This window comes from Notamacropus eugenii, chromosome 1 (assembly GCF_028372415.1).
Source record: "Notamacropus eugenii isolate mMacEug1 chromosome 1, mMacEug1.pri_v2, whole genome shotgun sequence".
NCBI classification, from domain to species: Eukaryota; Metazoa; Chordata; class Mammalia; order Diprotodontia; family Macropodidae; genus Notamacropus; species Notamacropus eugenii.
The window spans coordinates 695,670,634-695,777,217 of NC_092872.1; the positions used below are offsets into that span (position 1 = coordinate 695,670,634).

The 106,584-nt window shown below is 43.5% G+C and overlaps 2 protein-coding genes and 1 long non-coding RNA gene across 14 annotated transcripts; 2 read left to right on the plus strand and 1 right to left on the minus strand.

Annotated features, from left to right (window-relative positions):
• Positions 1-10,237: 10,237 nt before the first annotated feature.
• RIPOR1 (RHO family interacting cell polarization regulator 1) lies at positions 10,238-33,625 on the plus strand. Of its 2 annotated transcripts, none has more exons than XM_072636060.1 (22): positions 10,238-10,361; positions 22,435-22,561; positions 22,697-22,849; positions 23,393-23,471; positions 25,880-25,903; positions 26,068-26,121; positions 26,372-26,524; positions 26,650-26,713; positions 26,838-26,881; positions 27,059-27,184; positions 27,304-27,452; positions 27,566-27,695; positions 27,996-29,087; positions 29,173-29,291; positions 30,360-30,516; positions 30,792-30,927; positions 31,119-31,280; positions 31,882-32,040; positions 32,231-32,427; positions 32,505-32,588; positions 32,857-32,947; positions 33,122-33,625. In XM_072636060.1, the coding sequence occupies exons 2-22, from the start codon at positions 22,458-22,460 to the stop codon at positions 33,217-33,219; spliced, it is 3,375 nt and encodes a 1,124-aa protein (XP_072492161.1). In that variant the 5' UTR covers positions 10,238-10,361; positions 22,435-22,457; the 3' UTR covers positions 33,220-33,625. The 2 variants fall into 2 exon arrangements, with proteins under 2 accessions (XP_072492161.1, XP_072492160.1); XM_072636059.1 differs by lacking the exon at positions 10,238-10,361 and adding an exon at positions 20,214-20,361.
• Positions 31,495-54,908, minus strand: LOC140521249 (uncharacterized). 9 transcript variants are annotated; one of them, XR_011972848.1, is made up of 8 exons: positions 52,319-54,472; positions 50,499-50,605; positions 40,470-40,520; positions 38,368-38,537; positions 35,529-35,679; positions 35,253-35,400; positions 32,788-32,886; positions 31,495-32,447 (listed from the first exon to the last, which is right to left on the minus strand). It is a non-coding gene; the product is annotated as an uncharacterized lncRNA (long non-coding RNA). The 9 variants fall into 9 exon arrangements; XR_011972849.1 differs by adding an exon at positions 49,846-49,891 and having other exon boundaries at positions 50,499-54,472; XR_011972852.1 differs by lacking the exons at positions 50,499-50,605; positions 52,319-54,472 and adding an exon at positions 54,479-54,908.
• An 88-nt stretch (positions 54,909-54,996) lies between these two features.
• On the plus strand, positions 54,997-97,824 carry CTCF (CCCTC-binding factor). 3 transcript variants are annotated; one of them, XM_072636064.1, is made up of 13 exons: positions 54,997-55,272; positions 64,880-65,000; positions 79,761-79,885; positions 82,437-83,226; positions 83,547-83,717; positions 85,510-85,643; positions 86,427-86,547; positions 88,957-89,106; positions 91,354-91,514; positions 92,029-92,211; positions 92,674-92,809; positions 93,579-93,740; positions 96,294-97,824. In XM_072636064.1, the coding sequence occupies exons 4-13, from the start codon at positions 82,446-82,448 to the stop codon at positions 96,476-96,478; spliced, it is 2,184 nt and encodes a 727-aa protein (XP_072492165.1). In that variant the 5' UTR covers positions 54,997-55,272; positions 64,880-65,000; positions 79,761-79,885; positions 82,437-82,445; the 3' UTR covers positions 96,479-97,824. The 3 variants fall into 3 exon arrangements, with proteins under 3 accessions (XP_072492165.1, XP_072492163.1, XP_072492164.1); XM_072636062.1 differs by having other exon boundaries at positions 55,007-55,272; positions 93,576-93,740; XM_072636063.1 differs by lacking the exon at positions 79,761-79,885 and having other exon boundaries at positions 55,008-55,272; positions 93,576-93,740.
• Positions 97,825-106,584: the final 8,760 nt, after the last annotated feature.

The following is a 106,584-nucleotide window of genomic DNA, read 5'->3' on the forward strand; positions in this document are numbered from 1 at the left end:
ATCACTCACATTTTAATAACAATCTAAAGTTTACAAACACTTTTCAGTAGGAGGTACAAGGATTTTTACTGATCTGCTTTACAGATTCACAGTCTGACTCCAGTTCACCTTTCCAGGCTGATTACACATACTTACCTTCCCATGAAGGGCCCTTTTGCCCTTCACATACAAACATTCCATCTTGCATCTCTGCCTCCTTTAACAGGCTGTTCTCCTCCCTTTCCCCCCATGCTTGGAATGTAGGCTCTCTTCATCTCTACTTTAATATCCCTGGATACTCAGCTTAAACATGACCTCCTATATAAGGCTTTTATGATCCCTCCAGTTGCTCCTGACTCCCCCTAAAAATTACCTCTTATTTATTTTGTGTATATTGTATATCTGTAAAGTGCTTAGCACAGTGCCTGGTATATCATACACACTGTGTAAATGCTTATCTCCTTCCCTTCCCATCCATTTTATGAGTGTGCCTGTTCTTTTCCCCAATACCATGAGGGCAGAGATGCTGGCCTCTCTCTTTTTATTTCTAGAGCCTATCCCAGCACCGAGAACATGGTAGAAGTTTGAATAAGTGTTTATCAATTGATGACAAAGAAACTGAGGATCAGAAATCAATCAATGAACAAGTATTTTGTAAGTGTCTACTATGTGCCAGGCACTGGCTAGGTGTTAGATGTACAAATGTCAAGAATAAAACAATCCCTACCTTCAATGAGCTTATGTTCCAATGAAGACAGACCACAATGACATATCAAAATGTAGCTGGCATAAATAAAGTTAAAAAATACAAACATACACAAAGTACTGTAATTAAATAAAAGGTAGTACCAGTAGGTGGAAGGCTCAGAAAAAGATTCCTGCAAAATATAGCATTTTCACTAGGTCTTAAAGGAAGAAAGAGACATTAGGAGGGAAAGAGGCCCTGAATTCCAGGCATGAACAGTCAAGGCAAAGGCATGAAGATCCAAGGTGAAAGAAATATCATGGGTGAAGAACAGAGAGAAGAATGATTTGGCTTTATCCAGAAAAATATGGAAGGGAGAATATAGCCAATGAGACAAGAAAGAAGGACTGAGGCTGGGTGGAGAAGGGCTTTGAAAGCTAAGCAGAGTCTATATTTTTATCCCAGGGGCTATAGAAAGCTATTGGAGTTGGTTGAGTATCAGAGTCACATGGTCAGATTTAGATTTAAGGAAAATTACTTTGGGAGCAGAATGTAGCATAGACTAGAATGAGGAAAGTAGGGACACCAATGAGAAGACCTTACAATAATCCTATTGAGAAACTGACAAGGACCTGAACCATGGTGGTAGTTGTGTGTGTGTAAGGACAGATGGGGTTAGATACAAGACGTTGAGATAAAAACAGAAAAGTGTGTCAACTGATTGGGTATATGAGCTGAGGGAGAAGGTGGAATACAGGTTAATGCCAAGACCAAAGGATGGTGATGCCTTCAGCCTAAATAAGGAGATTTGGAAGAGGAAGAGTTTAGGGTGAAAGAAAATGAGTTCAGTTTTTGACATATTGAATTAAAGATGTCTTCAGGACACCCAGCTTGAAACATTCAATTGTCAATTGGTAATGGGGACTGAAGACCGGAAGAGAGACTTGGAGCGGATATATATAGCAATATTTTGGTAAATGTTTAATAACCAGCTCTCTGGTGGAAAAAAAATGTATACATGACGCCCTTTTAAATTTAACTACACTATTAACACTTTCTCTATCACTTTCTTAAGTCTAGACCATCAACAAAACAACAAATCAAGCTCTAAATTGTAATTTCTGAGGTGTAAATGCTCACTCTGAAAATTTAACATTTGACTTTCAAAAGCCAGTATGAGCTGGCTTCAGCACACCTTTGGTTGTATATAAATCTAGAAATTATCTGCCTAGAGATGGTACCTAAACCTATAGTATCTGATGAGGTGAATATCAGGGAGACACTATAGAAGAGGAAGAGAAGTGGACCCAGGACAGAACCTTTGGAATCACCCACAATTAGGGGTGAGTGTGGTGTAAATGATGAGCCCCCAAAAAGAGACAAGGAGGAACTGTCAGAATGGTAGGTAAGAGGGTAATTTCACAGAAACCCAAGGAGAGGGTGACCAATGGGGTCAAATGTAGCAGAAAGGATGAAAAGGATTAGGACTGAGAAAAAACCCATAATTAGACATTAAGAAATCATCGGCACCTTTGAAGGAACCAGATTCAGTTGAGTGATAGGTAAGAAGCCAGACTACAAAAGGTTGAGGAGAGAAGAGAATAAGGAAACACAATAAGTATAGAAAACTTTTTTTAAAGGAGTTTGGCTGAGAAAGGAAATGATGGTAACTTGAGGAGCTGGTAGGGTCTGGTGAGAGCTTTTAAGTTTTGGGGACACAGACAAAAAGCAAGAAGGAAGAACCACTTGATAGGGAGAGGTTGGAAGAGAGAGAGGGGAATGATTAGAGATGAAACCTAAAGGAGAAGGTGGAAAGGGGTGGGATCAGGTGCACATGTAGAGGGACCGGCCTTAGTGAGAAGAAGGACTAAGGCTTTATCGTTAAGGAGGGCAGGAGGAGAGAATGGGGGAGAATGTCAAGGGGTTTTTAGATGAGAATGGGAGAAGATGAGGTTCACATTGAATGGCCTAATTTTTTCCAGTAAAGTAAAAGGTGAGGTCTATAGGTGAGAGAAAGAGGAGAAGATTTGGAATCACTTTGAGGGGGAGGACATAGAGAGAGAGTGAGAAAGAAAGAGGAAGAGAAAGGATGAGAGAGAGAGGAAGGCAGACAGATGGAGGGAGGGGGGAAAAGAGACAGAGGGAAGAAGAGAGAGAGAGAAAGAGAGGAAGAGAGAGGAAGAAGGAGAGAGAGATGAAATGAGAGAGAGAAAGAAAGAGAGAAGAGAGAGACTGAGGATCAATTAGGAAAGAATAAACAGGCTGTCTTGCTGCAGTAAGGGCCCAATTGAGGTTGGATAATATGAATTTATAATGCACCCAGTCATAAAGTTGTGACATCTCTTCCAGCCATGTTTCTTGGCTCAAGAGTAGGAGGATCAAAGCAGTTGAACTGACTTACCCAAGTTGTTACAGCTAACTTCCAAGACATGATTAGAACCCATTTCCAATCCAAACCTCTTTCCACCACACCACATTGTTCATTCATTCACTAGAAGTCATAGGATGGGGGATAGAGATCTAGCATACACTCAGGATGCTTTCTTCTCCCACCTCCCAACTTGGGATGGGGGAGTCCCAACACATACAGACACAGACACAGATACAGACACACACACACACACACACACACACACACACATACACCTCCTCACTCAATCACCTCCTCCAATGAACCCATCAGGGATTCATCTCTGGGCACTGTGCTGTGACACACACATTGATACACATATGGAAACATTCCTGTTTCCTGAAGAAACTTCAGTCTTCAAAAGTACCAACCATCTCTTAATGGCTAAATATGATATATAGAAAGACTGCATGGAGCACACAAATGTACATATGTAAACACAAAGTTAGAGAAATATACAAATTCACATAGGATCATACCATTTGGAGCTGGAAGGTCTTAGCTATCTTCAAGTTCAGTTCAACGCCTTCATTTTAAAGATGGGGAAACTAAGACCTGGAAAGTGGAAATAACTTGCTCAAGGTCACACAATTAGTAAGTTGTAATACAGCAAACTCTAGTTCTCTGACTCCAAGTGCCATACTCCTACCCTTATATGATAACTCTTTCACACAAAGAACAAGTACTGGTCATTGGTGTGCAGCCCTTCCTCTTCCTCCCTCCCTCCCCTCATCCCCCATCTTTGGATGTCCTGTCACATGTTCCTTCTCCTGTGGCTTGGTTACTCTCACAGTGACCCCAGGCTCCTCTGAGCTCCTTACTCATACTTCCTGTGTGTCCTATCCCTCCCTCCAGGTCAGGATTTATGGGCCTCACTGGCCAGCATGGTATTTTGTACATGGTATTACGTATTAATACTTGTTTTTAGCGGGATTATTTAGTTCTGACTTGATAGCCTGATAATCAGAGAAGTGAATCTGGGCTAATAAAAGAGGACCAGAGGAGCTCCATGTTTATTTGACTAGATCCAGAAGTTGGTGTGTCTTCTGGAGACAATGCCCCCACTATTGTCAAGCCTGTGGACAATTCTAATGGTGTGCTTTCCATGCTTTGTTTTGGGAGATATATGCTTTGGGGACCCTGTGGGGCCAAATCACACCCGGGTCATCTGACTAATTTACATGGAGGGCGAACCCCCACTGCAAAAGCAGCCGGAGTAGCAAGAGAAGGAAGCTCTACCCCTAGGGAAGAGAGGGACTTTTGAGAGGTGCCTGCAAAGGATTCTGGGTGGGGAGTGGGACTCCAGGATTAAATATTCAAGGAGAGGGTGGGCAATAACATCCTCTATTCCAGAAGGAAGGGAGGAGGCAGAGAAGGGAAAAAATTCCCCCAGAGCCCAATTGTGGAAAGAAAGGGAACCAATTTGTTCTTCATATATGTAAGTGATTGGATGAAGCTGACTAAGCCCCTCAGCTGTTCCAGTTCTAATGAAAAAAAACATCTTTAAACTCAGGGGAACTAGTTTCAAATCTTGAGTCTGCTGCTTCTGAGCGATACTCCCTTGAACAATTAATTTAACCTCTCTGAGCTTATCTTTTCATCTGTTAAATGAAGAGATTGGGCAAGGTGATCTATAAGACCTCTTCTAAATTTCAATCTATGATATCTAGGCTGGCAATGGGGGTGGGGCCCAACCAGCTCATCAGTGGGTTTCATAGAACACGGAATATTAGAACTGGAAGAAATCTTGGGGCTTATCTAATCCACCTTTAAAGAGGAAGAAATTGATGTTGAGAAGGAAAAAGAAATCCCCAAAGTCACCCAGCGGCCCTGGAACTAGAACCCAGAGCTCCTGACTTCCTGCCCTGACTGATTTTCACCATATTCTGTACAGTGGGTAGGACTCCTCAGCTTAGGATGTTCGTGAGATCAGGGGGTACTAGGTCTCTATGACTCCAATGGGATAAAGGTTAGTGTCATTAACAAGGTTTGGGAAGCTATGCCAACAGTCTCTGGGTGATAAGCAATGATGCTTTCACATCAATTCCAACCTGCCTTTACTGTGTGCCAGCTACTGTGTTAGGTACTGGCAATAGGGATAGGGAATAGGAAATAGTGGTTTTACTGGCATACTCCAAGTGGAGGTTTGTTCCTTCTTTAAGATTTAAAATTTTACAGTTACCTAGAGCACAGAGAGGTTACGGGTCTTGCAGTCTGTATGTGCCATGAATAGATTTGGAGCCCAGAGCAATGTCAGATTTTATATTCTTGGGCAGATGGTGACTACAGTTATGAAATTTAAAAGATCCTTGCTCCTTGGAAAGAAACTTATGGCAAATCTAGACAACATACTAAAGGTATCTTGCTTACAAAGGTTTGTATAGTCAAAGCTATGGTTTTTCCAGTAGCAATGAATGGCTGTGAGAGTTGGACTATAAGAAAAGCTGAGCACTGCAGACTCCATGTTTTCAAATTGTGGTCCTGGAGAAGACTTTTGGGAGTCCCTTGGACAGAAAGGAGATCAAATCAGTCAATACTTAAAGAAAATAATTTAGACTATTCATTGGAAGGATAACGGCTGAAGCTGATGCTTAAATACTTTGGTCATATAATGAGAAGACAGGACTCACTGGAAAAGACCCTGATACTGAGAAAGATTGAAAGCAAATGGAGAAAGAGACAGCAGAGGATGAGATGGATAGATAGTGTCATGGAAACAACAAACATGACACTACATGGAAACAACAAACGGACAGACTTTAGGAGATAGTGCGGGATAGTCCATGGGGCCGTGAAGAGTCAGACACCACTGAACAGCAACCAACAGCTTCCTGGCTTCGAGGATGGCTCTCTATTCACATCAGCGCTGAGGATACAAAGACAAAAGTTGAAATAATCCCTACCCTTAAGGAGTTTCCATTCTATTGGGAGAAACAACATGTATTCCGTTAAGTAAAACATAATATTATAAATGTTATAATAAAATGAAGTAATTCCAGGGGAAAGGCACAGCTCAAGGGAGATCAAGTAAGGCCTAAGGTGGGAGATGGTCCTTGAGCTGAATTTTTTAAAAAGCTAGGGATTTGAAGAGATGGAGACAAGGAGAGAGGACATCAAGATGTTGGCCAGCCTCTCCCATCCCCCATCTCCCAGGGGGGAGATCTCTCCCCTGAGCCCTCAGTGGGGAGCTACACCTATGTCTGAACTTAACACTGGCTGTTCGGGAATGTGTTTGGATGTTTCCATTGTTTGGAGCTATGAAGAAGAAGACTTAGAAGTCAGACGACATGGATTCTCTCAGCCACCTGGGATCACAACCTCGGTATCATCTTTACCTCCTTATTCTCATCCCCTCCCCATCAGTTGCTAAATCCAGTTTCTCCTATATCCATAACATCTGTCCTTCACACTTCTTTACTCTGACACCACCACCGTTTCCATGTTCGTCATCACCTCCTGGCTTGATAATTGCAGTAGCCTGGTGATGGGTCTGCCGGCCTCAAGTCTCTCCCCACTCCAATCTGTCCTTCCCCTAGCTATCAAATTGATCTTCTTAAAAGTAAAGGTCTGACTGTGTCACACATAATGTTCCCCCCCCCCCATTCAAATCAGTTCCAGTGATTCCCTATCACTTCTAGGATCAAATATAAAATCCTCTGTTTGGCTTTCAAAGTATCTCATAACCTGGATCATTTCTACTTTTCCAACTTTCTTTTACTTTACTTCTTTCAACTTACTCTGTGATCCAGGGCTACTGGTCTCCTCACACAAAGCTCCATCTCCCAACTCTATTTTCCTTGGCTGCCTCCATCCCTGGAATTCTTTCCATTATCATCTCAGTCTCCTGGCACTTCCCTGACTTCCTTCAAGATGCACCTGAAATCACACCTTCAAGAAAGCTTTCTCAGTCCACTTTCATTCCAGTGCCTTCGCTATTTGATTATCTCCAGCATATCTTGTACATATCTGGTTTGGACATCATTGTTTGCACGTTGTCTCCTCCATTAGACTCGGAGTGCTTTGAGAACAGCATCTGTTTTGTCTTTCTTCAAATCTCCAGCCCTTAACATGGTACCTGGTACAGTGTAAGGGCTTGTTGACTATTTTAGTTCTGACTGATGTTAACCAGGCTTGTCTTTAAGCAAGTCCCTTCCCCTTCCTGGGCCTTACTTTCCCCATCTATAAAATGAAGAGTTGTATGCAGAAGAGAGAAGGAAGGCCAGAAAGAATTACACGTAAGCAGGACAGCCTTGAAAGTTACATTATGTATTTTCAAGTTATATACTTGAAAAAGCAAGCTATATGTCATAGCGATTCATGTTCTCAAATTCTCAAAAATTCATTTGGTCCTGTTCTATTTGAGTGAATGTGGAAGTCCTAAATTTTAATTCGTCATGGGTCATAGAGTCAGGGCTTGAGGTATCGTCAGAGGTCATCAGATCCAACTCCCTTATTTTACAGATGTTTAAGTTCAGAATTTTAAAAATTAAAATTAAAAAACTTTAAAACATTGGATTAAGTTAGGCATTCTTAATCTTCTTTATGTCAAGGACCCTTTAGGCTTCCAGCCAAGCCCAGCCCTCACAAACATCATCCAGGGAAGCAACTCCTCTGGAGAAGGGGCCAGCCATTCCCAACTGCCAGTCAAATGCCAGCCAACTGCCACTCTCAGGGAAGGCAAGTCAGTGGAACTGAAGCAATGAGTCACCCGAGGGAGAAACAGGAGGAAGCATGTGCCAGGTCAGGCAAGTCAAATCATCCTCACTACCTAGCCCACCATGTTCCCTCAGATCCTGATGGAGACAGACAGCTCAGGAGCCTGGACCCAAGAGCCTTTGGAAGAGCAATGCATCCAGCCCAGTGGCCACAACGATAATCCTGGAAGCAACCCCTGTAGAGATGCAGCCTACTAGCTGCTCCTTTGCGGGCTGCAGCCCCAAATCCTAAAGATCCAGAAAGAAGGGTTCTTGCCTTGGTTCTGTCAAACGGTTCAACATCAGAAACTGATATCTTCTCTATCAGTGGTAATGACATTACGGAAGAGGCATTAACATCTGCTTTGTCGGGGCACCCTAAGGACACTGGAACTTTTCTATGTGCCTTGCAGAATACCGTTTTTAAATTCTAAAACAAAATACATAGGCATGGTTCAGTGGCAAAAACACTGGAACCTGAGCACTAGCTGTCAGCAGACTTTGTATTCACACCCCAGAATCACCCAACATCCACCTTCTTACCAGTGTGACTGCGTGCAAATGACAACCTAACTGGGACTCCGTTTCTCTGTCTCTAAAATGAAGGGCTTCTACTAAATGGATGTTAGCCCCTTCTAGCCCTAATGATCGCCTGTTCCATGACAGTATTACACACTTGGCTTTTTGACGGGCTCAGCACATGAACTGCCCGCCTGCCTGCCTGCCTGCCTGCCTGCCTATGCGCCTGCGCAGAGCGGGGTTGGGGCGGGAGTGAGAGCAGGCTCCGCTAAGGCTCTCTGGGGGAAAGCTCTCTATAAATAGGACGAGAGGGAGGGATATCTTTATAACTCACGTGCCCCCACCCCCTTCCAGCCATCACGAGTTAAGTTTGGTCTGAGGCCACATTTGGGGAGGGGGGAGTGGAATAACAGAGGTGCTAGGGCCACACTTCAGTTACTGAAGCCCCCGTCTCCGCCCCTAGGCAGGAATCTGCTTGTACAACCCAAACTATCTCTTCTCATTCTCTGCTTCTACAGATGAGGAAACTGAGGTTAAGCAAAGGACATTCTGGAGATCAGGGCACATCTGGATCTTAAGGGAGTTCCAACCATTTGGGCCCCTAGCTGAGTCCAGAGCAAAACTGCCCTGGGGGCCAGGAAGGAAGCTCACCCAACTCCAGAATTCTGCACCTGACCCCATCCTGGACCAGTCAAGGCTCTGATCCTAGGGCTCTGTCTTTCCTCTTCCTGAGGCCTGAAGTGGAGTTTATTGTGATAAAGTAGTTGGATAGGAGTAAAGAGGGAGAGGTACTGGAGGACAGAGAATACAAACCAGAATGGGGCAGAGAGAAGAAAGAAGGAAAGACAGAAAGAGAAAGAAAGAGAGAGAGAAAGAAAGGAAAGAAGGAAGGAGAAAGAGAGAGGGAGGAAGGGAAGGAGGGAGGAAGAGGGGGAGGGAGAGAGAGAGAGAAAGAAAGAGAGAAAAAAAGAAAAAGAAAGAGGTAAAGAGAAAGAAAGGAAAGAAGGAAGGAAGGAAAACTGGAAGAGAGATGGAGAAGTCTTAAGATAACAGATGACTGAGTCAAATTGGGAGGAAGTCACCTCCCCATCCCCACCTCCCCCCCCAAGTGTATGTGGCAGAATTCAATTTAGAATTTGGATTTAGAATTTGAAAGGACCTGATGGGTTACCTAGTCCAAACCCTTAATTTTACAGACGAGGCAACTGAGGCCCTGAGAGTTAGGTTATTTCCTCAAGATCTCCCTGCTTAGTAAGTGGCAATAGTCCAGCACTAGACTGTGCCTCCGATGAGGTGGCCAAATCCTTGAGTTGTGTGTCAACCCCACCCTACTGTCAGGCTGGGTCCTAAGGAGAATCCCTCCCTTGTTCCCTCATTCCTGGGAATCCAGGGTAGGGAGAGTTCCCTCAAGTCCACAAATCCAGCTGGGATCAGAAAAAAAAGCACATGCCCCTAGAAGATCTCAGAGGGGTCGGCTGTTTGGGTAGACCTGGAGGCAGCGGGATGTCTCTGGTGCACAGCTGGTGGGTCTTGCAGACACCACCCCCAGTTGGGAGGTCTCATAAATACCAAGGTCTTGGGGAAGAGACTAGTCTTGCCCCCATTCCAGGGTCTGGAAAGAGCTGATTCTCTTTCTCTGATTTCAGGGTGTGGGAGGGGGCTGACTTTCCGCTAATCTGGGGTCTAGAAGGGCCTGACCCTGAATGAGAAGGGTGGATTAGGCCTCTGTCCCTGACCAAGGAATGGGTGGATGGGGGGCGGGGGGGAACTCCGAGGGCTGCCGCTCTTCTCATTATGGATGGGAGGGGGTGTTGGGTGGGGGGAAGCAGCGTGATCTGAGGAACTGGCCCGGGGGGCGGTGCCGCCGCGAGGGGCTGGGCCGAGCAGGGCTAGGGGAGGAGCGGGGGATAGGGGGAGGGAGAAACGGGGAGGGGGAAGCTGAAGGGGGAAGAGGGAGGGGCCGGCGCCGGCTTCAGCAGCAGCGACGGCGGCGGAGCAGGAGGCCTGGGCCGGGCGGGCAGATCTGAGCGGCAGGGCCGGCCGGGCCCAGCGCAGCCCAGTGCGGCGGAACCATGTGAGTGAAGACGCCCGGGCCCTGCCCGGATCGGGGGTCTGGGGCCGAGGGTTGCGAGGCGTTGCGGAGGGTTACTGGCTGGGCCTGGGAAGAAGGTGGGGTCCAGTCCTGCAGGTCCGGCAGGTCCCTCCGCCGCCTCCACCCCCCCCCCTCCGGCGCCACAGGGGTTAACGTGAATCTGGGTAGTGTTATCTAAACCCCAAACCCTCCTGTCTGTCGGTCCTTCTCCCCACGTCACTCTGTTCCCACCCGGGCCCTGCCACCGGGGTCTCCAGCGCCAGGGCCTGCGATCCGCGCCATCATCAGCCATCAGTCCCAGTACCCGAGAAATCTGTGCAGGGAAGCCTGGGACCTGGGTCTGCAGCCTGGTTCTGGCCTCCCCCACCCCACCCTGGGCCTGCTGCCTGGGCCCCAGACACCCCAGAATCCCTTCCCTTGGCGTTCCTGGGCATCCGAGGCAGGCAGCTAACGGGACTCCTCTGGCACCCTACGAAACCTAGAACCTTTGGGCCCGGTCCATCTCCTCCACCCCAACCATAAGCACAACTCCCTGCCCCGCCACGCCGGCCGGGCAGCCGGAGTGGGGGTGGGGGACCCATTTTTGAGTGCCCCAGATCTCAGGCCAGCCGGTTGTTTCTGGGCCCGGCCTTCTCCCCCTGCCCTGGCGCGGGGGGAGCAGGAATGGGGGGGGGGGGCTGAGCCCTACAAAGGCTCTGCCTTGATGAGAGGAAATCTAGAGAGGAGTCTAGTGCTGGTGGCCCCTACTCTGTCTCCGCAGCCGCCCCCACCCGCTGCCGCTTGTCGAAGCAGCTGCTTCTGGGCATGTGGGAGGCAGAGACCTGGAGATTGGGGGGAGGGAGGGAGATACAAGGGAGTGAGGGAGGCAGAGACAGGGGGTGGGGAAGGCTGAGCCACAGGAAGCAATTTGGAAAGGGAAGAGGAACTAAAGAAAGCAAAGACCAGAAAGGGACCTGATGAAGAAAGAGAGAGTAGAGGCAGAGAAAATTGCTTCTGGGGGGAGATAGGTGGGTTCTGGTAGAAGCAAGATGGGGGGTCTAGGAGAGACAATGATGGGGAAACTGAGGAAGGCACTCACTTTTATATCTCCCCACTCTTATTGCAGCTAGTGTTTCTCTGGGGGAGGACACTTGGAATGGGGGTAAAAAGTTTGGGGTCTTAGAGACTTTTCCTGATTACTTGACTCTGACATCACTCCCACTCAGGTTTTAAGCAAATTGAGGGGCCCTCGACCAGGAAGCCAAAGTAGAACTAGTAATCCAAACCAGAGCTCTTTAGCAGGGGATAAGGCTTTGGAGAAGAGTTGGACGTTGTTCTAGAACCTGCCCCCCCATTCAGTTTTTGCCCCCACCCCTAGCCATAGTGTCTGCATTAGCAAAGGATGTTACATGGCCGCTCTGCGCGCTTTTGGAAGATTCCCTTCCCCCTTACTCCTCATGTGTCTGTGTGAATTTACATTTTGGTGACTTGGTCGGTCTGCAGGTCGTAGTGCTTTCAGTTACTTGCGTGTATATAGTTATTTCAGTCTATCCTGAGGACAAAACAAATGTGGTTTAAGTTTATGGGAGAGGGGGGCTGATCAAGGACAACCAATATCATCAGTCAGCCCTCCTCTCTTAGAGTCTCTCTTCCTAAGACAATAGCTCCCACTGGGCCCCCTAAGTTTTTTGTTTATAAGATTGTTTTGTTCTTAACTTCAGAAAGTAGCAGGGCTCCTTCCCTTGATCCTTGGGGATGAAGGAAGGGCCAGTACTACCAGTCTGACGCCCTCTGCTAGTTCAGACCCAAGCCGGAGCTGGAGATGAAAGTGAGGAGATATTCCCCCTCTATTTGCTGTGCCCCAGCCCCCACCCTGCTCCTATGGGAGTCTATCCATCTGCTCAGTATCTCTGCTCCGGGTATAAGGGACTAGGTTAAGAGGTCTGGAGCTAGAGGGCTCAAAGGAACTAAAGCAGCTGCTGAGGGGGGATGCAGCCCCCAAAATTCTTTGGGCTCAGTGAGGTAGTTATACATAGCTTTTGCGCCTAATCCTGGAGGCTCCAGCACCCAAGCCCAGCCCTGGGAGAGGTGGCTCTCTGGCCAGATGGAAAAGCTGACGGAAAACAGGAGGGGTCCCAGGCTGAGTCACTCCTTTGCAGGCACCCCTCCTCTTGTTGGCTGGGGGGGGCTCATATAGTTCCTCTAGGCCGGCCCCTAAGGAGGGGAGACAAAGTCCCTCCCACACTCCCTCCCTGCTTCGTAATGGGGTGAGCCACAGGGTCCCTCCGCCTCCGCCCCCAAGTACTCTGTGAGCCTACAGCCTTGGGAATGTGACCAGCTGACCCTTGGGAGGGAGGGGCCTGACCAGGATGTGCAACTGACCCGGTGCCTGGGGTGATGGCTGGAGAGGGTGACAGTTCAAAAAAAAAGAGGCCCATATGGCGAGAGCAAAGCCACTTTCAGCCTGCCTGCCTCCTCCCGCGTACCCCATTCTACCCATGCCAAGGCACCAAAGCAACCGAAGACGACTCTGGTTCTGTTTGTTAAGGTTGAAGGTGCTGCTGGTCTGGTGGAAATTAATACTTGTGAGCCTGACTGGGCCGACTCTCTCCCGGACCTCCGGCCTCTCCCGGGTCAGCACTGTTCGCCTACATGGCACCTCCTTGGACAGGGAGGAGAAGGAAGTGAGGAGGCTCTCCGCCCGTAGGCTAGCAGACCCTCAGCCTGAGCGCCCTGCTTGAGGGGAAGCGGGGGGTGCTGGGGAGGAGTCGGAGTCGCCAATTCGGGCTGTGCGTCAGCTGAAGGGTTTGGGGCGGTTGTCATGGGGAAGGAGGGGGAGGGGGCTGGGGGCGTGGCTCTGGGACAAAGGGGTTGGCAAGGCCCTGGGAAGAGGGGAGGAGGTTTAACCCGTGCGGATCCAGGGGGCCCCACCCTGGGGGATTGCAGCTCTGATCTAGGAGGCACTCGGACATCCAAAATCTGGTCCTGCTGCGCCGTCTGGCATCCCCCTCCACCTACACGCCCCGTCCTCCTGGCCACTGTTTACATCCTGTTCCCCCGCCCCTCCCAGGGAGGGGCTCACTCCAGGCCCGCCCTGAGGCTGGGGGCTCTCTGGAGAGGGGATCAGGGTTGCCGGTGTGGGCGGGTGGCTTTGCTAGCTGGCTGCTCGGTCCCAGCGAAGGGGACGGGCGGCAGGTGGCAGACTTCTGGCTCAGCGCGTGCGGTGGCCGCAGCGTGGGCCCTTTGCCAGCCTGGGAAGGCAAGGGAGGGAGGCCCTCGGACTTGAGTTCCTGACACTGTCACCTCCTCAGCGCCGAGGCAGAAAGGTAGTGAGGGAGTGGGTCCGAGAGAGGCTTCTGGAGAAAGAGGCTAGGAATGAGCTGTGAACAGGACCCAGGAGTTTGGGCTCTCTCTTTCAGCTTGTGCCCACGGAGTGACATTGTTGTCCAGGCTACTTTTAATAAGAATAGCAAACATTAAAAAAAAAAAAAAGTTAAGGTTTCCTCACAAGGACAGGCAGTGGGCTAAAGGTCTGGCCTCTGTGTGGAACGTCGAGGTTCAAGTCTGCCTTTGACACACACTGGCTGAGAGACCCTGGGCAAGTCATTTAATTTCTCAGAGTCCTTCCACCCCCATCCCAGGCAACTCTATAAAACTTTAGGTTGTATAATAATTGCCCGCAGATCTGCTTTAGAACCGGGAGTTTCCCCATTGGGAGCTCCCTGCTACTCCAGTGAAATCATCAGTCAAAGTTAAAAAAAAAAATCAAACCTTGTAAAGTATGTCGCGCCTACCTCTATAGGTAGGTAGAATCAACTGGAATTTATAGATGAGAAAAACTGAGAAAACCCTCAGGTTGGGAAGAGGCTGAGAGGTCAGGGATACAGGATTGTGGCTGGACTGCAGGTGGTCTGGATGAAAGATAAGTGCTTTTTCCAACATGCTAGTTGGCAACCTAGCCTGGGCTCCTGCCCCCTCCTGCCAGGTGTAAAACTATTTGCACATGTCTATAGGCTTTTATAACAACAACAACCATAGTTAGCATTTATTTATATTATATCAACAAACATGTGCCAGGACTTTCTTTGTGTCTCTAGTGCTTAGCACAGTGTCTGGCATACAATAATGACTTAAATGTTTGTTGACTGACTAACTGATGTATACATGTAAGTATATAGAAGATATATACAAAATAAATACATGGTTATTACTTGGGTGAAGGCATTTGCATCTGGGGGAATCAGCAGAAGATTCATAGCATCTGTCACTTAAGGTGACCTTTAAAGGAGACTAGGGAATTTAAGATGCAGAGGTGAGGAAGAAGTGGGTGCCAGGAGTGGGAGACAGCCTGGGCAAATGCAAAAAGAGAGAGGATGGAATGTCTTATGTGAGGAACAGAAAGTTCAGTCTGATTGGACCTCAGAGTATATGAAAGACAGTGATGTGTAATGAAGCCTGAAAAAAGAGGTTGTGGCCAGGGTGTGAAGGATTCTTAGGTGATAGAGGGAGCCAGTGGAGTTTATTGAGTAGAGAAGTGGCGTGATTAGACCTGTGCATTAAGAATATAGCTTTGACAGCTGGCTGGAGGATGGGTCCGAAGAGAAAAAGGTTTGAGGCAGGGAGGCCAACTAAGAGGCTATCACAATATAGTTCAAGTAGGGAATGTTGTTACTGCCTCTTTACAGATTAGGAAACGGAGACTCAGAATTTAAGTGACTTTGGTCACACAGCTAGAGCTTGTGAGAAGTGGTGCTGGAGGAATCACGCTGTGGGCTCCCCAGATGAATTGGAGTAAAAAAAAATTTTTTTTTTTTTTGGTGATACTATTAACCTAGACTGTATGAAAGGCAGAATTGGGACAAGAGCTTCGGAGAAGAGACATTTTTTATTCCTTCTTTGAGAGGGACACACATGGTTCCCCTTTTGGGGACCAGGAGTAAAATGTTTTTTTTTAAAGAAAAAGAATACCATGAGATTAGAAAGGAAAGAGTGCTGCTACTTTGCCTGGACTGTAATTTAGAGTCAGTCAATAAACATTTATTAAGTACCAACTAGGTACTCATCTTTCTGAGTTCAAATCTGGCCTCAGACACTTATTAGCTGTGTGAACCTGGTCAATTCACTTAATCCTGTTTGTCTCAGTTTCCTCCCCTGTAAAACGAGCTGGAGAAGGAAATGACAAACCACTTTGTCAAGAAAAACCAAAATGGGGTCATGAAGAGTCCCACAGGAATGAACCAGCTGAACCACAACAAAATGAGCTAAGCTCTTGGGACAAAAGGAGGCAAAAGATCTCTTGACCTCCAGGAACTTAAAATTTAATAGGGGAGACTATATGCAAACCAATTTATTCAAAGCAAGCTTTATACAGGTTAAATAGGAAATGATTTATCCAAAGCAAACTACAAACAGGTTAAATAGGAAATAATTAACCGAGGGAAGGCACTGGAATTAGGAGGGATTAGAAAAGACTTCCTCTACAAGATGGAATTTTGTTTGGGACTGACTTAAAGGCAGCCAGGGAAGCCTGATAGTTAATAGATTTGTGGACCTCAGGGCTTTCTACAAACTCTGGGGTTCATCCACCGGTTCTTTTTTTTTTTTTTTTAGCCCAGGTCCCCTTAGAGGTGGTATGGTAGAAAGGGCAAATGAAAGAATGATGGACTCAGAAGTCAGGAAATCTGGATCAGAAATCCTGGGCCTGCCCCCTGACTCGCTGTGTCATTTCTCTGGGCCTCAGTTTTCTCTTCTGTAAAATGAGGACAATACTGCCCTAACTGCCCATCCCAAAGAAGAAGGGATTGTCTTGATCAAATGAAATATTTGAAATACAGAAATATGAGCTGTCACTGCTATTTTACTACTACTGCCTTTCCTTTGAGAGGTCACCTGGTGTCAGGCAGGGATGTCAATCTCAGACAGAATCAGATTCCTGCCACCTCACACTGCCTTAGTTTTAAAAATGTGATGCTATTTGTGTTTTATTGTTTTTTTAGTGATTTTATTAACTATTTCCCAGTTACATTTTAATCTGGTTCCTATGGCATTAAGAAGTGGTGATGGATTGGGAGCCTGTCTCTGAGCCAGCCAGCCAGCCTGTCATGGGTTCAAATCCAACCTCTGACACCTACATAATGGCTGGGTGATTGACCAAATCACTATGTCCCCAAGCAACTTTCTGTGACTCTAGGTTGAAGACTCTGTGGGCTGCAAAGAAGGGGTATCTTATCTAGACTGGTGAAAGGGAAAGGAACAAGTATTTACTAAGTACTTCCCAGAAGCCGCTGAGAGTTTCACAGTTAATCTCTCCTTTGATCCTCACAACCCTGGAAGGTAGGCGAGATTATTGGCCCCATTTTACAGTTGAGGAATACTGAAATTCGAGGAAATCTGAAGACAGAGGTTAAATGACTTGCCCAGGGTCCCTCAGCTAGGAAGTATCCGAGGCCAGATTTGAACTCCAGCCTTCCTGACTCCAGGGAACAGCACTTTGTGTCACCAGTTTTCTCATCTGAGAATAACCAATAGAGGTCTAGTCCCTATCTCTAGCCCGCCTCACTTTTACCCAGTCTCCCATTCCTCCAACTTGGCCCCTCACCATCCCCTTCCAGCCTCAGACTCAGGCACTTAATTTGGCTTTGGCTCTGAAGGACAGATAGAAATAGGGCCTGAGGCTGAAGACCTTGGCCATGGAACAGGAGTCAGGGTCAATTAATGGCAATAAGAGGCCTGGGTTCTAGGTGTTACCTCTGACAAATCACTTCATATCTCTGATCCTCTGCAAATATGAACCAGGGTATTTAAATTAGAATGGTACATCAGAGGTCACTTAGTCCAGTCCCCCCATTTTACAGATAGATAAGTTGAGGTCCAGAGAGGCTAAGAGACTTGCTTTTGTCTGGTTTTTATTGTGGTTGTTGTTCATCTGTTTTATAGTGACAGTAATAGATTAGCAGGGGTGGGGAATCTGGGGCCTCTAGGCTACTTGGATTCAGTCAGAGGACAGCACCTGAAGACCTAGAGGGCCACAAGTGGCTTCGAGGCTATGGGTTCCCACCCCTGGATTACAGTATTCCATCAGAAGATTCCTTCCACCAACCTAGATTATCTTTAAAGTCGCTGCCAAATCTAACAGTCTATAGCCACTCATCTATGGCATTGGTGTACAGTCCAATCAGAAAGGTGAGTTCAAATCTGGCCTCAGACATTTCCTAGCTGTGTGACCCTGGGCAAGTCACTTAACTTCAGTTACCTCAGTTTCCTCAACTGTAAAATGGGGATAATATTATCTACTTCGAAGGGATGTTGTATGTGGCAGGTAGTGGGGACTATATATAAATGCTTATTCCCTTCCCCTTCTCTATGAGACTAGAGGTCATATCCCAGTTCCAGACTTTCTAGCTGTGTGATCAGTGTCAAGGGCAAAGAATTTTGCCAGAATTGGAAGGAACCTTGTGAGCTACTTGAGATCAAAGACTGCCCTTTGCCTTCCTTTATATCTCTTACTTAGTACTGAGCTCAGTGCCTGGCACAGGGCAGGTACTTTGGCCAATCAATAAACATTTATTAAGCGCTGACTATATGCCTCCAGGCACTGTGCTGAGCCCCAACTGACCAATAGTCCACCTCCTCCCTGAGTAAGAATATTTTCTGTATCCTATCTGACACATGACTATCCAACTTCTTTTAGTAGCTCACCAGTGAGGAAGAACCCACTCCAGAAGCAGCTAATCCCACTGTTTAAATTAATTTAAATTTTTACCCACTTCTCCTAATTCTGCCCACTGGGACCGAGCAGCACAGGACTAATCCCTCTTTCTATTTGCTTGTTCTTGAAGTATATGAAGACAGCTATCATCCCATGTCCCCTAAAAGCTTTCCCAATCACTTGGCCCTTCTGACTGTCAAGTACTTCTTCTTTATGAGGGGAATACCACCAATTATACCCATTTCACTTATGGAGAAAGAACTCCATAAACTGGACAATCTCTCTCTCTCTCTCTCTCTCTCTCTCTCTCTCTCTCTCTCTCTCTCTCTCTCTCTCTCTCACACACACACACACACACACACACACACACACACACACACACACTGCTGATACCACTGCCAGTGTCTCCAGGGTTCAACCTCCCCCAGTCTCATAGTTCTAGCAGCCCACCCCATCCCAAGGAGACCATGTAATCAAGGTTTTTGACCTTAGCTGCCCTTTCGTAAGCTTAGGATTTACTTGAGCCTTTCTACACGCTCCCACCCCAGTCACATCCCTCCACCCCATCTACTTCTATGGGTCTGGCCTTAGTTTTCAATCTTCAGTGCCTCAGTTTCTTCTTCTGTACCGGGGGTATGCCCTTTAAGAAATGCTGGCTTCCTGAAATTACTTCAAAAAGTGCTCCTCCAGTGACTAAGAGGAAGCTAGCCCAGGGAGGGGCTCAAAAAATGTACCAGGAGTATTAAAGCCCACATCCTCCCTAATGTCCAAGGCAAGGTCCCTCCCCCATCAAGACTTCTCTTTATCATAGAAAGTGAGGGCTGAAAGGAACCTTAGAGATCATCTTATCTAGGGAAGGGAAGTGACAGACTCAAAGTCACTCAGCTGGTTAATGTTAGAGCTGGGAACAGAGCCCAGGAATCCTGACTTTCTGTGCACCCTTCTTTCCATACCACTGTGGCTGTTCATTTTAACCTGATTTCCCCTGGATAACAGAAAAGGGAAAGGGGCAAAGAGTGAGCCCCTACTGGAGATGTGCCTGGTGGGAGGGAAGCAGACAGAAAAGAGTGTTTTCAGCCTCATTCTCCCAGAAGGAGAAACAGACTGGGGAGGGTCAGAATCCCATGGGAAAGACTCAGTTTCACATCCCACCTCTGAAGCTTGCTACTGATAAATGCTGACCTGTTCATTTAATCTCCCCTGGCCTCCCATTTCTCACCTATTTGGAACCCTAAGTGGTCCCATCCCAGGCTGAGGGTGGGAGTGGGGGATTCCCAGCCAGACCTGAACAAGGCATCTTCAGTCTGGGAAAGGTGTAACTGTCCACCTGGAGGCTTTGAGCCTTCGCTGACTACCTGTAACAACTTAGTATAAATGAGGAACAAAATGTAGATTGTATTAAAGCTGAAAGGAACTGTAGAGCTCATCTAGTGATCAATCCCTTCAATTTAAAGATGAGGAAACTGAGGTTTAGTCAGTCAGATTAACAGTTTAGGAAAGATTTTCTAGTATTAGATATATATACAAGCAATCCGGGCCCCCCTGCCCCAATTTCTTAATTCATTGGTGTAAAGAGTGCCCTGTGAGAAAACTTCCTCTACAGTCAAATCATCCAGTTCTCAGCAAGTTTGTCTTAAGAGAATTGCCTGGAGCCTGAGAGGTTAGCCTAAGACAGATAGCCTGTATCTATGGTCAGAGGTGGGACCGGAACCCAAGGTGTTCCTGCCTGTGTGGCCAGATCACGATCCCCTATGGCAGGATGCCCCTTTGTGCAGCATAGAATAGTAAATGTATCCCCCTTAGAGCCTCCGATTTGTTACATAGTAGGTGGCCGCCAATCTTGCATACCCCTAAACTGGGCCTGGTTCCCTGGGAAAGATTTTAGGGGCAGGGATAAGTGTGTGTCCACTCCCTTTTGTTACATTAGCAGGTTCGCCCAGACCAAGGGGGTAGGGGGAAGTTTAGGAGGCCCACCCTCACCCCAGGTCAGTATTGAAGACTGGGGTCCTCGGAGCCCACCCCAGTCACGCCCAGTGCCCCTCCGCCTGCCTGCCGGAGGGACTCTGAGTCAGGCGCTAAACAGCAGGAACTGGGCGGGGGAACCGGGCCAGGGCCAAGGGGAGGAGCTGGAGAGTGAGCCTGAGCCCCAGCTGCTGCGGGAGCCCGAGCAGAGCCCAACCAGGCGGGACCGGGGCACCGCGGCTGATCGGGCCGAGCAGGTCGGCTCCACTGGGCTGGGTCAAGGGCCGGTGCAGTGGAGTCGCTCCCCACCCGCCATGAACTCGAGAAAGAGAGGTAACCTCCCCCCTTCAACCTCCCCTCGCCTCTAGGAGAGGACTGGCAGGGATGAGAAGTGGTCAGCTCAGGGTTTCTACAGCTGGAAGACCTTGGGTGGACAGAATAGGGATATGAAGAGGGCAGTAGTCTAGCCGTGACTCGGTTTCCCTTCCTGGAACTCGGGAAGACCGGTAGGGGCGGGGCTTTTCCCGTCATAACCCCCAGAGCCCGAGACCCCTCCTTCCAACGTTTCCCCCTCCCCCCGCCCCATCCGGGAATCCCCTGCTGAGCTCTGGGCTTTAAACCCCGGGACTCCTCTGGACTGACCTGGGGGATCGGGCAGAGCCCAGGAGGGGGACAGAGGTAGCCGAGGAACGTCCTTGCCCCACTTGGGTGGCCACATTTATTTATCGATCCTGCCGGCAGCTCCCAGGCTGCTCCAGAGTCTCCCAGAACCCAAGCTTACAGGCTCTGTTTTGGGGGCAGGCGCAGAATGACAGATTGTGTAGACCCGTCCTGCTGCCCGTGGCCCGGGATCAGGCAGAGGTCAGGCTGGTTTCGGGGAAGCAGGTTCAGCTCCTCTTGGGTCTGGCTACCTCCTACCTCCTGCCCTGTCCTTGTGTTTTGTCCTGTGCCCCATCCTGGTCCCAACTCGTGGCTGGCATCACTATTATTACTGATAATAATTAATAGCTCACATTTCTGTGGCGCTTTAAGGTTTTAGGGACTGACCTCCAGGGCCTCTCCTCCCTTCCCCCATCTCTAGTGGGGAGGGACAGAGAAGCTCCTCCTGTCCGCCTGTCCAGCCCCCAGGGGCCTTGAGTGCAAAGATGTCCTCCGAGGCACAGCACCCACATTCCCGGACCCTTCACTTTTCCCTCCCCTTCCATGCCTTGGGATGTTAGGGAAGGGGAAATAGTTTAAGTGAGAAGAGGGGGGGCTGGAAATGGAGGACTGGGAGGCCAGAAGGGGCAGCCCCGCCCACTCGTGTCTCTGGGGTAAACACTCGCTTCCTTCCATTCTTTAGAATCTGTTCTTTCCCTTTCCTGCCCCCTCCCAGGGCCAGGCTTGGGGTGTGTGTGTGTGTGTGTCTGTGTGTCTGTGTGTGTCTACGTGTGTCTGTGTGTCTCTGTTGGGGTTGGGGACAGGGGTGGTTTAGGGAGGGAATCTCCCAGAGATAATGGAGGGAGGGCCAACTCTGGAGCTGAGTCAGTCCCAGTTCCCACCAGCTGTGATTCTGCCATGCATTTTTGCCAAGGATTTTCTCCATCTCCTCCCCTCCACTACATTGACCCCCCAGGGTCTTCACCTATCCCAGCCATCCTTCCTAATCCCTTCCCCCTTCTGGGTTTCACTGGAGTTGGGTGAGGACAGAAAATGCAAAAGGTAGAAGTTATGAGGGGTGGGATTATTGTTTGGGAAGTTGTCAGGGCCACAGGAAGGGGAGCCCGGTAGCTGCCAAGCAGAGTCCCCACTCCACCTGTCTTGCAGGCCCTGTGATTACCTCTGGCCTGAGCTTCCCTCATTACCTCTTGTTTTTACTGGGAATATCCCTGCTGAGAGATGGTGTCTCAGAGAGGCTGTCTTCTCTCCCTTTTCCTACCCCAGGGATTGCCCTGTTGGAAATAGTTGGCCCCAGGGCAGCGAGCAAGAAAGGCGCACTAGGATTGGGATTTAGGGGTCCAGCAGAGGACCGCTCCCTCCTCCTCTCCTCATCTTCCCTGATCGGATTACATCTGTAATCCTACAGTGAAGAGGGAGAGAATGGAAAGCTGTTGTCACAGAGACAGAAGGATTGGATGGAAGGGGGGCAGGACCCCCTTCTCACTCGATCCTTCAAAGCTTAGCCAACTGGAACAAGATGTGATGGTCAAGGGTTGGGAGTCTGGACCCCTGGGTTCAGTTCTAGACCCCTCTGCTCCATTTCTTTTGTGTCTCTGCCCTGACCCCAGGAAAGAGTTGGAGGCAACTCTGGGATTCCCACTCCTGGGAGGGTGTCCTTGCTGATCTCCACATTTGGCCCTTTGCTCCCTAAGGGTTGGGGAATTTGCCCATCTATTCCTCCCTTTACTTCCTTCCTCTTCCCATCAGGGAGCCCCTCTCGGACTCATTCGATGATGTCGCTGTCTGTTCGGCCCCAACGTCGAATTCTCAGTGCCAGAATCAATAGGAGCCAGTCCTTTGCAGGTGTCCTCAGTGGCCAGGACCGGGGGGGCAGGTATGGAGGGGAAGGCAGAGGGTGGGGAAGGTCGAGATTGGGCAGCTGATAAGGATGGGATATGTGGAGAGGGGATGTAATAGGTACCAGTGAATTTGTGGGTCATCATTCTGAACTGCTGCCTCCTCTTTTCAGGAGCCTAGTAGCCTTCAGCCCCCCTGTGGCCCCCCGAAAAACACCTGCCATTGTCCGAGTCTCCAGAATGTTCTCCATGGCACACCCACCTCCAAAGGTGCCTCAGCCAGAGCGGCTGGACCAGGTGTATGAAGCCCTGAAGAGGGGCCTAACGTAAGGATGCTCTTCCTTTCTAGGCCAGTCCCCAAATGACCTATGGGACCCTCTCACTCCCTTATAATCCTGGGGAACCTCCTCATAGGAACCCCTCATCCTCAGAAATCTTAGATCCAACCCCCTACTAGTCCCCAACCTCTTTTCCCACACATATACTTTTTTCATCATATTTTTTTCCAATTACATGTAAAGACAATTTTTAACATTCATTTTTTTATAAGACTGAATTTCAGATTTTTCTCCCTCTTTCTTCCCCCTCAGACAGTAAGTAATTTGATATAGGCTATACCACACATATACTCTTATACCAAGAATTCTACCTAACCCCCTCTCTTCCCCACCCATGACCTGGAATCCTGCCCCCACCTCCACCACATACCCCCAGCCCAGTTGCCCCCTCCCCAAGACTGAAGGCCAAATATAGACAATACAATACAAGACCAAGCTGTGTCTTGGTTTCCTCCTTGAGGGTTATATGTGAATCTGCCTGGGAAGAATTGGTGGGACCACCATCCTAAACATTTTCACACTCCTCCCCAGGGCATACCTGGAGGTGCATCAGTTAGAACAGGAGAAACTCCAAGTTCAAATCAGAGAATCCAAGAGAAACTCTAGGCTGGTGAGTGATTTGGGACCCTTCCTTTCCTTTAAACCACTTGCATGAGTTGGGAGGAGACCTAGGCCCTTAAGGGGAGATGGGGGAGACAAAACAATCTCTCTGTATTGGAATGTGGTTGGGCTGATTCCTAGTTACTGTCTCTTGGGAGGGGTCTCTCCCTGCAATTGCTTAAGATGGCTCAAGCTTAAGAGAGGCCACTCATGGGATTCATAATGCACCTAGGACATTTTTGGATTCTTTTCTGATTCCAGAAGTTTGAACTATCAGTAATAGCCTTCTAAACAGTCTCTCTGCATCCAGATACTTTCCTCTTCCACCTTCCACATTTCTGCCAAAACAGTCTTCCCAAAACCCAGGAGTGACCCTGGACTTCCTCCAGTGGCTTCCTACTGTCATATCAAATACAGACTCTCAAACTAGCTTCAAGGCCCTCCCCAATCAAATTCCAATCAGGTCGAGTTTTATTTCATATTAATCCAGTTCACACCCTTTGCATCCAGCCAAGCAGGACCACTAACTCTCCCCTAAATTCAACATTCCATGTCTATGCATTCATACATCCAGACCTTCTCCCATACCTGGAAGGTACAGTCCCCTCCTCCACATCCCTTGTCATAACCTTTGTATCCCTTCAGAACCTTACTCAGGTACAGCTACCAACTTCTCTGTGAACCAAGCTTTCTTCTCCCCCAGTTATTAGTATCTTTCTTTCCCTAAACAACCATTGACATGTTTATTTCTATACATATTGTAACCCCCTAATTTTGTGTATGCTCCTGGAGGGTTGGGGTTGTGTAATTTTTGGTTTCATATCCCCAACATCCTAGCACTAAACACCATCATTCAGTCATATTCTACTCATGTAACCCCACTGAGGGTTTTCTTGGCAAAGACACTGGAGTGGTTTACCATTTCCTTCTCCAGATCATTTGACAGATGAGAAAACTGAGGCAAACAGGGTTAGTGACTTGCCCAGGACCACACAGCCAGTAAGTGTCTGAAGCCAGATTTGAGCTCAGGAAGATGAGTCTTCCTGACTCCAGGTCCAGCACTCTATCCATTGCTTAATCAAAACTGATGAAATTTAATTGAATTCCTCTAGGACTTATTCCCTCATCTAATCTATTTGGTTTTTTCCCCCCTTTTCTTCACTGAGGTACCCAAAAGTTCTCCTACTATTGCTATAGATTAAAGGAAGTGATTTTAATCAAGGAAAACTAAAAGGTACAAAGGACTCAAAGTTGTAACAAAGAGTTTGCAATAGTGGATAGGGTCTTGGACTAAGAATCAGGAGACCTAGATTCTGAGCTTGGCTTTGCCACTGACTGTGGCAATTCTTGGAAGATACTTCTTTGTGGTTCTGTTTGCTCCTCTGTAAGATAAGGGACTCACGGGTTCTCAGGTCCCCTTTGCTGATGTGGTTTGAATCCAGTGATTGGCTTTGCAAGCCCATCCCAAGTGACCAGTGTTACTCTTGTCCCATAGAGCAGATCAAACTTGTGCTCTTAGCAGAGTTCCACCTTCCAGCCTCAGGAGTGGCTCTTCCTTTTCAGTGTCTTTTTTAAATTTTTATTTTGGCCCACCCCTGGCTCTCTTCTTGGCCTTCTCTCAGTTTCATACCTGGGGCACTTCTTGACTCAGGAAGTAGCCAGGTGTTCCTAAGCTGTGCCATTCCCCATCTCCCCAACCCCACCCCTGTGCCCATTGATCCCAGGTCTTACAGAGCTGTCAAAGGGTCCTCTCTGGCATTAATGACACAGAACAGAATCTAATTTAAGTTAAAAACTCAGTGCACAAAGGGTCATTTCACAACATCCTCCAACTCTCAGAACCCTTCACAATCTTGAATATGGGTTAGGGAATAAAGAATGATAGGATAAGGACGGGCTTAGCCAGCAGTGTTCAGGTAAATGTTTAGCAGCTGGCTGGGGGACTAGGGGCAGGGTGCGATAATATAAGCAGACACACTTTTAAATTGAATCTACATTATTAAGATTTTTTCCATCCATGACTTCCTCAAGTCTATACAATCAACAAAGCAATATATCATACCCTGATGTGTCACATGCTCATATTTTTGAGGAATAAATGCTCACACTGAACACTTAACAACCAGTTCTAGCCAGGGGATTGGAGCTGGCTCCAGCACATCCCCACCTTTTCCCTTTGCCCTTCCTGTTCTCACAACCATTTTCAGGGACAGGAACTGGTGAGAGTCCTTCACACAACCAGCTAAGTCCAATAGGCTTCTATCTCCCTCCTCCATTCCCTTTCAAAATTTCTCTCACCTTATCCACACAACAATAGGGCAATAGATCCTTCATTCTCAGTGTTACATCCCCATGCTATCCAGCACCCCCATCTTTTAGGCTTCTCATCTTGTTTTAATTTTTTTTTTCCTCATACAGGGCTTTCTCTACGAGTTGGACAAGGTAAGTGAATCTGAGACAGAAGCTGGAGGCTGACCAAGAGGATAAGTAAGTCAGGGTGTGAGAGGTCAGAGGGTTGGGGAAAGGGTGCAGGAGGAGGTAGCCCCTTTCTCCCTTCCCCCACACTCCAACCAGTCCTTTTCTCATCAAAACCTTCATTTCCTCAGCAAGTGAAATCTATTGAGCGTTTCCTCCGGCGCCTGGAGTTCCATGTCAGTAAGGTAAAAGTGGTGGGAGAGAGACATAGAACCTTGATGGAGATTGGTAGAGGGAAGCAAGGGAAAGATTGAGATACTGAGTTAAGATGCCAGGGCTGGTGCTTTTCTCTTTGGGTGGAAGGGGCGACTTTTGGGGGTTCCCAGATTACAGAACCAATGGTGATGAGGTTGCTTGGTCCTCTGGGGCTGCCTGTTTGGATGCTTCTCACTCATCTCCACCCTCCTTTGATCCCTTCTTGGTCCTCTTCTCCAGATTGATGAGCTATATGATGGATATTGCATCCAACGGCGCTTACGAGATGGAGCACACAACATGGTTAAGGCTTATACTTCAGGGACTCCTGGGAGTCGTGAGGCCAGGGACAGCCTGGCTGAGGCTACTCGTGGGCACCGAGAATACACTGAGGTGAGAAGGTTGATTGGCATCTCAAGAACAAAGGAGGAGAGTGGGGCGAGGCTCCTTTGTAAAACTTTTGGGGTAGCCTGAGAGGGGATAGTGCTTCCTGATTCTCTCTCCTTTCCTGCCCCCAGAGCATGTGTTTGCTGGAAAGTGAACTTGAAGGACAATTAGGTGAATTCCATCTCAAAATGAAAGGTGTGTATAACTGGTGGGAAAGGTTATATCCTAGCTTAGGGAAAAGATATAGGGGGACATAGGGAACCCAAAAAGAGGGAAGGAGACTTGAAAGCTCTCAGATTCTCTCTCATTCTATTTTCAGGGCTAGCAGGTTTTGCCCGGCTGTGTGTTGGAGACCAGTATGAGGTACTGTGGAAATAGTGATTGGGGAGGAAGGTATTGGGGAAGAAGTTGTTTCTAACCTGTGGATCATCTCTGTCTCTCAGGGGGAGTGATTCACAGTTGCCATCCTTATGTCTGGTAGTTGCTATCACTTCTCTGTCAGGCAGTGGGTTGAGGTTGCTCACTTTCCCTCCTCCTCAGATCTACATGAAATATGGGCGTCAGCGCTGGAAGCTACGCGGACGAATTGAAAGCAGTGGGAAACAGGTTTGGGACAGCGAGGACATGGTCTTCCTGCCGCTGCTCACAGAATTCCTCTCCATCAAGGTAACTACATTTCCCTTCTCCCCATGGCCTCAGCCCTCTCCATCCCCAACCACAGTCCTGGGTAGACACAAGCTCTCCCCACTGCTGCTGGCTCACTGTCCCCCTGGCCTGCCCCACAGGTCACAGAGCTAAAGAGCTTGGCTAACCACGTGGTCGTGGGAAGTGTCTCTTGTGAGACCAAAGACCTGTTTGCTGCTCTCCCTCAAGTTGTGGCTGTGGATATTAATGACCTGGGCACCATCAAGCTCAGCCTTGAGGTCACTTGGAGGTTAGTGCCTGAGAGGGGGCTGCCATATAACAAAGGAAGAGAAGTGGCCTCTCATCAGATCGGGGAGAGGGCAGTTGTTCCTGTCTCAAGCAATACCCTGACTTTCCTTTTAGCCCTTTTGACAAGGATGACCAACCTTCAGCAGCTTCCACAGTCACCAAGACCTCCACTGTCAGCAAACGCTTTTCCACCTATAGTCAGAGTCCTCCAGACACCCCTTCACTGCGGGAACAGGCTTTCTATGTGAGTATTCCCTAACCTCCCCTCCTTGAGGGATTCAGAGGGTCACTTCACCAACTCTGCCCCAAGGAATGGCCCATTGTGCAAGATCACTCAGCCCCTCAAGGCAAGCTGTCCATGTAACTGTCTTCAGTGGGGGTATCACCTCAAGACCCGAAGAGTCTTTCCCTCTTTTCTCCTCTGACCCAGCCTTAGGCAATAGAGTCTGATTGGAAGGGGATGAATGGATGAATTGAGGGGCTCTGATTGGGCCATGTCTCATCTCTTCCTTACATGCCTCTCTCCCTTGCTTCTCCCTGCCAGAATATGCTCCGTCGTCAGGAGGAACTAGAGAATGGAACGGCTTGGTCCCTGTCCTCAGAGTCTTCAGATGACTCTTCCAGCCCCCAGCTCTCAGGGGCAGCCCGCCTCACCCCACCCTCTCGGCCCCTCGTGCAACAACCCGAGGCTCCTCCCATCCACATTGCCTTCTCTCAGTCAGAGATTCCCCATACCTCAGGGGAGGCCCTGGAGGAGGAGGGGGCCAAACCCCCAGTCTTGGCCAACGGGCATATCCCCTACAGCCGAACTCTGAGCCATATTAGCGAGGCAAGTGTGGATGCCGCGTTGGCAGAGGCTACCAATGAATCTGTGGCCTTGGAAAGCCATGCCCCAGGCCTCCCCTCCTCTGTATACCCAGACTCTACTGACACTACCCCACTTCCTGGCCCAGAGGCACATCCAGACCCCTTAATGCCAAGCCCCACCCTTTCTTGTTCAGACCCAACCACTCTGCATGAAAGCCTTACCCCCTCACCCTCAGAATCAGTCACTTTAAATCTGAACTCCTTTCCCTCACATCCAAGACCATCTGAGTCTGATTTTCCTCATCTAGACTCCATCCCGTCCCACCTAGATCCCGTCTCTCCTTGCCCAGACTCAATCCCCTCTGATCCAGAGCGTGACCCCTTGCACTCTGACCATGGCTGTACCCAAGACCTTGCCCCTATGTGCCCAGTCACCAGCCCCGAACTCATAAACCATGTTTCTTCTTCCCCAGTCCCAACCCTGTTGCACTCAGACCCTGTACCCCCACATTCAGACTCACCTTACCCCCATTCATACCCTGCTTTTTCACACACAGATCCCACACCCACACAGTCACCCCTCATAGACCATGCCCCTAGTCCCCCTGTGGTGCCCCAGGTTCCAGTCCAGGAGGCAGCTGGTATTCCCCTAATGGAGGCCAAAGTTCCTCCCCAGAAGGGGCTGCCGGAGCAGGGAGCAGGGCCAAGGGACACAGGACTGGAAGAAGCCCTGGGGGCCTTGAGCTCTGCCCTGGATGACTATCGGGGCCAGTTTCCAGAGCTGCAAGGACTGGAGCAGGAGGTGACTCGACTTGAGAGTCTACTTATGGTGAGGGGGAATGGACATGGGGAGATGAGGGAGGGGGGAAGGAGGAAGGAAAGATTTGCCACCCCCTTCTCTACCATTTCTGCAGCAGAGACAAGGCATGTCCCGAAGTAGGGCATCCAGCCTCAGCCTCACTGTGGAGCATGCACTGGAGAGTTTTAGCTTCCTCAATGATGATGAAGATGAGGATGATGGGCCTATGGATAGGTGAGGAAAGGGCTGGGGTACAGGTGAGGGAGGGACCATTGAGAGAGAGCTAGAAAACAGAAGAGTAAAAGTGGAGGGAAAGCTGACAGGAGGATAGTTAGGATTTACTAGGAAGGGGCCCTGTATCTAACCTTCATCTCCGGCACTCTCCTCTCTTTATCTGCCCCATGGCCCCCTTCTTGGGGCTCTTAGGGTCACTCTCCATGTGTCCACCCAGCTCCTATCCCTCCTTCAATGTCTTTCTTCCTTAAGAGTCTTTAGAACACCCCCTCCCAGCACCCCCAATCTGTCTCCCTCTAGCTCTGCCTCTCTCCCTCAGTCTCATTGCGGACCTGCTCTCTGGACATGCCCCACCATCACCTCCTCACTCACCCATGGCTGGACACTGGCCTCATCATCTTCGTCTCTCCCCTTTGGCCCTCACACCCTCTGCCCAGCAGAGGCGGAGACTTTGGTCCCTTGATGAACTCCCTCGAAGCAGCTTTCGTACTGTCCGCCTCACTGCCCAAGCTTTGTCCCTCCTCCCCTCACCACTGCTCCAGTTCAAGGCCTCAGCACCTCTGTCCTCCAGCCAGAGTCCCTATCCCTTCCTTTGGTGCTCTGTCCAGTCACTTCATCGATGGCCTTCCCATCTCCAACCTGGTGACCTGTCTTCCCATTACTCAAAATGCCAGCACAAGTCTTCTGCCCCTCTGACTACATTTCCTCTCTGCCCTCCCTGAGACCCATCTCACCCCGCTCAAATATGTTCCCATCACTACTTGGCCCTTGCTCAAAAGCTCCCCACATCCAGGAAATCCACTTATCAGAGCCATGCATGTGTATATGAAGTCATCCTCCATCTGTCCATCCATTTGTTGCTCTCTCCCATCCATCCATCCATCCATCCGTCCATCCATCCATCCATCCATCCATCCATCTATCCATCCTGTCTGTATCTAGAGGTGGGAGGAGGGGGCTGAGAATGGGTATATGTCTCAATAAAGGTACACTGGCCATAATGATGGTAATACTCTTGCCTCTGATGGTGTGGACAGCAGGTGCTCACTACTCAGGTCTCTTCTGCAGGAGGCTGAGCAGCCCAGGGCCTGGGGCTGAGGCTGGGGTTAGCAGTGTGTCTGAGGATGCCCTGGACTCCTCTACGCCTGGCCCCCTCAGCACAGGTTGGCCTGCCCTGGACACAGCCCTGGTGTTGCACCTACAGCACTGTGGCCACCTCTTGCTGGTGAGGCCAGCAGCCCTCCCCCCAATAAATTAACCCATTAGTGACCCCAAGAGTCTAGCATACTAGAACCTTTAGTCTCCATTGCCCCACTGCATGCTTATAATCTCACATGAACACACCTGCCCTCTGCATGCTGGGAATTGAAATCCCTGGGCTCGACACCATATTTCTAGTCCCCCTGTGCTACCCACCATCCCCAACTCTGAACAGGGGCTGAGTAGAAACCCTCCTACTCCCTGTGTCTGAGATGGCCCTGGCTGGTCTCTGCTCTTCAGAAACTAGGCACCTTTGGGCCCCTACGATGCCAGGAAGCATCAGCATTGGAGCGGCTGCTTCGGGAGGCCCTGGTGTTGGAGGTGGTGTGCCAACTTTGTGGGGAGCAAGTGGGCAAGGCCACCTCTGCTCAGGAAGGTAAAGGCACCCACACCCTTATACCCTGGAGCAAAACTGGGAAATCTGCCTCCATCCTCTTTCTCCAGAATTCTGCCCTTCCCTCCTCTCCCCCTCCCCCAAGACCTGCAAGCACTCTCCCTCCAGTCCAACAAGCCCTCCACTGACCCTCCTCATCCCACTGCTTCCCTCCAAACCCCCTGCCCTCCCAGTGCTGCAGTTCTCTGTTCCCCGGCCGGGCTTCCTGCCTTTCTGGAACCTGTGCACTGAGGGGGGCGATCTCTTGGTCTGTCCCGTGGAGCGCATCCTCTTCACCTTCTGCAGCCAGTATGGAGCCCGCCTCTCACTGCGCCAGCCAGGCCTGGCTGAGGCTGGTGAGTGAGAATCCCTGTCTCCCCCAAGGTCCGGTCAAGCCCTGTCACACCCAGCTCATAAATATTTACTTAGTGCATACTGTGTTCAAGGTGAAGAATGAGCTGAGACCCACAAAATGTGTGGCATACTGCCCAACCTCAAAGGGGGCAGGTGGAGACGGCATAGCATGTCAGGTGAAAAGACTTGGAGCTGGAAGGAACAAAAGAGGCCACCTTTCCCAGCTTTCCTGTTTTATTAGAGGATCAAACTCAGCCTTGTGGCTTGCCAAGTTCACCCAGATCGTGGGTGACAAATCTGGGACTCGAGCCCAAGTCTCCTGACTACAAATCTCCGTATTCTTGCTCTGTTACTGGGCAGCTTACATATTCAGATGAGAGGTAGAGAGAGTAAGCACTTTCAGAGTTCAGAGAAGGAAGGGATCAAGCACTCTAGAGTAGGTCTGATCAGGAAAGATTTGCTGAAGGAGGTGGAATCTGCAATGTGGAGTGGGCACGTGAGGCACACTTTCACCCGGGCACTCAGGGGGTTTGGAGAGTCCCATCCAGGGTCTTCCATGACGTTTCTCATGAGTACACCCACCACTCTTATTTCCTTTCCCAGTGTGTGTTAAGCTCCTAGAGGATGCCATGGGACAGAGGCTGCCCAGGAGGCCTCGATCAGGGCCTGGGGAACAGCTCACAATCTTCCAGTTCTGGAGCCACATCGAGGCCTTGAATAGTCCCTCTATGGAGGCTTATGTCACAGAGACAGCTGAAGAGGGTGAGTAGTTGCTCTTCCTTGGACCCACAGATTAAAAGAGTGTCCCTGTTGTATCACTAGAATGATTGGTAGGTTCCTCTCTGCCTTTCATAGCTGTGATGGGATAGGAACAGGGAACAGACCCTCTTTTGTCGATATCATTCTAGCCTACCTCTCCCTTCCTTCCCTGTCCTTCTCACCTTTCTCTCAGTGTTGCTTGTGAAGAACTTGAATTCAGACGACCAGGCCGTGGTGCTCCGGGCACTGAGACTGGCCCCCGAGGGGCGACTCCACCGGGATGGGCTCCGGGCCCTTAGCTCCCTTCTCATCCATGGTAACAGCAAAGTGATGGCTGCTGTCACCACCCAGCTTCGAAGTTTAGCCCTGAGCTCGGACTTCCGGAAGAAGGTCAGGGACAGACCAAGGGCCTGGGTTTAACACAGTGTGCATAGTGACTCATTCTGCCCTCTCTCCCTCTACCCCAGGCCCTGCTTTGTTTTTTGGAACAACTCGAGGATGAGGATATACAGACACGGGTGGCAGGGTGTGTGGCTCTGGGCTGTCTCAAGGTAATGTCCCTCCAGACTTCCTGCTATGCCCCTCCAAAGTCCCTGTACTGTACTGACCACCCCAGTCCTCTGTGACCATTCCACTGCCCCCTTTCTGGGTTTCCACTCCCCCACTCCTTGTCCTTTCCCCATTGCTTTGATCCCATCTGTTCTGGAATGCTTACCACTGACCGTCTCTGTCTTCAGTGCTTCCACCTACCTAGTGGTCCCATTCCCATGAATGTTTCAGCTCTTTTCATTTTTCATGCCTTGTCCTTTCTCCATCCAGGCTCCAGAGGGCATTGAACCACTGGTGTATCTGTGCCAAACAGACAAGGAGGCTGTGAGGGAAGCTGCCCGACAGAGCCTCCTGCAGTGCGGTGAGTGAGTGTGCTATGGTTCTCAGCTGTTCTTCTTGACCAAGTCCAGGAGGCAGAGATGGGGAGAAGGGAGATGGTTACATGAGACAAGTGGGAAGGAAAGGCAAGTGGAAGGAGTAGAACTTCTGGGCAAGAGGCCACTGTTTGACCCTGCCCCACTGTGCCTCTCTCCAGGGGAGGATGGGCAGTCAGCTCACCGACGGCTGGAAGAGTCTCTGGAGGCTCTGCCCCGGATCTTCGGGCCAGGAAGCATGGCCAGCACTGCATTCTGAGCTCCAGGAACACAGGGGACTCGGGAGTCACTGCCTATTCCCTCAAGCCCCTCCCCTCCCACCACCTTTCAGGGCTGGCCCTGCCCTGGGAGCCCCCAACCCGTTGGGCCCAACTGACATTGGCAGGAGTAGGCTGGGTGTCAGGACCCAGGTTCCAGGGTTCCCTCCCATCCTACAGATTCCTATAAATATAAATCTCTTTAATATATTCTTCTGCTCCCCCCAGCAGAGACCGCCACCTGCAGCCAAGTGCCTCCCCAGCCTCCACAGGCTTCCCTCACCGCACTGGTGTCTGGGATCCCCTTTTAATCCCTGGTCACCCTGCCTCTCCCCTTCATGTGTGATTTTGTATTTTATTTACAGAGTTTTGCAGAAAATAAAAGGCAAAATCTCTTTCCTATGCTGATCAGCCTTGTCACCATCATTGTGCAGCTCCCACACTCCAACTCTAAATTCATCAAGGGAGAGAGGAGACTTGGAGAATCTGTTCCTTTTACTTCAGCCATACTATTGTCACTGTTTCACTGGGGATCCTGGCATGCATTTCTGCCCATGCACCAAAAGTGTGTTGATACAGGCAGAAGGGTGTATACCTGATAAAAGCTCACAGTAACATTTACAAAGCATTTCACAGAAAGCAAAACACACATACACACACCTTTTTAAGGTAGGTATTGTATCCACATTTTGCAAATGGGAGAACTGAGACTCAGAGACTAATTTGCCCAAGATCACACAGCTAATAAGTGTCAGAGAAGGCACCTGAACCCAGATCATGTAAGCCAGCAAAGATTATCATGTCTAACCTTGTCCAGCCATCTTGTCTGACCAGGAATCCTTTGACTCCACACCCAGGGCTGCTTCCTCTAGAACCTGATGCCTCCAGAAGTATAACATATTTACTACAAAGCACTCATGAAATAATTGTACAAATAGTCATGGAGATCTGAGTTCTTCTCCTTCCCCCAACCCAGCAAGCTAGTGGAAAGAGGGGTCATAGACTATGGGTCTTCAATTTTGTTTGTAATTTGTTTTGAACTTGTTTGGAGACCAGGTCTGAGCTTCCCGATCCCTTAGTGTGTACAGCACTAGGAGCTCAGGACCCTGGACAGGGCTGGATCTCAGAAAGCTGGAGGACTCCTGAGAGGATGGGGAAAATACTGGAAGTGGTTGGGGTGGGAGAAAAGAGGCAAGGTAGAGAATAAAGGAAAAATGAGAGCCTCAAGAAACCAAATTCTTGGGGGGAAAAAAGGTGAAGTGGGTCTGGGTACTGAAGCAAGTGAGGACAGACTGTACTGGTTTGGTTCGAACAGCTGGACCTCCTCCAGAGGGCGCCAAAGTCTGTATCTGAGCCAGGCAGAGATGAGAAGGGAGAACCTAAGTACAAGTGAAGGGCCTGGCAGCGACAAGACAATCACATGAGAAGGGCCTGAGCATAAGAGTCTCATTAGGATTGCCCTTCTCACTAAGAGGAGCTGTGCAAATGAGGGGCTAATAGGGAAAGTGGGGGATGCCAAAGGTCAGAACTATGGGGAGATGGAGATAAGAGAAGGCTGTATAGTGGAAACTGCTTTATTTCAGGTCATAGGACCTGGGTTTCAATTCTGCCTTTGCTAGTTACTCTGTGACCTTAGGTAACTGCTTTTATTCTTCTGGGTCTTAGTTTCTGCTGCAAAATATTGAGGCTGGACAAGCTGATGTGTTCCAGCTCCAGTTTCCATCACATGAGAGTACCAAAGACCTGAGAGTGTCAGAGATGTGTGAGAGAAGGGGGATAGTAGGGAACCAAAGGCCAGATATGGCGGCCCACCAATAAAATTCCCTACTCCAAGGGCAGAAGGCCACCAGGCTGCTAGGGAAAAGCAGACTGTCCAGCTTCTGTATCAATTAGTACTGGAGTCTAGTCGGGCTCATGAGTGATCACAGCACTTCAGGCTGGGGCAAGGTAGGGAGAGCCAACCTCAAAAAGATTCTTAATGGCAAGGGGCTTCAAACTAGATTCTCACAGGGGCAGGGAGGGATGGAACTGTTACCTTTCAGTACTTATGAAGAACCTCCGGCTACAGTGTCTCTGCAAGTCAACTCTCTTTATGTTACCAAAGCTCCATCTAAGTACTCGGTGAAGCAGCAGCCCCAGTGTTCCTTTATCTTGAGCTGCCAGCTCCAGGTCCAGTGGAGGCCCTGACAGGATTACAAAGGGAAGTCTGGGGGAAAGATGGCCTCATAATGGGAGTGGGGAGGTGAGAGCTCCATAGAGACCTGGAATTACAGGAACTGGGCTACAGAAACCAAGTAGAAGGGGAACGTACCAGTTCATATCAAAGATCCAGCAGCATTTGTGAAGGCCTGAGAAATAGCACCCCGATGAGCCTTCAGACCACACAATTCTTCCTCCTCATAGCTTTTCCCAAACCATTTCATATTTTATTCATTCCTGTGTCTGTCTTAGGTCTACCCCATCTGTAATGTGGAAAGAAGGAAGACATTTGGGGAGTAGGGGTTCCCTTACATACTCTACCCAGTGCATTCCATTCTCTCTAATTTTACAAGGCATCACCTCCCCTGCCTTTACAATGAAGGAGAGCAACTGAAAAATATGTATGTACTAACAGCAAATATACACATACATACTCTGTTTCTAGGTCTGTGTGTACACTGCAAATGACTTGTTTCCAGAGTTAACGCCCTTTCTACTCCAGACTCATCATGTGTGGTGATAATGTTCCTCATGGGGACCCCTCCAATACATCCTGATCCTCTCCACCCCCAAAAAGAATTGTGGTGGATAAACTGGAGGGAGTGAAGGGGAGGGTGGCTTTGGCCCTAACCACCTGCTGGGGAAGTTGAATAGAGTGATATGGCAACAGGAACCTTCACAGGAAGCACCTGTTGTCAGGATGCAAGAGTGGTCCCTGGGCTCAACGAGTCTAGCTGAGGCAGGGAAATGAGGGCATATGGGGGAACCAACATGAAGTCTGTGATGGGTGGGACATTCAGGTTTTTAGCTCATGTGAGTCTTCTCTCATTAGGACCCTCAGTGCCCATGGCATGGAAGGGATGTGTGTGTGTGTGTGTGTGTGTGTGTGTGTGTGTGTGTGTGTGTGTAACTGAGCAGGTTAGTCATGATGGACTGGGGAAGGGGCAGGGGGAGGTACGGAAAGTGCATTGGGCAATGGCAATTCAAAAGAATAAAGAGCATTTAAAACCATGATGGTGTGAAGTAGAGCCTCCCCAGAGATTCCTCAGCACAGAGACCAAATACTGAGGGACCACCAGATTGGATGTCTTTGCCCCAGATTGGGGGTTGTATCTCAGTCCAGAAGCTCCTAGCAAGGGGACCAGTGAGTCTGGGATCAGTGGAAGTATCAGGGGGAAAAAACCTGCCATCTTGGGGTATTGGATAGAGTTGAAATCAAGTAATGAGGAACATTAAGGGGGAGGGGCTAGGAAACAGGAGGGAGAAGGGACCATTTCTGGCTGTTCGAGCATATCAAGTCAAACCTAAGGCATCAGGCCTGGTATAAGCCAGAACTCTTTTCCTGGGAATTCCAGCTCCCAACATCTCCAAAGAGAAATACCTGGGGTAGGGCAAAACTACTCAATCCTCCCCCTCACCAGGGGGTCTTGGCAAAGCACAGCACACATGGGAAAGGCAGTCACTGAAGTGGCATGAGGGATGGGGTTAGGGAAGAGGCTAAAAGTTAAGAACACTGGATTTGAAGTCAGGGGACCTGGACTCAAATCTTGCCCCTGCTGATTGCCACCTTGTGACTTTGGGCAAGTCACTTTCCTAATGTATAAAATGGTGGAGGTGAAGTAGGTGCTGGACTAGACAATTTCTGAGGTTTCTTCCAGTTCAAAATTCATGGTAATAATAACCAGCATTTATAGAGATTTAAGGTCTGCAAAATATAAACATTATAGTATTTGATTCTCACAACTCTGGGAGGAAAGTGCTATTATCATCCCCATTTTACAGATGAGGAAACTGAGACAGGCAGAAGTTAAGTGACTTTCCCAGGGTCACACAGCTTATAAGTGTCTTAAGCTGGATTTGAACTCAGATCTCCCTGATTCCAAGTCCACCTACCTACCTGTTGCACCTCCTTAGCTGCCCATAAATGCTGTGGAGGAATTGTGTGTGTTTGTCCTTCATTGCTAAAGAAGACCATGCCATCAGAGAAATGGTGACATGACTTGCACTTGACTGTTTTGAGTGAGGGAGGGCTGTGCAAGTCACCAGCCTCACTTCTCCTCCAGAGCCATCTGAATCCAGTGACCAGATATTCATCAGGATGACTGGAGATGACCCAGGATGAGGCAATTGGGGTTAAGTGACTTGCCCAAGGTCACCCAGCTACTGAGTGTCAAGTGTCTGAAGTAAGATTTTGAACTCAGGTCCTCCTGACTCCTACACTGGTGCTCTATCCACTGCACCACCTAGCTGCCCCATGGAGGAACTAGGATGGAGTTGGGGCAAAGAGGGTTAGAAGTAGGTCTGAGCAGTTAGAAGCAAGGGTAGCTGGGAACAAGAGAAAGACTTTATTTATGTATATGTGGGAGGAAGAAGCACAGCAGGGGTATATGTAAATGAGCACTGGTAATGAGGCATGAGAGAAAAATAAACTCAGTAGTGCAGTGAATTCAATAATTTGTGCTAAAACGCGAACTGACAGAATAATCCCAAAGCATATAAAATGTCTCATTCCCCACAGGAGTTGGGCTGCTCTGAGGACAGTGAGCCTTAGGGTAAGGGGCAATTTGACAAAAACATGGTCACTAAAAGCTCTGGACTACAGACTCACCTTCCTGTACTCCTAGGCTTGTGGGAATTTGTTCTGCCTCAGCCCAGGAAACCCTAGAAATAGAGTCTATATCCCTATAACAGCAGCTCAATAAAGTTTGGTATCAATAAGGTTTTTATGAGGGTCAAATGAGATACTCAGAGTGAAGGGCTAAGCAGGGCCTGGTACACAAGTGCTATATAAACGTTAGCTATGATTGGTGGTGGTGGTTGTTAAGTGAACATTTTTTCTTTTTTAAAAGTTTTCTGTATTTTTTATTACTACAATTTTCCAAAGATCCCAACAGATCCTCCCTTGTAACAAATAAGTACAGTCAAGTAAAATAAATCAAGACGTTGCCCACCTCTAAAAATGTCAGCTTCATTCAGCACATGTGGTTCATCACTTCTATGCTGGGAGGCCACAGGCACGCCTCCCCATCAGGACTGTGAGGTCACAATTGGCCACCGGCCAGAGTTCTGAAGGCTAATCAAATGTTCTTTCCAGTCTCCCGCCTGCCTTTCCTGTGCTGCCCTGTGGGAGGCCCACCAAAGAATTCCTGCTCATCCGTTCATCCTCTCACCCTCACCTCCACCCCAGCACCTGAAATCAGGTATCAAACCAAGTTCCAGTCATCAGCTAATAAGACTGGTGACATTTAAGCCAAAAGAACCTGGATGAAAAGTGTAACCTGTTTTAATGTGTCCCTACCATAGTAGACAAATCAAAGGGATAGTCCTCCAATTCTACCCAGAATCTCTTGAGAGGAATGCTAATTTGGGCCCAGAAAGGGAAGATACAAAATGTCCTTCCTTTTCTCCCAACAAAACTCGAAAAGAGGAATCTCGTGGGCAGTTCTTATGGTGCCTGATGTCAGCAGAGTGAATGAAAGACTTGGCCACTGGTCCAATGAGTCTGCAATTTTCACACCCTGCTATATCAATCAATCAATAGGCATTTATTAAGTGCTTATTATATGCCAAACACACTGTGCTATGCACTGAGGATACAAAGAATGCAAAAAAATAGTCTCTGCTCTCTAAAGGAGCTCACAGTCTAATGGTAACAATATCTACATACACGTAAGATGCAGAGTACAAGGAGGGTGATCTCAGAGGAAAGGGACTGAGCAGCTGAGAGAACCAGAACCAGAAAGGCTTCCTTTGAGAGAAGCCAGGAGGTGCAGGTGAGGAGGGAGAGACAAGGTCCTGGAACAGCAGCTCTAGACCCTGGAAGTACAGTGAAGAGTGCTGGACCTGAAGTCAGGAAGGCAGAACTGAATTCAAGATTGGCCTCAAAACACTTACTAGGCTGTGACTCTGAGCAAGATACTTTACCCTGTTGCCTCAGTTTCCTCATCTGTAACAAGCTGGAGAAGGAGATAGGCAAACCACTCCAGGATCGTGGCCAGGACGACCCTAAATGGGGTCACTCAAAAAATACAACAAACAGCAGTTGACCCTCCTAGGACAGAGGGTGGGATCAGGAAGGGCTCTAACTACCTGTGACATTTGAATAAACAGGTAAATCATTTCAAGACCCAAAATGGACAGTGTATGCCTTTTAGGAATCAGATAATGACAACAATAGCACCTAACATACGTGCCAGGCACTGTGCTAAGTGCTTTACAATTACTCTCTCACTTCATCCTCACAATCGGAGGAGCTGTTCTTCCAGGATGTAGTCTTACCTCCGGAGGAGGAGGAACTAAAGGGAGAATACATAGATATGGATCACCTACTTTTTTTCTTTTCCAGTTTCTGCTTTCAGATCAGTCACCAGGTATGTTTCTTAAAGCCTAGAATGCACAGCACCATACTAGGCACTCTGGGGTGTGACAGAGAGGTCTTTTCATGCTTTGCCATATTATTATCCCCATTTTACAGATGAACTCAGGTCTTTCTGACCCCCAGCCCAGCTCTATACACTGGGTATGCAAAGTGTCTTGTAAATGACAAAACTCTATAAATGTCAGCCATTAGGAATGCAAGCTGACCTCTCAATGGCCTAGGAATGAAGGTTGCACTTTGCAAGATCCATGGCCAAAAAAGATAAATGATTTGTGACATTAACCCAGAAACAAGCCTGGGTCCATCTGAGAGAGGAAAAGAAATGAGTAAAGCAAAGACCCAGGCCTGTGAAAGGTGAAAGAATCTTGTAGCTCAGGGGACCTTCTGCCAGGAGGTCATGGATCCTCTCAAGAAAACAGGGTTATTTCCAGGAAAAAGCCATTGCCAGAGAAGGATATGGAGATTGGGTCATTTCAGGAGGAGAATGTCTGCCTAAGGAGTGATAATGCCTAAAGGAGGATGAGTGAAAACCTCAGTGAGTCAGTCAGTGCATGGGATACAGGAATGAGGAAAATGAAAATGTGGGGGCCACCCCTGGGAGAAGCACTGTTACAGGCAGAGAAGAGGGAATGGGCACCACAAGTCTGGCATTCAATTTCTAGCTCTGTCACTTACCATGCGGCCAGACAAGTCACCAAATCTCTTGAGGTCTCAAGATTTCCTCTCCTGTAAAAGAAAGGCATGGGGCTAGATGATTTCCAACATCCTTTCTTACATTTTATTTAATCTTAACTTCTATGATTTATTATTAATATGGGACTGGCCAACAGGGAGCAACCAGAGTCAGTCATAAGATCACCATGACCTCCTCCCTAGTCAGACTAGAAGATTGACAGCTAGAATTGACCTTGAAGATCTAGTGCGATCCCCTCATTCTGCAGATAAAGCAAATCCAAAAGCTTTATTTCAGTCCTTGCCCCATTTATCCTTTTTGCAACATCCTAGAGGTGACCTACTTCTTGAAACTGTCCTCCCTTGGTTTCTATGACACTGCACCATCCTGGCCCTCATCCTACCTCCCAACTCCCTGGAAGAATGCTGGTCTAACATCAGAAGACCAGTTCAAGTCCTCCATTTCCTCATCTATAGAACAAAGTCAATTACATGTAACTACCCTGAAAGGTTGTAAGGAAAGAGCTTTGTAAACTTGATAGCTCAATCTAATATTATCATTATTACCTTTGTAGCTTTATGCTCATTCACTGGATACTCTTAAATCCTCAATATTAGTAATAATAGCAGTAAGTTCTCTCCATTCATTTCCAAAAAATTTTATCAACTCTCTTTACTTCTTATGCCATTTTTCAATGGGTTTACAATCCTATATTTCCAGCCCTTCCATTCTGCTTTTCAAACTACTCTAATATCCTCTTATTTTTGATGTTTTCAAAACTTCCCTAATTATCTTTTCCCCAAAATGGGCTATCAAGTTACCATTCTATATCTCTTCCTTTCCCCCATTAAACAACTAGTTACCAAAATTTCTTGCCTCTATTTTAAAAAAATTTAATTCAATTATTTTATTTTCATATCTGACTTCCCTCCTTCCCCCATGGAAAAGGCAAGAAAAACCAAATCCACATGTATAGTCAAGCAAAACAAATATCTGCATTAGCCATTTTTTTTTAATGCAATTTGAATTGAGTTCACCACCTATCTGGAAGTGAATAGCATGTTCCAACAAGAATTCTCTAGGATTGTGGGTGCTCATCATGTTGAACAGAGTTCTGAAGTCTTTCAAAGTTGCTTATCTTTCTAATGTTGTTAATGTATACATCCTTCCCCTGATTCTACTTACTTCACTTTGAATCAGTTTATATGAATCTTCTCAGGTTTTTCTGAAACCATCTCCTTCATCATTTTTTTAATATATTTTAATTCCTTTAAATATTCCCCAATTACATGTAAATTTTTTAACATTCATTTTCAAAAATTAAGTTGCAATTTCTTCCTTCCTTCCTACCTCTCCCCCTCCTTGAGATGGCAAGCAATTTGACAAGTTATACCTGTGAAGATATGCAAAACATCTCCATGTTGTAAAAGAGATGAAAAATAAAGTAAAAAGGAGTATGTTCAATCTGCACTCAGTCTCTCAGTTCTTTCTCTGGAGGTGGATAACATTTTTCATCATGAGTCCTCTGGAATCATCTTGCATCATCACCTTAAATAAAGTGGCTAAGTCTGTCACAGCTAATCATCCTTACAATACTGCTGTCAATGTGTACAATGCTCTCCTGGTTCTGCTCACTTCACTTTGCATGAGTTCATATAAGTCTTTCCAGGTCTTTCTGAAATCATACTGCTTATCATTTCTTATAGCACAATATATTCCATGGTATTTACATACCTTAACTTGTTTGGTCATTCCCCAACTGATGAGCACTCTCACAATTTCCAATTTTTTGCTACCACAAAAAGAGCTACTATGAATATTTCTGTATATATTTTGTCTACACTTACCTCTGCTTAAATTTTTAAATTAAATTATTTTATTTTCAGATCTAACTTCTTTGATCTCTTTGGGTTATAGACATACTAGTGGTATTGCGGAGGGAAAGGACATGTACCATTCAAAAGTTTGGGGGGGTATAATTCCAAATGCCTTTTCAGAGTGGCTAGAACAGTTCACTGATCCATTAATAGTGCATCAATATGCCTGTTTTCCCATAGTCTCATCAGCATTTGTCATTTCCACTTATTTTGGTCAACTTTACCAATCTGATGGATGTAAGATGGTATTTCAGAGTTGTTTTAATTTGCTTTTCCCAATTAGTGATTTAGAACATTTTTTAAAATATGCTATTGAAAGTTTGTATTTTTTCTATGGGTAAAGGAAGAGTTTAAGACCAAGCAAGAGATAGAGAGGATCACAGGAAGTAAAAGGGATAATTTTAATTAGATAAAATTAGAAAAGGTTTTGTATAAACAAAACTAATGCAGCCAAAATTAGAAGGAAACCAAGAAACTGAAGAAGGGGGATTTTTTAATAGGTAGTTTCTTTGATAAGGCCTCATTTCCCAACTACATATGGAACAGAGCCAAATTTATAAAAATAAGAGCCATTTTTTCAATTAATAAATAGCCAAAGGATATGAACAAGCAGTTTTCAGAAGAAATATAGGCTATCAATAGTGACATGGAAAAATGCTCAAATCACTACAAGAGAAACGTAAATTAGAACAACTCTGAGGTACCACCCTGTACCTATCAGATTGTCAACATGACAGAATAGGAAAATAATCAGTGCTAGAGGGGAAGGTGGAAACATAAGGACTCTAAAGCATTGCTGGTGGAGTTGTGAACTGGTCTGACCATTCTGAAGAAAAATCTGGAACTATGCCCCAAAGGCTATAAAACTGTGAATACCTTTGACCAACAATACTACTGCTAGGTCTGTGTTCTAAAGAGAGATCAAAGAAAAGGGAAAGGATACATCTGTGGTGACAAAGAATTGGAAATTAAGGGGGTGCCCATCAATTGGGGAATGATTAAACAAGTTGTGGTATAGGATTGTGATGGAATTCTTTTGTGATGAAATGGCAAGTAGGATGGTTTCAGAAAAACCTGGGAAGACTCATATTTACTGATGTAGAATGGAGCAGAACCAGGAGAAGATTGTACACAGTAACAGCAGTAAGGATGGCTGTGAAAGACTTACTCTAATTCCACGGGGCAATTCCAAAGGATCCATGATGAAAAATGCTATCCACCTCCAGCAAAATAACTGATGAACTGAATGCAGATTGAAACATACCCTTTTCACTTTTTTATGCATATGTGTATGTATGGATAAATATATATATATGTATATATACATGGACAACACGGAAATGTTTTGCATAACTTCACATGCATAACTGATATGTTGCTTACTGTCTCAATGGTGGGGAAAGGGCAGGATGGAGAGAATTCAGATTTCAATTTCTAAAAATGAATTCATTTCTAAAGGAATCACAGGTCCATGGGTGGTGGGGAGGTTTGGAGTTCTTCTGAAAACTAACTGTTCATATCCTTTGATATGGGGAATGGCTCTTATTCTTATCAGTCTATACTCTATATATCTTAGAATCAAGACTTTTATCAGAAATACTTGGTGGTGGTGGTCCCACCACCACCAATACTTCTCCTCTAAGTTTAGTTGCTTTGGCTTTATTTAAACAAAACGTTTCAAAGTTTATTAATCAGAATTGTCCATCTTACTTCCTGTGTACCTCTCTAGCACTTAATTGGTCATGAACTTTACCCCTATTAATAGATCCAACAGATAGTTTCTTCTATGGTCCTCTAATTTGATGTCATTATGTCTAAATCATATACATTTGGTGTTTATTTTGGTATATGGTGTGATGCTGGTTTATACCTACTTTCTGTCAAACTGCTTTCTAGCTTTCCCAGTTTTTATTGAATAGAGAATTCTTGCCCCCACATCAAATACCAGCCTACCATGTTTATTTGCATCTGTATAGTACCTCCAATCTGTTCCAAAGATCAACATTTCTATTTCTTACTCAGTATCAAATTGCTTTAATGAGTATAGCTTTGTAGTATAGTTTAAGATCTGGTACTGCTTAGGTCCCTTTACTGTCACTTTAAAAAAAAGTTTAATCCCCTTGACAATCTTTATCTTTTATTCCTCCAAATGAATTTTACTATTTTCCCCCAGCTCTATAATCTTTTAGCAGCTTGATTGGTATTGCACTCAACAAGTAAATTAATTTAGGTAGCATTGTCTTTTTTATCTTATTGGGTCAGTCAACCATGAGCAACTAATTTTGTTTTGTAACTGTGTTCATATAGTTCCCAAGCACATCTTGGCCTGCTGAGTTGTTAGTCTATCTGTAGTTCTCTTAAATAGAAGCTTTCTATTTCTTCTTGCTGGATTTCACTGGTAATAGTCAGAAATGATAATTAGCATGTTTATTTTATATCCTGAAATTTTAATTTTTAAAAGTTGCTTGTTTCAATTAGTTTTTCAGTTGACCCTGTTTTCTAAGTAAACCATCCTATGATCTGCAAAAAATGATTTTTTTTCCTTACCTATGCTTATTCCTTCAATCTTTTTCTTGTCTTATTGTGATAGCAAGTATTTCTAGCAATATACTGATTAGTAATGGTGAGAATTGATAGCCTTACTTTACCCCCAATTTTATTGGAAAGGCTTCTAAGCTTATTCCCATTACAATAATACTGACTCTTGATTTTAGATAAATACGTATCTTTTCAAGGAAAGTTCTGCTTATTCCTATGCTTTCTAAAGTTAATAGAGATGAGAAAGCTTTTCCTGTATTTAATTGTATGATTTTTGCTATTAATATAGTCAATTGTTTGTAATTTTCTTAATACTGAACGAATCCTGCATTCCTAGTATAGATCTAGCCTGGTCATAGTGTATAATTTTGTGATATGCTGCCGGAATCTCCTTCGTAATATTTTGAAATTTTTGTATCAATATTCATTAGGAATATTGGTCTATTGTTTTCAATCTATTTTGATTCTTCCTAGTTTTGTTATCAAGGTTGCATTTGTATCATAGGACCTCTTCTTATTTTTTCAATTTACACCTTTAAGTGTTTGGTAGAATTTGCTGGTTGGTCCAACTAGTCCTGGGGTTGGGCTTCTTTTTCCCTCTCTGTGAGTTCAATTTTGACTTGTCCAATTTCTTTTTCTGAGATAGCGTTACTTAAATATTTTATTTCCTGCTGTATACCTGGTCAATTTCCATTTTTGTAAATATTTTCTTACCCACCATTCTTCTTAATCCTTTGCCATATAGTTTCTATCCCCAACACTCAAGGGAAACTTCTTGCAAGGTCACCAATGATCTTTTTATTGACAAATTCAATGGCTTTTTCTCAGTCTCTATTTTTCTCAACCTCTCGGCAGCACTTGAAGCTGTTAACCATTCCCATCTTCAAAATTCTCTCACTTGGGTATTTGTGGAATTACTTCATGTTTCAGTCAGTATGAGTCTTGTCAGTCTCCTTTAGTAGATTCATCATCCTCTCCTCTCTTTATATTCTTTCGGTAACCTCAATAGCTCCCATGGATTCTCTAGGTAAATAACCTCTAAATATACAAAACTAGTCTTTATCCCTCTGCTGAAATCAAGTCCTGAATCTCTGAGGTCAGAAAGACCTGAATTCAATCCTTTTACTTACTAGCTCTGTGACCCTGGGCAAGTCACTTAACCTTCATCAACCTCAATTTCTTTAACTGGAAAACAGGGATAATAATAGCACCTCCTTGAGTTGTTGTAAAGATCAAATGAGATACTTGTAAAGCAATTATCACAGCCCTAGCACACAGAAGGTGCTCAGTAAATGCCTGTTGTTGTTTTTTTCTGACACCTCCACCTGGATGCCCCAGAGATTTACCAAAATCATCATGTCCAAAATAGAATTATCTTTCCCCCAAAACCATCTTTCTTCCTAACTTCTCCATTTCTAACGGGGATACCACCATTCTACTAGTCACACAGGTCTACAACTCAGGAAGGAGGTATACTCAACTCCACTTTCCCTCGCCTCCCATACACAACAGTTGCCTAATCTTTGTCAATCACAACTCTTTGGTCAGTTAACACAACATGTATTAAGTATCTACTATGTGCCAGACACTATGCTAAGTTCCGGGAATACTAAGAAAGGCAAAGACACTGTCCCTGTCCTCAAGGAGCTCACATGCAGAGGAGACAACATAAACAGTGTAAATCAAATGTAATATCAGAGCAAAGGCTGAAGGGGAACCAGCAAAGGTACAGGTGAGATCTGAACTAGACCTTGAAAGAAACCAGAAAAGTTAGGAATCAGGAGATGAGGAAGGAAAGTCTTCCAGGCAAATTGCATGTGAGGAAAAGCGATTAGAAGAATGAATATAGCTGTTAAAGAATTCATGGAAGGAAGTCAATGCAGAAAGATTGAAAAGTTGAAAGGGTCTAGGTTGTAAAGAGTTTTAAATATCAGAGATTTTACATTTAGTCCTGCAGGAAACAGGAAGTCAATAGAGCTAAATTAGTATAGGAGATAACATGATTAGACCTAAGCTTTAGGAAAATCACTTTGGTTTTGAGTGAAGGATAGGATGGAGTAGGAAGAGACTTGAAAAGGGGGACCAGTTAACAGACTATTTGGAATGGTCCAAAGAAGAGATGAGGGTCTATACCATAACAGTGGTGGTAATGGTGGTGATGATGGTGGCTGTGTGAACAGAGAGATAGATCTTGATTAGAAACACCTCTCACATCCATCCCTTCTTCTCTACACAAACCATAACCATTCAGGCTCTCACCCAAACTCCTATAACAGCCTCCCAACTGGTCTCCCTGTATTCTGTTCTTCCCCTCTCCAACCCACCTTTATTCATACAGCTACCTCAAAAATTCAGATTAGACCACATCATTATCTGCTCAAGAAGTTTCCATGGCTCCCTATTGCCTTTAGGTTAAAATAAAAACTCCTCGGTTTGGCACTTACAGCCCATTGTATTAAGCTCCAGCATATCGTAGGTGATTGATGACATATTCCTCTTCCTCATGTATACTCTACATGATACTCAAATTTTCATGCTTACCCCTAACACTCTATCTCCAGTCTCCATGACTGGCAGTGTAAAGTCAACCAACATTCATGAAGTGCCTATCAATCATATGCCAGCCAGGCACTGTGCTAAATGCTGGGAGTTACAGATGAAGATCTCTGCTCTCAAAGAGCTTTTAATTCAATGGGAGAAAACAACAAAAGGAAACTGAAAAGGAGGGAGTGAAAGGCAGGAAGGATAGTTAAGAGACATCTCAGAGCAGTTCAGCCCCCTAAGAAAGACATTCTGAGCTGAGCTCCCTCCTTAAACAGAGGTTTTAGAGTTGATGGCTCCACCCTACAGTCAGAGGGTGGCAATGAGGTAGAGTCCCAAGGCTGCCTGATCTTGCAGGATGATGATGTCTTCCCAATAATGAGCTTCCTAAGGCATAGCAGAAAGTCCGAGAAATCCCAGAGTTGTGTGGTGAGAAATGAGGAGTGATACCATCTGAACTCACCACAACCCTATGAGGTAAGTATCATGGGGATTACCATCTTTAACTTTTACCTGAGGACTGGTGTGACTTGTCTGTGTCACTCTGTACTGATGACAGGTCTCTCCTAACACTCACTGCAGTATATACTTACAGTACTAAGTTAGACTACACAGTGTGATCTTAGGTCTTTCATCCAACATTTATTAAGTGCCTACTGTATGCAGAGCACTCCCCCCCATAAAGTTTAGTCAATATTAAAGGCCTGTATTCTCAGTTTACTCCCTTGTAAAATGAGATTAATCTGTTCTTCTCACCTTACCTGGCTGTGTAAGGATCAAATAAAATAAAGAGGAAGAGTTATTTTAGCCTGAGAAGAGGAAAGAAGTAAATTAAATAGAGAATACCAGTGGTCCCAACAGGGCTTTCAAAATATTCTGGAAAAAAAAAAAAAGACTGAATTTGGCAGCTGTTGCTAGTTTTCTAACTGATTTATAAGGCTTAGATTATCAAGTCTTGGTTTCTTCAATTCTTCCAACAGGCAGCTCTCTCCTGTGGTACAACACAAGCTTTTTAACTGCAGGAACTATTTTATCCATCTGAGTAGCTCTGGTCCTTAGTACAGTACTTGGCACATAGAAAAGCTTTACTAAAAGCTTACCGATTGGTTACCACACCCTACCACACCACACCCCCAGCATCACTACAATGCAATACCTTGATAGATTGTTTTCATCAGAGGCTATGGTCAAAAAATAGTAATCATCTAGGGGCCAACCTTCATTCAGTAATGAGCCTCTCTCAACTGAACTGGGTTATTCTTCAAAACCATTCAAGGCCATGGACTTACTCAATTGTCATTTCAGCTCCCTAGGATTTGCCAGAGTTTACAATCAACTACAGACTTTCTGAGGATCCAGGGTTATCTTCATGCCTTAATGAGATATCAAAGCAGGATCTCTGAGGACCAGAGCACTGACTGAACTCAGAGGATCATAGCTGTAAAGTAGGAAGGGCCCTTAGCCATCATCCAGCCCATCCCCTTCACTTTACAAAGCAATGTTTGAATGAATCACTTTATATGTACAAGTCAGGAGACAAACAGAAAGATGAGACAGTTCCTGCTTTCAAGGAGCTCATTCTAATGGCAGGAACTAAGTGGTTAGAGTGCTGGCCCTGGAGTAAAGATCCAGTTCAAAATATATGACTTTGGACAACTCACTTAACCTGTTTGCCTCAGTTTACTCAATTGCAAAGGGGATAACAGGAGCACCACCCTCCCAGAGCTGTTGTGAGGATTAAGTAATATTTGTAAAGTGCTTAGCACATGCCTGACACATAATAGGCCAGCACCGAACAAATGTTTTGTGGTTGTATCCAACTTTTCATGACCCCATTTAGGGTTTTCTTGAGAAAGACAATGGAGTAATTTGCCATTTCCTTCTCAGGCTCATTTTACAGATGAGGAAACTGAGGCAAACAGGGTAAAGTGACTTGCCCAGGGTCACACAGCCAGTCAAGTGTCTGAGGCCAGATTTGAACTCAGGATTTCCTAACTCCAGGCCTAGCACTCTATCCACTGCACCATCTAGATGCCCACATAAATTATTGTTACCTATTATATTATTACAACATATGGAAGGTTTCAGATCTAAATCAGGTGGAATCCCATGGTACTTAAGGTAAAGGAGAAAAGCAGATGTTAATTCGTCTTCTTTGATGTAATTTCCACTGATAAAATAGCATCTATTTCTGATGCTGAATGATTTGAGAGAGTCAAGGACTTTGGTAGCAAGAAGCTTCACTTCTGGGTCTTCTGGAGCTATGGTTGCAGCCCCTACAAATCCTCTCCACAAGAGTGGCCTCCCAGGATGATGGCTAAGGCTATTGGCCTATTTCCAAGGTTTTGGGGATCAGGGCTCTGGAGTGTCTCCATTATGGCCTGAAGGGAGATGGTGGTCATGCAGTAGCGACTTTACTTACCTAGAACATTCTGCCTTCTGCCTTTTCCCAGGGCAACTTGTCTATGCTGTGGGAGGCAAATGGTTGGCAAAGAGGAAGCGAGGGTGAAAAAGGTAAAGGTACCTGCCCAAGACCACACAGCTAGTAAGTATCTAAAGTAAGATTCGAACCCAAGTCTTTCTATCTCCAAGTCCAGTACTCTGTCCATTCTATCACACCGTTTCTCATATTGGACTCTGCCAGTTCCTTCAGGCCTCATTAAGAGTTCTTCCTTATATTCAAAGGAAGTAGAGAAAGGGAGATTAAAGCAACGATGCAGCAATAGCTGGGCCCTGCTTGCTTACCAGGAAAAAGAAAAGTCTTTTCTTTATTCATCATGAAGGAAACATTTCTAAGATCTAAAATAGAACTCCCTCTTATGTTTGTCAGAAGACACAAAGTAGCTACTGACATGCAGCTATGGTCAAAAGATACAAAGTACAAATGGTAAAGACTTGTGGTTCGGGCAGGCTAGTACTGCTTCTGAAAGCAGACAGAGGGAGGGGTTTAAGAGTTCCTTTTCCTAATATCCACCTTAAGGGTTTGGGGACCTGTAACTTACAGGGAAAGTTTCAACCTTCCTTTAGTAACTCATTAGGCATCTCTTATTCATGAATTTACTGTAATCTCTTTACCTCATACAGTCTAAAGGATAGGCCAGCCTTGGAGTTAGAAGCTGTGCTTAGGAAACACACGAAGGGCAGGTCACCAGACGTCCTGCTGCCTCCAGGCTTCTCAATCTCTAAGTTACAAATGAATTGTAGATCAATGTCAAAGAAACCACAAAACAGGCCCAAAACAGGGTAAATGTTATTTATATTTCCAGCTTGTATCACCTACAAGGGATAAGAAGTTTTGTAACAACAATGTAATTACTTACTATGTAAATGTTTTCTTTTATATACAGATTGCCCAACTACTTCCTCAGACTTCAAAAGAGCCCCCAGATTGTAATTCAGAATATCCTAGAATTTAAAACCTTATTCCACTCACACAGATAAGTGAATTCAATGCAATCAGTAAGGTTGTTTTGGATGGACAGAGAAGAGACAAATGAGCCTCACTGTGGTAAAGGAAAAAGAACCAAACCTATATTAGAGGGTGCTTAAGGAGGAATAGAAGTGCTCCCTAAAATTGATTCTAAGCTAAACTAAGATTGTTTGGAAGTTTTCCTTTCCAAGGTCTTCTTTCCATACCAAAGCATTCCAAATTTTGTAGTCTGTCTTCTCTGATCCGGTCTTAGTGGTCTTTCTCAATGGGCATCTAAGGTATTCCAGGTATTTGATCAAAGGGGCTCTCCCTAATAACATTCAGCATTTTGACAGGCTTCTGGATAAGTTCTGGACAAAGGTCAGAACTTTTTATCCTGTAAGCAGTTTTAATCATTTTCTCCCCAACTACACAGTTGCTCAATTGTCATTTTTCTGCCCACTCAAAACAGCTTTACAAAGTTTTACTGTGGTTTACCTGCAAAGAGAAATTCAAGAAACAAAATGCAATTTGAGGAAAAAGAAATCTTGGGAGTGAGTTAATTTGCATTTGAGCTGTTCTGAAAGCAACTTTTGGAAATGAAAAGGTAGCTTGGCTCTTCAGGTGGAGGGAAAAAACAAACCAAATGATTCAGGGCTGACTAGTTTCTGGTCTAGAGGTATGTCCTTCTGTTGGGAAGAATGCCAGATTTGGATTCAAGAGATCCCGGGTATGTATCCCATTCCGCTACTTAGTAGCTGTATGACTTTCAGCAAGTCCCTTCATTTCCCTGAGCCTGTTTTTTTCATTTGTGGAATGAGCGAATTGGATTAGATCTCTAAGGTTCATTTGCAACTTTTAAATCTTTTGACAAAGATTTCTAACATCTGCACAGAAGATAGTATTTTGAAAGCTTCATGTCACAAGTCTCCTTGGCATGTTTTTGTCAGTCCCTTTGTAGAAGCATTTTTGATCATTATGGCTGGGACCTATATAAGGGAATTAATGGAAATGTGGAATGGTACCCCCTCATTAGCCTTATGACTGTACTTCTTTAAAACCGGTGATTTGCACACAGCATGGTCTTGCATATAGTAAGCTCCTAATAAATATTTGATGAACTAAATTTAGCTGAGTGAGCTCCATTAAGTACCTAAGTCCAACCGGTGGTAACAGCTTACAATAATGAGGAAGACTCTATCCCTGTCCTGCTAAAGGGAACCAAATAGGCCTTTAACTGTGGCATCTCTAGACAGAGTGACTTTTAGTCAGTTATAAGTCAGCTGTTATTTACAGCCCGTTTGGAGCCCACAGTGTGCAGGTGCATCCCCTACTAGGCCCAAGGGGCCTACATGAACTCTGCACTCAACCTGCAATTAAAGGAGACAGGAAATGTTCATAAAAGTACCCAATGCATACATATATGCTGCTGTGAGAGGCACAAAGTCACTTTTGGTAAAATTCTAAAATACAAGCTATGACTTACATGAAAGACTTGTTGTGTTTGTCCTTCATTCTCAAAGATGACCATGACATCAGGATGATGATGTGACTTGCAAATGACTTTGATTTGACTGAGGGAGGGCTGTGCAAGGTCACCAACCTCACCTTCTTCTCCTGAGCCATCTGGGTCCAGTGGCATGATATTCATCAGGACAACTGGAGATGACCCAGGATGCAATGGGAGACCCTGGCCCTTTCAGGCTGAGGTCTTAGCACAATCTTAATTGGAGAGAGATACACCCATTCAATGAACAGGCTTCTTTAAGTTACTCAAGGGATGGCCCCTTTAATCAAAAAAAAAAAAAATCAAACTGGGAGGGGAAGACCCTCAGGGTTCCTGGGTGAAAGAGAAACAATTACTATTTGAAAGACACAGTCAGGGAGAAAAGGTGAGCCAGCCATGAGTAACAGTAATGACCCAAGTGCTGAACTGCTACTTTTTTGTGCGTGAGACAATCAGGGTTAAGTGATTTGCCCATGGTCACAGAGCTACTAAGTGTTTGAGGGCACATCTGAACCCAGGTCCTCCTGATTCCAGGGCTAGCGTTCTATCCACTGAGACCCCTGGCCACCCAGATACTTTCAAAATATGAAAAGAGACAAAAGAAAAACCTCCAATGTGTTAGTTGATTCTCAAAGGAGAATGTATGTGAAATCCTGGACCAGGGTCACACAGGTTAGGTTGTATATTAAGGAGCTTCAGTCAATGAAGGTAAAGGAAATAAATACTAATAGAGATGAGATATGGCACTGATGTAATCATTTCAGAAGGAATTATGTAAAAGGTAAGCCCACAGTCCAGCCTTTCTGATCCCTCACCCACTGAGGTGCACATCCTGGAGTGAAGTCCCAATCCTCTTTCTTTCTAATATATTGTAGGGGCTGCTTGAACTGCATTGTGCTTTCCTGCCTACTGGGCTTTGCCTGGACTATCGGCCCTCCCTATTCATTAGTTGAATTCCTACCTACAGCTCCAGTCCTTCAAATGCCAGTTCAAATGTCATTTTTCTCACCTAGCTGGGACTTCTGTACCATGCCCCAAAAAGTTCATTATTCAGAAAAATCTCATCATCCTGAAAGATCCCAATAGCCTTGGGACTCACCTCATCACCAAGCTCTGTCCCTCTGATTGGAGGGTAGAGCCCAGAACGCCAGAACCTCCATTTAAGGACTTAGAACATCTTTCTTAGGGGGATGAACTACTCAGAGGCCTCTTGGATTTTTCCCATCATGTCCCTGTATCAGCACCTTTGACTGCTAATGCCCCTTTTGTATGTTCCCTTCCACAGCCCCTAAGCTCCTGGAAAGCTACCTCTGTTTCTTTGCATCTGTATCCCCAACACTTTGCACAGTGCCTGGTTGGTGCTTAATAAATGTTTACTTAAAACAAGTGATAGCTACCGGTCTTGAGTGTCTCCTCTGTCTACTGGTCTGCAAATGCCTTGAGACCAGGCACCTGGCCTTTTCTGAACTTTCTACCTTCCCTCACAAGGTGCATGAAGAGACAGAAAAAGACATAGGTAGAGAGAAATACAGCTTTTTTCTGCCCTGAGTTTTGGTTAGTCAGCCAGACAACAAGCATTTAAGGGCAAAGGACCGAGCTAAGGTCCCTGTCCTCAAGGAATTTACATTCCCACAGGGAGGAGTCAATATACTACGAACATCTGATCATATACAATACAAAACGAAATTAATCTCAGAAGAGGCATCAGCTGAGGGGGAGGATGGATCGAGGGACAAGCGAAGACTTCTCTTGGAGGGTGGGCTCTGGGCTGGGTCTCGAAGGAGCCGGTGAGGTGGGACCGGGATGCGGCCAGTCCAGGGAACGTGCAGCCACGAGGCCTCTGAAGCCTCCTTCATAAAAGGATTCGTTCTGTCAAACTTGGACTCGGTCAAAAGGCCGCACCCGAGGACCCAGGGAGGGCTGGGCGGAGGCAGGGAGCTGGGAGGTGGAAAAAGATCAGGCCAGGGCCGCTGGCTGGCTGAGCAGGTGGAAGGTGAGCCTAGAACCGCCAGAAAGGGAGGGAGGGGCCAGTCTGGGGGTACGGAGCATGGGGTGGGGGACACTGGCGGGGCCGGGCTTCCCTTGGGCCAGGGCCCTCCGTGGGGAGGGTCTTCACTTCGCAGGGGTGCGCTTACTCACCTGCTGAGTAGGGGTGGGGGAGGGGGCTTAGGAACCACCCGGGGCCAGCCCGGTCAGTGGGGGAGGGGGTGGGCTCTCTGACTAGGATCAGTCCGGGGTCCCCCAAGGAATGGGAAGCAGGGACCGCCAGCAGGGTCAGACGCGCCGCTCCCTCCCGCGCCGGGCCCGCCTGGGGGCACTAGGGGCCTAAAGCCCCCAGCCAGCGTTCCCGCTCCGCCCCGCCCAGTCATCGGGCGGGGAAAGGAGCGGTAGGGAGCCGGGACGCGATGACCCGGATGACTCTACGCTCGCGGAAACCCGCGTACCACGCCGGGGTCTGAGGCCCAGAGCCCGGCGGGCGCGTGACGCACGGCGTGCCCCGTGACGCCATCGCGCCGGCATTTGAAACTTGGCGCCCTAAGGCCGCCTCCCATGATACCCCGCGCCACTCCTCCCTCTTCTCACCTTTACTCCCCCCTCCTCCCTTCCCTGCCCGTCACCCTCCCTCCTTCTCCCTCCGCCGCCCGGCCTGCTCTCCTCTCTTCCCCCCCCTCCTCCCCTCCCCGCTTCCCTTATCAGCTCCAGCAGTACCGGCAGCCCCGACGCAGGCGCACTGCGCCGCGCCGCCGCCATTTTGTGTCCAAGGCTGTGGAGCGATTAAACCGTGCGCGGAGCTGCCTGTTTCCGAGCGGCGACGGCGGCGGCTGGCGGCTGGGAGGCCGGAGCGGGCCGGACGGCGGCCGGGACGGCCGGAGCGGGCCGGGCAGGCGAAGGAGCGGGCGCCGCGGGGGGGTGTGGCGCGGCGCGGCGCGGAGGTAAGGGGGGAAACGCGGGGTTTGCAGGGAGGTTTCGCGGGCCGCCTCTAGGTGTCACGATGGGGCCGCTCCGGTTGGCGCTGGCTGCAGCCCCGGCACCAGCCGCCGCCGCCGGGGGGTGTTTGTCTCCCTCTATCGTCCCTGCTGCGGCGCCGGCCGCCGCCATTTCCCTGCCGCCGCCGCCGCCGCCATCGCCCGCCGCGGCGGGGCCCGAGGCCCAGAGCCAGGGCCGGGCGGGGCCGAGCCCCGAAGGCCCCGACTCCATTTTCCTTCCTTTGTCTCGGCCCGCCCGGCGGCCCCGGGCCGGCCCCGGCCGCTCTCCCCGCCCGTCCGCCCGCGCGCGCCCCTGGCCTTGTCTCGCTCCCTCCTTTCCCCGGCGCCGGCCCCGCCGCCCCCGCGTCCCCGGAACCTCCTGGGCGCCCGAGCCCCGCCGCCGCCGTCCCTCTCCGCGCCGCTTCCTGGCTCCGCCGCTCGCTCGGGGCAGGCAGCGCGGGATCCCGGAGCCCCGGCGGGCGGCGGGCGGGCAGCCCCCGGGGGCCTGGGCCGGCTGCGTCCCCGCAGCCTCCGCCGCCGCCGCCGCCTCGCCGCCCGCCGACGTCTGTGTGTGGTCCAGAGTGGCGGAGGCGGCGCTGCTGCAGCTGCGAGAAGAGACCCCGAGAGCTGGAGAGAGCTCCCTCTGCACTCCGGCTGAGCGAGGCGCCCACGCGCACACTCGCACTCACGCCCCGCACAGCCGCGCGCCCCCCGCGCCATGTGCGGCCGCCTGGCCCCGGGCCCGCCCCGAGCCCCGACCCCGCCGGCGGCGGCCGGAGCTGCGCCCTACACCAATGACACGTCGGTGCGTCCCCCGTGCACCCTCCCCCAGCCCCCCAGGGGGCCGCGGAGTGCGGGGAGGGCCGCCCCGGAGCCGGTCCTGCGGACCCGGGCTTTCACGTACTTCTCTCCAGGAAGTCCTCTTGTGGAAGGAGTCTGCACGGTGCTTGTCCTGCGAGCCTTGCACGGAAGCCTCTTCCTGCGTGTCCGGTGCGCTCCTGACGACTGCTGTCACCGGGCAAGCTCGGCTCCCTTGGGGAATTCACCCTTTGGGGGTGATCGACATATGTTGGAAGGGGTTGGAATTTTGAGTTCTTAAGTGTGTGAAAGGAATTAGAGGCACTTGGTGCCAGAAGACGTTTTAACTGGTCTCCTTTCCTTGGCATGTAGACTTCTAGTGTCTGTATGTGTTTATTCCTATGTGTATTTTAAAATATTGGATCTTGATGACTAAAACTGGGATCGCTCAGTTCCAAATTACTAGCCCTATTCTAGTTAATAAGAACTCACAAGTACGTCGAGCTTTCCTGACAGTTTTCTGAAGTAAAGCCACTATTATCCCTTTGTATAGATATTTCTCTGAGCCTCCATTGATTAGAGATCACGCAGCTAGTTAAATATCACAGGTGAAATTCAAACTCAGATCTTCACCCTTTTCTATCCTGCCAAAACAACTAAGTTTTCTCTTCCATGTGAAGTTATTTTTTCTGTTGCTTTTTTCACCATTTCAAAGGAACGTTATCTTTAGAAAAAGTTTCATTTTTTCATTTTCACTTTCCTTCAACTTCAGAGGAAGTGAAGACTAGGCAGAACAGTAAATAAGTGATATATGTGTTTGGAACCTAGATCAGTCAAGACAAATTAACTCATCTTAAAGATAAAAACACCTTTTTATAGTTTTTATTAACTCAAAGAACTTAGTTTTAAAACTTAGTATTTAAAACTTAGTTAATTATGACTAACTGGAAAAATTCATATTCTTCCAACTTGAAGTGAATTTTAAAATAATTTCATGTAATTTTTGAGCATGTGTATCTAATTTATAAACATTTGCACAGTCAGGCCGTTAATTTGATTGGAGGGAACGAAGAGAGTAAGAGAAACTAAAGTAACTAAAGTGGGAGTTGTTAGGTTTATGATCTTTGCCGTACAACTATCCTATGAAATTGATGGGGAGTATTCTTCCGTACAATCAGGAAATTAAGCTTCATAGAGAAAGGTTAAGCAACTTCCCCTAGATTATACAGCCAATGTGAGTCAGTCTATGAGAGACTAGTCACCATATCTTCAATGATTTTTCTGTTCCCATACTTAATCATTTTATAGAATAATTTTACTTTGCAAAGTGATGATTGTGGCCAACCACAGTTTCATAGCAAGTAATGATTTATGGTGTTCACTATGGCTGTCACCTTAAATCTTAACTACTGTTTGATCTCTAAATTAGCTTGAAAGAATTTAGATTGGTTCTGTGTTTTTCAGAACTACTACTTACCTCAAAGGGAATATAGAGTTCTTTTACTCTCCCTTTGCATTCTATTTAATGGAAACCCTGCTATGGCAAATACAAAGTGGAGGATTTCATCCTTCACTTTTTCCTTGGCCCTTTTCCCAGCATTCTTATATCTTGCATCAGAAGTGCAAGAATCTCTCCCTGATTCTCAGTTTGATTTCATCCATTCTTCAAGGTAATGAACTGCTTTTGACACTCTTCCAGAGAATTTCTCACTTAAGCTACTGTGTCCCTTTCAGTGCAGTTTCTGAATGAATAATGAGCAGTTAATAGTTCACATTTCATCTACTAAATGCGATTTCAGGAGACATTGCTGAAGTGATAGCTTCAGTTTTCTTCTAGTTAAACTCAGTCCTTCCATCCACTGTGTGTGTGTATTTTTCCTTCTATTACTGTTTACTTAACTTCTTCTTCCCCTTTTCTGTTATCCCCTCTGTCTTTTGACTAAGTATATAGTATGAAATTAAAGCATATACTATGTTTCTAAAATAAGTTTTATATTCTCTGTTCATAATTTAAAGACTCAATGAGTTCAGCAGTGCAAAAACAAACAAAAAACCCCATGCTGGACAGGGAGTTACAAGTGTCTGTGTTCTAAACATTTCTGTTTACTAGCTCTTCAGTTTGATGTTGAACGGGTCTCTTCACCTTTCTCCCCTCTCCTTTCCATCATTAGAATGAAAATAATACTTGCTTTGATACTAGGGGACAGGCATTTAGGGGGTGTAGAATATTGTATTAGGAGATACTAAGTTTAGATAAGGATGTCACCTCAGTCTTATGAAAGCTTGTAATGTACTCAAAGGGTAAGAATGACCAACATATCAATAATACTGTATGTTATAGTGATGAAATACATTAGTTATAAAGCTTCTGTGTGAATGAGTTGTAAATTCAAAACACTTATAGACTTGTTAATTATTATTTTTTAAATTTCTATATGGTCCACTTTTCCCTTACTGTCACCTGCCCTTGATTAGGGGTATGAGAAGAGATTCCTCGTCTTGGTATAAATCTCCAATCCTAATTTTAATATGTCAGTGCTGGCCATTTAGGGGAAAAGAATAAGCATTTATATGGTACTTAAGTATGTGCCAGGCACTGTGCCAAACACTTAGCAAATGTTATACCATTTGAACCTCCCAACAACCTTGCCGTGTAGATGTTATCCTTATTCTACAGTTGAGGAAACCTGAGGCAGACAGGTTAGGTGACTTGCCCAAGGTTAGCTAGTATGTCTGAGACTGTATTTGAATCGGATCTTCCTGACTCCAGGCCCGGCACTCATGTGAACCTCCTACTTGGCTAAGGTTAAGGATTGTGTCCTCTGGACCCTCTCATTCAAGCCCTGGGTTTGGGGGGGGTTTTTTATTTCTGTTTTCTCCTTTTTGACATCTTTTTTTTTTTAAATTGACCTAGCAACATATTGTAGTGTTATCCAATTTTTAATTAGTAGAAAATAAAAACTTTATGTAGAGTTAGAAATTTTTGAAGAAAATGGACCTCAGTTCAATCAGTCAGCAAGCATTTATTAAGCATTTACTGTGTGCCAGGCACTGTATGAAGTTCTAGGGGTTCGAAGGAAAACAAAACAGACCCTGCCCTCAAGAAGCATTTGTTCTAGGGTGTTAGACAACATGTAGATAACTCATTACATCTGAAATGAGACATATATGAATAAATGGAAGGTAACCTGAGTGGGGAGGCACAGGCACTAGCAGGGCACCAGAAGGACCTTCTACTGATGGGGATACTTGCTGCTATGTTCTGAAGAAAGCCAGGGAAGCCAAGAGGCTGAAATGGGTGGCAAGGGAAGCATTCCAGGCCTGGGGGGTGATTGGTGGACAAAGGCAGGAGAAAAGTTGCCTTGTCAGAGGAAGTGCAAGTAGGCCTGCATACAGGCAAGAGTTTATAAAGAGTTTTAAGTGCTGAACAGGGCTTTATATTTAATGTTGGAAGTAATGGGGACGAGCTGGAGCTCATTAAAGCAGGGAATGAGATGGTCAGACCAGTACTTTATAAAAATTACCATGACCACTGATTGGATGATAATGTAGAGTAGGGAGAAATGAGCCAGGAGACTATTGCTGGGGTCCAAGTGAGAGGTGACAAGGGCCCGAACTATGTGAGTGCAAAGAAAAGTACTTTGAGGTATGAAAATAGAAAGTAGTTGAACATGACACTGAGGATGGATGATTGTGAGATTAAGAGTAGGGAATGCCTTTTATAGGAATAGGAAAATTAGGAAGAGAAGGTTTCCGAGAAGAGATGAGTTCTGTGGACATCTTAAGTTTGAGAATTTCAAGTCACAGTTGTATATATGCATGACTGCAGTTCAGCAAAGACATTGGAGCTGAAAATACTTGTAGATCTGGGTCTGAACTCAAGTGAACTAGTGTAGAGAGAAAAGAGATACCCAGGACAATGCCTTGGGAGACACCCACAGTTAGTGGGTGAGACATGGATGAAGCATTAGCAAAGGAGACTGAGCTGTCAGACAGGTGATGGGAAGGGTAGGAGAGAGGAGTATAGAAGAAGCTCAGCTGGGAGAGCATATCCAGAGGGAACCTGAAAGGCAGGGTCACATGCTGCAGAGAGGGCAGGAAGGATGAAATCTGAGACATCCTTGGAAGGAAAAATGTGTTCTTCATCTAATGAAGATTAATGATAAAAGTGCTGTGCCCAGAACTTAGTCCAAGTGCAGAAGGACTGAACCTTGCAGTTCTCTCATTCTTTCTGATGCCCTATTAGGATCACAGACTTCTCTTGCAGCACTTCCCTCTGGACTTACATGTACTTAAACTCTTTAGCACTCCCATTTCACTTTGTAAATATAGACAAACTGACAACTACATGTCAGTCACTGGTACAGTTTTAGTGTTGGAAATAATAATGAAGCCTGCTTCAGTCTGATATCCTTTTCTTGCTTCATATGCTTTGCATTTTTCCATTTATTGCAACATTTTTCTTTAACCCCAGTATCCTCTTGGAGGAGCTTTTGGCAGCAAATATTATTAAGTAAAGGAACAGACAGATTAAAGAATGAAATTAAGGTTAGACTCATACCTCATATCATATACTAATGGATATGTATATGGATAAATATAGAAGGTAACATAAACACATGAGATTAATAAGGAAGAAGATGTGAATAGCAGCTAGGAAATTCCTTTCAGATCTGTGGACAAGTGAAGAGTTCATGACTGGACAAAGGATAGAGGGACTTAGAAGAGAAAGTAGAAATTTTATTAAATAAAATTTTTAAAAGCTTTTGCACAAACGATATTAGTGCAGTTGAAATTTGAAGAGAAACTTTTCTTCAGATTTTTTCAATAAAGTTCTTAATTATATGACATACATTCCCCCTCCCCCATAGAGAATCATTTCAGACTTAGAAGAATAAGAGCCATCCCCCAATTGATAAATGGTCAAAAACAAATAGATATTCTTAGAGGAAAAAAATCCAAGCTATAAAGCATATTTTCAAAATTCTGTAAATCAGTAATTAGAGAAGTACAAATTAATCAGCACTGAGGTTCTATCTCACACCCCTCAGTTTGGCAGAGATCACAGAAAATGAATTCAATAAATATTGAGGGAGGTGGCAATAGAAATTGCACATCAATCCATTTTCATTGGATTTCATCCGAGGGCAACACCATGCTCCCAGTCTCGCAGGCCCATACCTCAGGTCCATATGCTGGACTCCTCCCTATCTCTCAACCTTCACCCCCATATCCAAGCTGTTAACAAGAGCTGACCATTTTAATTCTGCAACCATCTGTCGAGTATACCCCTTTATCTCCTCTTGACACTATCCCCACCCTGATGCAGACCCTCAGCACCTCACACCTGAATTATTGCAATAGCCTGCTGGTGAATCTGCCTGCCTTAAGTCTCTCCCCACTTCGATCTATCTTCCATTCAGCCACCAAAGTGATTTTCCTAAAGTGCAGGTCTGGCTACATTACCTCTCTACTCAGTAAACTCTAATAGCTCCTTGCCTGCACGATAATAATAATAATAGGTAAAATTTATATAACACTTACTGTGTGTCTGGCTGCTTTACAACTATCTCATCAAAAACAAACTCCTCCAAACTCCTCTATTTGGCATTCAAAGGCCTTTATAACCTAGAGAATACACACACACACACACACACTCTCTCTCTCTCTCTCTCTCTCTCTCTCTTTCTCTCTCTCTCTCTCTCCCTCCCTCTCTCCCTCTCTCTCTCTCCCTCCACACACACATCTTCCCAGTCTTACTATGCCTTAGTTCCCACTGGGTACTCTTCAGTCCTGTGAAGCTGTCCTTCTGGCTGTTCCTCCCTCCCTGGAATGTTCTCCTTTCTTATCTCTACCTACTAACTTCCCTAGCTTCCTTCAAGTCATTTTCAGGAAGCTTTTTCCAATCCTTCTTAATTCTAGTTCCCTCTTTTAATAATATCCTATTTTTCTTGTATATACATTGTTTATACAAATTTGCTTGTCTCCCCCATTGACTTGTGTGTTTCAGAACTGTCTTTTTTGCCACTTTGTATCCCTTGTACTTAACCCAGTAGGTGCTTAATACATGTTTATTGACTGACTTGCCTAGAGCTTTGAATTGGTTAAGCCATTCTGGAAACCAATTTGGAACTTTGCCCCAAAGGTCACTAAATTGTAAGTATCCTTTGGCCTAGCAGTACCTCTGTTAGACAGATTGACACCTCTAAAGACACCTCTAAAACCTTCATATATACATATACTTACAATAGCCCTTTTTGGAAAGGCAAAGAGCTGGAAACTAAGGGAATTTCCATCATTTGGGTAATAGATGAACAAGTTATGGTATTATAAATGTATTACAATATGATTGTGCCCTAGGAGTGATAAAATGTAGTTTCAGAGAAACCTGAGAAATTTTGTTATGAATGAATTCAGTGAAGTAAAAAAAACAAAACAAAACAGGAGGACATTTTATATGATAACAAGAACATTGTCAAGACAAACGACTTCGAAAGACGTAATTGGGATTGATCCAGAATTCCAGAGGACTGATGAAGTGAGCTGTGCTTACTATCTACCTGATAAACTCAAGGTGCAGAGTAAGACAGATTTTTGGACAAGATCAATGCAAGAATTTGTTTTGTTTAACATGAAGTAATTACAACAAGAGTTTGTTTTAATTGGGGGAGATGGAAAGAGAAAATTGGTGCTTGTTAATGGAAAAAAGTAAATTAAAAGTTAAATTTAAAAGAATGAAGTTAAATTCTGTGGCTGAGGCAGGAAAAGAACTGTTACTTCTAGTACAGTGTTGTTTTAATCTTGAGACCATTTAGTTCTCTGGTCCTCTTATCTGTGACTATTATCCTTGTCTTCCTCTCCAAGAGCTTTCACTGTGCTAGGCAAGATGCCAGTAATCATTCTCTATTTTTATTAAGAAATTGGATCTATGGAGATAATGGAAAGTCATAAGACTTTTAAAAAACAGCAAGACTAGACCAGACCAGAGCTCATCCATTCAGATAAATGTTGACCTGTTAGATGGAGGAGACTGGATGCTTATTCAGTGTTCCCATGAGGCCATTGTTGCCCCAAACATGTTTGGAATGCCATTGTAATTGTTTACAGGCTATTAAAAAAAGTCTTATTTTATAGTTGTGGTCTTGTCGGGTGTTTTTTTATTCATTTAGTTGGTTTTTGTTTGTTTTGAACCAAAACCAGTGTTGACCAGAATATTCCCGTGCTTGATGTTGCTAAACTTTTTGGTCATTTCTAAAAGTTAAATTTGGCCTCAAAGGAAAAACATTTTGTAGCAGTTGACGCTATTCAAAAGAATCTACTATGGGCTTTGGAAGACTTAAAGATTGTTCTGAGTGATGACAGTTTTCTTGGCATCAGTGTATTGCTTCCCATTGTGACTTTCAAATTTGTATAACTTTTAAGTTATGTAGCGCTTTCGCAGTACTTGATTTTGATTGCTACAGTAACTCCATAAAGTATTACATTTGATTTTTTAAAATCACTACTTGATAATGATGCCTTCTTCATAACCTGGCTGGATGACTTTCTAACTGGATGATTTCAGCAAATATCTCGTAGAAGGCCAAAGTGCAAAACTCCGAGATAGGCTTTTCTTTGGTCACCTACCACTTGAAGGTCTTTTGGTTTTTGTACAGACATTTGTAAGAATCTGTTCTTGATGACTTTCATCAAATAAAAATATTTTAAAAAAAAATAATAAAAGCATTTATTAAATAATTATGTGCCAGCACTGAGCTAAGTATGGAGATGCACATAACAAGCAAGGGAGACAGTCCCCTGCCTTCAAACTTAACTTCCAATGAAGAAAGACACCACACGCAAGGGAGCTAGAAAGGCAGAGCGGTGCAGGGGGTCACAGTGGGAGGGAAACTCATTTCTCCAAGCTCAGCTCCCAGGGACAGGGATCCAAGGTGGGAGGCTGGTAAGGCATCAAGAAATTGGAAAATGATCCTCCTTATTCTGGCTACACTATCCTTTGGAAACCTATATTGTTAAATCTATTGTCCACTGAGCTTTTCTGTCTTAATTAGTACTACGTCAGTTTAGTTTTGTGGGGCTTTGGTCATTTGTGGAGTATATTTAGTATGTATGTATATTTATATAATAGTTTCTTTACCCCCACACACATAGTATTTATTTTTTCCAATTACATGTAAAGCTAGATTTCAACTTTCACTTTTATAAGATTTTGAATTCCAAATTTTTCCCTCCCTCCCCAAGATGGCAAGCAATCTGATATAGGCTCTACATGTACAGTCATGTTAAACATATTTCCACATTAGACATATTATGAAAGAAAAATCAGGACAAAAGGGAGAAAATTTGAAAGAAAAAAAACAAAAAAAGTGCAAATAATGTGCTTCTCTCTGTATTCAGACATAGTTCTTTCTCTGGATAGGGATAGTGTTGTCTTCCATCATGAATCTTTGGGAATTTACATGACAGTTTCTTTAGATACTTTTTTTTTCTAATGTAAATTCAGAGATATAGCTTTTAATAATATTTGGGCTGAAACTTATCCTGGCTACATTAATGTGTAACTCAGGAATAGTCAGCACATGACATTTCAAATTTTTTGCTAAAGATTTTTATAAATAGCACAGTATATATAAGGTTAAGGTTTTAGCTATTTGATTTTGTGGCTAGGATTAAATATGTTGTTGGCAAATAACCATGAAAGACCTACATTACCATTGATAAAACAATATCTACATTTTTTTTATGTTGAACAATAATTTTCACTTTATTCTTTTAGAATGAATGTTGATCTTCAGCAGAGAGTCAGGATGTTGTAGTGAACCAATCTTTGAGGACTTGGAGTCAAAAAACTTGGAAACTATTCCCTTTCCACAAGCTGACTTTGCAGGCACAAAAAGGTAAGTGTTTTTATTTCTTGACCTCAGAGATGGATGTAATACAGGTTGTTTCCTTTTTGTTTTTTCCCAGATTTGGATGTATTGTAACTTTAACTCTTGAATTCATGATGATGACCCACTTGTGAAATTTTTTTCCTAGTTATTGGAACTTTCTTTTCCTTAGGAGTTATTGAAAGGAGTATTAATGTCACTTGATACTTCAATACTTCAAATGTTCTTTGAATTCATGGGTTTGTGTCTTATTTCTAAGATCTCAGTTATACAGCCTTTCTACATGTTTAGTGGAGATTAATAGCTGTCTTCAAACTTAAACTGCTGTCATTGGGGAAGAGTACCAAACCTTTTCTATTTGGCAGGTATAATGGATGAAAGTTACAAAGAGGAAATAATGAATCCCCCAGCCTTGCTGGAAATCTCCAGGCAAAAGCTGTGTGTTGGGTGTGTTGTGAGAGGCATTCTCTTTTGGTCTGGGTGGCTTCCAACTCTGAAATTCAGTGACTTAAAGTGACCAAAAAATTCATCAAGGATTTAAACAAATCTTTCTCCCTTGAGCCAAGCAAAAGACAGAGATGTGCCCAAGGTCACATACTTAGGAATCGAGGCCTGCAGTTGATTGTGCCTTTTATCCTCAAATGACAATCTGTCATTCCCCGTTACCATTTCCAGTTTGGTAGAGCTTGCTAGAATTTGGGCTTCTTTGACATGGCCTTCAAGAAATCCCTGGTCCCATGATGAATCTAGAGCCCAGAACTTTAGTAGAAATATGGTAGAAATTATTAATAGAGGTAGGTAGAAATTGTGTTTAAGGTCGACTGTTTCCAAATAAGAGTAGATATTAACAGATTTGCTATTTTTTGAGTTAGAATTGTATGGTAAAACAATTATGATTTATTTTTCCTTGATTTCCTCAGTGATTATGGGGGAGGGCTTGGGGGGCAGGGTAAGAAATATAGTTCTGAAGTTCTCTCTACAGATATTTGCTTTCCATACTAAAATTTTGGTCCCTTGCTGGATTGAAGAAAAACCACATAGGCTAGAAATGGGTAGCTCCAAAAATAATTTCTAACTTGTGCCCTGAAGGTCTTATTGGAAATGTGGCTAGAGAATGCAAGCTTATAAGTTATTCAAGAGAAATTGTACTGAATGAGCCAGCCTCATGAGTGGAGGCTTGGACTTCAGGAACATATTATTCAGGTCACTGAGAATGCAACAAACATGGCATGTAGCTGGACCAGGAAGACTGGGTTTGAGCTTCACCTGACTCAGAGGTGTGTAACCCTGAGATCCACTAAGCTCTCTGAGACCTCTCCAGTTGCAGAAAGGGTGCCAACCTGCATTGGTAGAAGTTGGCTCAGCCCAGAGGGAATCACAGGTCCAGTTCCCATCCCTGTTAGTTAGGTAATAGCAGAGGCTAATGGCAGTTCTGCCAAAGGCTGTTGTTGTTTATTTAAGTGACTGGATTCCGAGATATAGGATTATAAATTTAGAATTGAAAGAGTAATTCAGAGGTCATCCCTCTCATTTACAGATGTGAAAACTGAGGCTCCAAAAAGTTATTTACCCAAGATCATAGAGGTGGTAGAGCCAGAAATTGAACTTGGACTAGGTGGTTCGCCCCACCCCCACAAAGCCTGACCACCAAGGGCTGAGACTTGAGTCCTTTTCTAGATCAGTCCTTGTAATCCAAGCAAACTATTTAACTTCCCAGGTCCTCAGCTTCCTGATCCACAGTATAATAATGCTGCACAGTCTTGTAAACCGTCAAGTGCTGTTTAAAGGGATTAAGAGGGTTTTATTTTTTATAAGTATTACTGCCTTTTTATACTTGTTACCTTGAAGAACTCTTAACTTCTTGCCATGTTTCCTCATTTTTTAAATGAAGCTTGATGGCTCTTTCAAACTGGGGTATCTGTGATCTCCTTGCTTTCTTTTACTGCAGCACTACTACTACTCCTGATACCTCTAGGCAACAGACACCTTTTCACATGCTTCAACCATTTGTGGAGTTGTGAAAGTTTCCTTGAGAGTCTTGCATATGAGCTTTGAACAAATAACAGGCTAGTTGTAGGTGACTGACAAAAAGCACAAAAATATTTGCTTAAGCAAGTCCTCTTTCTTTGAAGAAGTTGGGAACATTTAAGAAAGGGGAAAATTAGGAATGATGGGGGAGGAAAATAAGTGGAACATAAGATTATGCCCAAGATTTATTCTTTATGCAAAATATTCCATCTCCTGCTGCCATGCATTTACACTTATCACCTGTTCTGGAATTCTCTTTCTCTTCCCCTCTGGCTTCTTTCATATCCCTGGTAAATTCTACAAGAAGCCTTTCTGCTGTTGATTATCTCCAATTTATCTTGTTCGTATCTTTTTGGACATAGTTTTCCAGATGTTTGCCCCGATTAGACTGTGAGCTTTATGAGAACAAAGACTGCTTTTGCCTTTCTTTCTATCCCAAGCATTTAGCACAGTGCCTAGTACACATAGGTGTTTAATAAATGCTTATTGACTGACTTTCTGAGTTAGAATGGCTGTGCTGGTGAGAAGAACTTCATCTTTTACTTCAAAGACTACCCAGCTATAATACAAAGGATTATCCTTCTCTTACTGAGTTGGGGCAGTTAAGGAGAAGGGGTAGAGCCTATAGCCTCACCTGTAAAATGGGGATAATACTTGTAATGCCTACCTCATAGAATTACAGGAGTCAAAAAACCTGATGATCAATAAAGAGTTCTGCAGAAGTTCAAACCAATCCCTTGGGTATCTGGGAAAGGCTTCATGTAGCATTTGAGGTGGACCTTGAAAAATGAGTCCCTTTTCAACAGAGGTGAGGGTTGGGGCATTCCAAATGTAAAGTACTTTGTGGGTGAACACATGAAGACATGAGCATGCAGAGGTGTGTTTGGGGCACAGTGACAATCCTAACTGGTTGGATTGAAATGTTGGGAACCAGTAGTGGGAAGAAACTGGAAAAGTTAGAGTTAGTGGTTAAGAGGGAGTGGGGGAAAGCATTTATATAGTGCCTACTATGTGCCAGGCAAATACACTAAACACTTGTACAAATACTGTCTTATTTGAGTCTTACAACAACCTTGGGAAGTAGGTTAATCCCTATTTTAAAGATGAGGAGACTGAGTTGCCCAGGTTCACACAGATGGTGTCTGAGGCTGCATTTAAATTCAGGTCTTCCTGACTCCAGGCACAGTGTTCTATCCATTGTGCCATCTAACTACCTCTGAATAAGGAGTTACAACTTTTGGGTTTTAAGGAGGTGGTACCTAAAAATGAGCAGACTGTTCTTGGTGAAAGAACATGAGGACGTGGACTAGGAAGTTGATAGGAACGAGAGAGTAGATGTGTTGGCAGTATTAGCACAGTAGAGGTAGAATCAGCTGTATTTAATAACTAGACAGGAGGGGTATGACAGAAAAGGTGACTTGCCAGGGTTTTGTACATGAGTGAGTGGTAGAAGATTGATGCCATTTAAGAGAAAAAGAGAAGTCAAGATGGAGGAGCAGACTTGGGAAGATGAAGAGTTAAGTTTGGGCATAATGAGTTCAAGGTCTGCTACAAACTGAAATTTTTTTTTTAGAATTATGCATAAACTAAGAGTAAACCTAAGCAGCTTGACTATGAACTGTAGGTAGATTTAATAATTTTAGCTATATTTATCAATAGTGGTTAAATAGATCATACTATTGGTTATCTTAAATTGTGCATTTAAACTCTTAATTTTCACACCAAAATTAGATCCCTGTTGTCTTTGTACTTGTAAGATAAAGCTTATCTCAAAAGAGGATGCTTAGCTATCTCTTAATATAAATTGGGTTTGAAAATTTAGCTCTGAAAGGCCTGACTTGGATGCTTCATTTCTTTTTGTGCCATTTCCAAATATTCACATACAACACTACCCCTCCCTGACCCAGAAAAACTGAACCCTCCCGTAACAGGAAAAGAGTTAAGCAAAAACAACTGATAATAGGGACCACATTTGATAATGTATACAATCTTCTGTCCTCATGGTCAGAAGCCCCCTACTTCTCTACCAAAAGGAGAGAAATTTTCAGAAATAATTTTTCTCAGGGACCTTTGGTTTTGATTTCCTTAAAGTTATCTTCTCACTTACACAGTTTTTTAAAAGTCTATATATTCTTCTGGATCGGCTTATTTCCCTCTGCATCAGTCCATGTAAATCTTTTTGTAATTGTTTCTTAGAACTCCTCATTCTATATATGAGATGTTTATTAATTTTCCTTTAAAATTCTAATATTTGGAGTGGGGGGGGGGACGTTATTTCTTGCCTCACCAAGATTTTCTCATCTCTCCCCCAGATAGGCATTATACATTTTTTTTACCTGTATCCAGAGCTTAGCAAAGTATCTGGCATATGATTGGTCCTTAGTAAATACTCATCGATTTGACTTGTACATAGTAAGAGAAAAGAACAATAAAAAGTTATAAATGAAACAGTTGCTCTCCATATAATAGGGGCTTAATAAATGCATGTTGAATGGATGATTTGAACAAGTAATGAGTTTTCCTTATTTTGGGGGGGAAGAAAGTTCATTTGCTATTTTCAGATTACATGAAGTTCCTGGATCCTGTATTCACTAAATTTGGAATTTAATGGTACTCATTTTGCATGGTGACACCTTCTGAAGCATGTGAAAATGTCTGTGAGCTGTCAATTCAACAAATTGACAAATTTCAGACTACCTTTGTGCCAGTTTAGACAGATGGAGTATCCTATCCTATCCTAGGATTTAGTAGTTTCTAAATTGTTCCCAGAATGATTTACATCATGGATTAGTAACCAATATTCACTAACTTTGTTGGACTACCAAAATTATCATGTGTGTCCAATACATACAACATATGATAGAACATAGGTTAGAAGTAATCTGGACAACTTTACAGTTACTGTATTTTGTGTCTTTGTGTTCAAGTCTTCTTACATAGCTGCTCTGTCAAAAATGATTATAAAACCTTAATTGGCTTTAAGGTTTCAGTTTTCATTAGAATTGACAGCATTTTCTCAATAAAACAGGATCACAGTTTAGAACACCCAGAACATCTCAGCTTTGGAATCTAGCAAGTCCAATTTTTCTGCCTTTTTTTTCTTTGACCATGAAATAGTGAGATTTACCTGCTCTCTTACTCCTTAGGATTAATTAGACTGAAAACCTGATAAGCATTTAAAGCAAATTGATGGTAGTGAAAAACCAGGGGAAAGTTGTTTGGTTTTTTTTAATATTCCCAGATTTTTATTTGTAGCTAACATTGTAACTATAAAGTATTGAGATTGATTTGTCCAAATTTTGACATTTGTCAGGATAAATTTGGTCTTTGGTGTAGGTGACTACCTTTACTTTTATATGTGTACAAATTCCACATTCTGTATTTTTCTACCATATTTGTTAAATGATCACCATTTTTTGGTATTCATTTGAGTGATCTGATTATTTCAGTGAAATGATTCTACTTGAAATCATACTTATATTGCCACTTTGATTTTAGATTCATTTGTTCTATAGTTATTAGGATTCTACCTTTTCTCTGGACTTACCTTCCATTCTTATATTTGGTTGTCCAATTTAATTTGTGTTCTGACATTATTTCGTTGGGGTTTTTATTTTGGTTTGGTTTTTTTGAGACTGGGTCTCCCTTTTTCACTCAGTCTGGAAATGCAGCTTCCAACTCATGGGCTCAATCTCAGTATTGAAAACATAACCAGTTTCCTTCCTTAGATAGCCTGTTGGCCTGCCACTGTCCGGGGCCCACCATGTCTGTACTTCAGCCCTATTGCACCGCAGGCTCAGCTTCCCCTGGTAGCAGGGATTACAGGGACGCACTGCCATGCTGACCGTTGCTGGTATTCTTCAGAATGCCGGCTATTTCTTGTTCTATTCTAGTCACAGAAAATGAAGTCCCGCCAAATCAATCACTAATAATCAGCAAGCTCTAAGCATCTAGCATGTGCCGTTTAGAACGGTAGCCTTGCAAAACGGGATCAAGGCAAAAGAGGGACATTTGTCATTGTTTTAATGATACTTGGAGCAGGTCTGTGCTGTTGGATACCAAGTATTAGCTTCACTCATAATATGGAGATAGACATATACATACACATGTACGTACATATTATCACACCTTCTTGGACAAAAGTCATGAGCCTACTATATAAGACCACGTATTTAGAGGTAGGAGGAACCTCAGAGACAACCTGACTAGTGTAAAAACTTGCGGCCTGTTAAGGTGACGTGATTGGGCCAAAATCACACAGGTAGTAAGTTTTAAAGGTGAAATTAAAACCCAGGTCCTCTGAGTTGAATAAGGACTCCCATCCATCGTAAGGGTGGGAATTTGGACAATTATTAGTGCCACTTTGTCTTATATATTTTTTCTTTTCTCTTTATTCTTTTCTTTCTCTTTTTCTGTGATAAAGATAACTCACATTTACATGCTCCTCAAAGCCCTTTCTTCAACCCTGAAGTCAAAGATAGAAGTATTTTCCCCTATTGTGCAGAAGAGGGAAGAAAGGCCTTGCTCACAAACACAGTATTCAAGTCCTGGCTACACAATAATGCTTCTTCTCTCAGGTTATGCCTGGAGCTTTCCAGTGACTCTCAGAGGTCTTGCTTGGCTTGGATGGTGTGTAATAAAAGGTTGGAATGTCCACTTGAGGACTTCTTGGTAATGTAAAACAAACATAAGAGTGCCTGGCCCTTCTGAATGCTCTTTTCTAAGAGACGTGTAAATTTTAATCTAAGTCTGGTTTGACTGTGAGGGATTTTCAATTCTTCAGATAACAGGGACATGTAAAGTCACCACACTGGTAGCTTCAATTTTTATGTTTACTTACTGGTTAGTATTTTTTGACAGGAGGGCTACAAGCAAAATCTTCAAGGTAATACATATTTCCCAAGTGTTAAGGGATGCATTTTTACCTTTTCTCTTATAAACTATCTACAGTTATTCACAACAAACTATAATAGAGTATATTCATATGCAGATTAGGTGATGGTACTCTAAAGTGATGGCCTTCCCCCATCATTCCAAATGATCAAAAATTGGCTATACATTAGATTCCAAAGAAAATGGAGTTTTCAGGTGCTTTCAGTCATAGCACCCTGTTCTAGGAATTTGTGATTTGGAAGAAATTCTTGTTCTCTCTGCCCAGAAAGAAGTAAGGAAGAAGCCAGTATTCTCTTCACGTAATCCTCAAAAGAATTGAGAACTAGGGTTGCACTTTGATTTGTATTATGAAATTCAAAGGGGATTTCTAGGAATATTCAGAATTTCCATCCAAAGTTTAGGCCCTTCAGATGAGCTTGAACATACACAGGGGACAATAAATAATTGTTGAATGAGTGGGTATTTCCTCTTAACATTCAGGAATTGGTTGTGACTAGATCCATAAATCCAAGTCTCAGTAATAAATTATATCCTCACTTGGTTATACATTTATCCATCTAGAATATTTGTCATTTGCCACTTAGCCACTTGGATTAGTGATTGTTTATTGTTAGGCTAGGTGGCACAGTGGATAGATTGCTGAGCCCAACGGAACTCATCTTCCTGAGTTCCAATCCAGCCTCACTTAGTAACTGTGTGACCCTGGCAAGTCACTTAACCTTGTTTGCCTCACTTTCCTCATCTGTGAAACAAGCTGGAGAAGGAAATGGCAAACTCTTCCAGTGTCTTTGCTGAGAAAAACCCAAATGGGGTCACAAAGAGTCAGACACAACTCATCATCATTTTTAATAGCATGAACTCTTTTGCCTTAATCTATTGTTTTGCAATGTTGCCATTCTAAATATTTTATTCCTGTCATTCTTAGATCCATAACATCTTAAATATGTTCTATTTCTAGTTTTCTTGTGTAGAGAAATTATCTTGTTTAGTACCTTTCATTCTAATCTCAGGTTCTTTATCCCTATTATATAATGTATCCATATTAAACATTTTAAAGTAGTAGCGGAAAGTGACCATTAACTCAAGCCATTGTGATGGGTTATACCAATGGTGTCAAATAGAAACAGGTTCCACTAAATTGTACATAAGAAGCCCTTCAGGCCACATGTTTAATTTTAGAATAAATTATTCTCTATGTTCTATTGTGTTGTTTTTTTTTTAATTTTGTTAAGTAGTTCCCAATTACATTTTAATCTCTTCTGACCATGTGCTGGTTGTGTGTTTGACACTTCTAGACTGTGCCATTCCTTTGTATGAAAATGTCATGTTACTTTTAGTCATGAAAATACTTTAGTTTTTCTTCCCCTATCCCACCCCCAACCCCTTTTTTTTTAAGGGAGAAGAGGAGGCTATAAATAGATGATACTGTTTTCTGATCAGTTCTTGCTGAGGACCCATCACCACAGTCACTAGTACTCTTCCCAGTTTGAGCCAGTTCTTTCCTTTGTCCAGCTCTTCTCTGGTGCTTATAAGGCTATGCTGTGATAGCACACTAAAAATGCAGGAGCATTTATGTTTTCTGCTAAGATCATAATTTCTTTTTTTAAATACAAGAAAAAATATTTTTTTCATACTTCGCTTTCATTCTAGCAGGTTGAAAACTTCTCATTCCCATTCTTTTATGTGCCATCCTTCCATGGACATTCCGACTATTAGACTATGTCCAAGAAGGAAGAGCTTTTGGTTCTTAGGAGATGAATAGATGCTTTTTGGCTTGTCCTTTTTTCTGTAGTGGGAAATAGAGCCAGTAGGCATTGAAGTGCCTACTGCATAGTTCTCACTCTGTTGTGAAGTTAAATATCCTTAGCCCACTAAACATCTCCTTAAAATGAGGGGGTTGGACAGAATGATCTTAAGGTCTCTTCCAAACTAAATTCTATAATCCTAGGATTATGGATTCTTCTTCCACTTCCTCTGCCAAAAAGGTGGTGCTTGATGTGATGTTATGAGGTCTTTTAGGATCCATATTAGGCTTTTTCAATGGTTCTGTTCTTTGGAAGGGTAGGGGGAGAAAGAGAAAGAAACTCTATAGTAAATGATATTTTTATAAGCCTCTTTAGAAAATAAGCTGGGAAATTTTAGCAGGTCATTTGGACCTCACAGGAACAAATCATGTGTTAAATAAAAGGACTATAACTTGCTGCTTTATAAAGCAAATCTCTAAAAGTTCTTGCCCTTCCAATATCTTATACATCATGTCTGTTTCCCTCTTTCCTTACCTGCCACCTCCTCATGCTTACCCCATCCCCCACCCCCAAAAAAGTAAGAAATAGAGATAGTATTTTTTCTTTGGGTGTTAGCCTGCTGTTTAAATAAGTCTAAAATCAGAACAATTCAGAGAAGAATGAGAAGACTTAATGGAATTGTGCCAAGAAGGTAGTGTTAAAGAAACCGTATAAACAGCAGCTGGTGACCATGTCAATTCACCATTAAGAGAACAAAACACTAATCAAATACAACTTAAATGTTAGAGCTGTACTTCAGAGCTGTAGCACATCCTTCTTTTAAAAAATCAATAAATTTTTACTGGGGAGAGGTGTTACTTTTTTAGGAGAGTTTGTTGAGAATTGCCTGTCAAAATGCATCAGTTTTTGATTAACTAGCTTAGCTACCGGCCATATCTTTATGACTAAATCTTTGTTTAGCATTCTTATGAATGCATAATTTTAAAGACGATTTTAATACTTGGCAAAAATGTTACACCTTTTAGAATAAACATTTTGATTTAGTGAAATTAGATAATTAAATTTTCAAAAGACAAAAATTGATTAAATCCAGACTTGTTGATCTTAGGAGCACTAGAAATAATGTTAGAGATCATCTAGACCAGCAGCTTCTCCTGTAGACAAGGAAACTGAGGCCCAAAGAGGAAAAGTTACTCATCTCAGTTGTCTTTTCTGTCTGCTGCTCTCCCAGCACCCAGATGTCTGTGTTGTGGATGATATCTGAACCAGAGTCAGTATTGACTTAATGTTGCCTGAATGCTGTTTGTGTGGCTCATAGTGCTCAGTTTTGTAGAAACAGAAATAAGATGATTCTTGCTAAGCAGGCACTTGGTATAATTGAGGATATAAAACCAACACACACCAAAATGAGTACATGTGAGATAGAGGCAGATGTATTTGCTTTATTTGATTTCTCTCTGTCTTTCTCACCTTATTATATTGTATTTATTGGTTTCAATTAGAATATAAGTTCCTTGAAAGCAGGCACCCTTTTCCCTTTTTTTTTTTTTTTTTTAGTGTGCCCTCACATCCTGTAATAGTGCTGAATGACCTAGGTATCACTCGGTACTTGCTTACCTGTTGGACTATAAACAGCATTTTAATTCCACGGGTAAAGCACAAGCTTAGAATGGGGTAAAAATACCAAAAAATGGGGGGAAATGCTAACTTAGCATTAGCATGACCAGATTAAAAAAATATACTAAAATAGGGAATAAAGACTGGATAAGAAAACAAAGTCCAATAGTTTGCTGCATATAGAAAACATCTAAAAACTACATACGTACACAATGAAAAAAAGAAGACAATAAAACAAGATCTTTAAGCTTATATGAAGGAAAAGCTGATTGAATTATAAAAGGACATGGTAACAATAAATGTAAGAGACTTCCATATTCCTTTCCCAGAGCCAGGTAAATCTACCAGATAAAAGAGAAATATAGAACTGAACAGACTATAGAAAAATTTCATTTTGAAATATTTGTGATGCCTTGTGGATGGGAAAATATACATATTTCTGAACATTACATGGTATCTTGCCATATAAGTTAATACAATATGTTTGCTGGTCATTTAAATGCAGCATCATTGTTAGGAAGAAATTTTACCTGACCAGCAAGGCAATCAGAATTTCAGAACTGAGTACGCTAAAGTAAATGTTTTTCTGTTTGCCTCAGTCATTAGATTATAGTTTTATATGCAATGTCAAAAAGTTTGGTAAAGTCAACAAATATTATTAAATACTTCTTGTGTGCCAAACACTGTGCTAAGGGCTGAGAGACCCAAACTCTTAACTGGGAAACAACATGCAAACAACTATGGACAAACAGGATACAGATATTAGGATAAATTGACAGTAATCTCAGAGAGAAGGCACTAACGTCCAGGAGGAATGGAAGAGTTTTGCAAAAGACAGGATTTAGTTAAGACTTGAAAAAAACCAGGAAAGGTGAGGTGTGGAGATGAAGGGGGACATTTAAGGCCTAGGAAGAGACCGCCAATGAAAATGCAGAGTCAGGAGATGGAGCGTTTCATCCTGAGGAAGAGCAAAGAGATCGGTGTCATTAGGCCATACAGTTCATGGAGGGTGTAGCAAGATGTAAAAAAGATTTTGAAGATTTTTGAAAGCCAAATAGAAGTCTGACAGTTTGGCTCAGAACTGGGCATCGTTTTAGAGGAGGGCAGGCAGGAAATTGTTAACTTCTCTATAGGTAGTGACCAGGAGACATAAGCAACAAGGAGAACAGAGGCACTCCTGAGGCAAGGAGTTAACTGTTTAGCAAGTGCCCTTGGTTGTACAAAGGCAGAGGTGTGGCATGGAAACCCATCCCCCCATGGCAGGCATAGAGATCATTAGCTAGTTGCCTTAGTTTTGTAAAGAGAAATAGAAATCTTTTAATTTCTGTTTTCTCTTTGGACATGGTTTAAAACTTTTTGTCAAGGCTATCTTATATTAGTTGTCATGAGTTTGGGGTTTTTGATGACATCCAAGTATTCAAGATTTAAAGCTATACTGAATTGGTAGGAAAAACAGTTTCATGTAGCTTTTTAAAGTCACATGTGTTTAATGGAAAGGGCACTGGATATGGTGATCAAAAGACCTCTTACTTCTCACCTTGGGGAAGTTATACAACTTACTGGTACTTCCATGTCTTCATCTTTAAAACAAGGTGGAGGTAGACTAGTTGATCTCTAAGATCTGTTCTGGCTTTAAGTTTGTGATCCTGTGGTATCCTATTCCATAGCATCTTCATAGCATTAGACTTTAAAGCTGAAATCCAGAGGTGAGCCAAATCCTTTGACTTGGCCTGCCACCACCAAAATCAGTTTTGGTGGTACCTGCTAGACCTTATTCTTGGGTCTTGTAACCAGAAAGGTGTTCATTCTGGTGTTTGCCTGCTGTCTTGGCAAATATTCCTCAAAGAAAAGATCAAGTGAAGGTCCAGGAAAGAAGAAATGTATGAGTTGTATTCAGTGGAAGAGAAAAGGGGCAAAAGACACGTGAATGGTCGCACGTGTCACATTTCCCATTCATTACAAAATTAAAGCTGCTGCTTAAAGCCACTAAACCCAGGTCACACCTGCTAAGTTTCTGTGGCTAAAGAATTGAATTGCAAGTAGAATGCTGATTTTAGACCTTTTTATGCCAAATAGTTTTCACAGTGAGAGGGTGCTATGTTTTGGCAAGATAATACAGTTCTAATTTGTATATTCTGATTCTTTTTCAGTGTAGGTTAGGAATCTGTGGCTACTTTGGGATTCAGTTTGTGGTGTATAACACCTCTAACAGGTATCCTACTATCACAACTTTTAATGTTGTATTTTGATAGTGGCTTAAAGACAGAATTTTCAATTTTCTTCAAAGTTTTGTGTTTTCTAAAATTTATGAATTTTAGTTTTTTCATCTCTCCTACCTTTAACTGGAACATTTGTTGTCTAAGATGCTGTCGAAAGTTTAGCAAGAACAGTAAGGTTAGAATTTACAACACCTGAATTCTGGTTTTATGTAGTTAGAGAACTCCTTGAGATTAGCTCCATATTTTATTCTCCTTAGTGCCTAATACAGTACATTGAACACAAGCAGTTGATGAATGTTAGATTCCCCCTCACCCCCAGAGTATGTCTACTGTTTTCTCCAGGGGAGTAGGACTTTTCCACCTTATTCTGTAACTGAATTGTCAGACAGTCATATCTTCCTTAAGAACTAGTTTTGGGCACTGAAAGAAGTGTTTTCCTTTATTCTTAGGATGACAGTAAAGAGATTAGGTGCCAAAGAGAAATCTGGTTGTTGCTTTTTTTCTAAGTAGGAACCCTCAGATAGTCCCCAGAGCCTCCTATATTGCTACACAGCTGCCAGTAATTGAATGGAAACATGTTAAAGGACTTTATATGATACAGAATTAATCAGGGCATGCATCTCCAGGAGATGTTTTTGGTAGCCCTCCCCCAAGCATGTGACAGCGAGAGGTTCTTTCAGTGAAGGTCAGAGTATTCTTAGTTCTATAGAGAAAGGTACCCTAGGAATTAGTTGGTGATGGTAGAGCAAATATGAGCTCTCATACTAACCTTGAAGTGTCTCCACTAGTTGTGTCTGTGTGTCAGCGACATCACTAGCTGTAACTGTTTCTAGGCAGAAGGTTAATGTTGCTGCTTTTATCAAAGGAGTCTCTGTGCCTTCTTGGTGGTTTGAAATTTGAGTCAAAGAATGTTAAAGCTAAAAAGGACAGCTAGTCATGGGAGCCTCAGCTGGACAGCACAGCCTCTTCTTTTAGAACAGCTGAGGGCCTTGGTCATGTGGGTTGCAAAGAGCAGCTCCTGGATTTGAACCCAAGTCTTATAACTAGTGGCCTTTGCCTTCTATCGCAGGCTCTTGCATCCTGTCACAAGGCAGCAAGCAACATGGAAAGATGGACTTTCAGGTCATAAGACCTGGGTTCAAATCCTGCTTTAGTTGCATCTAGTTGGCCTTAGGCAAGGAACTCAGTCAATCCTAGTCTTCAGTTTCTTTGTCTGTAAAATGAAGTGTTGGGACTAAATGATCTGAGGGATTTCTTAGCTCTCATTCTTTGGTCTTGGAATTGTATCAGGAAACCAAGGCCCAGGGATGGATTCCTGTAGATTTGAAATTTTGCTCGATGTTTTTCTTTTTTATTATGAACTCAATAATTATGTAAAAATCCAAGCATTCTAGTATATACAGTGAACAAAAAGGAGGCTTGTTTATGAAACTGAACTTCTGTTGTGTACATTTTGTTTTTTAAAAATATTAAATTTAAAAGGTAACAAATTATCTTTGTGTCTCCTAAACTGGTTTTCTTCTGGTTTTTTGGGCATCTGTATCACTTCTTACTGATTTATCATCCCTTTAAGTAATTTTTGTGTTATTAAATATATAACATATATAATTGAAGAACTAATGATAATTTGAAGGCTTAAAGAATGCTTCATATATTATCTCATTTTATTATCACAACAACCCTGTGAAGTAGATGTTATTCCCATTTTACAGATGAAGAAACAGACTGAGTAGTGTAAGTGTCTAAGGCAGGATTCAAACTAGTCTACCTGACTATAGGTCTGTTGTTTTCTCACTAGCCCGCAATGCCTCACAAAATACTAGTAAATGAACCGATTATGGCCTATGTGAGTATTTGTGAGATCTTTGTTCTTGAAGAAAAGGAGCTTCACCACTTCCTATAGATTCTCAGCGAGGTATAGTGGAGAAACCTGGCTTCAGATTCACCTCTGGCTCTTTTTCCTTATGTGACTTTGGGCAAGATACTTCACTTTGTCTTCCATTTCCTCATCTGGAAATTAAAGAGGTTGGGTTGGGTAACTTCAGAGGCCCCCTTCAACGTCTGTGACTACACTGCAGAATATTGTTCATTTGTAGTTTGATGTTCTACAGTGTTTTGTCTTAAGTCATTTGTCAAGGTTGGCTTTGCTTTGCTTTATTTCAACTAAAACTAATTTTTTTTCCTGATAGGGTGGGTATTTAAGTATACTTGTCCGACAATAACACCATACAAATATTTCACTCTTGGCTGTTTTTCTTTCTTGATAGATATGCTTTGTCTCTATCTACAATAAAGCCAGAATAAGAAGGAATGGGTAAAATTGCAGTCTCAGAATATTTTTGAAGAATTTTCCTAACAATGAATTAAATATTGGAACGGGTTACTGAGGAAGGTTTGTAAAATCCTTTTCCCTGAGGTCTTGGAAAATTGGGGTTGATTCTTCTCTTTGAGTTAGTTTTTTTTTAGATGTCATTTTCTGCCAAAAGGAGGGAGAGCTGGGGGGATGGGTGGGTCACCTAATCAGTGGTATTTGGAGGCTTCTGGCTACTGGCCAAAAGGAATGAAGGGGTGGGAGGAGTACCAGGAAGGACAAATTAAATTGGGGGGGGGGGGGGGGGGGGGCAAATGGGAACAGAAAGTCAGTTTTACCTGATTGTACCTGAGAGGAAACTAGAATGTTTTTCTGTAGACTCATATAGCAGTATTACTTCAGTGTTCTTTTCAAAGATCCATTCTTCATAAGTTTGTCTTTAATTCAACTTATTTGGTGACCATACTCTCATTTTAATCTGTCTTTTGTTTTCATTTTTCTCTCTTAATTGGGAAAAAAGCGCAGTCTAGCTGGGAGGATAACTTGGGACAACTGGAAAATAATTATGCATTAAATCGAGTGGTTTAGAAGATAAATATAATAGAAGTTTAACAAGGAGGAGGGATGAAAGAGGGATAAAAAAAGTCTTCCTGTAAGATAATGGGCTTGAGCTGAAGGATCAGGAGGACGTAAACCAGCAAAGTCAAAAGACACGAAGGCAGGAGGAGAAACTTCAGCATCCGTGAAACACGGCTGGGCCTGGCTTCTACAGAACATCATGAGAAAAACCAAGTAGGCTGGACAGGAAATGGTTTTTAGGGAGCAATAGAAAATAAAGTGGGAGAAATAGTGCGGGGTAAGATTGGAATGAGAGGGCTCTGAATGCTCTGTAGATGTGACTGGATTTGAGGCCTGAGCAAACGTTGGAATTTTTCACATTGGACTAGTTTTTAAAACAGCACAAAAATTCTTCCTTTTTCCTCTTGATGGAAACAGAATAAAGCACAAACAAGGGAATAACAGCTTTGCTAATGGTAGAGCCATCTGAAATCCCCAAGAGAAGAAGATATATAGGAATTCTACTCAGCTTTTTATATATGCTTGTTATATCCACAAATGAAACAATTGTTTTGCATGCAGGTGTACCCAACCACTAATTTTTGCAATTGTGACTTTTTTGGTAGTTAACTATTTATAATAGTTTTCACAAATCAGTATTTAAAAAAAAAAAAAACAACTAGACTTATATGCTATTTTATTGGTGTCAGGAGCACCTGGTTAGGATCAGGTTGGCATTGGCTCTCCAGCTTGTGGTCCTGGAGAGTTGCCTGAGTCACACCTAGGATGTATCAGAAGTAGGACTTGAGCAGGGAAGGATCTTTCTACCTCTGAGACCTGCTGTGCATGCAGTGCTCCCCACAGCTTCTCAGTGCTTGTTTAAGTAATGTTCTTTTGATCTGTATATAAAGTTTGTGGAAATACAATGTTGCAATTGAAATTACACCTGAAACATTTTTTCCTCTGAAGAAAGATCCTTAAAAACATCATTTTGGGTGAAGGGTTTTGGCCTAATTATTTGATTGAATAAAGGAGAGAAGAGATCTTAAACTAAAGGGATACTAGAAGGAAGACCTTGTTTGGAAGGCTGTATCTGTCACTCTGGACTGTCAGTTATTCTGGATCTGTTTCCTCATCTGTAAAACAAGAAAGTTAGACTTGATATAACCTCTAAGGTCCCTTCCACCTCAAAAGTCTATGATTCTTGTGGACATAGTAGAGAAATATTACCTTGTTTGTTTAGCATATTCACAAATCACAAAATCTTTTAAATTCCTTTACCTGGTACATAATGTGTTGGTGGACTGGCTGGCTACTCATTTCTTTTCTAATTTAATATATGTAAAGTTATTTTAATGATCATTAATTTTAAATAATCACATCTTTAGAAAATATATTGTAGAAAGGACAAAATTATAGTAATAGAAGAAATCCTTCTATAGATCTTAATAAATAAGAAATGGTATAAATGAGCTAAAAAAAAGATTGATATTCTGTAATAATATTTCAGGGGATACGTGATTACTCCAAATATGCTCTAATTGCTACCTGTCTATACCACCTCATCCAGTGCAATAATTTTGTCCGTGCCTTTCTATAAATCCTCCATAGAGGATTTAACTCAATATGCCCTTTGTGCCACCAACCAATTGGAGTCTAAAGTACAATATTCCTGGAACTGTGCTTTACATTTGTTACTGTTTTTTCCCCCACCACTAGAACAGAATGTTATATATATAGGCATTTTGGGTGACGGTGATAATTGTTCACTTCCCAGTGTAGAGAGGCTGGTATTTTTTTAGAAATAATTGTTAGTTAAAAATAAATGACATCAGTAAAATGTTTTTGATCACTAATTTTAAAAACTTTTAAAAATTACTAATACACAGTTTTTATGTAAGTGCTTTTTATTGGGCAGAACAGAACAGAATTTTTCCCATTGCTTCAGTTTTCTTATTTGTGCTATGCTTCTCGTTTGTCCTTGAGCTGACTGCAAGCAATCTATTTTTTTTAATCATTATATATATATATATATATATATATATATATTTTTTTTTTTTTTTTTTTTATAAAGGGAAGGAAGATGGAAGGTGAGGCAGTTGAAGCAGTCATGGAGGAGTCTGAAACCTTCATCAAAGGAAAAGAGAGAAAAACGTATCAGAGACGCCGGGAAGGGGGCCAGGATGAGGATGCTTGCCATATATCGCAGACGCAGGCGGATGGGAGTGAAGTGGTTCAGGAGGTCAACAGCAGTGTCCAGATGGTTATGATGGAACAGCTGGACCCTACCCTACTTCAGATGAAGACTGAAGTCATGGAGGGTGCAGTACCTCAGGAAGCTGATGCTACTGTGGATGACACACAGATAATAACACTTCAAGTTGTTAATATGGAAGAACAACCTATAAACCTTGGGGAGCTTCAGCTTGTTCAGGTCCCTGTACCAGTAACGGTGCCTGTGGCTACCACTTCTGTAGAAGAACTGCAGGGGGCTTACGAGAATGAGGTCTCTAAAGAAGGCCTGCCCGAAGGCGAGCCCATGATTTGTCACACGTTACCTTTGCCTGAAGGTTTCCAGGTGGTAAAAGTAGGTGCCAATGGTGAGGTTGAGACATTAGAGCAGGGGGAGCTGCAGCCCCAGGAAGATCCCAATTGGCAGAAAGACCCAGACTATCAGCCACCTGCCAAAAAGACAAAAAAAACCAAAAAGAGCAAACTGCGTTACACGGAGGAGGGCAAAGACGTGGACGTTTCTGTGTATGACTTTGAGGAAGAGCAGCAAGAGGGCTTGTTATCAGAAGTCAATGCTGAGAAGGTTGTTGGTAACATGAAGCCTCCAAAGCCAACCAAAATCAAGAAGAAAGGTAAAGTGAGACTGCCCACAACAGAGGTAGAACAGAGCCTAAACAACATTGTGTATGAGTGAATCTAGTTTTGATTTGTTGTAGGTAAAACTCTTATTAATCAGGCTGAAAGTAAATTCTTAGGTTATTTTTCCTCACATTAAATACTTTGGGTTTTAATGTGTGGCTAGAATAGCAGTGAGCTTGAAGGTAGAAATTCAGGTAAGATTTACCTAGAAAGGCCAATGAAATTTAGAGATCCAGAGGCAAGTTAATCTAGAAATCCATGGAACAATCCAGGGACATTAAAGCTTTGGCTAAAATCCTTTCCTTGTATACAGGTGTAAAAAAGACATTCCAGTGTGAGCTGTGCAGTTATACATGTCCACGACGTTCAAATTTGGATCGACACATGAAAAGTCATACTGATGAAAGACCACATAAGTGCCATCTCTGTGGCAGAGCTTTCCGCACAGTCACCTTGCTGAGGAACCACCTAAATACTCACACAGGTGCTATAGGGCAAAGGGATGGAATGGGGGGAGGGCTACAAGGGGCCTCCTTTTTAGAACAGAAAGTATGGGGTGTACAGATGATGTTTTATAAGAAATTTCTTGTGGACGACTGTTTTGGATAGTCTTTCTGGTGGATGGAGGCCAGGCACAGCATTGAGAAGAGCCTGGACTTGGAGGCAGGAGAAGTGTAGCCTTGCATTCTCCCTCTTCAACTTAATGTTAAGATGAAGAACCAGGAAAGAGCCTTGTAGTCAATGTGAACTGTGTACTCCCTCAGCAGTCTTGGGACTTCAACTCCACCGTGCTTCTACAAATCAGCAGAACATTGGGTGCAATAGATTTTATAAGATATAAATAAAGCATTAGGTTAGAGGCACTGACGCTGATCTCTTAGAACTTATGTATTTGTGTGACCATGGGAAGTTCACCAGCCATCCCCGATTAGACTGGATGAGCTGTGCCCTGAGGCTGCTTTGAACTAAATTGCCATCATCCCGTGAAAGCCATCCATTGGTGCTATCCTTTCTGGCACCAAGGGTCACCTCTGTGCCCAGGTAATGGCCTCATCCATCTTTGGATATCGGATTTATAGCTGGAAAAGACACTAGGACATTTAGTACAACCCTCTTCTCATAGAGTAGGAAAGTGAACATCAAGGAGTTGTCTAGGGTCAACTGTGCTAAAGTAGTTTTATGCAGATATCTTCCTTGAACCTCACAGCAACCCTGGGAAGGAGGTGGTGGTATTACAGTACCCCATTTTACAGATGTGCAAGTTGAAGTATGCTCAGGATCACACAGCTAGGAGTTGTCTGAAGTCAGATCCTGACTACAGACCCCACTGAGCCACCTAGCTACAATATTGCAGATTTAAAAATTGGTATTCTTGAATCTAGAAGAAATAGGCTAAGTAGCAGCAAGTATGTACAATTATCCGCAACCTCAGGAGGGTGTGAAACTGTTGACTGGATCTTAAAAGAGAATAACCAGTAGCTCCCACCCTCTCCCTTTAGCCCATGAAAAGTCTATGCTACTTTCCAAATGTAGAATCCTATGATATAGGTCAAAAATGGACAGTCAAACTGTGATCAACTAGAAACCTGCTGCATGTTGTTTTTGTGTTAGAAGAGGCAGATCACCAGAAAACAAGCAGTTCATCTGGCAAGGCTGTTAAGGAGTTGAAACAGGAGTACTGGATGTTAACTGTCTTGATGCCATCACATTCACCTGATGATGCTGGCTTGCTCCCTAGTGTGACCCACCAGCATAGTGGTTCTTAGTAGTACTGGTCCAGAATCATGTAGTACTTTCAGGTTTACAAAGCACTTTACAAAGGCTTTGATCTGATAGTGGTGAGTGTCATCAATCTTCTCTAGCCTGTTGGAGTCTTCATCTTTTAAAGATGAAGTGAGTTAGTGTGATACCAGGGTTGGAGCACAGATGCTCGTGACTTGTATGACCTTGGACAAGTCCTTTCCCCTCCCAGTTTCCCCGAGATCAGTTACCTTCTGTGAAATCCTGGCTCACATCATCACCTCCACAAAGGCCTCCCCAACCTCGGGCCTCATGATAGCAATCTTGCCTTGTAATATTTTTCATATATTTATCATGCATTGTATATGCATGATCTCTGTACAGCTACTAGACTGAATTTCTCAAGGACAGGGGACATGTCTTTTGTAAACATTAGATCTCCTGCAGGGCCTAGCACAGTGTTCTAACGGTGGTAGGTTCTTAGTAAATGAAAACAGGAAAACAGGGTTGACTTGTTTGCATTCTTTCCTTTTAAGGTACTCGTCCTCATAAGTGCCCAGATTGCGACATGGCCTTTGTAACCAGTGGAGAATTAGTGCGGCATCGACGCTATAAACACACCCATGAGAAACCCTTCAAGTGTTCCATGTGTGATTATGCTAGTGTTGAGGTAAAGGTTACATTTTTCAGTCATCTTTTCCATAGAACACATCTCTTCAATGCTAGCGTTGAACACAGTTTCTTATGTTGAACACTTAATTTAAGATTTGCCAATAATCAATTCTTGATTATGTATAAACACTGAGTAATCACTGGAATTTAGTGGGAGTGGGGTAGAGAGGGTTGTAAAATAAATTCTGAACCTTTCCCACCACCCCAGTTGTTTTTGTCACAGTGTACAATTTAGCTGCAATGGGGAGTGACAGTTGGGTAGGGGAGGGTGCAGTTCCTTGACTGATAAATGTTCAGCTGTCACGTGTAAAGTTGTGCACATAGTTGGGGTGACTAAAGGAGTAGACCCTCCATAATGCCTGCTTTGAAGTTTGTCTAATAATGTTGAAGGTGGGGCAGATAGATGACAGTCATGTGAGCAAAAATAAAAATGACTGTTAGTGAGTGGGCAAGAGGATGGCCACAGGAATTAGAGGTAGAGAGTTAACCCTACACACTTGGTCATTGCAACCATGGAAATAAATGAATTCTGAAGAAAGTGGAGAGGACACAAGACCTACACGTAGGCTCTAGTTTTAGGCATGACCATGCTCACTAGGTTAGAAGAGGCATCATCACAAGACAAGGGATAGTCAGAACATGGGGAAACAGTAGATGGTGGTCATTTAGAACTTTGGAGTTTGTCTTTAATGTCATTAAAACTGAGCTTTTGTGCTTAAGCTCTGCTAAAATTGCCATTTGTATCTGAGAAGGCTGATAACTTGATGCTTCTTTGCTGCAGGTCAGCAAGTTGAAACGTCACATTCGCTCTCACACTGGAGAGCGCCCATTCCAGTGTAGCTTGTGCAGTTACGCCAGCAGGGACACGTACAAGCTGAAAAGACACATGAGAACTCATTCTGGTATGCTGCTTTTTATGATTAGACTCAAACTGCTTTTTTTCAGATGTTGGCTTTGTTTTAGTAGATCATCTATCTGGGAATTCTTGACCCACTTGTTTCTGAATGGACAACTAACTGGCATGTAATGAACACGTGTGGCAAAGTCTGGTTTCATTATTTTTAAAATTCAGATTGATCTGTAATCTCAGTCATGTGGGTCACTCAGCAACAAGGCAGATCACATCCCATTCAGATTGCCTACCCATCCTCTGTAAGTCTGCTGCAGATCCTCCCCATCAGTTAGCCATAGCAGGTTCACCGAATGTGTTTGTGAAGTTGTTTCTTTCTGACGTTTCTAGGATCCCAGCGGACACATGGTGGGTTGTCTACCAGTTATCCTTCAAGCTTGCCAAATGATCAACTCATCATCTTTTTCACTCATTCCTTTCTCAGACATCTTTTACTTCAGTTTTCCTTTTTAGTTCCTTATTGTTTAAGTGCTAAAACCTCCTCTTATCCACCACGCTTTTCTGAATGGTACTTATTTTTACTTCTTTGGAAACCATAACGTTCCATGACTTTTAACCATTCAACAACACTGTTAAAATATTAGTATTCAAAAGTTGGGCCTTGATAACTTTCTACTCATTAATATCAGGCAGAGCGCCAAACAGGGAGATGTATGGTCCCCCACAGGTATTTGCCACTGTCATAGAGGAGATCCAGCACAGAATCCAAAGCTGAAGGAGAGATTCCTCATAGAGTGTTGAGTTCTTCCAGATGCTCCTCTTTGGGGATGGCATTGTGCTACCTTGCCTCAAGCCTCAGAACAGACTCCTAGATAAGATCCATCACCATTTGAAAGGCTTTTGGCTTCTCCAGCTATACAGGAACAACAATCCCTCCGTGCATCATTGTGTTCAACATCCTTCCAGTATCTATTTCTATAACCTCAATAACTTGTTCAAATAGTCATGTATTATACACCGCATCTTACTATTTTTAGTCTTCTAGCTTTGTATTACTCTGGCTCTTTGTTTCGATTGTATACATACTGGGGGTTCAGGAACAATGCCCTCATTAGTAATGAGTGTCTCTGCCTCAAAATATAGTCGCTCTGTGGGAATTAAGGAAAGGGGCATGCTATCCTGCGCCAACCGTGTCTGCTGCCTTCCAGTTCTTGAAAGTATTTATGATATATGGCTGTGAGGCTTCTGTGTGGTCAATAAGTCTTAGACCTTTCTTATTCTTTATTCTAGAAATGCATTTTCTAACATAATTTTCACCTTGCCCATATCCACCTTTGCACTAAGAGTCAGCAAGTATCAAATACATGCTTTAATTTGGAGAGTCTTAGCAATTCCTCATTTCTTTTCCTCTTCATCTTCTGTGGCTGATACTGACTTAGCCACTGCATTCATTTAATAGTCTTTTTGCAAATAACTGCCATGAGTACTGCAGCAGCAGACAACCCGATATCCCATGAAATCATATTTCTCATTGCCTTCCCTTGGCCAGCTACTTTGTCCCTCCAAGGAGGTCTTGGGACTTTCTTCCCTTGAGCAGTACCTTTCTGATGCCTTTAGAGCAAGAAGACAGTGACTGATGTGTTTGAGTTCCCCCCACACTATATTTGCTCTTTGGTCATTGAACAAGAATCTCTGCTTTACCAACAGGCCAGGTTAGTGTTTATAGATGGCTGTATCTGATTCTTAACACTGACATCTCTGCCACTCTGCCTTTCTCCTACTCTCCTACACCTTTACCTGCGGAAGCAGAATTGGCCACCTGGGACTGAGAACTATTTTGTGTTTTCTTTGATTTGTGTGCTGCCATGGCTAAAGGATTCATCCCCCGGTGACCAGCTTACTAACGGTGAAGAATCTGGTCCTTGGAAAGCAATCTTCCACTGGTGTTATACTCAAAGACTTTCCAGTATGGAAAAGTCTGATAAACTTTTTGTTCTGCTTATATAACCCTTCAGTGGATTGTCTTCCTAGGACTTTGTAGAGAATAGCTGAGCTCTCCAGGTGGAATTCTTGTTTGAAAGATGAGGTTTGTGTATCTGAAGTTGAGTTTTTTAATCAATTTGCTAATTTATGGAAAACTTCTAGGCTGTTATGCTTCTCATGTTCCTTTTCTCCTCTAATAAGCACCAGTATCTCTGTAAGGTCAGAAAACAAAAAATTTTAAACTTTTAAATTCTCTAACAGTTGCTAGAAAAAGAAAAAAAGAGTCTTAGTAACTGACAGTTGATCTGAGAGTTCTGCTAGACTCTTCAGAGTCTTGGGAAGGCTGATGTAAATCTAGACAATAGCTTGCTGAAATAGATTTTCTTAATTGTTATGTGGTTTATGAAGCTTTGATTATTTAGACCCATCTTAAGTCAGAGTTATATAACAAACGTGTTCAACTGTGTTTCTTCTTAAGGTGAAAAGCCGTATGAATGTTATATTTGTCATGCACGGTTTACCCAGAGTGGCACAATGAAAATGCACATCTTACAGAAGCACACGGAGAATGTGGCCAAATTTCACTGTCCACATTGTGACACTGTCATAGCCAGAAAAAGTGATTTGGGTAAGTTGTTTAGCTGCTTATTAATCAGAGGTCCTCCTTGAAGGGTGTGTGAAAACATGAGCATTAGAATGGAGTCATTAGAGTGGATGAGCCAGCTGGTGCAGACCTACAAACTGGTGTTTGTGCGCATGCCTGGGTTTGACAGAAAGTAATGGCTTTGTGGCCATTTCTGTTATTTCTCCAAGAACAGTAGCATTCAGGCTAAAGGGTTTTTACCCCTGAAAACAGTTCACCAACAGAAACCATTTGATGGAATTATTTTAGCAGAGCACTATGTGTTAGGTACTAGGGAGATGCAAAGTTTAGGTAAGGTAATGGCTCTCAAGTTTATAATCCAGTTAGTAACAAACATGCAATTATTGTATATGTTGTATGAGGGATGCCTTAGAAAGATACAAAGCAAAGTATTCACTGAGATTTGAGGGTTCTCACACAGGCTGGTGCCTCTGGAGGAATTGTTATTTGAGTTAGGTTTTAAAGGATGGGGACAAATTCCAGCAAAGAAACGAGGCATTCTGGGCATAGGAGACAACACGGAAGCAGTGTAAACGTTATGCTTGGGAACTGAGAGAAAACTGACACTTAAGAGTATAGGTCCAGGAATAATATTAAGTTAGACTCAAAGAGCTAGGTTAGTGCCAGATTGTGGAAAGCATTAAGTGCCAGATAGAAATTTAAATCTGACTCAGAAGGTAAAGAAACCCTTTAAGATTTCTGTACGGAAGAGTGACATGGCCAGAGCTGGGCATAGCAAAAGAAGAAAAAGTACATTTTTTTCAGACCATTTCCCAGTTAAGAGTCAGGTCCTGTGAAATATTTGTCACAACTGAATTCAGCCCTTCTTATGAGCCTTGTCATGGCATATTATGTCAATTTATTCTTCACAGTAGAAAATTTGCTGAGTCTGAAGAGAGGTAGTGTTGCTCATACTTAATGTGTGTTGTTCAGACAAGTACTTGTGCAAAGTTAGACAATTTGTTTACTAGGGTTTGTGTTAAATACATTTTTATAGAATTAATTGAAAACTCTTTCTTAGACGCTGTCCAATTTAGTATTTTCACATGTCCTTTAATTGAGGTAGAGGATAAACCTGTCTTCTCGTGACATAGCATAGGCCTTTTTTTTTGAGTGGAGACTTCTTTTTTTGCTCATAAAATAAATGAACTTGCTAATGAAGACTAGAAAAGTGGAGCTGAAATCTAAACTGATACCCTGCTGAAGAAAAGGCAGTAATGTGATGTGATTGTATAAAATTGTGATATTGGAAAGGAACTTTAATAATAATCTAGAACTTTCAAGCTAGAAATAACATTTACATGTATTATCTCACTTGATCCTCCCAGGCCTGTGAGGTTATAGAGTACACGTGCTGTTTAGTCCCATTTACAGATAAGAACAAGCCTGCAGAGGGTGAGACTGTCAACCCAGGAACTAATACTGACTCAGAGCTCCAAGCTGTGAATTGTGCCACATGGCATTTTAGTTCAATGTTATCTTTAAAAAAAACCATAAAGAACAGATATTGAATAATTTATGAGGCATCATGTTTGGACACTGTAGAAAAGAATAAGTATAAACTTTGATTCCTTCCTGCCCTCAAATTGCTTACATTCTGTAATAATTACTTGAAAGTGCACCACCCAAAGAAGAAAGTCCACCAGAAAACAAAGCACAAGAGATGGTGTTATGCAAAGGGGAGAGCTAGGCTAAAATTCCAGCTATTGTAGACCATGGAAAGTAGCACTCAATCTAAGAGGTTTTACCCCTGAGTACAATTCACCAACAAATTCTATTTGATGAATTACTTCAGCAGCGCTGAGGTATTAGGGAAAGGGAAAGTTTAGGTAAGGTATGGGCTCCAGTTAAGGAGTAACAAACACCGTTATAATACATAATTATGTGAGGGATGCCTTAGAAAGATTAAAAAATAGTGTTAAATGAGGTTTGAGTGAAATGGTTCTCACATGAGTTGGTTCCTCCGGAGGATTTATCTTCAGACAGCTTCTTCTACCTGAGCCTCAGCGCCCTTACCCTGTAAGTAGAAAGGATTGCTTGCTCACTCACTTGTTGTGAGGAATGTGCCTTGTGAATCTTAAAGCACAGCACATGTGGGCTGCTATTTTATAAATGTGAGTTAAAGTCAGCTAGCTAAAGATATGCCTTTAGTGTGGGGATAAAGTATTCACTAGAATAGAGTTCATTTGCTTTTTATTTTATGCATCAAACTATATATTGGCATTCTTTCAGGTGTCCATTTGCGAAAGCAGCATTCCTATATCGAGCAGGGCAAGAAATGTCGTTACTGTGATGCTGTGTTTCACGAGCGGTATGCCCTCATTCAGCATCAGAAATCCCACAAAAATGAGAAGCGTTTCAAGTGTGACCAGTGTGACTATGCATGCAGACAGGTAATCTTTGAGGGCTTTCCAGGAGGGTGAGAAAGCACTTACTGCCTCCTCTTGCTCATGTGTACTTAATGGTCCTATTTGTATGACACAGGAGGGGGTAGGATGTATCAAAACAGTCTTTGACCACATAAAGGACTGCTTAAGCAATTTATGTGGGAACAAGTGCAGAATTGGAAGAAAAGTTTAGAAAAGGGATAGGAATTTGGGGGGAAGGAAATGGAAAATTGGAATGTTATGTGACAGAGGAAAACTTGAGTCATCTTGGCACTTCGTATTATTCAAATGATCTCTAGTGCCGTGAGGAATCTTTGACCTGTATATGTCTTCAGGAATTTTTGAATGAATCAGTTTTGAAAACTGAAGAACATAACTTAAAAGAAACCTCCTTTATTTCCTCATTAAATGTTAACCAGGAATGCTCAGTAATATTGAGAACTTAACTTTAGGAGGTCTGTCAGATACTTTATTTCAGTAGCAGGCAGTGCTTTCTGAGACCATTTTCTTACATTCTCAGGAACGGCACATGATAATGCACAAACGAACGCATACTGGAGAGAAGCCCTATGCCTGCAGTCACTGTGACAAGACCTTCCGCCAGAAACAGCTCCTGGATATGCATTTCAAACGCTATCATGACCCCAACTTTGTCCCTGCTGCTTTTGTCTGTTCTAAGTGTGGTAAAACATTTACACGGCGGGTAAGTGCTGAATTTTCCTTTTCTAATACATTTTCTGTAATGGTGAATTCTTCCCTACTTCATATTAGTAGACTTTACCTTTTGCATCATTTGGATTTATTTAGAACTTATGTGCCTACATCCTTAATGTAAAATACCTGAGGTTCTTTTTATAAATAATCTAAGCCAGTATTTCTGTAGTACCTTGAGGTTTACACTCTACTTTCTTTTTATTCAAAACACCCTGTGAGGTAAACTGTCCCAGTGTTATCTTCATTTTACAGATGAGATTTACCCGCGGTTAGACATAGCAAGTGTTAGGGCTTTATCCAGGGTGCCTTCATGCCTGTTGTTTTCCCCTTTTTTTATGAAAGTAAAGAGACTATTCTGACTCTTCTTTGCATTTTGTTTGAAAAGAATGAAGATCTTGCTTTGTGGACTATTGCGTTAGTTAAATGCTTGTGTTTTCTTCCTTTTGTTTAGAACACTATGGCAAGGCATGCCGACAATTGTACTGGTCTAGATGGTATAGATGGAGAAAATGGAGGTGAAACCAAGAAAGGCAAGCGTGGGAGGAAAAGAAAGATGCGCTCTAAAAAAGAGGAGTCGTCTGACAGTGGTAAGAGCTTTGCCTCCTGGCTCCCCCTAGGCCAGATTCCTCTCTACCACATTAAATATTTAGTGCAGTATGGTGCTTGCTAATACCAATTATGTCCATACTTAAGAAGAGTGGCTTTACTCCAGGGCTATGTATGAAGTTTTCAGATTGGCGTACAAAAATGTCCACTGCACCATAATAATTACATATGTAATGGTATGCTGTATGAGAGCCATACAAGTATGTTATCTAGGCATTTTAAGTGGTTTTTTTGGTTTCTTTTTAAAGAAATTGTGTGGGGAAATTCAGACTGTATATGTGAATTGTCACATTCAAGTAACAATGGCCCTCTGATCCAGGAAAGTGGCTTCAGTTGCTGGTACCCATCTTACCTCCTCAAGCTGTTCAGAAAGCCAGCTTACTGTTCTCCGTTATCCATACCATGAAGGTATAGGACTGAATATTCTCTAAGGTCCCTTTCCACTCTCCAGTTCTATGAGATCAGATAAGTCTGGCAGCCAGTGGTACTTTAATTGTATGCTTTTCTGTGTCTGGACCTTCTGTCTCCCTCCCATCTGGCTTTAAAAAAACTTTAGCAACATAGAATTAAAATGAATTTCCAGGTTCAGGTACAAAGGAGTCTGCCTTGATGATATTAGCAAAAACCCAACAATAGTGTTACACATGCACGTACTCCGAAGGTGCAGAAAGATAGTTCATATAAATATTTTTCCACTTTCTCACTCTTCCAATCCCTTCTCCCTTCTGCACCCCACAATTTTTCAAGAAGAAAATGCTGAACCAGACCTGGATGACAATGAGGATGAGGAAGAAACTGCCGTTGAAATTGAAGCTGAACCAGAAGTGCAGCCTGTGACTCCAGCCCCACCACCGGCCAAAAAGCGAAGAGGGAGGCCACCAGGCAAGGCCAGCCAGCCCAAGCAAGCTCAGCGTGAGTTACTGCCCCTGACTCAGGCAGCAGGAACTGGGGGCTCCCAGCCTAGACACACAGACTGGCCATTACCCTGCTGTGGCAGCAGCTGTTTGGGGGCTGGTTTTTGTTTTTTTTTTTTTAAACTCATTTACCATAAAAATGATGCCCCCACCTCTAGACAGCTTTTAACCCCATCGTCCTATTCTGAAGAACATTTTGTGCTATTACATAGGATGGGAATTAAGTCAAGACAAGTCAAATCATGTTTCCACTCTGCATAGGATCTTTCTCTGTCACAAGAGTTTGATAGTAAAATGTTGGCAAGGTGGGCAAGAGAAGGCGTGGTCTTGGCTTTACATGTAGGATTCAAGCAAGAAGGATGTGTAGGTTGTAATTCTGTGCATCTATTTAGATGATCATTTCCGTGTATGTGTGTATACGTACAGTCTTTGGGAATAACGATGCATGCAAAATTGGCCTAAGAACCCCTTAAATTAGCCAGATAAGTTGTTACATTCATTCTTTTGAAGACACAGGGAATAAGCAGTCCTCCCCCTCCTTTTTTTTTCTTAGGATGTCTCTGAAATTTTCTTAAGGGGAGCCTTCTTCCATGTCAAATTGTGCTCTGAATGGTTTCAGAGGTAATACCTTGATTGTTGTGAGAGCCCTGGCTGCTTTTCACACTTGTGAAAGTCTGCAGCGTACGGGATGATAGAAGAGCACAGAGCAGATGTGCAATGGTTTCCATCATTTTCATTTGTGTAGTCTTCTTTTAACTTCTGGAAAACCTCTTTTAAGCCACACGGATCAGTTCTTCAGGGAAACAGCAGGATTTGTACTTAAGATCACTGCCTTTACCACTTCCCCCCCTGACCTTCCACACAAGAATGTTCTCTGTGCACCCTGTGTAAAACTCTGCATTGGACCTGTTATCATCTCAGACTATCTCTGTATTGTGATTGTCTAGCCTATATTTGAACCCTTATTGTGAGGGAATTTTTCATGTCTCTTATGTGATAGTGGTGAAGTAGGTGGCTAATTGTAAAATGGAACTACCCCATCTCTCCCTGTAAAGTATGAATAAAAGCCTGGCTTTTAGGGGGTTCTAAGAATGCTGTAGCAGCTGCTCTGTATAACATGGAAAGCCAGGAAAACAGATTTTCAGTCCTGCCTCAGTAGGTGGAATTTTCTTTCAAATGGCTTCACCTCCATTGCCAGCTATGAAACAGACTTGGTTGCCAAAACAAACTAAGAATTTTAACATTCAGGAAAAGTGTTTGTGGGTGGTTATCAGCATTTTGCTTTTCCTGATCCTCCTCCTTCTCCCAAGGGCCCTCCCTGCCCCCCCAACGTGCTCCCAACTGCTTGCTGCCCTCTCTCCCAAATAATCTTGTGCATAAATATTTTGTATTTGTTCCTTTATCTAGGCAGCTGTGGCATCCTAAATGGGCAGCTGGCCTAAGATCCCGAAACCATGGCTTTAGGTCCCACCTTTGACATATGCTGACTTTATGCAATCCTGGGCACAAGTCACTCAATTTCTCAGGGCCTTGGACAAGTCTCTGAAGACCCTTAAGTTGCAAAGAAGGTGTCAGCCTGCATTGGTAGAGTGACTTTTCCTCACCTGAGAATTTCCTTTGTCACTGAAACCACAGTTCCAGTTCCTGTCCTGATTCTCTTTGCATCTGCTTTATATTAATAAATACTTGTTGATTGATTTAAACTGGGATGTGTTTTTTAAAAAGCATTTTAATTAAGCAGATATTGAAATAGGGAGCCTATTTTTGCTGCTTTCTGGGGTATAACAGTTTGTTTCCAGAGATACTAATAGTCACTAGTATGTAATAAGTATTAGAAAGAAAGAGAGTAATGGGTCACATTTTAGTAGAACGAGGTACCCAGCCTCTACTTGCCAAATAATGGAAGAAGTTCATGTTGTACTAACTAGGGCATGTTCTGTGTGTTCTCTCTACAGCCACATTTATTTAGAGTTGACATGATTTTAACTGTACAGAGCCACTCTGGACATTATAGACTCATAGTGACCCTTTGTTGTGTCTCTTCTGAACTGTGCTATCAGGACATTTGTATTCCACTGTTAAAGCATCCTAATTAGGAACCTCAATATAAAGAGGTTGAAAATGATGCCATATGAAAATCTATTGGAGTTGAAAGAACTGGGGTTGTTTGACTGGAAAAGACTAGGCTTGAGAGGGAGCACAAGACCTCTTGAGCTATTTGAAGGACTCTTATATGTGGGACTGTTCTGTTTGGCCTCACAGAACAGAATGGAGAATTAGTGAGGGTCATGTGTAGACTTAGTGTAAAGTAAAAAACAGCTTTCTAACAGATACCTCCTAAAGCATAAGGGGCTGCCTCCTGAAGTAGTGAGGGCCCACTCACTAGAGTTCTTTTATTCAGGGGATACTGGTTCAAGAAGAGGCCAGTAGAGATCACCTTTAAAGTCTCTTCCCCTTCTGTGATTATATTTAACAAGAGAAAGGAACGGAATATTTTCTTTAGGGGATTTTGACATTTGTTTTTTGTGTTTCTCCCCATTCTCCTCATTAGCTACAGCAATCATTCAGGTTGAAGACCAGAACACTGGTGCAATTGAAAACATTATAGTGGAAGTCAAAAAAGAACCTGATGCTGAAGCAGCAGAAGGTGAAGAAGAAGAACCCCAGTCTGCTGTGGTGGAAGCTCCCAACGGAGATCTCACTCCAGAGATGATTCTAAGCATGATGGACCGGTGATGGAGGAAGGCTCTGCCACCAAACTGGCCTGGGCTGTGTTTAAACGGCTCAATCTTACTTTTTTCTTTTTCTTTTGTTTTTTTGGCTTTGGGAAATGCATCATTTTAGACCATTTTACCAAACATACTGGGAACTTAAACTTCAAAGATGATGGTAGAAAATGTGATTTAACTAGAACTTGCTGTTGATGTTAGCACTGCAGATCATGGAACGTTAGAACACACACTGAGTCCTTGAGGGGGTTGACGATGAAATCTGAGGTCCACACGGCAGTGACGGTCCAAGGACCGCGTTTACATGTGGCCAGGGAGACATTGGAGCCCTTCCCTGAAGCCCTTATGGTGAACCACTCCGGAATTGCCACCAAGGTTTCCCAAAGCTCTACAGCCCCTTCCTAGAAGAGCTTTTAATTGTAAATGCAGACTTGGGAGGGTCCTAGACTTTTAAACCATTTTTATTTTTGCTTTTCCCTGACTCCCTATGGCTTGGAGTTAGCTGCACACCAGTAATACGGCATGCAATGATTGATTTCTGTCCTGAACACTTTGCTGCTTTCTTAGCAAAGCATCTGTTATGGTCGAGCTTGTAAATACCTGGTTTTTGTTTGTTTTTTTTTTTTTTTACATTTTAATCTTTTCCATTAATTAAGAGGTTGGAAAGAAGTGCAGTTTAAGAAGCCCAGCATTTTAATTAACTTACAAATTAAGTTACAACAGACTCAATAGTATGTAAATGTTGGAAAAAAATTAATGGATCACAATCACGTAGAAGAAGGTACCCAGACTATTGCTTGCTGAATAATGGGAGTCCACGTGGAACGTTTTTTATTCCGAGCACATGGAACTGGCGTTGGAACCTTGTATAATTAACTGTTATGATTTCACATCTACATTTTCTTTGCTCTTTTTGTGTTTTACAAATCCTCTGTAAGGCAAAAACAGCGGTTTTAAGTGGGTCATGGTAGCCCTTGGAAAACCTGGGCCAGGAAATTTCGCTAGGTCAGTAATTTAAATTTTGGATCTTAAAAAGAAACAATAATGTGAAACAAACACAACTTTCAAAACAAATGATGCTTGTATATGGACTGTCATGTTAAAAATGTAAGCTTTTTATAGAGTCTTGCTGATTTCAAACAAATTTTTCTTCTATGTATCGCTTTTAAGAAAGGCTATAAGTATAGCTATCAGACTCTAGGTTGATGCATTTTTGTACTTCGCTGTACTGTGTGATATTTTTCATTATTTTAGAAGGCCAACATGAGAACTGTAATAAAATATGTAATGGGGGTTTGGAAGCTGGGAAGGTGAATTATACTGCTGTACAGCTAATAAATAATAATGGATTAACATGTGCTCTAGACAGCTAGTTTCGTTTGAGCTGTGTAAGAACTCAGTTCCTGGCTTGATAGGGTTTTGTCATCCCCAGACTTATTTCAAGCTGTTCTCCAGCTGCCACTGGCAAAGCTGCCAGGCTTTTGTTTTCTTCTCTGCCCTCAGATGGCATGCTGTGTTCCTGGGAAGTCAGGGCCTGCTCCAGCATATGGAAAAGAGCCCACAAAACGACTTGGATTTTGAGGGACATGTCGATTACTGAATTCCTGTGAAGTTTGCTGGGGGAGAAGAATGTGTTCATGTTAATGAATTCCCTCCAGGTCCAAAGTGCTGAATCCCAAGAAGCATTTCTGTCTCTTGTTCTCTTTGTTCCTAACACCCACTCTTTCAGAGAAGTCACAAACCTTGGGATGAAAGAGGCCCTGGAGGTAGTTAAAGATCCAAGCCACCAGATTACAGGAATCTTGAAAATCCAGCATGAATCAGAAATGTACAAGATCCCAGAAAGTAGAGGTGGTCATAGCATATAGTCTGACATCGATGAGAAAGTAGAGCAGACTAATCAGAAAGTCCCTTGCTGTCAATGAGAAGTCTCAGAGGATAGTTCCATCAGTGAGTGACAAGTTGTCCTGCCATTGACTCGAGCACTGTGCACCAACCTTCTTGTCAAGGTCATCTCCAGTGACAGCAGCAGCCACCCTTCTGTGGGAGGACTTTTGATGGTTAATGCCTTTGCCTTTATCATTCTTCTGAGTTAGACCTCTGCCTAATGCCAAAGGGAGAATTCCTCTTTTCCTTGTGTCTGCTTTTCAAACTTTGACTGAGCTCATTAATGCCTTGTTCAGAATCTTTGAAAGTCATTGCCAGGCCAAGCAGCACAAGCAAGTACCTCCATTCTCATTAGCTGTAGATAACATATGTGTTACGTAAACATTTCTCTTTGACTCATCCTATTGTCTTACGCCTGGTAATGAAGGGAATATGGGTATAATCTGAGCACACTCTAGTGGGGGAAATGTCTATTATTCTTTAACGCATCAGGCGGTTGAGGAGGAGGGAAATGAGAACTTTGGGCACCACTTCCAGTTCCCTGCTTGGGATTCGTTGTCACTCTGTTGTGTTTTCTGTATTGTGTGGTGGTTAACATTTCCCAAGCGCCCACCATGTACCCTGATCTGTACAGAACGTGGGGAAAGACAGTCTCTGCTTTTAAAAAGCTCACATCACATCTTCCTCCCACTGAGGCTCTTTATTTTTCCCTGGATGTACTTGTCATTTTTAGAAGTTTAATCCCATGTTTCAAACTTGGAGATCCTTGGTAGTCTTGATGTCAGTCATCCTAATTAGGATCATCTGTCAAGTCCACAAACGTGGTTCTTCAACTGTGCTGCAAAGGTCCCCTAAGAGCCAAGTGGTATGCGTTGCTTAGCTTTATTTCTTCCTTGCCTATGGTTTTCATATCACCTTAAGGGTCAGGAGACCTGCTGTCAAGCTTAACTTGAAAAACAGCCACAGTCTAGTCCTGAAGAGGTGAAGTAGGAGTTTGTGCTGTAGGATTCCAGTCCAAATACACCCTCTTATTCAACAGCCAAGCTTCTTCACTCAAGATTCTGCTCATGACTATGCTTGGCCCCATTCATGCTTCATCAGCCTTTCTTTGCTGTCCCTTGTTGTCATGAGAGTAAGTTCCTTGTATATTTTCTTTTTTGTCCTGCATGGCGGTCAGACCAACTCCATGTCGGTCATTTGTTCTCTCTTGACATTGGTGCTTTCCCCTTCAAATCTTTCTTGACTGTGACTTTCTCAGCTTAAGTACAAAGGCACTTAATGTGAGACTCCTTTACCTTGGCGTTTTATGGTTGAGGTGATTTCTTTCTGATTTGAAGTATTTTATTAATCTTGATGGGTTAGGTCCCAACAGTTTTCTTTCTCTGAAAAACTGGGGATCTTCATTGACATTTCCATCTTATATCTGTCAGTGACCCACTCTATATTACATATTAGCCATTTTGCAGGAGTGGCCTGAGGCTCAAGTTGAATAGGGTCGTGTCCATGCAGGGCAGAAGACCTAGGCCTGGAACTTAGGTCAACTCCAAGTCCAATATTCTTTCCACTACACCAGCTTTTTCATATGATCGTCACTTTTCTTGTGTAGAAAATGACTTAGCTCCCTTTCTTGACCTTAAGTACTAAACAAATTAAAGTACTTCCTTTGCTTATTGAACTTTTGGGTCTGTATGGTCTTCCAGATATCTCTGCCCCATTAGCTGAGTTCCTTTCGTTTTGTAAGACAGTGTATACTGTACTTTTGACCTTACTCCAGGTAACAGTCAACTTGCTCCTTCCCATATGATCCACAAGGTTGACAATTGTAGCTAGATACGTTTTTTTATTTCCAGCACCTCCTGGATTCACAGATCCCCACTTTGACCAGAGCAAAAAACAAAATTCTCAGAGCACTTCTGGCTCAGTAGCTTGGTCTTCCACAATCTCTCTCCCCTTTTCAACTAACATTTTTCCTTACAGCCATGAAGTTTCTTCTGCTCCAGCCCCCTTCCCTAAGCAGCTTTGTAGAAATGCCATTTTTGTGACTCTTTCGCCCATATCCACTTGATGTAGAACCATGTTTCCATGACCAGTGCTTCAGTATAGTCAAATGATAGTGATGGAGAGCCTTGCTTCAGAGGCTGTGCCATGGGGGGTAATTGGTCTTCATTCACAAAAACTTTGACTCCTACTTTTCTTCCTTCCTGGGGTTACCAGCAATGTCTGTTCTGGAGGGGAAGGTAAAACTGAGCTGTGATAGGTCACTGGGCTAATTATCTCTTCTAACTCACCTTCATCCCTTCTTGAGGTTGTAGGTGCCAAGTGAACTCTGAATTCTTTGAAAAATCATGCAAAAGATACAAAATAATTGGTATTATCTTACTTCCTCCCTCCCCTCCACTCCTTTGCTGTTTTCTCAGTGGGAGGGAATGGATCACCAAGTGCTGGTTCCATTAACATTTTAAATTTATTCCTTTTTTTTTTTTTCAGCAAAAAATGGTTCCTTCACATTTTTTTTTTTTACTGCTTTAAGACTTAAGAGGAAAAATAGAAGAAAATGTCCTTCTATATCGTGTCTGATAGATGGTCAGCCAGCCTTAGGCTGAGTATCTTCAGTGAATAGGAATTCACTATTGAGCAAGACAGCCACTGCTGGACCCATCTGATCATTAGAAAGTTGTAATGGCTCCTCCTCTTTGTGTAACTTGTACCCCTTGATCTTTAGAACTATATACAAGGAGTATGTCCTTGCATGACTGTAGCCTGGGCTATCCTGTAAACTCGTCTTCTCTGGGCTCAGTTTCCATGTGCTCTGTAGAATGGTGAAACTGCCCCAGACTTCAGATCACTTTATTCTACCAAGGAGGAGGTTAAGGCACAAAGTGGCTGTTAACTTGGCCGTCATGGGACCAGAACCCAGGACTCCTTCTTGTCACTATGGTGTAATGCAGTGGAAAGTACTACTTATGCTACTTATGATGTTGCTAGGGCAAAAATGATTTATTTGCAGGTGAAGAACCAGGACACGTAGGGAAAAGATTAGTCTAGAAATAATCAGCAAGAGACAGTTCTGAGCATTATTACCTTGTGGGAGCTGTTCTTAAGCAGCCTTGGTAGATATGTCACCTAATTTCCAAGCTTCTTAAATGGAGGCTAAAATGTTCCCTTCTGCTAAAACATTTTCTTTGCCTCATCCCCTTCATTTCACACCCTCCCTTGGGGGCTTATGATACCTGTTTATAAACTTTTAACTACTCTATTTGAGTAATTAATGAAATTTTTCTTTCCACAATCATTTGTGGGCAGCTAGGTGGCACAGTACATCTGGGCCTTGAGTCGGAAAGACTCATCTTCCTGAGTTCAAATCTGACCTCAGATACTTCCTAGCTGCGTGACCCTGACCAAGTCACTTCACCCTGTTTGCCTCAGTTTCTTCATCTGTAAAATGAGCTGGAGAAGGAAATGGCAAACCTATCCAGGATCTTTGCCAAGAAAACCCCAAATGGGATCATAAAGAGTCAGACAACTGAACAACGCAACCTGAGTTATCACCATTTTACAGAGAAGAAAAACTGAGGCTTGGTTTTTACTTGTCTCTGATCATGCAAATTATGATGCACTTTGGAATCTATGAATGCATGTCTTTCTCACCACGTTAGGAGATGTTTCCATTTTTGCTCCTGCCTTAGGTCATCTGTTCCCACCCCCTTCTTGAACTGGCCATTTTCTGATAGCCAGAGGCAGCACTGAGCCTGCACCAAGGTCTTCTGATTTCCACAGCCCAATGCCTCCATTAATCTGCTCTTACTCTGTATCCATTTTCTCCTAAAAGTTTTCTTTGTTCTCACTCCCTTGCTCAAAAAGCAATGCCTCTTGCCACTAAGCTCAATCTCATCATAACCCTCTCTGATCTATATACTCTGCACACTTATTGTTCAAATCATCCAGCCATTTTCACCTCAACTCTTGTACATCCAGGCTGTTGCTTCGTCCTCTATTGTCCTTCTTTATGTCCATCTAGTTTTTCAAGGTGTTTCTAATGCCGTGGTTAAGTCTTCCTTGGGTATCTCTTCCTATAGTGATCTTCGCCACTTGGCAAGCTGGTCTTCCATCCACATAATGGCATAAATGTAGCTCTGTAGTGTGGTGGAAAGAGTACCGGATTTATCATCCGAAAACACATTCAAAACTCAAGACTTCCATTTAATTATCTTGTGAGCTGACCCGGGACACACTGTTTGCTTCTCAGAAAGACCTGAATTTCCTCATATATAAAATGAGGAAGGGTGTTAGACCAGAGTGCCTTCTGACTCAATCCTATGATGAGAGCAACTGGTACATTTTGAGGCTCTCTGCCAGAAATGTTGCCCCCACTGAGTTTTGAAATCAGTTAAGGTATTTCTGGTTAAACTGGAGAAATTCAGCAAAGGTGGCATTAAAACACTCATCCATCAACTCTGTGACCTACTCTCAAATCAATTCTTACCTGTTAGAACAGGGAAGGCCCTGAATATCCAAGCCGTAGTTGTGGTAAGTTCTGATTGAGAGTAGCGGGAGGTGATGGGAAGGGAGGAGTGGGTGCCAAAGAAAGGCATCATCCTCTTTCCTTTGCCTACACCTGGCCCTGGCAGCTTCAGATCAGTCTTGACATAACCTGGCAGTTCTTTGCGTTGTGCCCTTCTTGTTTGAAGTATGTTTTTTCTCGAAAAGGTCAAGCCAGCAGGTATTGATTATCTAATCTTATCTGTAAATGATTAATCATTCTGAGCTCTGAAAGACTGAACATTTCAGACCAAGGCCGAGGCCATCACAGTGCTTTTGATGCCAAAAGGCTTTGGCTCTGTGGGGAGTGGGGGCGATTAGCCACCTTGGACAAACAGGTGAACCTCGCCTCCCACACCTATCTGCAAGGGCTGGTGCTAGACTCTGGGACTTTCCTCACTGAATTTGCAATTCACTTTGAAGTACAGGCCATAGCACTGCCCCACTCAAAATACCTGAGTCTTCCATTACTGATATCAAATATAAACTTATTTAAAGTCCTTCACAATTGGACTCTAAATACACCCCCTCTTCATAGAATGTGTCCCATGGTCCTATTTCCCCATACTTAGAATGCACTCCTCACTTCTGTGGCTTGGAATTCCTGGGCCTCTTCCCTGGTCAGCTCTAATGCCACTACCTATAGGAATCCTTATCAAATTATCCCCAGTTTAGTGCCTTTCCACTCAAAAGTATCACGTATATATTGTTTATGCCTTTATATGGACTTGCTGTTTTGCCCCCATGGAATGTAAGTTCTTTGTTGATCTAGTGGTTAGCACAGCACTTTTCACATAGTAGGAACTTGAATGCTTATCCATAAGCTACTGGTTTGAGAGAGTGAAATAACTGCCAAGATCCAGGCACTGCATAATGAAGTCATGTCAGTTGGAGGAGAGGCAGTAGATAAGAAATTCTGGATTCTTCACTCTCACCCCACCATATCCAAGCTGTTGCCACAACCATCACATCATTCCTTGTATACTCCCCCTTCTCTGACCCTGCCACCACAGTGGTGCAGGCCTCATCACCTCATGCCTGAGTAATGGCCAAAGCCAGTGGTGGCTTTGGTGACTGCTCCAAGTCTCTCCCCAATTCAGTCCAGCTGCATTCAGCGGCAAAAGTGATTTTCCTAAACTGCAGGTCCAACCATGTCACTATGACCTCTCCCTCCCACCTAATAAACTCTGCTGGCTTACTGTCACATCCAGGATTAGATTCAAAAAGTTGTTTGACATTCAAAGCTCTTCATAACCTATCCCCCTCTTTCCTTTCCAGGTGACATCCTTCTACCAGTCATGCACTCTTTGATCCAGGGACACCCACCCCCTAGCAGTTCCACAAACAAGACCTCCACCTCTCCACCTCTGGGCGTTTTCTCTAGGTCTTCCCCAAGCCTGGAATGTTCTCCCTCCTTCAGTCCACCTGCTGCCTTCTCTAGCTTCCTTTAAGTCCCAACTGTAAAGTCTTGTCTTTTATAGGAAGCCTTTCCCAACCCTCTTAATTCTAGTGCCTTCCCTTTGCTAATGATTTCCTGTTTATCCTGTATATGGTCTATTTGTACATACTTGTTTGCATACTGTCTCCCCCTTTAGATTGTGAACTCCTAGTGGGCAGGGACTTTGTGCCTCTTTTTGTATCCCTAGTGCTTAGCACTGTGCCTGGCACTTAGCAGGTGCTTAATAAATGTTTCTTGATTGATTGTCTGGAAGAGATTGCATCTAAATGGGGTGTGGAAGAAAGGAGAGAAAGGGCTTCAGTCTATGGAGATGGCAAGAAGCCATCTTACCTCTGCGTGAGCAGAAAAAACAGGAGACGCAGAGATGTTGGTTAGGAATTCAATCCCATAAACGTTTAAGCTTCACCGGACAGAAATGCTCTTAGAAAAAGATAGTCCTACCCTCAAGGAACATAACTGAGAAGTGATATGGGTGAGTGTGTGTATGGTGCTCTAAAGTTTACAGGGCTTCCCAAAACGTGTCAGTTCTCTCATTGAAGCCTCATAACACGGAGGGAGGTACTACACTGGTGGGTGAGTTAATTAGGACAAAGTAAAATTGTTCAATTTATGGCCGATAATAAATCTTACAAATTTTACATTTAAAACAAACTGAATATGCAATATGTCCTTTTGCTCCAGTCATGTGTTTTACACTATTTGCCATTGAATTCAAAAGATTTTGATGTGTATTCTTTGATTCTTCATAAGGAAACCACATTTGCCATGTTGTACATTGTGTACCTTTGAATGATATTTTTGACTTTTTGTCCTTTTGGGGGGGGGGGGAGTCTAGCCTTGATCATAGGTTTTCAATGGAGCTTAAATCAATTGGATTTTCCAGACATTGAAGCTTCTTGGAAAAATTTCTTGATGTTTGATGATGGGTAGCATGGTACAAAGCTATGTAGCAGTATTCCATCTTCATTTGGGAATTTCTGTAATTCCAGAACAATTATACTTCTCAGTATAACAACATATCAGGTTTTATTATTCCCTCGATGAAGATAAGACCTCTAGGCTTATTGAAAGTTTTTTTAAAAATGTGTTATCTGGAGGGTAGATGTTTCACAGTCTTACTTCCCTGCCTTCCTTAAAGCCTCAGCTAAAATTCCCACCTTCTGCATACATCCCTTCAATATGCACTCATCAGTATTTGCCAAATGTGATTTATTTTTGCAAAAGCTCTCTTCAGATCCAGTTCAGTTTTCTGGATATATACATATGTATGTATGTATGTTATTACTATATATACATATATTTGTACTTATATCTTGTTTGTACATTTTGCATGTTGTCTCCCCACAGTTAAATTGTGAGCTCCTTGAGTGCAGGGACTGTTTTTGCCTTTATACCCCTAGTGCTTAGCACAGAGCCTCTCACATAATAGACACTTAATAAATGCTTGATGATTTATAGGTGCCCTGGACTAATTCTGTGAGTGGTTTCAGTATACTGAATGAAAAAACTTGAATGAAAAAAAAGTTTAAAATTACCTTTCTCCAATCTTCAGTACTATCTGTGCCCAACCTGTGGTAGAGCATACCAAGCTCATATTGGTCTGATCAGCCACAGTTGGACACACTGAAATTTCACCTTGTCATGGATGTCATTTTGGTCGTCTTTGAAGACGAAGAACAACAACCACCACCTCCATAATAAGTATTTTTTTTTATCGTAAGTTAGTTGTTGGGGTTTTTTTTTAATGGGTCTGGTCACATCTCCATCAACTTAAGCCTATACTGCACTGCAGAGGAATCATTAATCACGCCCCCCCCCCCCCCCCAGTTGCCAGATCCCTTTGAAAATCTTTGCTTCCTGGGGGTTTTCTTGGACTATGTTGAAGCAATTAGCTTGTCAGTGTTTAGCATCATTTTTTTTTTTCCATCTTTGACCACACTTTCTTTTGCACTTTGATTCAGTTGCTCCAATTACAGTAAGCTTGAATGATCCATAAAACTCTTGACTTTGTTCTGGCTAGTTAATGAAAATGTCAAACCCTAGACCCCATTGCATGCCTGTGACCAGGTCAGAGACCTAGCAGCCTGCTATTCTTGCCCTTTTTGTAAATCTTCTTCCTATATGAAAATCTTCCTACATAGATCAAGTCAGGTTAATTTTGGTAGTAAAATTTCATAATTTCAATAGAAAAGAAACCCTCTTGACTTTGCCACACCAGCAGACATTGC

What these genes read in the sequence shown, in the direction of transcription:
- RIPOR1 (XM_072636059.1), top strand. An exon ending in ATTCCATCTCAAAATGAAAG is followed by an intron (nt 26,714 to 26,837) that starts GTGTGTATAACT and finishes TTCTATTTTCAG; the next exon opens with GGCTAGCAGGTTTTGCCCGG. An exon ending in GGCCACCTCTGCTCAGGAAG is followed by an intron (nt 30,928 to 31,118) that starts GTAAAGGCACCC and finishes CTGCCCTCCCAG; the next exon opens with TGCTGCAGTTCTCTGTTCCC.
- CTCF (XM_072636062.1), top strand. Translation starts at nt 82,446, where the DNA reads ATGGAAGGTGAGGCAGTTGAAGCAGTCATGGAGGAGTCTGAAACCTTC. An exon ending in GTGATTATGCTAGTGTTGAG is followed by an intron (nt 85,644 to 86,426) that starts GTAAAGGTTACA and finishes TCTTTGCTGCAG; the next exon opens with GTCAGCAAGTTGAAACGTCA. An exon ending in AGCCAGAAAAAGTGATTTGG is followed by an intron (nt 89,107 to 91,353) that starts GTAAGTTGTTTA and finishes GCATTCTTTCAG; the next exon opens with GTGTCCATTTGCGAAAGCAG.